Below are 144,179 nucleotides of genomic sequence, written 5' to 3' on the forward strand. Positions count from 1 at the left end.
GATTATAGCAATATGAATCGATTTCGCACCTCCTTTTTTACTTGTACGCGTATATTGCAGGCTATTGTCATTACTATCGTTTATTGGCTAAATGACTCGGTTTAGCCCGTGTGCAGTTGTCTTTGTGTTATAAGCAGGGCTAGGATTTATATGCAAAAGCATGTTTTTTTTTGCGACTTCTGATTATTGATTTTGTCAGTAATGTCCACGAATCACCTCATGATAAATGGTGGTATTTTTATTTTGCATGTTTTTGCATATTTTGGATGCAATGCATATTATTGCATATATTGAATAAAATGAATATTATTGTACATTTTGATTATAAGAATGCGAAAAATAAATGTTTTATACTAAATTTCATAATACTTGTTTTTTTGTCAAACATAAATTTTATTTTTATAAATACAATCCTATGGTACAATAGGTATGCGATAAAAGATTAAATAATTTGACATTCATTTTCGAAAATTTGAAAAAATATGTGATCGTAGCATGTAACACTCGTAGTGAATGTGAATTATAAAATTTATTTCTAAATTATTTTTTTTTCTCAATTATATTATATTAAGGCGCCCGATGCCGATGCCATTTTGTCCTCAAAAATATATTCTGCGGGAATAATGATACCACCTTATAGAATCAACCAAATTTCATAATTTTTTATTTAATTGCTAGAGAGAAATATTCTACAGCCCACATCGATCTCTGTTTTTCAATATTTCATTCTCAAACTTTATAATAATATGTCTAAAAAAATACAAGATAAAAAGCATTTTTTTTACAATTTTTTTAATACGATTATTTGAAATAAAATACAAAATCAGAGATTTGTGTGGGCTGTAGGAAGTCTTCTTCTTTCAGATAAAAAAAAAGTCATCAGAATCCGACAATTCTACAAAGCTTGAGCGTTATTCCCGTAAAGTCGTTTTTTTTCGATATAATACACCCTATCAACCCCCCCCCCCCCCTAAATAGGTATCAGGTAGTAGATTAGTGTAAAAGTCTTATAATTGAAGTGGCAACTAAAATATAAAATTTAATTTTTAAATTTTATAGAATTGTGAAAAATTTGAAAAACTGGTAACGTGACCCTAAAGACGAACAGCTAATCACTGATGTATTTCAACAAAAAAATATTTTTTTTGTAACTATATTTTTGTGTTTATCTTATAAAAATTTAAATGCATATTTTACCGTTTTTTATTGCATACAAATCCTATCCCTGGTTATAAGGTTTTTTTTTCTTATCAGTTTTTATATTACATGTAGAGGTTGCCTTTAGGTCACTACCATGATTAATATTATAATACTAATGTTATTTATTAGATTATATTGATTTATGAAAAATTAGTTGTTTCTGGCCCCTGCCAGGGACTGGAACCTTGCCGAAAAGTATCGGTTTCGCGGAACCGGAACCCTTTGAATATTGATAACCAAAACCTCACCTAAACTCTTGTTTAAATTAATTTTAATACCGGAACCTCACCGAAACCATTATTTAAATTAATTTAAAAACCGAAACCTTATCGGAACCGATACTTTTATTTTACACATTTTTTTTACACAAGTATAAAACCAAACGGGATAGTCGAATTGCACTAATTACCTAAAAATAAATGGTCGAATTTCACTTGGGTTCAAAAAAGGTAATGGTCGAACTGCACTCGTTCAAAAAAAGGAGTTAAATTTTCAGGGCACTATTATAGACGTTCACTTTTATTATTTAAAAAAAAAAATTACTAAAAAAATGAATAATATTTGACGATTTAAAAAAAGAATAAAAAATATTATATATAATATATAATTACTACAATAATTATCAAAATTAGTTTTAAAAGAAAAAAGTTACAATAATGACAATAATTCCATATGATGATTAAATATATGTTTTATGTATATAATTTTTATTTTATTTATTTATTTATTTTTTTTATTATATTTAATATCGGTAAAGATTACTAGGCCTCACTGAGTAAGACTCGTGTGGAGGCCTAGGAGTTACCTTATATACAACACATTTACATTTATCCTTTTCTCCTTAAATAGCTACTCAAATACACAGTAAAAAAGAAAAAAAACAATAACAGAAAAACAGTAGTATAAGTTTGAACAGCTAATATAAAAAAAAAACAAATTGTATGTGAAAAAAAAAGCAAACAATGGTAGTGTAAAAAACAAATTAATCCTGAAACTTCAATATTGTAGCATCGTATTTATGACTAATGAGTAATGTATTTTTTGAAAATAGAAAGTGACATATTAGCCACTTCTTTGGGCATTATATTATGTATATGTGTCCCAACAAAATCATACACTTAACGACATCCAGCTTTTTTTGGAAATTTTAGCGAATAGTTATTAGTAGCATATCTAGTGTTGACTTTGTGATTTACTGGGGATAACAGGTTATGTTTTTTTAGGAAAATGGTACAGGTTTTTATATATAGCTTATTTATATTAAGTACATTAAATTCTTCATATAATTGTTTTGTAGGATATCTCCATTTTTTGTTACAAGCAACTCTAATAATAGTATTTTGGCATTTTTGAAGTCGTAATAGCACATTATCATAGGCGCTACCCCAACCAATTATGCCATATGCGATTGAACGTTCAAAGAGAGTTAAGTATATAAGTTTTATGTCTTTACAATCTAGCATTTCGCGTACAGATTTCATGATGAAAATCATCTTTCTCAACTTATCGGTAGTATTAATAATTTGATTTTTTCATTTCATATCATGACACATTTCGATACCTAAGTATTTGTAATTTTTGACAATGGAAACCGATTTACACTGGCAGTGATTTAATAATAAAGTTTTACATTCATGGATTTTTAGTTCATTTAAGGTAGGTAGGGGGGTACATTCAGATAGGGAGTGAAGTAGTTATGGCTGATTTATCTAAATTAAGAAATAGGTTGTTTTTCTTTAGCCAGATTTTAATTGACAGTAAATCAGCCTCAATATTAGTGAAAACTTCTTCCCAGGTTAAACCATTACAAATCATTACCGTATCGTCAGCGTAACAAATAATATTGCTATTTAGGTTCAGAAGTTTTATATCATTTAGCTGAATATTGAAGAGTACAGCAGAAAGTGTTGTACCCTGAGGAACACCAGATAATATAATAGTTTTCTCACAAGAGATGGTATCATTTATTTTAACCCTGTGTTTCCTTTTTTCCAGATATGATTCGAATAGTGAGTGAGCCGAACCAGTAATACCTATGTCGTGCATTTTTTTTAGAAGCTTTACATGGTCCACAGTATCGAAGGCTTTCGCCAGGTCGAGATAAATAGTTGCGCATTGTTTTCCTTCTTCCAGTGTACTATAGATCATTTTGGTTACATTTGCTATGGCTTGATCAGTGCTTTTATCGGGTCTAAAAATATAATATAATGTTATATTAACATAATGGACGATATGTGGTATGGTTGGGTATGGTATGTACTATATGTATAAAACAATCATTTTTAACTACGCTAATAATTAAAATCATTGTCGGCCCTAAGCCTGTAAGTGAGAAGGGAAATGAGTGTGTTATAAACGTTTAAACCCTTCAAATGCATGATAGTTTTGTTGGAATACCTTTTTTGAGCCCAAGTGCAGTTCGACTAAAATAAGTGCAATTCGACTATACCAAAACAGGTTACAATTTTCTTATTTTTTAAGAACCGAAAAGAAACCTAAATTTTAATTTTTCTGGGAACCAAACCGGAACCTAAACCGAAACCGAAATTTCAGTTTTACTGGAAACCTTAAAAATCATCAAGGTTTCAGTCCCTGGTTTCCGGGTACTTTTCTAAAAAGATATTAAGTTTGACCTTCGATTGTACCTCATATCAGCCTGAGCAATCAATGGCAATACCATATATTTTATATACAAAAAAAAAAAATAATGATTTATAATGTAATTATTATTAATTTCAATGGCAACCATTTAAACAATTTCAGTTTCAATTTCAATTTCAAATCTCAAAATCTTTGTTTGAGCCTCGAGAATCTCTTTAAAATGAAAACTTTCAAAAATCCTTTCTTAGTGGATCCAGCTAGGTGATGAATCAGTCAGTATTTAGTCAGGACAAGTTCATTTATATAAATAGATTATTTTTGTTAGGGAGTTGATTGCAATTTGAAATGTCGATATGACTTATGCTATAGTATATTATATTATTATCTCAAGTATGGCTATTTTAAATAAATAATAATTGTGAGAATTTCTGTACAAAAATATCCGTATAGGTCTCATATACTCTTATGTATTAACATTGTTGATAACTCGTTAAAATGAAAACTGCAAAAACAACAGAAAAACAGAAAAATATTAAACTTGAAAGAATGAGTATTTGATTTTAAATACAGAAACTTTGAGAAAGTATTATAAATACTTTGTCCAAGTACTTTTGTTCAAGTACCTACCTACTTAACAAGACTGCATTTTAGCAATCGATTAACTGTTACATATCATTATTAGTCCTGTCACGTTTTATTAATGTATTTAATAAATTGAATTATTTCTGTAAATTTATTGTTATTGACATTTGACATTTATATTGTTATTTATTAGAAAACGTATACGGAAATATAATAGATGACTGCATTACATTTACAGTGTGATACAAATAATCAACATTTGTAGATAAATTAATGCTTACAGTACACTCGGCCAATACATAAATTATGTAAAATAATAAAAACAATTTTCATTTAGTATTTAAATTTTTAAAAAACACACAAGTTGTTCCAATTAACAGTTTGAATTTTGCACAAAGCACCTTAAAAAAAAAAACCATATTCATTAGAAAAAATTGATAATTGTACATAACTGTTCAATTGTGCCAGATGTGTAAATTGAATATCACATTATGTAGATTTTCAAAAATATACAAATATACATAACAATAATACCATCATAAAGTGTTTAAAGTTTCAGTGACTTATAAGTGTCTAAGTTACATAATATTTTGAAGTTTTGAAAAAATAAATTCCAATCACTATTTATTTAAAATGTTGAAATATATAGTTAAGTATGTAGATTTTAAAAAATATTCAAATATACACAACGATAAAACTATAAAGTGTATAAAATGCAGGGTTGTAAAAAATACTTTTAAAAAGTATTCAAGTAATTACTGAAATACTTTTAAAATCAAGTATTCAAAATACTTCCCAAATACTATAAATACTAGAAGTATTAGAAATAACCTTTAAATACAAAAAAAAAATTTTATTTAGTTCTAATATAATTTATTATAGTCAAAAATCTAATCAGTCATGTTAGTTCCTTTTTAGTGATAGTTCCATCACAACAATGAACTTTTCTCTACAGAGGTATAATATATTAGATTAAAACTATATAGGTATGTATTTGGATAATTGGATATCCCATACCGTCATCGATCCTCGTTTACGATAAACAACAATGATATTATTGATAACCATTTTCTTGGTAAATAGGAGCTACTAATAATTAGTAATAATATTTTATTTAGTTAAATAATTTATAAAGTATAGTAGCTATTAAGCAAAAGCTTGTTGCATAATATATATTATGTTATTGACATAATTAGCTTATTCTGGTACCGTAGAAGTCGACGACTGGAGAAAAAAAATATTTAATGAAGCTATTAATCGACGTAAACCGATATCGAATTGTCCATAAATGATAAATATACGATATAATATTGTTATTATGTTGAAGGATAAACATGACAGCACGTTTTTTTTTATTTAACAAGTATGATAAATAGAAACAAATTAAGAATTAAAATAATAAAAAAAAAGTATTCAATAAAATAGTATTCAATAATAAAAAAAAGTATTTCAAATACCATTCAAATACTTCAAAATAAATAGTATTTAAAAAAGTATTCAATAAGGAAAAAAGTAAATGTTCAAAAATATTTAAATATACATAACAACACCATCATAAAGTGTATAAAATGTCTGTGACTTTTAAAAGTATCTAAGTTATACATACTATGCTATTCACATTTATCTGAATTTAATTTGGTTTTAAAAAAAATCAATTACAATCATTATTTATTTAAAATGTTGAAATATATTGTGAAGTATGTAGATTTTCAAGAATATTCAAATATACATAACAATACCATCATAAAGTGTATTAAGTTTCAGTAACTTAAGAGTTACAAAGTTACATAATATGTCATAAATGTTTATCTGAACTAAATCTGAAGTTTTGAAAAAATCAATAACAGTCATTACCTATTTAATGTTATACCATCATAAAGTGTATACAAAGTTTCAGTAACGTCTTACAATTAGTGTCTAAGTTACATAATATGTCATCGTAATTAAATTTGAAGTTTTTAAAAAATGAATTACAATCATTATTTATTTAAAATGTTGAAATATATTGTGAAGTAAAGCATATACAATATACATATTATTACAATATACATTATGTTAATTTATGTTCTGCTAATTAAATAATTCATAAAAAAAAGTATATAATATGATGGTGTTCATTAATCAACTTAGCAGTTCAATTAAGTTCTATTTGCGTAGGTAGTACAAATTCTTCTAAAGTAAATAGATTACTAACTTATTATCTAGGTACTATCGGGACTTCTAGTCCACTCTTTGAACAATAAAATATAGTTAATTAACTATTGCGAAAACAATCATTACCTACCTACCTACCTGTAGTCTTTTATACATCCAAACAATATGGTAAGCAATAATAGATTGGTATTTCATTTTAGTTAATACAATTTGACATTAAATCGTCAAGATATAACGTTTGATCAAAAAAAGACTTTTACATGCGTTAATTTAATTTCTTTTTAATAGAAGTTTTTCAACATAATATTATAAAATAAAATATAGCTTATATACATAAAAAAAAATTCACAAATTAAAACAAAATTAGGACAACAACAATCATTAAGTTACAATGTTATAACAGTGTTATAAAGACAATTTTGGTATAAAGCACCGTTTTAAGTATAAATTTATGTTTTTTTTTTTTTGTTTAACTAAAAATAAAATATTACATTTGAATTATATGATAATGTAAAATCTAGAAAGAATAAAGAACAACTTTTAATCCATTATTGTACACCTAATGTATATAATATATATATATATATGTATGTTATATTTCTTTATCAAATATATAATATACCTATATAATATACACTATGATAATAGGCGAGTGTATTTGTGAAATTACTTTAAGTATTACCGTCAAAATAAAATGTTCTTGACAATCAATAAACCTCGTTGGTTTCGTCGTAGAAATATAAAACAGAAATGTAAAGGTATACCTATTATTATTATCCCTGTCGGTTAACTCGTTTAACTTATAATTGTAATAAAAATAGAAGTTGATAACGCAATAAAACGAACTTTGTGTATAATATTATTATCACGTCGTAACAACCCTAACTGCGTTCGTCGTATATTATAATAATGAAACATTGTTTTGATAATACATTTACACACAGATATTATTGTAACGCCTATTGCAGAATGTTGTAAATTTGTTGTTATTCTTAAACAATAATATTATTATTGCTATTAGTTATTAGTATAATAACACAGAAGCCAAACGAACAGAAGAAACATATTTTCGCGTCGGCACCACCCTTTAGCATCTGCGCACGTTTTACATAACAACATATTATTATATTATTATTATATTAACCTATTATTAGCATTTCATAATGATTTTTATATAATAATATTATATAATTACATAAAATATAATATGATAACTCTATTTCTACACGCTAAAAATTGTATAGTAGTAATTTTAGACATAATAACTATTATTATATTATTATTAACCTCTTACAACTAAATGTTTTAATACTTTTTTTTAATATTACGCAACGAAAATAAACAATATTATATAATCGTTTAAAACATATGTTATATAATCAATAAACGGGCAAACAACATAATATTATTAACGCACTTTGTTATAATAATTTACACAGAAAAAAAAAAAAAAAAACCAAACAAGGAAACAAACGGACCTCCTCTCTGTCGTATATCGCCACACCCCCCCGAAACAGGCTGCACACACATCAGGGCGCAGGCGGCTAACTTCGGGGGATGAAATAAATAAATATATTATATGCGTAATATTATATGTACATCGTTTTCGATTTCCGTCCGTTTCCTCGTCTGTTCGATTGGATCCGTGCGTGGTCGGGTATAGGGGGGGAGACGAATATAACATAAATAGTCGTCATCTCGCCCTACGTGGGGCCCGACGACACCACCTGCGGCACGTAGTATTATGACCAGCCACCGGTCAATTTGTGGAACAGCTCCTCGTTCAGCGTCTGGTTCACCTCTTTGGAACGCATCGACAAGAATATGTAGCCGCCGATGAACTCGTGTATCACCTTGCAGTCGGCCGACTGGCAGGCGAATATTATGTTGCCCTCTTCGAACTGCACCATCATGTGTTTCACCTCCCAGTTGATGTTCCACGCCTGGACGGGAAGAAACAGACGCGTGAGAAGAAATTATTTACCCGCGGGCGGGGTGGGGCACTGCGGGTGGGAATGAAGCTTACGGAGCCGGATGCACTGCGGCTGCGCAGTAGTGTGTCGTGTCGTGTCGATCGTACCTATTGCGATTCAACAGCGGAGCGTAGCATATAATAATATAGACTACAGCTTAACTTTTAACCCGATACACGGTTACCCGTTGTAACCGTTATATAGTTACCGTGCCCCCGCACGACCGCACCGACACACGACTTATTTAGCTGCAGTGAATCCGGCGATATTCGACATAGTGTTATATACCTTCATTGTGTTATATCTCCATGTTTTTATGTGATCACCGGTCGCGATGTCCATGCGCATCAGACGGTTGTACGCTATGCCCAGCAGCTCTTCTTTCTTGTGGCCCATGAACTTGACGACAAATAGCGATATGCCGAACTCGGGCAACGACTGCCACGCTTTGATGTAGTTCATCTTGGCCTCCATCAAAGTCAGTTCCTTGAGGTTGGCGTGCGCTTCGAGTATGCGCTGGACCAGCTACACGGAAAAAAACGATTTTATAGTGTCGATAATAATATTATAAATGTTAAGTCAGTTGAATAGAAGTTAATTCATTCATATAATTTACCACCTAGGTCACGTCATTATGGTGATCGTGAAACTTCCAAATTTTTAAATGACAGGTAACTAAAGGTTAAGTTAAAAACGTATCTTATACTTTGTCTTCTACCATGACACGCTATATAATATATACATATATAAGTGTAGTGATTTATTAAATCACATGTTTTAACAAAACTAACAATTCAAGCTAGGAGTATATTTTGTTTATTTATTTGTATTTAAAACGGTCGTATCAGTACGGAGAGATTAAACAAAAATAATTAATTCATTCCTTTCAACTATAAAATATACAAAGATTTTAACTAAACGTTTTATTTTTAAATTTAACTGGAGAAAGCTTAGTTATTATACACTTTAAATTAGGTAGTTGAGTTTAATAAGTTAAATAAATTAAATATAAAATTAACTAAATAGTTAGGTTATGAATTTCAAAAAATATAACTTTTTTTGTCTCGTTAATTTTCGGTTATGGGTAGATATTTTCATGACCAAGTCATGCGTGACCATACCGACAGTAGTGCTTACCTTTCCTTTGAGTTTTCTAGAAAACCTGTGCGGTATATAGTCCTCGACCGAGATGTCCAACATGGACGGGCTAACGACGGGTGATTGGATGATCGACGGATGTTGCATCTCGAGGAACGCTTTGATCGATTTTACCTCAGACTCGTAAGAGTGATCCGACAACGGGCGCCCTTTGGCCGCCAGTCTGCAAGCAGCCATCCATTTGGCGTACTGCTCCTCCTATACAATATAATATTGAAGAATGAACAAAAGTCAACAACCATTTATACGTCACAATATTCAATTTAGTAGCGCGTCTAAACACTTACGCTCTCGCATCTAATACACATCTCGGTCATGCCATCCGAACTGGGCACTTCCAGCTTTATACCGAACTTGTTCTGTGAAATGTTCACGTCAGGTGTCACCTCGCATCCCTTGAGACTGACACTGTGCACGGGCAGTGCGCTCACTTCGGCGTCTTCCGCCGTCTTGTACATCCTCAGATGCAAATCTCGGCATGTAAACCAATACCGTTTGAACGCTTTCAGAGTAAATTTTTTGGGCCTATAAACAGGGAGTCACACGATTATTACAATAACACCGGTTCACCGTGTTTTCAATCAAACTAAGTATAGTCGACATTAATTACTCACTTCAAAAATCTCAAGTAATCGGACAACTCAGGCGCATGGCCCAGATTGCTGACATTGCTCTGTGGCTGAAACCCTTCAAGCGTAATTTGAAGATCTGACAGAGCAGCATCGATATCGTCATCTCCACCCGTTGTCTCCAAAAGCGGTTGTGGTACACTGGCTTTTAGATTTATTTGAACCTGAAATCCAAAAATATCAATACATTTATATTCGTGGTATTTCAACAAAAGTTATCATTTGTGTCCATCGGGACAGTCGTAACAAATACTAAAAACTATTTTAACTTTGAAATGACGCGATCAACTACACAACATACAGTTATGTAAGTATACTTGAATATTTATAAGCATTTTAATATAATATTTTAAGCATGACATGGTTATGACGTACTTGTAGCGCAGCAAACATTAAAGCTTCCTCTTCGGTACAATCGATTTCACCACTCAACAAACTCCATTTGGCTTGTTCGTATATTTGGTTTATGCGTATGGAATCTAGTCTGGGATTCAAATCGTAGAAAGAATAAAATTTGAACCGCAATTTCAACAAGTCGTATTCCCGGACGCCTTGTTCCATTATCGACAGTGACGAGTCCAACCATCTGTAGGTATACAAAACTTTTAAGTTATACCGTCGACGTTACTATAATATATTATACGTTTAAGGAAAACTACTCACGCCACGTTCATTCTAGCTTTTTCCACCAGCGATTTCGGTTTCAAAACTTTGCTGCGCACCTCTTGATTCAGCGAGAGTGGGCTATTGGCCAAAGACGTATCCAGGGACCCGTTCAACATTTCCAGTGACGTTACGTTGCCGTTCATTTCCGGTTTGCTGTATCCTTTCTTCCAAGTGCCATTTTGCTGTGGAACGAATTAAAAAAAAATTTAAAAATCGTAAAATACACGTAATGATATTATAATATCAGCCGCAGGCTTATATAGCTTTTACGCTCAAAACTGTGTATATATAGGTGGTACTCACGGACACGGGCGAACTGATGGGCGTAGAATGGTGTTTCAGTGGGGCGCATATGAACGGCGAAGACGACGTCATGTCCAGACTTCCGGTGGATCCGGACGGGCTGTGGCTGTGGACGGCAAACGAGTTGGTGTCGGCCGACGGCGTTTGACCGCCGTTGTATTGCATCTCCTTCATGTTGTGCTTCAGGTGATACGGTTCCAGGGGCTTGCTCAGGGACAATTCTTCCGGGTGTCTGATATCTGCGCAGAAAAATACGTTTTCGTAAATAAAACGATTACCCCTCCGCGTCAAATATGTATACTATAGCAGTATAGCTGGTACTGCAGCAGTGCAGTATAGATAGTACACTATACCACTTATTGTCTAGTATACAGGTAAGTACGCGAAAAAATCGGTTAGCCGGCGGATATGATATTATTATACTCACTCAGCTCTTTGCATATCTGTATGACGGCGTTGAATGTTTTTATAGAGAAGTCCACGCGCATGTCCACGTACCGGAGGTCGGGCAGCTGGATGCGTGCAGTTTTGTGCATCCTGGTGAATTGCAGCTTGGCGTCCGCTTGCACTCCGTACTGGTCCAACGTCGATCGGGTCCTGGTGAGCCACGAGTTACGGTTTGGCCACCAGAGAGCGTGATCCGACCAGTCCATGGCTATATCTGTAAAAAAAAAAAATTCGAAATCAGTATAATCATTACAGTTTTACAACTCGTATTAGTTGGCCTACAAAATAGTGTATTGTACAGTGTTTGTTTGTTTTTTGCGTTTATTCGTAAGACCAAACGATGTTCGATTATAGGACAGTATTATTATGTTATAGGTAGGTGATATGTATAATCAGTTGGCCCCCCGGTTCCCATACCTGGTTTCGTAATTACCCCTTACCAACGTTTACTGCAGTGGTTATTCGCTAATTGCGAACGTAATATAATATAATATATTACATAGGTGTAATACATAATATATTTTGTACATGTATAATAATTACTGCTTACGACGAAAATCGCCGACTTGTACGTACACAAATATTGAATTTTATACTGTAAAAGTACACACGTTATACGTGGTTATTTATGCATACAAAAAACAATCTACGAAAAACGTTATATTTTTTCCTTTTGCGGATGTTGATCGAGTCCAGTTATATATCACACACGTAACGCGTTGCACCGTTTAAGAGTCGACGTCGTCGTCGAAACAAACGAAGACAATTAATGTTTTGTAAACAATGGTAGGTAATGAAAAATATATAGATTCATGTCCGCAGTATATATATTTCAATTGGATATGTTTGAATTCTATACGGAAATATTTTAATAGGAATCAATTTGCTTGCGCGCGCACAATACAATAATCAATAAACTTATTTAAAAAAACAAATCGATCGACGATTAATTGCGAGGCATTAATGCATTAATTGCAACAATGTGGGTAATAACGTGCGTACATTCCTCTCGTCCGCGCCGAGGTCATAATTTTTACGATATAGGTGAGAATTGAACGTATTTTTGTACTTAACGACCCACGTAAAACATTTATGACTTATGAGTAATAATAAGCTCTTATGGTCATCTCGTCTGAATTTATCATGCGTTGATTGCGTACGACTGTCATCATCGGCCTAACATTCCGAGCAATACTCGTTAAAATGTATTTCATCTTCGAGGAATGTACCTACACGCAGCAGTCTATGTACGCGTTAGATTCTTCCTGGGTCGAAGGTACCTATATATATACATATATGTGTATACCGTTTTGCAGTTGAACGTAATTAAACAAAACTTGATATGAAAAAACGAAATTTAATATTCTTTTTATTTCTATACTCGGAACATATTGCAGGTTGAACCGGAAACCTACCTAATTCTAGTACCGACTTTTTTTTTTTCACTTTTATTCGGAACTCGATCGAAACGTTTTTTACAACGATTATTCTTTGAGAATAATATATACTATCGAGACGCCTTGACGTATGATGATAATAATAATAATCATAATATGTTTATATCAGTACGGTTAGGTTAATATATATAAACGATAACCTAATTAAACGCGCACATCGCGCAGAACGGTCGCGTCGACTTTCAAACAGCGATAGACGGAATAATAAATAGGGCAGGTCAAGTGTTTTTTAGCATATAATATACAGTCGACGATCGCACATACGGCGTGTATATAGAAGTCGTCGATAACAGTTTAATAATGATATGCACGAAATTCGCTCGAGTTTAATTATATAGGCATGCAGGGACGGCGGAGGTGGGGGAGGGGGCTGTTTCGAAAATTTAAATAATTAGTCTCCATTAAAACGTATTGCTACGACGCGACGGCCAGAGGAGGACCGCCGCGGAATATTATTGTTACGGTAATAATATTGTGGTTGATTTGTGTGCTGCGGATACGATGAGAGACTGCGGTTCGAAATAATATAATATGTGTCAAGACGGCGTCGGTCGCAACGCGAGACATTATGATGCGGTTTAGCGGTCTGCTGCAGCGGTATCATTGCAGCAACAGGTGCCGAGCGGACCGAAAGAATGACGTACTACGATAATATCATACGGGTAGGTAGGTACAGCCACGAAATGATATTATTGTTACGAGTGGGTGTACCCCTCCTACGTGTTATGTCACTCGCAAAAAAAAAAAACCGCGAGTCGTGAAAGCCGCAGACAATTTGACACGCTGCAGCGATATGCAGGGGATGCGATCTCTATATAGGGTGACCTCTTGCGGTGGAGGCGTATAATTAATATGTATTAATATAAAAACAATCGTGTATTATGACACGTCGACACTGGGTAATAATAATAATAATAATAATAATAATACGTCATCCTCATTAGGTCTCGTCGCGGTCGTCGTCGTCGTACGAAAATAATAATAATAATAATAATATCGTGTACGCGCGGCGGCGGCGGCGCAGGTATATATATATGCGCGCATTTCGCTTTGGATATATATATATATATATATATGATAGTAATATGAAGGAAAAAAACCTGCCGCGTGACACGGAATAAAATACGTCTTTGGTCCGGCAAGGTTATAATAATAATATTATTATTATATAGGTACGCCTTATAACAATTTACACACACATGGTCGCGCGAGGCTGCCGCAGCCGATTTTACCGTAAGCAAACGCCATTTATGGAAACTGAATTCTTCGTGCGGCCGGCCGACCGACCGACCGACCGACCGCCGCTCAGCGACCGTCGTCGTCGTCGTCGCCGCCGCCGCCGCCGCCGCGCGCGACTCTGTTCGGGAGACTTTCTCTGCTTTTCGTCATCGAGGTTTCGCACGCGTCTTCTCCGCCTGCGTCTCGTATAATTTACCTACATAGCATTACAATATGTATATATATATATATATATCCGTGTCCAAAACTCTGGCAGACGACGGTGACGTGGGGTACAGTGGGTATATGATGATATCGTTGACGGAGCGGCGACGTGTGTACTGCAGTAAAATATACGATATATACCGAGGTCGGACGAGTCGATGGAAACGATCGAGTGTGTGCAGACAGGTCGGGTCGACGAAAACTGAATAAGTAGTCATTACAAACCAGATATGATTAACTACAGGTAGTTGAGTTGAGAAATGTTAAAAATATAAACTTTTTAACTTGGCTTCTGCTTTTCGTCGTCGAGGTTTCGCACGCGTCTTCTCATAAGCTGCGACTATAGCTGTACATACTGCGGTATATATATGACACACCAAGGTCGTACGAGTTGATGAAAATGATCAAGTGTGCAGACAAGTTAGGTTAATGCAATTAAATCGCCTTCGGTTACAATTCAACAAAAACTTTTAAGTTTAAAATGTTTATACCTTAACTTTGAACTTTTTGACAAGTTATTTAAGTCCGCCTTTGCGATACACGGGAACGACTACAACAGGAGACGTCCATACAACAGCAAAGTGCCCGGTGTGGTGGGGTATTGGCGGTAGTACTCGGCCTAACCGTAGTGTTATATTATATTAGGCTTTTGCAACCCGGGCATAATAAGAATGTTACAAAATATTATATTCGTCAGTACAATGATTATATTTAATTTTTTTTTTAATGCTCTGATATAATACTTGGACGACTACATAATATTATACGCTTGTGTTTCGATGATTTTTTTGACATTTTATCTCACTTTTATAATGATACGATAACCTGTTGCTGCAGCGGACTTTCTCTGCTTTTCGTCGCGCGCGTCTTCTCCGCCTGCGTCGTTATAATTACCCATTATAATGTCGGTCTTGAATATTCGACTGCAAATCGAAGCTAAAACCCAATATAAACCCAATATCAACGACTGCGCCAGTAGAAAATATACTCAACACAATATCATCGTACTAGACATAGACTAAGGATTTGACGCACTAAACCCGCGATGCTTGCAGAACTATAGGTACAATTGTACGAATCGATATGGACGTTGTGCCCAAAACTAGTGAATATAAAAGATTTCAGATGATTAAGATGTAGCAGAATATGGGTACGTACAACGATATGATTTACAAACTGCAATATGGCAGCAACAGCAGAATCGTTTGACATTATTATATTATAGTTTCACGAATTTATTCAGCCGCTGCAGATGTGCCCGCTATTTACGTTGGCGTAATCGACCCGAAGGCGAAACCCGCGACGTTTTCGCAATATACATGACCGTATACCAGCGAACTGTTAGAATATATCTAACTCTCATACGCATAAGCAAAGGGTTCGCCACTCAGGCGTCCGTGTTTCGGCTTTTTCTCTGGCCCACCGAACTATTGCAGCAGTAAACCTATCTGTTATAACACTGTTACGCGCTCGCGGAATCGGCGAACAGAGCCGCGGTTTCCCAAACGGACGTTATCCCGGAATAATAATAAAATAATATAATATCGTGATGGTTATTTTTTTTTTCCATCTGCCGAGGACTCGCGAACGTGTTATAATAATCGTCATCGACGCGCGAGAGAGCGACCAATGAAAAAGCTGCCCGGAGACCGGCCTTATATGGGAGTCAATCCGGCGGTTTGGCCGCCGTCGCGTTGTCCTTGCCATCGTGTACTATATTATTTAATACTGTATATTATACGAATTTTTTTTTCCTATTAAATTATAAAGGGAAAAAACCCCAACGCATCGTCCTCTCGCGCGGCCACCGTGCTGCGGGAGCCTTGTAGCTACTCGTTTGTATAAATTCACAAATGTATACATTATTATATGTACGCGCGACAATAATATTATCATAATATACCTACACACATATAGGCATAGGTTCGCGTCGCACAATATTGCGAAACGCGTTTTATATACCATGGCGACCGAGGTTAGGAGGAGTTTTCAAGACGCGTTCGCGGACCTATCCGTCATCGCGTAGACACGCAATGCAATATAATATAATAATAATAGTAAACATTATAATAATCAATCGGACGGCGGTCACGAGGTGCGTCGTGTCGCGAGCTGCAACTTCGGCGAAAAAGTGCACAGCTGCTGCAGCTGCAGTGATTCGAGTTATTAACATATATTATTATATATAGGTCGGGGTAATATAGTGTTATAACGATGACGATATAATTTGCCGGCCTTGAACGAATTACGCGATTTACGACCGGAATCGAATTCGTCATTTCGCGCCATCGGTTTACTAATGTAAATAAATAATATAATATATATACGGTGGAGATGCGTATCGACCGACGCGCCCCATCGCGCTGTATATGCGATTGATTCGTATAATATAATATTATTAGTTATTTGAGCGTTACATTTTATTTATACAGGGTGTTGCGCATTGATGTCCTGCCGGTTTCAAAACGATAAGGTATTATACACTATAAGCGGGTAATACGTCTGTGGGTTATCGAGTTTTTTACAGAAGTGCCCCCCCCCGCCCCCAAACACTAACCGAATTCGTCCCGAAAACTCCCCGGCCCACACTGGTCAGCTGCAGGACTATAAAAGCAAACCTACGACGGCGGCCACTTGGGAATTCTTTCTCTCGCGGTTCTTCGACGCGTACCTATATATAGAGTGGTCGCGGCTGCTGCGGAGGTGGATAAATAGTACACACACATAGGGACTATATCATTAAATCGCCTGCTGTCCGGAGTTGAGAGTTTTTTGAAAACCCGCAGGACATTATCCGCCAGTGTGTGGGGAGCACCCTGTACATTATATTATTATTCAGCTTCGACGGAAACGGCCGCGGACACCGCGACGAGGGACAGCCCGACGACGATATATTATTATTATATGTGCATCCGACGGTCGTCCGACGGATTTCGCGGCGATAGGGACGCCGCAGCAATATAAATAAACATCGCGACTCACCCGACTGCGCAGACCGTAATTCGTCGTACTTGTCTGAAATAAATGAATAGGAATAGAAGTATAAAGGTCCGGAAAAGGGAGGATGATAACGTGTGGCGCGCGGGGAGACTCGATAGACTATATATATGTATAATAAAGAGTCGAACGCTTCCATACATTCGACGACCTTATATATATATACCTATAGACGTGTGTATGTATTTATATTCGAAGCCGTTATATATATAGATGTGTGTGTAAATACGATAATCAACGGAGTAGAGCATAACGCGCGCACGCCCCGAAAAACGGGACCGTTTGTGGGTTATATTTTCTCCCCGGTCGCGATTCCTTTAAGGGACCGAACGGACAGACATTATATTATTATTATTATTGGACGCGATGTGTGTCATTATTGTGGGATACTATTATTATATATTATTATGTGTGCTCGTATATATAATAACATAACAATAATGGTATACAGACCGTTAAAAAAAAAAAAACCTCTCGATAATGACACAGTATAACGAACAACGATTTTCTTCGCAGTCGCCTGCGTGTCTGCGTGAACCGCCTCTATGGAGGTACACGCACAACTGCTGAACCGGAACGCCGCGGCTGGTTTCAGACCGAAAATCCCTGGAGTTTCCGAAAAACGTCAATGCGCACTTAATTATATTATCGACGCCGTTCGTATTCGGGCTTACATCATTATACCGCAGGTAGGTACTATCGAGACCAGTTTCGTGGAGTATTTTATTTTTCCGTTGACTCCGTGTATAATATACCAGCCACGATCACAATGGACCGCGTAATAATACCTAAGTACCCACGTCCTATATACTACCCCCCTTATTATAAATAGGTATTATTACAAAGTATATAATATACGACTCTGATACACGGGCACATCCGCGGGTATATATATTATACCATGATGCAGTGGATACGACGTTTCGTTTGATATATTATACGGTCGAAGAGACGATTAAAAATCGAAAAGACGAAAAGTGTTGGTTTCGTTCCCGCGCGATTCGTTTCAATACCGTCACAATGATATAATATTATATAGGTATATAACGTTATGTGGATCGTCGTCGTCGTTGTACGTAATATTACTACCTATTATTATTATTATTATTTATCGCGACAATAACTGCAGCGGTCGTTTTAATTTTTTTTTTTATTATAGTTGTATATTATTTTCAATCCATATAGGCGCTCCGGCTATCTGTATCGTCTCGCAACTCTCCGCCGGCGGTCGCCCATTGTTTTGTTTTTTTTTTCTGTCAAATTTACCTCCATAATATTAAATAATATACAATATTACAATACACGCGGCGTCCGCCGTACAGCAATAAAGTCGGATCCGCGGCCGGTATGATATTGTGACCGGTCTAAGCACACACACATTACGCGATATTCCCACGGAAAGGTCTGTTGCAAGAACCCGCGGGGGTGCACGCGGCTATCTTGATTTCGGCTGTTTTACCATCATGAACGGTCCACGGAGATGCACCTCGGCGGCCTATTTTACGGTACCTACCTAACCTATATACCTGTTGCAGTACCTAGCAGCAGCTATAATACCCGTGCCGGAGACGAGTACGATTTCGTATGCAAATGCGACTGGGCGGCGACTTCACAGGAGTTCGTGAACGTTTTGCATGATAATAATATAATGTAATATTAGTCGCCACTTGTGCGTCTATTTCGGCGGCGGACGCCATGTCAAAATATCACGTACCTATATAGATACTATTATTGCGTATTTAGACAAATTTACCTCCATAATATTAAACATACAATATTACTGCAACGTCCGCCGTACGGCAATAAAGTCGGATCCGCGGCCGGTATGATATTGTGATCGGTCTAAGCACGCATACGTTACGCGATATTCCCACGGAAAGGTCTGCTGCAGGAACCCGCGGGGGTGCACGCGGCTATCTTGATTTCGGCTGTCTTACCATCGTGAATGGTCCGAGATTCACCTCGGCCGATTTCACGGTACCTATATACCTAACCTATATATATATATATATGAATACCTGGTAACCACCATTATTATACCTAGCAACAGCTATAGTACCCATGATGTCGGAGACGAGTACGATTTCGTATGCAAAGGCGACTCGGCGGCGACTTCACAGGAGTTCGTGAACGTTTTGCACGATAGTGATATAACGTAATATTCGTCGCCCCACTTGTGCGTCTATTTCGGCGGCGGACGCCATGTCAAAATATCACGTACGTCACAATTGAATAACGTGCAATATGTGCGTTGTATATATATATATATATTAGAGTAGTCGTATTTATAGCGATGTCGGACTGCCAAAAAAGTCGCACGTTGTTATTTCGCTGCCGTTGTGTATTTTTTTAATTCTTTTTTTATACCAACAGTTCCGCCGGAAACGTAATAATATTATGTAATATATATATTATTGTTATTACTGCAGCGTTGCAATGCGTCTCAAATTTCAATTTTTTTTTTTTTTGTTCGTCCATACCGTCATAAAATTACCTATATGTACCTACTACATGTGTATATCCGTCTCGTCGTTACGATATTATCATGTAGGTACTGCTGGCGAATAACAATTATTCGGTTTATCGCATACAACATCAGCTAGAAGATCATATTATTATCGTTGTTGTTGCGTGTATTGGGCGCCGCAGCAGGCATTTGCAGAGAAAATTGTGCAAATGGTACGAATACATTATACTCATTAATGATACGCGTATTCATACGTCCTCGAAATTATTTATCAGTTAAAAAAAAAAAGTAACGTCATATTATCAGTAATATTACGTTATTACATCACGACGACGTTAAATTGGTTGTGGCAATGAAAGGCTATTGAGTAAAAATAACATATTATATACCTATATGCATGCAATTTACAGACTAATTATATACTGCAACGATGCCGTTTAATTTGTGCACAAATATTGTGCAAGACGGCAGGAACGATTTTATACACGAGTACGATGAAAAATCGGTCAAATAAAATAGAAATCTGCATAATATACCTAGGTAGGTGGGTAGGTGTGAGGTGCCCACCTATATTAGAAAATCTTTGTGTTAAAAACGTAATAAATAATAATTTTTTTTTTGTATTTCGAACAGCCGCGAAATCGTGTCGTATTGATAATAACGGCAAAAGAATAATAATTAATTTCATGAAAACTATACCGCGGTATAAGCGGACAGGAGGCAGTTTGCTGCAGCAGTACAATTATATTGTGTTGTGTGTGCGTTTCGAGTATCACTGCGCGTCCGTTCGTTATATATATATATTGTTTCGTTAATAATATATACTTTGGTTTTGTTTTTTTACGATGATTACGCACGTCGCAGGTATACACCCATTAATCATCCCCCGAATCACGTTATTGTTCTCAATGGATACATTATTATTGTTGATGTGTGTGTGTTGTATTCGATAACTCGAGAATGGAATCGTATTATAACGACGTTACAATAAATCATGTGCGGTGTACAGAAACGAGATTATATGCTTACTTATGATATTATTTTCGTTCGAAAACCCCACTCGTCGTCGTCGGGCCGAAATCCGATAAACGGCGCGTTCCGATCGGCATTTCTCGTTACAATGATTTATTGTCCCACGTGAATAGTAATAATAATATAATAACAATAACATTATGTCGTGCCTGCAACACTCGCAGCGGCGGGCGCGCGCATTTTACGGTATGCGAGGTACACTATACCCCCGAGTACACTATTACCGCGGTATGCGATGATGTTGTATAAACGCTCGTGTACCGTTTATACGCCGCAGCAATTACCTACGTAATTTCGACGGATGACGATTTATATAGTAAATGAATAATAGCAATATGTTATCATCGGACACGTAGTGTGTGTCATGGACGGAAACAAAAACAATCCACACGACGCCGTAACGTCGTATACAATATATTATTTATGAATGAGCCTATAACGCGTTTAATAATGCCGCCGAGCACAATAATAATGATGATGTTGTATGTGTATATTATTTGAAATCAGCAGCAGACATAATATCGTATTATACACCTCGCAGTCCGACTGCGTATAGGTGCTTGGCAGGGAGCTAGAGAGGATGAAGTGGGGTATACACCTATATCATGCCCGTATTATAATATATTCAGTATAAGTACCTGTGCGGTCGGTCGTGCCGACTTTTTTCGAGGCGTATTAACATTATGAAATATAAACGTACGATGAGATATAATATACCGGTCGCGTTATAATAATATATAATAAAAACAATAATAATACGTAAAGGCACCGAGCTGAGTCTACGTACAACAGTCGTCTCGGCCGCGAATAGCGTTACCGGTTTGTGCCGGAGACCCTATGCGCGCGTGCGATTGTTATGATATTGAGATCGCGTCCTATTGTTTAGAGGCAAAAGTCTTTTTTTTCTCTTCTCATCCAAACGAACTCCGCAAGTCCCGTACGCTATATAGGACACTCCGCCCTCCCCCCCCCCCCCCCCGACATATTCGATCCAGGTTTATCGCAATAATAATAAAAATAATGTGTACGCGTGTTCGGAGTCTCGATATCTACGAGCATAATATTATAATACCGTATAGATAATATTATTACAATACGCCTAATACAATAATACACAATAATATGGACGCGCTTGGTCTTCGCTGGCAGCCACCCACGGCGATGATGTCCTAAACGCGCCTTTTATAAATATTATATGACGGTGGGAGAGTCCATCCCGGGTGACGGCCGACAGATAAATAAAAGTGTTTTTTATTTAGGGCACGGCGGCGGGGTGGGTGGCGGCGTCGGGCAGAGACGAGCGAGACTATAATAATGTACATTATTACACAGACGGGTCACCGTCGCTAATAGATATAATATAATAATATCGTAATAATTACCCGGGCCATTATTTATACGGACAACAATGTTGTACCCATAATAGGTGTATATTATATTATTATAATGATATTATAGCAAGGCGCGAGGCGATTATCTGCCGCGATTCCACGCCGACCCGACGCGTGTATATAATATTATATTATTGTACGAGCGCGACCAGCCGAGACGCGGTGTTTGTTTCGCGTGCGATAAACGACAAAAATATTAAAAATCCTCCAGCTCACCATATTATAGCCGCCCGGCCGTTTACCACCGGTGCATCGCAGTTTGGATTCGACGAAGCGAATACGCTGCAATATAATAATAATAACAACAATAATAATAAATCATCTCGCAGCGGCGAGAGGAGCATTGTTACGGGTAATAGGTGTACTTATTACGAAACGCGTTTTTTATATATTATATATATATATATATATTTTGTTTGCCTTCAAACGCGCGTCATCCGATTAATATAACACGCGGCGTACTCGGACGCGTAACGTTAACTAATAATAACAATAATAATATTATGTAGTTACATTTTTTTCCCATTCAGGTAGGTACCCGACATTCGCAGACGACAAAGACTAAATAAAAAAATACACGCAGGTATTATAATACAATAATATTAATAAATGATCGTGTTTATCCTCGTCGTTCGTTTAACACGCGTACAATTATATACAAATTATTATAATGATATATATGCGAGGTGCTGGCCAAATCAATTATACACGTCCTCTTCAAACTATAGTACCTATCACGTATTATTGAAATAACGCCCATCCGTTACCGGTTATTTTTTCTTTCGTTTCACTGGAAATCGGTACTCGTATAGATATTATAATTTTAACATTAATTATTATTTCTCGACCGATATATTTTACAGGAAAAAATGTAAAATTGAATACAGGAATATATTATAATAAATACATACAATGTGTTTTTTAGATAAAATGTCGAAGGACTAAAAGTTGAGAATGAGTTGATAGAGGAAAAATATTATATCCACCTACCGAGAGGGAATGCGATGCACTCTTTACCGTAGTTGCGACGTTTTTACGTTACACTGAAACAGAGGGTTGCAGAGGGACATCAATCATTTGAGGTGGTCATTGAAGTCGCCGACGAGATGATTGACGACGGGCCGTGATTGAGCTCTAAATAATGCGTTCGTACGGAGACATTATTGTTCGTACACTAAATTATTATGAAGTGAATATAATATAGTAGCAGCAGTGACTTTGTGTTTCGGGACGGAAATCGCTTCCCTTGCTTACGCGACGAATGGGAAGGAAGGACATATGCAGCGGTAAGGAGACGATAAGGATCGTCATTCATATTATTAGGCACGCTTGTATTCAATAAAATAATAATACGGTCCCTGTCGTCCCTATTACGACGTCGAAAATCACATTACCTAGCTGACTTAATATAATAATATTTAATATTATGCTAACAAATTGATTGTATAAGTGAATCAACATAGTGAATACGCCGCCGCCGTTTGTTTCATTACAAGAATATACGAGGAGATCCTATTCTTAATAGGATACGACTACAACAATGCGCGGGTTAATCATTTTGATTAGGATTAATTCGAGCTGAACACTGCAATCGTCTTCACTGTGCAGCGAGGTTTCTACATATATATGTATATATTGTGACGGTCACGTGGCCCACGTTTCTACACATGCAACTATATATATACGTCCTACGTTCCAGCAGTAGAAATACTCGACGACGGCAAGTCTGAGTAAAATAATGTTCGGGGAGGGAGGAATCTAAAAACGACATCCGGTTAAACGTGGAAAAAAATTCTAAAAACGTTTTCATTTTTTTACAATATTATGCCATGCTAACAGAACACCAATCGCGAGTCTTAGATATAATTATCAACGTTTAACTAACTCTCCGTGTGCATACAACATACGCGCTTAATACATATGATTATTATTATGCATAATAACAACGATTTGAATTCGATTAATAAAAATATATTAATTCGTAATAGGTATCTACGATATCGTACAATTATTGCACATACGAATAAAGAGTATCGAGAGGAAGTGAGTATATGGCACCTGTTGCCTTCCTAAAATACGACACAGCTGCAGCGTAATATTATTATAGAATTGGGCTGTTTTTATTTTTATATTTATTATATGTAGGTACGAGTTGGTATATAAAAACGAAAAATATCAAATAAATCTCAACTCGATGGATTACTCTTAAACCAACTAAGAATAGTCATTTCAACCGTCAATTTAACTATGGTTAAGTTAAAAAGTTGATTAGAAAATCGACTATAACTACATATAGTTAAAGAGTTTAAAAAAATTACATTTTTAACCAGTTTATTCGCCCACCTTTGCCCGTGTTTAGAGACATGTGCATACGCGCGACGAGATCGAAAGCATGAAATATATGCTTACGCAGCAGAAGTGCTGTACTGCTGTCGATGGGCGGTCCCTTCGCCTCCATACAGCTTACGTGCCTTTTATTCACAACATACCGTACAGACGGTTGAATAAATTTCTCTAACAAAATTTTTTTAAAAAAAATGTAAAGAACAATATTATTATAGTATTATTATACTATTCAATGTATCACATTCGTCCGTCTACACAATATAATGCGCAGCTGTACACCGTGTACACGAGCCTTGTGTGCCTATATATATATTGTCATTTAGCATTTTGTATGGCCTCATTACGTAGCGCTAAATACGTCGTCGTCGTCGTCGTCGTCGTAACAATCCGGATGGCTGCCGGTTGCGGAATCCCATTGACCCGGTGCATAATAATGACGTCGAAGAACGTCAGCGGCGGCGTGGTCGTCCGCAAACAAATCACGACGATCTGCGGCAGCGCATTTATTTAGGTGCATATAGGTACGATTTACGATATTATGACGTCACACGGCCTGCGTGCGCGATTTTCCGCGCGGTGTCGAATTTCCGGCGACTCGATTTTTTGGCCGAAAAAAAAAATTCAAACGGCGACGCGAACGCGGTTCGGCCCAGGGTCCTAAAATACCATAATATTACATAATATTTTACTGCCATAAGGTCGTTTAAACATAGACCGCCTGCAAACGGCGTATATATTATTATCATTATATTATGGTCGTCATTCGCGGACAGATCTATATTTATACACCGTATTTTATGCGTATATAATATTATAATATTATCTTCGCGATGCGTACACCGTGGGGCTACACCGAGGACGGATATATTATTTTGTTCTCAAAACGCACCCACGACGATAACCTAACATGCATATTATTATAACGAAGATATTGTGCGCGGCCCGAAGTAACGTTTAAGTGCATATTATACTATTTTACCGCGACACAAAATCGTCAAATATTATAATATTATTACATATGCGCAATAACTTACGCTTTGCGTGCCCGTAACATTATCGTGATTTACGAGAATAATATTATTATTGCTATTGCTCACTCGGGAATCGCCGCGGGTCGGTCGCGTCATATTTATATTTTGAATTTCAAATGGAATAATATGCAAACCGATCGGAGAGAATTAAAAAAACATTTTATTATCCGCACACGTTTCGTTTATCGCAGGTATACACTATAATATGTATTATAATAATTATATAGACGCGATTCCGACTACCATCACACATATTAATTATGCACCTATATGCACTGCAAACACCGCGCGCGGCCTCGTACGACCGTCGTGCGAATAATGTTTAAAAAAAAAAAAAAAATCGAAAAATATTGGCAACGAGTTTCGTAAGCATACAATCGTCATAATACGATTTCGAATGGTTTCCGACCGACCGACCGCGTCCGAAGGGAACATAAAAAAAAAATCTGCACATGGACTGAGCGATTTATCGCACAGCGTTTGGCAGCCCGCGCGAGCTATACTGATAATAATAATAATATAATATTATGATGTTGATAAAATAATATAATAATAACGATTTCGTATTTTAAATATAAACCAACGGACACGCCGCCGATATTGAACGGGCGCCAATCACACACACGTATGTATTATATTATATATCGTGTGTATACAAATTTCGAGCAAACAAAATTTGTACGCTTTCTGAAACTGGGTTATTATAATACCTTCGCGGAGAGATGTGTATAATAATAATAATAATAATAATATCCTCGCGAGTACGACGCGTATATTCATAAGCACATATGACTTGTTGTTTGCTCGACGTCATGCGCGCCGTGTGTGCATGGATATTATAAATTTTTTTACCCGACCGAGCGCGCACACACGACGAACGTGCATAAAAAACGATTCGAGACGCGAAAACGAGAAAAAAAAAAAAATACTGTAATATTTGCGGTGGCGAGAAGAAAAAAACCGTACGTCCGCGCACGACCTTGGAGATAATTAATGTCATTACCGACAACGCGGTTATGAGCTGCAACAGCGGTTTATACCGCGGCAGCAGTGCGTAGTTGTGCTCTGCTCGTACTCGCGGATTATTATTATCACATAGCCGGCGGTCGAGTCGGCGCACAATAAATATAATAATAATAATAATAATATAATATATACGCGTGTTTGTATAAGTTTATTATAATTATCATTTATTATTATTTTCCCGTCACGTGCCTCCAATATAACGGTCGTGCGATTTAAACACGATGCACAGGTAATAATAAGACGATTGATTGATACGGAAAATCGCCGTGTGCAGAAACGCGTACGGCTGTTGTATTGTACGCGTTATATTATTGGTACCTACCGAGACCGTAGGCGCAGGACGACCATATATTATGATAATCACACATTGTTAGGTATATACCACGTATCGTATACCTATTATATTATGGTTACTGCAAACGCACCCACCCAATGCCGAGCAGGACACGCGCGGCTCGTGCGCCGTGTTTTTGCGGTACACCGCGAGCCGAATTTTCCACAGACGAATGTTATTGTTATTGTATGGAATTTGTTCAAAAAATATTGGACAGAGACTCGCTGCTTTTTGCTTTTGCCCGCATTTACACCGTTACATATTATTACAATATACAGTGTACGTCAGTATATTCACTTGTGTGAGTTGTACGAGATGTTTTTGCCGGAAAAACTACCGAATTCAATAATAATAATAAACCGTCCGTATATTACGCCGATCCGTGTTTGCACAATTATTTGTGATTTAATTTACACCCGCATATGGATTATGGCCGTATAATATTCTGTTAAATATGACACTCTCGATGACACTCGCTGTACAGTACACTCGAAATCTATACTAGACAACACGGCGGGGTTTACAGTCGGGTTTTTCGGGTTTTCGAAATGCATTTTTGAAAGCTCTGAGCCTGAAAAAATCTATACACAGTGTCATTCTCGTCACCGGGGCCACCCACAGCCCGAAAACTGGTCGACCCGGGTTGGGTCATAGTGTGGTTTGAAATTCATTACCGCACCTATATACGAATAATAATAATAATAATACTATAATATCGTACACGACTGTCCCGGTCGGTGGAAATCCGGAGATTTAATTTCACCCTCGCCAAGCTTACACGTAGGTAATTATACGTTTTAAAGCGTCAGATCCGCGTGATGGTCATCTTAAAATCGGCCCCCGCCTAGTACCTACATAACATCATTTTATAATACATATCATTATCGCGCGTACCCACCTACATGGTGGACACCGGACCGCGCACAATAATTATGTGTATAATAGCAGGGTAACAATTTAATAATGTGTGCGACGACGAAATAATAGGTATAATATGTAATATATTGTAATAATGACATTATATTGTAATAATATAATAATATTGTATCGTATTGTACGACTGCCGCGTAATACCTATGTAGTATACCATATAGCGTGTATGTATAGGTGTATATTACGATAATATTTTTAGGCGTGTGATGGTCTTTCCGTGTTATATTGTATTATAATAATGCATAATGTCGATGGCGGGACGACCGCGACGGATGATTGATAACGGCGGCACGCGGGTGAATATCATATTATCATCTACCTATATATTATATACTACCCTTCTCCACCCTTTCGGTCGGCGACAATACGAGTATTGTATATATATACACTCTCACACACCTTATTTGTACCTATATACATATATATATATATATAGGTACAAAACCGAAGAGCGTGACGAGAGATTGACACGACGTCCTTGACTCTCGTTCGATAAAAAGGAAATTGATAACGCTATTATATATTATTATTATTATATTAGACAACGGTTTGGGCTCGAACGAATCGCATTGTTATCATAATATTGTTATATAATATTATTATATATCGCTTCGGCAAAAAGTGTCGTGTCGAAAAAATAAAAAATAATAGTTTTTAATCCATTGTCGACGATAGTCGATTATAATATTATTATTATATTATTATAATCATTATTTACGCGGTTTTCTTCCTCACTTCGACTCTATATAATATACAATAATATGTGATGGTAATGCATCTATAACATAATGTACCTGCTGCAAGGTACAGCTACATCGTACAACGCGGGTCTTCGACCTTTTTTTTCCGAATGAAAGATTTATGAGAATTATTTTTAGTAATTAATGTATTATTAAAAATATTTTCAAAACATCAATTACCTTATAGAAAAGCTTGCCCCCCCCCCTCCGCACAGGTTGGAGACCCCTGTGATACAACGTGTATTAATATTTATAATCAATGGTACGAGATACCTGTACACGCATAATATATAGGTACTCGCCAATATAGGTACTCACCGGCCGCCACTCCGAGGAAACCTGACGACGTTTCACAATAAATATAATATGCATAGGTATGGATTATTATTCATTTGTAAACGCGCAGTTTGTAAAAAATGCAAATCCGACGAACGCGCTCGTTGTTGAATCGCATTTATTAATTTTTTTTCTTTTGTTTTGTTTGCGCGACACGAGAAAATATAGTAATATAATAATAATATATCGCCCGCCGCCGCCGCTGCCGCCGCCACTTTTCGTTCGACGTTAAAATGCAAATCACGCATAATAAGCTGAATATTTTATCATAGCGCAATATTCGTCTGGTTCAATAATAATCGCGTCAAGTCGTTTTGGCGTAGTTCTTTTTTTTTTTTCACGTAAATAATATTCAGGTATATAATCTTGTGGAAAACAATTTTTTTTTTTTTTGTACTCTGCCGATAAAATTAAACGACGAAAGTCATTGAGATAACGACGCCGGGTGTTCGTCATTCGAATCGTTGAATATAGGTTAGTTTGGAAATCGATGGGTTTATCTTATTCCAATTCGTCGTACAAAATTTAACGTTTCGCGGCAATAAACAACAATAATATAACAATAAAAACACAATGGTATACCTATACGGTCCTAACTTAAATGTATATAATAAAATTATGTAGTTGAAAAACGATTTAACGGCCGCGCGCTCTCCCAAATCGTATACACTCATCCAAGGCTGGGCAGTTAAAAAGTTAAAGTTAAGTTAAAAAGTTAATTTTATTTTAACTTTTTAACTAAACTAGTTACTTTTGGCTTTTCATTAACTTAACTGTTAACTTATTAAATTTCTTTCTTAATTAACGTGGAATTAACGAGTTAATTTTTCATTTCAAGAAGTAAGTTAAGTTAATTTTATAATATTTCACTATTTCAATCTATTTCGTTTTCATGTCAAAAAATATGTATTGTAAATTGTTTAAAGTTAAAAATTTATATCATTCGAATCTTACTTATATGGAAATCTGTATGAAGTATTAACACTATATCCTATAATTTAGTTTTGGGTTGGAAAAAAATTAAGCGTTGTATAAACAAATTAACTTTTTTTTAACTTAATAAAAAGTTAACAAAAAATGTGTATTAACTTTTAACTTAACTGAGTTAACCTATAGTTAAATTAACTTTTAACTTTTTGTTATTGGTGCATATTAACTTAACTTAACTGAGTTAAACAAAACCATTAACTTGCCCAGCCTTGCACTCATCTATGAACGGATTACTCGAATATTTGCGTACGCATTTCATCATAATAATATGATATTATATTATAACAACGTATATTCTGTTATATTATGTATATTCTATCGTTTTGTCTTTGTTACGACACGCTCTATATTACTGCTATAAAGACCGCCGCTCATAGGCTATATCGTCGAAATCTTAAATCTCTTCGAGTGTCACTTGGTCGTACACATACAACAAGTATAATATAGTACAACAACAACACATATAATGTACAGTGTACACGTCAACACTCGAACCGCATTGCACATAATAATATATTATCTCAAGTCATCATTACGACTTTCGTCGCGTAATAATAATTATAAGTCCTTTGCCCGCGATAAAACGGCAATCGAGATTGGTCAAAATAGTTTCGATAAAAAAAAAAAAAAAAACACCGTAAATATAATATAGTACACGTCGCGAGCACGCCTAACCTAACCGGCTGCAGTGTCGCGTACTCGTATTACGCATATACCATAAATTGTAATATTATTGTGTAATGGTATAGGCACATCGCACACGGGGACATTTTATAAATTTCAATAACGCAGTGACGATAAGTCGTATATTATTATACTGCGGCGGACAAGTGTATAACATATAATATATATAACGAGTGTACCACTATTATATGTAGGTATAAACCTGATTATATTGTACGACCAGAGACATCGGAGTTCGATGTTATATAAATCGCGGGACGATTGACGCGAAGCTTGCGATATAAAGGCGCAGCACGCCGCGTTTGACCTACATTAAAAAGTCTGAGCGGTTTTAAACAAAAGGGCCTATACATCGCGCACAAAGGGCGAGGTCCCGATCTAAACGAAAGTCGCTTTAAATAATTATTCGGCGCGTGTGCGGGCAAATATATATATATATATATGGCGCGGGTAATCGTTATTGATGGACCTACGCGAATTATGATTATATACATTGCGAATTCGCAATACTTTTATATACCCACAACTGCACCCTGTGCGGGTTTAGCAACGTCGTCGGGCGGCGGCGGTCGTTTTAATAATATTATTATATTTCTCGCGCACGGTCCGCCGCGGGTTTGGTCGCCGTCGGTTTTTTACAAAAAAAAAAAAAATGCGAATTTATGCGCACAGCAATAACTTTAGTATAAGTATAGGCACGAACGCTGCGGCGTTCTATACAGAGGCAGAATATTTATGTATAACGATTTCGGCGATTACCCATGACTTCTCGGGAAAGGGTAGTCGGTCGGTCGTTTTCAAATGCCAAGCGATTTAAATGTCAGACGCATATTTGACGTAAGCTGTGTCAAAATGCTATCGCGAAAATACAAAAAAAAAAAATAACCGTTCTTAGGGACCAACAAAAAACTGAACCCTCTGAACAGCGGACGCCTCCGAACAACATTTCAGCAACCTAGAGTACCTATATAGATCCTTATTCTGGAAATGTTTGCTCGTCACGTTGGACTGTTCCCGTACATTTCGCACCGTCAGTTTATCGTAACTCGAAAAACGACAAAAAATTTCGTATAATTGTATAATATATTGTACATTAATGTTAAAAAAAATGCTCATACAACAAAATGCGTCTGATTACTCAGATATCTAATTTCATATTATATATTGATACTTAATAATTATTATATAAATTACGTACCTAAGTAATTTAGAAGTGACATTTTTTTTTTGGAATATTTCTAGAAGTAGGCTTAAAAAATGAACTAAACAAATAAATAGCGTTTATAAAGTTTAATTAAAAACTTTGAAAAATGTAAAAACGCCCCGAAAAAAGTTGGTTGTTAGCTAAGTGTGTACTACACTAGGTACTACTATTGAAACACATTTGTATCTTAGAAAGCATCGCGTGTCATGTGTTCTAGAAACATATTCAAACGCATCCGTAAAAATAATAATTAGGTATATTTAGGCACTATTGCAATCAATTACCTATATATAGGTATAGCACAAAATATAAATCATTCAAAATAAAATCCAATCATTCCAAAATTGTATAATTATGCCTACACGGCTACACCAACCTATACACAATAATATCAATATTATATATGTATTCGTGGCCGCCCGCCATGCACGCACGTCGATATAATAATGATTTCAGACGTATATGTAATAATATTATATATTATTATACTTCGCGTTGACGGAGGTTTTATGTTTTTTAAACGGTTTGTACATTAGTGTGCGTCGAGAAATACGATTTTTCTTTTTTATTTTGGTTTTGGTTTTTTCGAACAGCTCCGAAATGTAATTTTGTCGGAGGGTCCGTACGCACATATGGTTGTAAAATCTATATGTAGTGACGCGTTAGGAAAAATATGCTATTTTACGACGATTCATAAAAATGAATATTAACGATGGTTATATAATATATATATATATATAGTACGGACGTATATATATACACTAAACATCGCAGTAATCAGAGACTCGAGGTGAGGTTTTTAAACTCCAACGGTACTAAATATATATAATACAAAACAAAATAATTACGCGTGTATATATAAGTAGGTAGGTATATACTACTTATTTTTTATTTATTTATTTTTTTTTTTTTGTTCACAACCATTTCATTTCTTCCATTACAAGATAATTTTATACACGTGTAGCTGTATAGGTATAACATAATATTATGTACCTATACACACGTTTTTATTATCGAGTCGTGATCTCGTTTCGAACGCGATCGAAATTACCGCGTAATTTTAATTTCAAAGAGTTCTGCAATCACCGCTGTCGGGCACAATAATAATACACACGGAAAAGAGGTGGAAAGTCATCACCGCGGCTGTTACAGCAGAACGAGCAGTTGCCTGTATATACACCGTGCTCAAGGCGCATGTGCTAGAAGTTATATGGAGGGAACACGGGGTACACACTGTGTGTATATATATTATGATTTATACATGTGATTCCATGCTCACTCTCGTTTTCCCCCTTAAATTATAGAACATTTATTCAAATTCTGACTTTTAGAATTTTCAAGTACCATATTTTCAAATCTCTGATCTGTTTTGTACCGCTTGAGGTGATACAGACTTCTATTTTTCAAATGAGAACCCCTCCCCACACCTCTTTTACTGCAAATTATTTTCTTAAAAATGTTGATGGATCTATATCGAAATTCTGATGAGTAGTTTCTGAGGTATTTAAATGGTTACACTAATGGTAATCCTTAAAAATGGTTGTTTTATAAAAAAAATATTAACTATATAATTTGCAATATTTATTATACTTGGATCAATAGTAATTATTAACTTTTTATAATCGTCTAAGCCCCACCAATATCTATGATTATCCTAATACACAAAGTTAAATATCTCAAAAACTACTCGCTTGAATTTTAATTTAGATACATACAAATGCTCACAACAAATATCTGCTTAGTGATTAAAAATGAAGAATGTGATGCCAATATGAAAAATAGAAGTTTATATTGTCACACGATGACGTTTTAGCGGTACAAATAACATCTCGAGGATTCGAAAATATGGTCTTTAAGTGCATTTAAAAATTCCAAAAATCAGAGTTTAATTAATATAGATATACATAGTTTAAGCAATGTAAAAATAGGATGGGCAGCTGAGCATGCTTAAAAAATCACTCTGTATATATAATATATATTAATACAATACTTTATAGGTAGTGTATTATTATTATTATTATTATTATTATCGTATACCTATTATACGCCGCGGTTGACCAATAATGCGATTCGACTTTCTTTTTACGTCAACGATATATTTTCGGTGTCCATCACCCACACCTATTATGTATTACATATAACGACCTTCGGTGTTTTGTTTTTTCTTTCCGTTTTGTACGCGTAATCACGATGCATGGTCGACTATATCATACACGCAGCAATCGATATAATGATTAGAACTGTCAAACTGTTGTGTTTGGATTTCTCGTTTCTTGCGTGTAAGCAATAGCGTATGTCTATATGATTTCGAGTAATTATTATAGTATATCACTGAGTATAAGTTTAGGAAACGGTTCAAAGCTTATCGGAAAGTCGGGAATTTTCCCGGTCATTGTGTCGCGACGTGCAATACAATACGGTACATTATAATTTATGTATGTCATAAGTTATCCAATGAAAAAATACTTTCGGATGTCATATAATATTACACTACCTATATATTAATTTCAGTATACGAGTAATATACGCCGACACCCGACGTTACATCGTCGCGTTTTTGGTCATGTCCAAATGATATAACTCGAATCATATTTTCCTAAAGTTTCAGTTTCGGATGAGTACAAATTATAAAGCGCTTTAGCACATAATATTATATATTGCGCGCTGTGTTATATTCACAGGCAAATCACACCGACCAGGCTTACGCGTTTATTATTGCTCAATCATTTATTTGTATAGATAAACTAATATATCTCGGTCCGAACATTTATACATTTATGCCAAACATCCTCTTAGTGCGACGATCGTCGAGTTACCCCGAGAGTCGACATCATATTTATTATCAATAATTGTGTTTTACGTCTCGTTTGTGTTATTATGATCTTAGGTTCGGCGTAAGTATGATGTAAATGAGATACACGTTTATCCGTCGAGCGTGCTCACCCCGTCCCCTTATACTCTTTAATACGTTCATTAATATTCTGATTAATGGAACTTTTGAGTTTACTTAGACTAGATACCACGTGTTCAAATACTCCGATGAGTATACGTACCATTTGTGTCAGGGACGTAGCCAGGGGGAGGGGTATGAGGAGATTCTAGCCCCTCGCCGTACAAAATTCCTGGCTGCGCCACCGGTTCGAGGGACATTGCACTCGAGACGGTATCACTCGCACGCCACCTATTGGTACACTGTGGGCATTCGATGAGGATAAAATTGATGAAAAAACGGGAACGAAACACTATTGATCACTGAATCACGCAACACCTGCCGCCGCAGCTACCTGCGGGTACAGAGTCGTCGAAAATACACAGTGCGACGGAAATATTATTATTTTTCCACCATCGATACTCGAGTATGGGTGGTATATAGGACACGGCATACACACCTAATGTAATATTTTACTTTTAAAACCGACGCCGCCGTACTCGCGGCAGTTAATAGACACGAGTAGGTACACGACACCGTAATTTCGACGGCGGCACACGCGTGTTAATATAATTATTATCTACGGTTAATTATATTATATTATCATATATATCATTATCATCGTCGGGTAATTATACGACGGCCGCGCGGGTTGAAACGACCCACGAAAAACCACCCGAAATAATAACCCACACGCTGTAATATACACATTTTAATTTCGCGTGTAAACGATCGCGTGTCGGCGGCAACGAAAAACACAATACACATAATACGACGATATTACGAGCGGACAAATCGAACATCGGCGGACGTGCGCTTGTATATTATTATTGTATTATCAAACTGGGGAACTCGGGGTAAGTCGACGTGTTATTGGGTGAGATGACGAATGATTATTTCGAAATTGCGACTCGGCCGATAGTCAATATAATTTCAAAAATCAACACGAAGTGTGATAAAAAAAATTTATATTTTAAACTGTTGTCATGACGACGTACACGGGAAACCGTTTCTACTGTTTCAAATCTTATTATATCAAATCAAATATTTGAACACAACATATTATATTCTTTGGCTTCGTTTGATATTATAACATGTTGTTTTATTGTTTATTTGATTTGCGTTTGTTTTTTTTTCAAGTTATCAATCAAAACACAAAATACTTTTGGTACGCGGGAGAGTTGGCGTCTGCTGAGAACAAATTGATATACGTCGACTTGGCCGAATATTTTCTTTTATAAATTATTGTACCAAGTATTTGGGTACAATTTGTTATTAAAACCTACCTATTAAAAAGTATAATATATTAAAAGTTAATTCAACAGCGTTTGATATTAACTACATGCGCATTTAAATGTATATCATTAAATCTAGGTTTATTGTAAGTTATCCGTGTCTACCGCGGTATACCGGCGCGGTATATTTATTATACACACTGCAGGCTGCCGCAGGTATAATAATAATATTATACAACACCGCACCGGTGCGGTACACCGCACACAACACACACACCCGGCCTCGTAAATTATGACGTAGTCTCTTTGAAAACTCGGTCCGTTTGTTGTATACATTGTTTACCGCAGAGAGTCGTTCATTGTTGGACTCCTCTCGGGTCATTGTGGCGAGGACCCGCGATTTTTCCGCGGGAAGAGACTCGTCGCAGATTCCGCACCGCAAAGCCTATCCGAGTACAAAACGAACTGCAGACGAAGACGCACCGCCGCCGTTTCCTTTCCATTATGTTATTTTTTTTTTGTTTTTCATTAATAATCGCGCATTGTTTACACCGCAGTTATACTATACTAATTGTTAGGTATATTTTTCGTTTTATTTTCATAACGATACAGGCCGAGGCCCAAAATCAGAAGGTGATAGACATAATATCATATATGATAATATGAACAATTTGTACAAATATTTTAGTTAGAATATAATATATAGTAACAGTTATAATACTATATGGACAGTTAAAAACGGAGTCTTCATTATAGTAAGACGCACAAGACTATAGGGTGGGCAGTTATGTACGTATACAATAATTAGAAGTGGAACAACAATAAGGATCATGTAAATCCAGTGTTACGAGAGGGAATTTCAAAATTGATTCGCGAAACGAGTGTATAGGACAGCTGGTCAGTTGAATTTGATAAAAGTTTAGAATAAGAAATGACACATTCGCTCACGATCAGCAAGACTGGATAAATTCAATATAATATATGTATATATATATAAATGTTTATCGGCGTTGCGGATTCTTACGAGCTCTTTTGTCCAACGTCCACGATGGCCACTATATAACATGCGCATTGGTAGGTGCCTAGCAAGCACCTATTGGGCAATAATAACAATAATAATAATAATAATAATAAGAGTACGTGTGCCCCGTATACTTGCGGTACAATAAACAATATATATATATATATATAGACGCATAACATATTATTTATCATAATAATATAACTTCTCGTGACGAGGACGGAACAATGATAACCATTTCGAGCCATGACGAGCCACAATTCGTGTGCCTATATATATACCGCGGTGGCTGGCGAGATCGAGCACGCGTATTCGTCGTGTTCGCAGGACGCCACTAGCAAATCGTTATATAACAAAATCGATACACACGATGTAATAATAATAATAATAATAATAATAACATAGGACCTACTCACAAATGTTCGTAACAAAATATTCTAATTCTACACATTTCGCGGGGATGTGATATTATGCACGTCGACGGACGTGCGCTCTGCGGCGGGCGCCGACGAGAACGAATCGATGGAGGTCCGCGCGAGACCTTTGGCGATTTGAAAATAATGATATAATATAATAATAACCAACAGAGCAGCGTGTTACGTCATTCGTGTTGTGCCGAAGAGAGGATATGAATAGATAGCCGCCAGTGGAATAATAATATTATAATCGCCGAACGAGCGAAACGGCCGAAACTATTACAAAAAGTGCGAAATCATCGTTTATTTTTTTCTTTCTGTATCGCGTGTATGCTACAGCTATTTATACTGTGGCCGCACGTTATATTTACAATATTCAATGATTGATTTGTGTGTTTATTACGTCTGGTCGATATAATAATCGAACACTGCAGCGTATATAATAACACGTAGGTAATATAGGTGAAGGGTACACAATATACATATATATATATAAACAAATAAATATTATAATGTCAGACGTATGGACGGACGTCGAATTGTGAATAACCTAACCCAACCTAACCTATACGGCTCGTCGTAAATGATAATATTTCGTTGCCCGCGTTTTGCGCTCATGTGCACATTTTTCCCATTGGCGCTGCCAGTAATCGCGATTTAATTGGATTTTAAAGGACGGAAACGAAAATTCTATCGCCGAAAGACACCGCGGTTAATTTACTACCCGAAATTCCCACGACTCGTCGTTGTCGTCGGCCCGACAAATGTCTTCTATACAACGTGGGTACTTATATATATATATACAATAATATTGTGAGCCTAATAATCCACAGGTCGTTTAGCGCGATCGCAGACGTACGATATAATATGTATATATGGGAACCTCATCGGATTTGGGTTGAAAAACAACGCGGGACACGTCTCTATAATATGAGATTAATTGCACGCTATTTGGAAGACGTGAACGGCTATAACGACCGACGCCACACGTATGTGCACACGCTGCGCAGACAGGAATTTCTGTATAATGAGGGGTTTATAATATTATTATTATTATTATTATTATTATCTTAAAAAATAAAAAAATAACCTTATAAATCATGGTAGAAATTCGTATGTATAGGTGTTCTCCGTAGTTGTATTTTTAAGGGTGGTCCGACACCCACCCCCGTGTCACTTCTACGACCCAGGCTGCTCTCTCTCTCTCTCTCTCTCTCTCTCCTTGTAATAATAATATGACTATTGCGATTCCAGACGCAATAAATAAGTACCTAGTGCAGGGTATATTATACCGCGGAAAGTGTTTGAAAAAAAAAAAATCAAATGAGTACCTCATACAATCTATATTATTATATTATATTATTACAGTCTTAAAAGTATCGAACCCGTTGGTGTAGAAAATAACTCGACCGGCAGACACGAATTCCGCTCATATGAATACATTTTAACACTGTACGCGTATTCTTTATTATTATTATTATTATCTTGTTTTTCCGGCGGATTTTGCGAACGCTGAGAAAAATGTAATGGTTTATTTTTGATTTTAAACTTCGATTATTAAATTGTTATGAACTCTCAATAATTTCATCGTCAACGTTTAGAAGCACAATTCATATATTGCCTTTTTTTCGAATAAGAAAAAGGAATTTTTTTGTTAAGTTAACTGCAAAAAAGGGTTCTGTTAAAAAGTTCCAATGGTTATATAATTTCGAATGTTCGGGCACTTGTAGTTTTCGTGTGTATTATCATGTAAATATATATAATGATTTTCTCTCACGTTTATGTGCCTTAATTTGCCCTTGGCCCCTGCGACTTAAATCGCTTTTTATTTGTGGAGCGCGGAAAGAGTGTATATATATAATGTAGTGGCAGTGTGATGATAGACATTATGATATTACAAAGGGAACTTTCTTGACCTTTTATCGTGCACCTACCTATGTAATTATCACGTGGGCGCGTGGAAAGGGACCGTTAAACAAAAACATAGAGACATAAAACGCGATGGAAATTCTATAGTCCGATATACAAAGATAATAGGGTACGCTCTGGTGAACACGGGTGTACTATGGTAATAAAATCTACAAAACGCATTAATTGTCAATACATCAACACGCCTATAATAGTATAACTACACGTCTACAACACGTATTGGTATACGGCTAAATATAGTCTCTTGTCCGCTCCACGCGTTCAAGTCGCGCGGTGATATGAGCACGAGCGGTGAGCGTACCCACTGCCGATATATACTGCAGCGTATTTCCAATAACTGAGGGTGCGGGGGGATAGATATAGGGAATGTATTCAATATAATATTACGATAAACATTTTCACGTTTCGGAGGAAAACCTAGGGGAGGGGGTTGAAAATCCGAACCGCGGCAAAAAGGCCGGGGGGGGGGGGTAGGGGTGGAGGGTGGATGCAGCAGGCTGCATGCCGCGGCGGAGACGCGCTGCGCATAATGCGCACACACGCGGTGATGTGTTCGCGCATATATAATGCAACGCCACATCGTCGTGACCCACCCCAACGACGGACGGACAGACACGGTTAGTGCCGAAAACAGCTGAAGCCGGACGTTAAACGCGCACATTTTATAGGTCTTTTGTGTCCGGCACAAGTCATCATAAACTACAATTTATACACACACACACACACACATATATAATGGTATGCTGCACCGCGAGTCTCTGCTGCACCCTCGGCGATGACGTCAACATTTATCGATAAATGCGCGAGCGTTAGATCTGCACTTTATATAATATGCGGTTCTCGTCGGTATCGTATGTATACAACAATAATATTGTAGGTACCTTCTGCGTGTGTGCTGTGATGCTGCACACCCGGACTTTGCCGGGTCGCCGCCTGCATCGGCGGGAAGAGGCACAATGTACACACACACACACACACACAAATTTATTATTTTACAGCCCACGATAATAGAGGGCACATTATGCGTGTGGATAATTCGGCGAGCATTGTCCGTGCACAAATACGCGCGTGCGCGACCGTATATTTTGGTCCGTGCTGCAGCGCAGTGATCGCGGCCAGGTGAATGTCATATTATGCTTCGTATATTATATTGTACACACCACCGTCGTCGGGGGGGTTGTTATAATACTGCGACGCGTATCTATATAATATATAATAATAATAATAATAATAATAATAAAGTATTGTGTTTTTTCCCCCGTTTTCATAAAGAAAAACCGAGTTTACCCACTACGTATGAACATAGGTACATATTGCACCGGGCGCGGGCACCCGTCATCACGATGCAGTACGAAACACCTTCGAAGAGCCGAAGAGCGTGGTCAAGGGCGAACCCGCAAGAGTGGCTATGACGGGCTTAAACTCCCCCAAAATTATTGGCACTCGACATTTTGGAAATATTTGCATTGTTAATTGTATTAGGTGGCCACTTAAAATTATGATATAAAAAAATGATCAACAATGTACCTAGGTTACATCTAAAGAAGATCGTGCACGAGCGCGCTTTCGAATTTCCGTACGTATTTACAAATGAATACTGTTATTATGCACTTAAAAACAATTTTATTTAGTTACCCCCCCCCAAAAAACAAATCCTGGGTGAGCCCCTGAGCGTGGATCGTACTCACGACATGATATTATGACATATGCCATTATATACACCCATATATCTAATATAGCGGACCGATCTTGACGATAACAATATTACAGCTCTGCGACCGTCTTTTACCACGTTTTTTCGAACGTTTTACTTTTCTTCAGGTTTTCACCATCGGTCCATGTGACCATCACTATATTCAATATAATATATAATTATATATATTTTGGTACTTTGGGAGATTGATTTCGTGAAATTGAATAGGTTATAGGCTGCAATAAAAACGTAGGTACCTACCACGCCTTGACGTTTATACAACGCAAAATATAGCCATGATAAACAAGACAATTGACAATATTCTTTGTAGTTATTAATTTCGCTTCAATGAAAATGCATAATTTTTTTAATTGCACGTCGCGAAGCCCTTTGTGCGCGCGTGGCTTTCAAATAGTAAGTACACACTTGCATATTACACATGTTATATAATGACTTTGGCTGTATGTCATATACCAAGTACGGACGACAAGACATTTCACGGTCAATTATGTTAACTCATTAGTCATTTTATTACCTTTCGGATGTACGCGCATAGCGAGAACGCAGAGACGCGAGAAGATAAAAAAAAATAAATAAATAATAATATTGTAATATATTTGTAAGTGAAATCCGGTCACTCTACAGATATAATGGGTATACAGTGTAATATAATGTACTCGTACATAGACCTAAATCATCCCGACGCAGCAGAGGTCATAAATGCAGCGTGAGAGAAGGAAAAAATCGTATGATTTCTATAATATGATAGTAAAAATATGTCCGACGAGGCATTGTTATCGAGCATATTATTTATTTTATTTTTCCCCTTTCATATTTCTCTCTTGTCAGTATCGATTTAGAGCACCGCGAGTTAAGCTCCCGGGGGCAACAATACACACATATACACTCACACACGTCCGTATAATATATAAGCATTATTATTTTTAAGAAGTAGCCAGACAGATCTTATATGAATAGGTAATCGAAAAAAACTGGCGCGAGGGATACAAAAGGTGTACGTCTCCGGGGTCCTAAGAACCGTTTAACGCGCTTTACAATAATTTATAAGTATTCAACGGAGACGGATTACCCTTTAACCGGAAAATCAACCCTTAATTTGGCGTGAAGAATGGTAGTCATTATAATGAATTATTATAATATAACAATATAATTATTATTATTATTATTATTGTTATCGTCATCGTCATCGTCGTGGATTGTCGGTATAAAATGTGTTTGGAGCCTAATACATCTCGAAACCAGTTTTATTTCTTACCTACTACTATAGACGGCACTATATAAAATATACCCCCCCCTCCCCGCCCCCATCGCCACTTTGCTACGTCGCGCCGCCGCCGGTCAATACTCGTCCAAAGCAAACATCGCTGTACACAGTTGTAACGGGCGGCGGATTTTCAACAAATCATTTTTATTGTAATGAAACGTCCGCCACCGCTGCCGGTATATACCGGGTAGGTGAACCTGTGCTCGTGTACTGGTATACCACCCAAGTGCAACGGCGCACGGTGCGTGCACGAAGTCTGCCCGTCAGCAGAGTTTTTGTGTCAACACGCCGGAGACGTCTGTGAGAACCCCCGATCGGCATCGACCGGATGCGGCACGACCGACGTATAATAGGGTTGCTCGTCAGCGGAGACTGCGATCTGTGAACGGAGAGAGGGAGGGGCGGTGGCACTTTAATTGAAAACATTTTTACGATGCTGATTTTTCAATAATATTAACGAAATGTTATATTCTATGGACGGGGGGGGGGGGGGGGGGGCTCAATCGCCCTCAGTGCCCCATCTCCCGCCTCGGATCCGTCCTTGGGTGTGCTGCTATACCGTTTGGCATGTAGCGTGGAACGCGGCCTCAAGCTGTACCGCGACATTGCCTGGACGAGACTATTGTGCATACATTTTATCGATATTTTCCACGTCACAATTTTCGTAAAAACGTGGAATCCCGGTGCGGTGCAGCGGAGGTATTTTGTCTTCGGCAGGCCGGAATAATCGTATAGGAGGTACGTGTACCATCGTACATGTACGCAGTGTGCCTTACCCTGCTGAAACCGGTCCGGGCTCCCGTTTTTCCTGCGTACACGGCCAATATGAAAAGAACCTGTTCTCAATGGACGATTTTTTTTATCATTCCATTTTCGCCTAGCACACTATACGATATATTACGTTTGCGGTGTATATATATTATTGTACACTATATATATATAATGCGCAATTACAATCGGTTTTACTCGTTTGCGACCGTACCGAGTTGGGGTACCCCTGCGAACCTCGCGTATGTAGCTGGCGTATTATATATATTATTATAAAGTTGTCGAACAAATTGAACACAAACGACGGCGTAAAACCGCCGCAGCTGTATTATATAGCTACATAGTTCATATAAACGCCCGGGTGGCAAAACCGGTGTTGACTTTTGTATTTTCAAGTGTGCGCATAATAAAAAAAAAAAAGACAATATGGAATAAAAAACAAATTTTCCGTCGAACCCCGCTATGCGCATATTAAAAATATATATTAATATAATGATATAGTTCGAACTGTGTACGTTTTTTAACCCTCGACCGCAAAAGCATAATAATAATAATAATAACGATGCATATTATGTCTATATATTATGGTGTATTTGTGTTATTAACTACTCACGTCAATGGGTGGGGTGGGGTGGGGGGGGATGAAGGACATTATATGACTCAGTGTGTTGTGTCGAGGGTTGGCCGCGGCGTGTTTGTTTTGAGTATGATATACAATTTTTTTTTTTCCCGTCCCCGTCGACGCGATGTCTAATGGTGTTCCAATAATAATATGCGCAGCGGGGACACATATAGTCGTCGGCTTAAGTGGTAATCGATGGACGAATGAGGGCAGGCGTTATTGGCTTTCGGATATAGGGTTGTCCGCTGTCGGTGCAGCACACTGCGAACCGTCGTAAAACCCGTCGAAATTAATACGTCTCTCAGTTTTATACTGACCTCGACGAGGGACGAAAGCTGTTTTGTTCCGTCCCCGACTCTCGTAATAAGCGTCGCGGGTCTAATCGAATTTCGCCGCAAAAACCAATAAAATAAATATCGATTTTCGTTTTCTCTCCGCCGAGGTGGCTTAAACATCTCTCTCTGTCGGGCTCACCGCGGGCGCGCGAACTGGTCACGGAACCTGTCAAACGTATCACATAAATCTCTGTGGTTGACCTTTATTTATAAGAGTGATTCCATAATTGTCGGACAGCCCGCGATTGTCGTGGAATATAATAACAATACATACAGTAAACGTAGTATATTTTATAATATTTATTGCGGCACAATCTATCGCGAATAATCTAATTGAGATACGTTAATTTTGCAGTTGGTTTACAATGACGAAAACCATTGAGGCGGAACGACTGCGCATAATATAATATATTATTATTTTATATCGTAACGATCGTATCACTTCACCGACGCGTATAAGTAGGCACTGCGTACAAGAATTACGCCGATAGACTAATTTATACGCGTGTGTATATATATACATAATATACAAGTATTATTTTACACCGGCGAAAACGCATAATAATATAGAAGTTCAATAAATAACTGTACGTGACAACCAACGTGTGTATAAGAGATTAATGGACATTTTTCTCGTGACTGTAATAATAGCTTCAAATGAATAACACTTTTTAGCGGCGGCTGCGGGTCAGGCGGGCAGGTACATAGGTATGTATTATATGAGAATCGAAAGAAAAATGCATTTCTCAAATTGTTTTTAAGTGAATTATAGCCGCACGAGCGTCGTGCGCATACTATATACGACTGCCGCAGCTCTAAAATATACAATAACGGAGAGGAATGCGCGGCGCTCGTAATTAAAGAAAACGATGAATGATGATAATAGTAATAATAATGATAATAATGATAATTCCGACACGTGTGTACATAATACAATGATATACGCAATATCACACTAATATTAAAATGTTATTTAATAACGACTCGCGTGTGTTTGTACAGTGATTGCGGCGGGGGCCACGTAAATATCAAACACACATAGTTCTCGACGCGTCTGGTATGCGGTATATACCTACACCTGTTAAAAAAAAAAATAAATGTCTACGACGAGCGAGAAACCGCCAACTCACGAATTTTGTGGATAGACTTGAAGCGACAGTGAAGCGCTCTTATAGGGAGGTTATGCCCCCTCCCGTCGACCCGTATATCCCCTCAGGTGTGACTTTGGTACCGCATATAATTCATTTAAATGTATTGTTACCATAGGGCTCTGATTTTGTAGCATTTGCGCATATTGATTCTTATAAAAGAGATATGATGGCTGCAATAATTCAGAGAACTGAAATTGCAGAGCATTTAATTTTGCACACTTGAAGATTTTTTGAGCTTCTAGTTCCGGTTGAAGGCGTTGTGATATGGTTGTTGTTTGTCAATCGTGTGCTGAACATTGTTTTAAAATTACAATATTCTCTCGTCGACGTATTACATTATAACAGTATTGTGTTGTAGGCATATTTTGACATTGAAATTTCAGAGTATATTAGGTATATATTACAATAATTTATAGTCGAATGGAAACGTGCAGCGATTATAGGCGTCAGTCGGATGTTTGCACGTTTTGAGAGGAATGGAATGTCCGTGCGAATTTCAATACAAAAACATGTAATACACATCAGATAGGTACGCAAAATATATTATGTGTACAGCGAAAAAACGTGTTAAACGCTTCGACTCGGAACGTGAATAATATTAAAATATAAGTTTTGTTTTTTCCGCGACTGCGAAATTATACTACCGAGGTATATATTATGTATATACCGACCTGTGTAACGCCATATTATAATAATTCATCTGCACCTCCCGTTTGACATAGGTAGAGGCATACATATCATTAAAATAATATTATATACGTCGTAGAGAATATATAGGTACCTACCCATGTACGCCGAGTTATATATCGGAGAAACTCGATATTATTGGCGCCTGTTCAAAGCGCCCGTCCGCGAACGACCCGCGTTCGACGAGCAAAATATAGTACACGCGGGTTGGGCCGACCGATTTAAAAACCAATTGATTAATAAATATAAATATATGTACAAAAAATCTGATTAATATACGACAGTAATATGCGGTACGGAAGAATAATAATTAAACACACGGAAAATTATAAATTATAAATTATAAATTACAGATTGCAGAATTATAAATTATACGGGTACCTATACAACAGCTGTATATAAGTACCTATATATTATTTATTAATTCTATAAAAAAAAATTAGATTTACGATTTTTCTACATACACCTTTATGCGTGGTTATTAAGTATGATTAAGTCAAGAGATAATATTATAACGCAGTCGGGTAAATTTAAAAAGTTGAAATGATTTAGGGGCCCATTATTGCAGTTATAATATGGCTTAAGACGGTCGCAATCGAAATACTGCGTACGATGGTACAGTCGGTAAAGATTATAAAAACGAAAAATATAATAAAAGTTATATGACTTATGTACGTTTTTTGTCGATGCACTTCCGCTTGGCCGCGATATAATATATTGTGTTGTCGCGGCACGCGTGAATAATGACAAAACGCACTTACCCTGGAGCTTCGCGAGAAGAAATAAACCCTATTTTTGGGCCACTCTTTTCCCGTTATCACATCCCCTACGCAGAGTTGGGGCGTAATAGTAAGGATGTATATGGTATATACTGTATATAGCTATAATAATATGTGTTGTATTTAAGACTGTCGGTTGGTTTAGCGCCAATCCGGCGCGTCTTTAAAGGATTTGGTCGCCTTTATAATGTATATATATTATTTTACCCACTTTGAGGATTCGACCTATATATTATGCTCATCGTTCACGACAAAGGGGTCCTACGACGTCTGTGCGCATCAAAGGATTCGAACGCACACACACTCATAACATATATTTTATAATAATAATAATAATTATTATTATTATTATTATAATAACATTATACAAATAATAATACAATAATATGTTCTCGGATAAAGGGCCTATTGTATACGCGGCGCTGCTTTCTCCCGACTAAACAGCTGACTATGACTATGACGACGACGACGACAATAATCCCTTTTTCGTCTGCAACCCTCCTCTGTCGTACCCACACGGACCGAAACCCACTGTTTTGACAAAACGCATATATTTTATACCCGGACACGACGAGCTCACCCGTAACACTCACCGCGGACTCGAGTGTTATATTTGCACACAAGACATATATTATAATAATATCATAAAATCCTCGGAGGATGTATAAGGTACGCGATGGCAGTTATATTATACACACGTCATATTATACTGCGCAGGTATGTACGACGCGCCGCATATTATTATTATTATTATTTTCTATTGTACACCTAACACTTATTTTTTTCACACCACCACCACGGCGGAAAATAACGCGATTCGACACACACCCTTTACGCGTTTTCACTGTCTGTGCATGCCGGTTTAATCTAAACGTAATCGAATACAATGTTGTTGATCCACCCGCGGGAGGACCGACGGCGGCGGCGATGATGTGTCCTATCGATAACGCCGTTAATAGTTTACTTTTGTATTTTCGCGGAGATTACATCACTCGCGAGAAAACCCGCACCGTGCACATATCTCCAATCCCCGTTTCGATCGGGGACGGATTCAGCTGGGGGCAGGACTCTTCGGTAGTCGAAAATACGCGGGGAAACGTGCGAATTTTCCCTCCATACAGGACCGTTTATAATAATAGGTACCTACCTGCAGCAGGTTTAAAACTCCGATCGCGCTGTGAAATGTTTTACGCGCTATAAATTAATATCAATTTACAAGTATACTTACTTAATGTCACTTAATATACCTTTATGTAATATCATTATAGATTGGGAAAATGTAAAAGATTTATAATTGACCAGCAATACGTTACGACCGGTATAGGTATACTGTATATAAGATATATCCGGCTACCTCGTATACCACTTTTTTTTATGTACTTCCCAACATTCTACGAATTATAACCTACCCATAAAATAAATTGTAAAAAAAAAAACCTTTTAGTGTAATTTTCGCTCGCGTGCTCGTTTTACTTGTAATAATAATTTATACATGTAAGTATATACATATACAAAAGCAGACAGAGTGATTGGAAAACGTGACCGTCGGTTTATTTTTTTACACTCATCGCGGTCTATATTATACACCCATACGTCGTGTATGGTATATTATGTTGTACCACGTTCGTGGTAACGACAGCTGCAGGAGCATATAATATTATATTGTATCATACACACGACCGGCGCCGTTGCGGCCAACTCTGCAGGAGGACTGCGAGGACTATGGTCGTGAAATGGAAAATATAATAAAGCCTCCGTTGTTGTTGTTGTTGTTGTTATTATCATCATGATGTTGTCGCCTCGCTTTTCCGGACGAAAACTCGACGCGGTCGCGTGATCTCGGCCGATCTCATTTGCGGTTTCGGCGGCAGCAGTTATATGGGACGTGTATATACCTTCCGCGGCCGCAGCACGACAAAACAAACACTCGCATAATATATATATATTATAACATCTTACACACAACAGCGCACCTATCCCGCACCCTCCCACGCTATATATATATATGTATACACGCGGCTGTCAACGGAAACACGACTTTCCAACACGTCATTTATAATAAAAAAAATAATAATGACAACAATCCGACATCGGGCGACGTGTGTACATTAACTGCGGGCGTATATTGATTAACGAGCGTCAGCGTCAGCTGCTGCAGCCGCGATGCGCAATGTCAACCCGAGACGACCGCAACGGAGAGATGACTATTATTGTTATGTGCGCCTAATGGATTTCGGGCTTTGCGGGCGAAGAGGAGGAGGAGGAGGAGGAGAACGGGAAGGATACATTTCCTCGACAAAACGCACGCAATGTGTATCGGAATAATATCATTGTATACCCAGGTCGAACTATATATATATGCACACAAGTATACCGCGGTATAGGTATAGAACGCGCATATTGCCCGTGACGTTACGATGCGTCGTGCTGACGGGAAAACCGAAGGCTATTCGTTGTGATATATAATAAATAATTAATATTGTAGTACGACCGTTGCGGAGACTACGCGCACCGTGCCTGCTGCGCCGGTGGCGTTCCGGAAGGACGCAAGTTACGATGAACGCATTATGCGCACGTCCGTTTTTGGCAGACGACCGAACTTCATCGGAGGAGACACGTGTATAACATATAACCGTCCGAAACTCCGCGAAAAACGCGATTCGATAGAGTCGTAGAGAGGTACAGTGGCACCGGATCTCTATATAATATATAGTTTATAGGCGGGAGTGGCCGAGGCGGACTGGGGCGCGCACTAATGATATACGCTATATAGGATGTACTTTTGGAATTTGGACACAATAGTAATTGGCATCGTATTTTGGTCAGAATGTCTATTTGGTATAAAAAAAAATGGTCGCGGTACTTATATATAGGACCTATATCTGGCTATCTCAGATTTTATTTTCATGCAATACAGCTGCCGCCGCCATATAAGACAGACGTCGGCGCCACCGGTAGAGTATAATATTATAATATAATATACGCGTGCACTCGTGCGTGTACGTATAAATTGTGAATATTACCGTCGTGCTTTTGCGACGGAACATTTTTACCAAAATCGAGAGAGTATGATATAGTGTTTTTTTTTCTTATTTTCATACGCACCGGACTCGTTTTTTTTTTTCTTTAAATATCGCCTTTTCCCCACGCACCCGTCGTCGTTTGTCGTTTCGGAGAAAGTTCCGAAGCGACGGTTCACTAAATATATTAATATACCTACACATATTATACACAGGTACACAATATTATATTTTGTGTATTTCTATATACATGAGATCCGCCTTAAATTATGCGTAAGAATTTGTCCGCTCGTTCCTGCAGTATATAGCATCCGCGCACAGTCCGAAGAAGCGACTCGTTTCGGTCGTACACATTATCATAAGTATTATTATATTAGTACGTGTATATGATAAATAGGAGGGCTGTGGCGCACGGCCGGCGTTTTACGAGCAATCCGTTCGGTTTTTTACGACCTCGCGGTTCATTTTGTTTTCCCACACTTACTGCAGGTGGTGCCGTGATATTATAGCTATACATATATATAGGCACCTCGGGTAACTCAAAATGTCGTATATCCGTAAAAAATAAAAAATAACACCCAAACGCTTCGCCGTGACGCGCATTATAATATTACATACACGGCCCGGCAATTATATTGTATATAATATAGGTACTGTGTGTTATGTATACATTATTATTATTATATATACACTAAGGTACACACAATATATTATGCACACGACGCCGATTAATAACGGATGTTATTATATTGTTATTTTAAGTGTTACGAGGCGATACGATCTCCGTACGTTCAAATTTTACGGTATTTATGAGTTTCTCGTATCATCCTCCCGTACCTACACACACACGCACACACACACACACACACACACACGCACACGCACACACACACACACGCACACACGTCATACTATTATTGTGTAGGTGCCTGTACGTCTGTATACAGCCGTGGCGTGCGCAATCGCATCGCAATATATAGGTATACGTCACGACCGCGACCGCGATGTTGGTATACGCTTTTTGCCCCCGTCAATTTGAACGCACACGCTGTCGAATAATAATTATGTCATGTTTACACCGCGCTCGTATTATACATATATATAGACGAGGCGGGTACACGCAGGTATGCGCAAACGGATATTTTACCCAATGGAAATCGGACACCGCGCGACGTTTTTCGGCCGTCGAGGTTGTGACGAGTGAAAAAAAAAAGTGCCGGTACACATCATATGAGCACGATAAAACAACAACGACGACGACAACAAACATATATAATATATTGTATATAACACAACACGGACGGCATTCAATGACGCGGAGCGAAGATGTGTCCATGATATATTATTGTATAAATGCGCCTTCGATCCCACACGAGGTACGCGTCCGGTCCGCGAGTTCGACGGGTAAAAAAAAAAAAAATAATAATAATACTGGTTGTGAAACGGCATGAGGTCGTCGTATGGGTGTTTCAAGGTTTACACCTCGCCATTTTTATTGAATTTGATTTTTTTTTTTTCGCCGCGGTCGGACACCGAATCCTGCCACGACTCGTTTTCGTCCGGAAAATTTATGACGAGCAATGCTCGCGTCATTGGATATAGTCGAAGGTTGTGGACGGTCAGGTTGGGCTGGGAGGGCTGAAGCTGGTTCGAGCGACTTATTCGGTGAAAATGTCACAAGAGACGAATACTGCATAATTTATTAATTTATCGCCGATAGTATACATATATAGAGGCGTGTTACATTGTTACTACATTAATGTTAAATTAATAAACTTTTTTATGATGTCAGGCCATATGCATTGGTTACAAGTTACTCATAATAAAAATAGTGTTAAGTATGGAATATTTTAAAAGCCAAAACACAAATAAATAATATCTTATTTTTTAACAACTATATATAGCAGGTTTATACGACATTTGACATTTATTTTGAATATTTTGGATTTTATTGATTGGATTATTTCGGTGGAATTGATCGGTTTTCATTGATGTTTAAGAATATTTTAACTTGTTTTTTTTTATAAAATATAATATTATATTGTATGTAGTGGGTACCTATATATATACTATAAACTATTACCAATGACGACGATTCAATGGACGTGCCAAAAAATAAAATTCCACACAATTTTCCAAAACATTTATACGTAACTCCGTGAACTAGCACCACCTCGTGTCAATATGTCCGATCGAACTCGACTGTTGCGAACCTCAGAATAGTTTATGTAACGGATTTTCAGTCAGCGCTGCCTATCAGAGTTTGACAAAAAAATAATAAATAAAGAAATACACGTGATATACGATCTACAGGTAGGGCGAACTATACCCGACAGACGCGTACTCGACTCTATACAGATTGCGCAATATAGTAATGCGTCTGCGACAAGCTGCTGCGATGTTTCAGCAGTCGTCGCGGGTCAGGTATATTTTTTTTCGAACACACACATCGAATGCGCGTACGATTATTATTACTATTTTGTGCGCGCGTCGAACGGGTGGTAGTTATACCGTATTATATATACCAGTACGATGTAGATAACCATCATAATTGAACGCACGGTAGGCGACTCGAAGGCGACGAGGGGACGCGCCAGACCAGACCCGAACGCATTTGACGATGTAATCTTCTCCGAGGAAGCTGCACGGTATGTATAATATATATATATATAGTGCGGTGCAGCGATGGACGATAATGTTGTTGCTATTATTATTATTATTATTATAACGTATATATATATAGTAAAGTTCGGCGGCGGGGAAATCGGAAAAAGGCAATGAAAGTTATTATACTTTTATACTTTGAGATTTGGACATTTCACGATGGTTCTATATGTACAAATTGTGACCCAAACGTCGGACAATTTTTCATCGTCGCTATATTATGTATTATGGTTATCGGTGTTTCAAATAAGGCAAATTGTGGAATGTCATCGGCTGTATATATAAATGGATACAACATTGTTCAATTCAAAATAAAAAATTATGTTACGTCATGCGCCAACACGGAATGAGTGGTATAACTATAGTGCGGTAGCACTCATCACGTCCAGCCACGTCTATACCGCAAGACGGCATACAGGGGTCTGACGGTTCGGGGGCTTACCACTCCGAAAGGATTTATCGAAACATTTTTTACCTGCACGTGATTACTTTTAACATTAGTATAATTATACCTATTAATTATTTATGTCGATCATACAATATTTATAATCCCGCCCCACAAATTTTTTTCCCGCGCACGTGCCCGCTCGAGTCTCATTTGGGTTTTGTTCGCATTACACTTCATCAACATGTAAGCAGCGTATTACTTTTTTGTTTATCGATTATAATTGTTACAATGTATTTCTGTACACATTATATAGTTCGTGTCCTGCACGCGTGCCGCATCTCGAACGCTCCACTCGTTTTCGCCAGAAATCTATATCGACGCCAACGAGTAATATTATTCGCAACAATTTCTAATGTTTCGCCACGGCGTCGGCGACATTGGGATTTCGTACGCGTTCGCGTTTTCGCAATATGCCGATCAATATTCGTTTGATGTTGATAATAAATATTATTATCATCATCGTCATCGTCGCACGCGCGTGATGATGATGTATATAAACGTATACGATATTATTGTCTAAAGGTTTACACGGTTTTTTTTTTTTTTGCAGCGATCCGTCTCCTCGCGGCGCACATACCTATACATACATACCGGTGGGCGTGCGCTTTATTGGCCGGAAATCCGAAAATTACACGACGCAATTCGGTCGTGTGCCGCATTTAGGAAACGCCTTATAAAGTAATAGCTTATATTAATGTACATTATATTCCGCGGCCCGTAGCAGACTTACGGGTGTATGTATATATAGATATAGGTACCTATCTAGCCGTTCGATCGGAGGTCGGCAGAACCCCCTCCCCCCGCCCCCCGCCCCCTCATGACACGCCGCACACTATATATATATATACAGCAGCAGCAGCAGCAGCTCGTCGACGTTTTTCATTTCGCATAATATACTATCATAATGTTGTTATCACGCTGACCACGCCAAAACGGGGGAAAAAAAATACGATTGTTTAACTACGTCACACTGCCGCCGCACACGGTTGAATTTTTTTTTGTCCGACCCGAAAACTATTACTATACACCATAATATAATACAATATACAAAAGTATGTGGGTATACGATTCGTGCAGGTATCCGGGGTTAACCGCTCTTTGTCGTTTCCGTTCGCGCGAAATTCGCGGACAACGAAAACGGCCAATTTGCCGGACGGCATGTCGCCTTTTATTTTGTTGCCGGCAACACGCGTATTATCGCTGCTGTGACGTAGGTCGTATTTTAACAATATTTACGAATCCATTAGCCGTGGCCAGTATACCTAAACCTAGAGGAGTGTATGCAAACATAGACGTATCAACTATATATATAATATTTTCTACTTTATACTTACTGGCTATACCTCTATGCGTTCATAACATAGTCTTGTATAAAAGATACTTTTTAAAAGTATTCAAGCATACTGCGCAGATACAGATGCTTATTTTCGAAATAATTGAAAATACGTACCTACTAACCTATTTGAATACTCTGTGAAAGTGTAAAAGTATTTGTAGATATTTTCAATTACTTTCAAATATTTCCAAAGTTTTCATATATGTATAAACAAATTAAAGACGAATTTTCACATTTGTTACGTTCATTTATATCATTTGGTGTAACTATAAAATGCTCATATACCTGATATGGTTTATCCGTCGAAGCATTGATATTAGTTGAGTATAATTCACGGCTGAAAATATATGATTATAAATTCTCAATTTTTTTTTTATTTTGGGTGATTAAAATAAAAATAGAAAAGGATAAACTAAAAACAACAAGACGTATTTGATTTCAAATACAGATAATTTGAGAAAGTATTTAAAGCGCTTTGTTCTGCAAGTATAATTACCTGCTGTATTTAAGATACGTGCCCAAAAAGTATTTGAACACTTTTGCTCGAGTACTTTACAAGTCTGGACGTTTGTAATATGAACCATAATAATATATACCTATTATAATATTATACTGTACAGGCATAATAGTTTAAAAAAATAATAGCGCATAGCAGAGTACCTATATGTAATATGTAAAATGTATATATTGTTGTTATGATTATTATTAATCCGGATCGAACAAGGATATTACAACAGCAGTAGGTATGTGCACCTGTATAATATAATATTGGAAACAACATTAATTCACTGCTTTGGGTGTAGCTATCGCGGTGTAAGTACACACCGTTTTCGTCATTAAAACGTCGTAAACGCGCGTAATGCGCGGCGTATAAACATTTAATCGATATTGGTGTATAATAATAATATTATAGGCATGCAATAATGCTTCGTAACTATATATATATATATATTCGCGTAGTTACCTATACCTATATCGACACGATGTCGTATAGTAATAGTTTAATAATCATCTTTTAAGTATATATACCTATACGCGCGCGTCGCATATTTTGTACGCCTTTTCTTCGAAAAAAAACGATCGTTAAACTATATAACATCATATTATTATAATAACACGAGGATTATAACTTTCTTTTTTTTCGGTCGAGCAACAGACACGATTTTTTCACATGACATATTATAGTATAATAATAATGTAACCGTATACGAATAATTATATTCAAGTTGCTAAACAAACGACTAATATAGATCATCAGCTCTGTGGGCCACCTGTAGCTGCAGTGTCGCAACCGCGCGGTGAGCAGTTTTCGATCGACACGTACAAATATCATAGAAAAACAGATCGAAAACGTCGTGGGAGAAGCCCATTATATCGCGTGTGTGTGTATTAATTGAGCTGTCGAACGTTGGTCGAAAAAAATCGTTCGATGGCCTGAAATTAAAGGTGTGGATACACTATAATATTATGTGTATAGTGGGCGTGTGTGTATTATAAAGCTGCTCCTCGTTTCTAGTGTTATTAGTCGCAATTTTTTTTTTATGTTCACCGAGAAAAAAGGTCAAACGATTTAATGCGTTTTCGTGTACATCGTATTATATACGTACCTAAATATACATATATACCAGCAGCCCAGCACTCCTACGGCGTCGATACGTGCAATTTAATATCATTTCTCTCTCTCCCTCTCTCGATCCGTCTGTCATTGTTGCGGGACGTTCCTCGCCCAACTGAGCTTCAAATAACAGCAGCAACAGCAGCAGCGCAATATCTGCCGGTGCGGGTTTTGCATATTATTATTATGCGACAGAAAACTGTAATGATAATATTATAATAATGTGCGCTCGGGCGAGGAAAAAAACCGTCTCCTGTTACGTTCCCACATATTAACCGCGACTATACGCGCGGACAGTGTGATTTCATTTAAACCTTAGTCGCTGTAAAGTGCACTGCGAAAAAAATTGCGTACATAAATAATAATAATTACTCTGCGAAGAATGCATGACATATAATAATGCTTACGATAATATCATGTGTTACGTATCAATATAATTTTATATGGGAATAATATAAATATATAATTGTGAGGTACAAATTGTTAGTGGTTTTTTTTTTTCGTTCGTCTAACACTCTGCACATATTGTGTACCTATACAATATGTGCACAATCCAACTTATTAAATAATACACAATAATAATATATAATTGATAAATATTAAATATTATACTTCCATATCATGCTGTATCTAATATTGATTTTTAGTCACGAGTTTGTACCTCAATAATTATTATTAAATACAATAATATATAGAATAAAAACTGATTAAAATCCGAAAACCTTATACTTTTACAGTTTTACGTGATGACTTGACAACATTTCATGTACCTACTTAATCGTATGATTTGGTTCGAGTATTTGCGCGGCTTTCGTAATACCTCATATACCTATAGAATACAATAAACACATTACACCAAATAAAATACCATCAAACGGCGAGCACACACTCTAATAATACATATAATAATATAATGTGTAAATGTTATTGAAATATAAATATAGGTATACGCCGTCAACCGCGATTATTCGTTTTGGCAATATTCCTATACGTGTACTGCGTATTGTCGTGTCTACAATATAATACATATTATTATGTAGGTACTTGTTAGTAGTTATTAATCATTAGCTATATATATATATATATATACACTATGCAGCGTTTTATGCGGATAATGATTAATTTTTATTCAAAACGCTGCACGCGGCGATAGTTGCGGGCGTGCCGTGCGGGTGGCTGCTGCTGCACACCGTGTCTTAGCGATTTATCGAGTTTAATTAAATTTTGTACCGACTAATAAACGACCTTACATGGTAATAATAATTAGTGCCGAGTGCCAGCGATTTAATACGATATAAAATATAATAATATACGCGGCTTATATCCTTTTACGGCGATCATCTCCCAACTGCGACGAAATAGTCTGATGCAGTTATTATTACTTATTACATATATTATATACGACCCATACTATACGAACTTTTGTACCCTATAAAAGTATTCTACCTATAGAGCCTTCCGCCGCCTTTATAGGTGTGTATATCACAGACAATATACAACATACGACACGAATTTCGCCTAAAAATCGACTAGCAACGAGTGGACTTTATGATGACTTGATTGCACCTATATTCGGGGGTACCTATAGTTACTCCGCCGAAAAATGTATCCGTTTTTATAAACTACGAAATGTACTGTGCAGCCAAACGATAAAACCTGTGAGTGACAACAGACATCTCATTGTCATTTTATATATTTCTGTGTTTAACATTCGGAAATGTCTGCAGGTGGTTGCACCAAACGCTAAGGTTTTTTTTAAAATAATAATGTGCATTCAAAAATTAAATTTAACCAAAATATGAAGATGTCTATATAATGTTGTTGCTCTCTGCAGTTCTCCGTCGTATGGTATATCAGTTGCAGAACAATACGACCCCGCAGAGCATTCAACTTTTTCCTATATGAAATAAAATCGTATACGATTAGTATTATACTACTATAATATTATTACACATAACACGATCGTTGCCTATACATATATCGCGTATTGTTGTACCTAACTAATGAGTGCGTTTCCCGATGAGGAGGAGGCCCGATGAAATATACGGTTTTCGTGCGAAGGACGTTTTTTTTTACATTTTTATAATCCTAGATCGAATCAAAAGTGTATTATTTTCACATCTCCCTGCAGTTTATCCTTCGTCCTGAGTGCAGCAGCGGTGTGTCTATACAATCTATATACGCACTGCATCGCACGTCGGCGAGAACAATACACTAATGGGGTGTAACGAACTGCTCGGCGGCCATTCGTCGTGTACACGTATAATAGAGTGAAAAAATAAACAAAACGATAAGATAAGTATGCGCAGAGCGAAAAAAATCGAAATCGCGTTTTAACCGTCACCTAACATGTGCATATGTTTGTACCTATAGGCACATAGGTGCGTAAAAAAACATTGTATACATAGGTGGTATATTATTAAAAGTATCTCAACTCGCAGATAATATGTGAGCTGCAGCAGTTTGTGAAATTATTATTCATCCACGCGGGACAATCGCGGCCGCGGCGTTGTTTAGATTTAACGGACGTTTTATTTTATTGTGTTATATCACTATTCCGCGGAGGTCGGACACGGTCGTTTAGTTAACATTAAGTCGTGTTATATTCGCTGCTGCTGCTGCTGCTGTTCCTATATGTAGACGGAAACGAAAAGGAAGGGACATAATATAGGTATGATATATACAGCTAGGCTGCAGTGCAGTTGTTGTCGTGATTTCCGAAAGTGTGGGTTTTGCTCAGGTCGGAAACGAGACACGCAGGTCGAACCCGGGCCAATAATAATAATAATGATAATCGGCCCACCGCGTTTTTATAAAAAATTTTTTTTTTTTATTCTGTCGACGTCCTACCCGAAGAAAACGTTATTAGTTATAATATGATAATCCGAACGCCCACGGGGTGTACACACACACACACACGACCGCGCTTTTGTGTGCACATATTATAAGCTGGGCGAAGGGGGAAAAATAATATCAACAAGCCATTTATGTAAATCTCGTTGGCCGGAAAGAGAGGCGAACAAGTTTTCCCACCGATTATGCGCGCGCGCTTATGCTATACCTATACAACGTGCGCTCGCAACACCCGACGGCGGCGAACCGACGACATATTATAATAATATTATATGATTTGTTTTTTTTTTTTTTTTCTAAATTTTTTTTACGTAGGTAACCCGGTCGGGTGTTTATAACACATATTATTATTATTATAACATGAAGCACGGTTGTCACAAGTATGTGTAGTATAGATGTATAATATTGTGTTTATCGGACGCCAGCCGGTCCGCGCCGACGATAGGAATGTCGACGATTTTCCACTCTCGCGCGCCCGCACACACACAGATTTCGGACATACGTCTCTGCGGCGTCGGTCAAAAATATTACATGTAGGTAGGTAGGTACATGGTAAATTTTTTTTTATTATTGAAAAATCGTAATAACTGCACGCGTATAATATTATAACGTTGATAGTCGATAGCACGCTGCAGGAGATATCGACAATTATATACGTCGCGGCGCGATAACGATTTCCGAACACGATATATTGTGTTTATTGTGTTAATAACATCATAATGTGTATGATATATACCTACGCTGAAAGTCGTTTTTGTGCAGGGGCACGTCATGCGGCATGCTTCGTAATTTAGAAAATTCGACGCCAGGAGCAACGGAAAAAAATTGCCACTCCTATTTATACTTAACAAGTGCTATTGTATATAATATGTTATTTAATGGCAGGTATCTAATATAAGATTGTTTAACGTCCACACGATAATGTCCATTGGGAGCATGCGGCTACAATAATTCTCTTCTCGGTCGATTTTTGGGTTTTTTTTTATTTTTTTTCTTCAAAATTTCAAATATTAACTCGGTGCGGTGACAATATATAACTATTATTATTTGGATTTTAACTTGACGGTCAAGTTCGGCAGTGCAGTCACCACAAATCGTAAAATGTAGATAATAATAGATACAACAGCGCCTACCGCCTATGTATCCTAATTTGTATTATTATTATTATTGAAATTCGCAACAAACTAATATATCGAAAACACAGCACTATAGTCGCCCCCATAGGGTCATCATGGTTATTGACTGTGAATGCTGCAGAGTGAAGAGCAAAATGTAAGAGACTTTACCGCCACTTCGTCGGACTTCATCGCACTTCAATCGCCAATTGCCCGCTCGAGTGCTCCTATATATACCGGCCCGGGGCACGTTTACAATGTATAATATAATTTATACAATACCTATATATTGTGTAGTACAATATCTGCGATTACCAATTACCAATTATATAACACACATCACACCACAATTATTTGCAAAAAATGTATACTGCAACGACGAGTACCATGTTATAATATTCATCATGAAATATCGCGTTCGATGCGCGCTGCAGTGTGTGCGCGTGTTTGGGGGCAGAATAATATAATATCGTAAGACACTTTCATACGATCGCGTCGTGTGTGGGTACTTGCAGCAGGAATATCATTTTTATTTGGACCATTCCGTTGGCGCAGCATTATTACATTATTGTGTGTATATATCATAATAACCGCGCATACACGTCATGATAATATAACATATACGTGACCCGCCGAGACCTGTAATTTAAGCTAGTTGCACACCCGGCGTACATAATATAATGATAATATTTACATACGATCTAATATAATAATGGTGTTGTTTTTAATAATAACACCGACCCGTCGTTTTTAGTAAAATCCAACTTATCCAGTAATGATTTCGATTCGACCATCTATTGTCACTGCAGCCCGATGGTTATCATTATAATAATTATAAGGACGATAATAATAATAATATATCATATCCTCGAAAACCGTCATCGGTCCGCGGTGGCGTCGTCGTCGTTGTTGCATTATAGGCACGAGCGGCTATCTTTTTCTTACTATTATATTCTCTTTCATTATATAGGTATAACTCTGGCACTCTGCTACAGCATTATTGTTATTGTTTATACGATGCGATCGGAATTGAACAATGGTAATAATAATATATTCGTCGTCGGCCTCGTTTGAGCAAATATAAATCAAACATTCGAATGATATAGCCACTAATAAAAAATACCAATTAAAAGACGATTAATAACAAAATACTCGACTGAACGCGCCGTAACTCGTAGTCGTAATGTCGTATTTATGTACTGTATTAAATGTCCGTCGATGAGTAGGTATATCAATTTCAACAGAAAATGTAACGAGTACATAATATATAATACATATATATATAAATGGGCAATGGGCAGTGAAACCAGATCGAGTTTTTAAGTGTTGTGCGAGAAGAACATATTTTCGAGACGAGGAGGGTAATTTTTGATTTCGTTCTGTAAAAGATCACTCAGCCGTTACGGTCCACCGACGCCGCTCGCTCGCATTATTATATAGAATAATAAATAATACCAATAGCTCTGCTTATTTGGCCCCGTACGTCATCAATCACAGCGATTTAAGCGATAATAAATTATGAGAGAGAAAGAGAATACTATAATATAAATATATAATATATGTATGTGCGATGGCAGCAATGATAGAAGGAGGAGGAGCTGGACCCTCGGGACTTGAGCGTTTAAATATACATCATACGTATGTACATACGTATGTACCGGCGTGTATATAGGTACATACCAAAGTAATATATATATATATATATATGAGTGTGTGTGCGTACAAGACGCACTGCAGGAACAGATGTTCAAAGTCATATTATAAATGTACGACGCTTCGGCGGCACGAAAATCAAACCGTCGATGATGTTGTACATACGGGGCGACGGAAACGGCGAGACGGATTGCTCGAGCACTTATACAGCCTGATAAAATAACACGCACATATCATGTGCTTGGAGAGAGAGAGAGAGAGAGACACACACACACACACACAAAGAGTGTGTGGGTGATTGAGTTAGAGTTGGAGCGAATGAAATGTTTTCAACAGTTTCACGTGTCATAGGTACATACATTTATATAATACTGCATGTGTATATAATATGCGTTTACGAACAACTGCATCAGCAGCAGCAGCGACAGCAGTCGGTCATTTCGATTCGTTTCGGGTTATTATTATACCTATATTATTATTATCGTGTGCACAAGGACCGCCGACGGCTGTGATCGATCGGATCGGGTGTTTACAATTTAGTAATAATATAAGTGTGTCTCGCCAACGACCGGGCAGATCCACGCCACTCGTTGCCGTCGGTATACATATTTGCGTTTACCCCCGCAAAGTTAAATCGTCGACACATGCCATCGGCGCGGACACGAATTTCCGTTAGACTCGAAAACATATCGTTGTATCGAAATGTGTGCGTTTGAAATGTCGAAAGAATAATAATGCGAACGCGGACGTAATCGCGGATATCCATCACGCCGCCCACGCCCCCCCCCCCAACCCCCTCCCCCGCACAAACTACACGAGTTTCGTTTGTTATTATTTTTTCTATAATTAACAATATTTTTTCGGTCCGCATAATTTCCGGCTTAGAGCCAAACGACAGTGAGAGAATAATATAATATAAGGGGCGAACGGGTAAATATATATTACGCGCCGTCTGCAGCATTTGTATATATATAATATAATAATAATTATTGTTATAATAGCGTCGTATTACGTCGTGTACGTACACACATTATAACATAGTATAATAATATTATACACACATAATATCCCAGACGTCGGGAGTAGAAAAAAACCAACTATATAATTCAGCTGTCGCGCGAAGGGGTTTCGTGTGTGATGGGGCTTTTCGTTGTTGTTTTAATTCGTGCGCCACACAACACACGCGGCCCGTAAACCCAAAGTGTATCGCGATATGGCACATTATACTATTTGAACGTTACCTATTGATGGTTATTATATGACGATATTATCATCGGCGAAAAACCGCATGGTTGAAATTTTTATACTTGTTCTTCTACTTTCGCACTTGTTGGAAAAGGTAAACGTATTCGTCACGTCTTCAGTCTCCTCGTGCACAGGAACTTGCCTTCGCTCGGAGGCCTGACCTCCTAAAAGTCCACCGTCGTCCCCCTCTCCTCGCCCATCAACACCTACCAGCTATAGGACGTCCCGGTTCGTCGATCGCGCCGCGTCAGACATCCGCCGCAGTACACGGGCCCGTGTGATTTAAATATACGCACGACGTATATATACCGTAGACTTTTATAAATATAACATAATAATATAGTTGTACACAAATATTATTATTATCCGCAGCAGTGTGCTCGCTCGTCGTGTGGGCGATTTGTCTTTGTCGGCGACAGCAGGTACCTCTATATACGTCCGGACGAGGGCTACGACAGAGGAACGGCTAATAATTATTATTATGCGTGTGTAATATTATTATTATTATCGTCATCACGGGCGACCCGCGCGGAGAAATATCCGCCTTTGGACCAATTATTTTTACGCCCAAACGTTTCGCGTCCATGCGATCCCGCCGCAGTGGATCTCATAGGGACGCGGGTCGTCGAAGATAATGATAATTAAACATAATGATATATTATTATTTTATGATATTGTGCACGTGTCATACGATGACGATAGGTGTATTCTACCAAGCCGCGGAGTGAATATCTATAATCTATACACTGTAATAATATGTAGACATGCAGTGTGTCGACTGTTTTTACAGGCGCGCAGTGGTTCTCTGTAGAATGTCGTCGGGATAATTATTAATAATTACAGTGATATAAATGACAGATTTCTGGTCACCGGAAGTATTTTCATAGTGAAAATATTTTAAAAATATGTAGTTTTTGTTTGCGTAAATTTTGTCTTAATAAAATGGCCACACCGTGATTATTATAATATCTTATCCAAATTTAAACTTGTACCATACCAATGTCCCGCAAATATGACCAACACCAATAGACGAGTTCGAGTTGTAAAAAAAATATGTCATTATTTTCATACGCCGTACACTTCAGAAAACATGTCTTATAAATGTCTGGTAATTATTCCTCTAAAGAAATGATTAAAAAACATTTTACACGACTCTCTATAATACGAGCAATACAAAATAGTATTGTATTATTATGTATATAGACCCCCTCAACCTAATCACCGTTCACCACTCGCCCGAATTCGGGTTGCAGGTCTCGTCCGCGAGATTGTTGTCGGTCCGACCTGCGTATATTGTACGTCATCGTAACGCCGACCAAACCGTACATTGTCCGTCATTATTACTGCAGAGGACCCACGTCGGCGCATCTCAAACAGATTAAACGTGCACAATATAACTATAACGAGACGTGTACCTATGTAATTTATTATATTATATTATAACAACGCGGACAATACGCGCGCGACCCGATTATAACGCGTTAACCTGCGCACACATAATGGGTACATACCTACGACCCACCCATAACAATGCTTACCTATGTACACGAGTAATGTAAGCTTTTCGTTCCCGACCGCAAGGACGTCCGCCGACGTCTCCTTTTTTTTTTTTTTTAAGGAGAACGGATTCCGCTGTCGGATTATATTATACACATTTGCTCTTTAAGTACTACGATTTTTTTTAGATGGGCAAATAATATTATTGTGTACGATATTGCCGTGTCAATAAACCAAATAACTGAAACAAATCATTTGAAATTCGCACCGGGTGTAGACGAGTATCGGCCCCCTTACGTAGACGCCCTTGTACACTCGTCTAATTATTGTCGACGCAACGACGACACTGCAGTAGTATACCATAATATCGCATACTCGTAGGTACGTCGCATATATTTATATACAATTTTTTTTTTTTTTTTTGTCGAAGCAAACGCGTACAATACGACGACCACCCCGCGGGTCTCGAAATCCTCGGGTCGAAAATATGCGCAGCGCGACAACGACAATAATAATAATAATAATAATAATAATAGTACACGCGAGTTGTATAGGTACGGTTTCGCCGGAGCAGAGTGTCACGGCAAGACTATACGGTCCGTATAAAACCGGATTCGGAATCGGCACGAACGAGACCAATAAAAAAAAAACCATCCCAGCGCGGCGAGAAACGATATGTATACCGTAAACATGTTTATAAAAGCGAGTGTGACGTGCACGGCTTTCGACCGCAGTGACGACGATATTGTCACATTTAGACCGATCCGGCGCGGAATTTCTATACCGTCCGCCATTCGACTCGATAGTGTAGGTAGGTACGCAAGCGGTGTGTGAAATCCGTGTTGACGAAAATTAATGTTCAATTTATCTCGCCACCTGCTGCACTCTCCCGAATAAAATTGCAGGTGGCGATGCACCAAAGTGCAAGGTCAATTTATTAATTATTATATTGTTGTTGTGCAGGACCGCGAGAGCATATTGTGTGAAGGCACAAACCGCGACAATTGTCGCTGCGAGTCGCTTATCGGGTTTTATATTATTTGCACATCGGAATCATATTATAGTAAAATATTCAAAAAAAACCGCGCTAAATCGTTATGCGTGTTGATAATAACAATATAATATTATTATTTTACAGTGCTCGGTTGCGAGACCGGAGGCATATCACAGTAAACGTCGTTTAAAATAAAATATATACCACAACAATATCAAAACCATACACGATTATGAGTGTATGTGACACATATTCGCGTTATCGAACGACGAACAGAGTATAATATTATATTATGATGATTCTGTTTAATAGCGTATCGTATGCGACGAGCTGCTGCTGCTGCTGCGGTGTGCGTAGGCGGTGACCTGACGTCGACAAAAACCAACTGTGAAAATATACACATCACAATATAATAATATGATATATAATAATACGATATTATTATAACAGGTTTCGTATATAAATTAAATTGTTTTCTCCGTTTGACTTTTTAATGACAACAACGCGTACGGTGCATATCGCGAGCAAGTCGTGCACTGTTTTCCCCTTTCCGCGCCAATAATATGTATAATATTGTGGGCAACGTTCGACTTGGTGACGAAGATATTATTCTATATAACAGTTGACATCACTCGTGCCACATAACATATTTTATAATATTATAATTATATCGTTATTATTGTAGCGTATGCGTTTGATAAACGGTATAAATGTGCGTATATATATACGACGAGATACATTATAATATTATTTAGTCTCACATTGTGTTTAATAATTTTATTATATTACTTATACGTCATATTATTACATTTCGTATTCCGTTTGCGAGCCGGCGCATATAGATATTATGATAATATATAATTTTTACGATACGCGTCTCGTCGTCCTCGTCACGACCTACCCCGCCGCGCGACATACAAAATATTTAGAGATCTTATACCGTTAAGGTTGTAGATATATATGATATATATATACAAATACCTACGAGCATATAGGAACTATTACAATAATACAGTCGACTGATGGCATAATAATAATATTATAAATCGTTGACGACGTCGTCGTCGAGCCGATAAGATATATATGAAAAAAATGATGACAAACGGGGTCTCGTGCGACGAGTTTCCTAAAGGGGCCGGATACCGGATGTGTGCCGCCACGAGGAAAATCGACCGGTCGCGGTGAAACTTTTTTTCCGTCTTTCGAAACGCGGACTCGCTACAATACGAATAGATCGTATATAATAGCTCCGACATGCCGGCGCGCCCGAAAACGGCAGTTTTGTTTACAACAATATATTATATATATATATATAACATTATAGTTTTCGTTCGTCGCGGAAAAGCGCCGGAATAATGATTTCGGCGATTACCGCGGCTTTCGGTCATATTTATAATATTCCCTCCATCCGGGCGGAATGATAAGCGCATTCGTCATCGGTCGTTTCCACCCGCAAGCCACGCGGCATCATCTTCGTATAATAATCGTATTATGTTCATATCATGCGCGTTTCAGATTCGTCGGCGAATGCCATTATTATATAATATACGTCGTTATGTTTCTTTATTCGTATCGCACATTGGAGGTATCTAATGTTATTACTATATAATATTATATTATGTCCATATTTGAAACGGCCGCGAAAAGACCCACTACGATCTGAAAACGCGATGCAATCTTAATAAAATTGCCGCGTAAGTCCTACGCTCGCGACGACGGACACGAACAATATTCGGGTGGTTTCGATTATTATATTTATTTTTTATTATTCTTTCGAATCCCCCGGGCGCCCGATCATCGTCGCCCAACCCTGTAATGGTTTAATTCTCTCCATAAACCGCGTGTACAATATAATAATAGGTTTCACACCCTCCAATCGTGCGCGTGTGTGTAATGCCGTGTACCTATATATATGATATAATAAACGCGTAAAAATAACAATGCACGATGCGGTTTCCGACGTAAAAGATAAAACGATTACACGCAGTACATAAATACGGTATAATACGCGAGTACCTATTTAATAATGTAACATTATTATGTGCTCTGCGCAGTGTCAGTCTGCAATCGGAATGAATATAATATTATAATATATTCGATGGACAATATTATGTCGCGTACGATCGTCATCCGTATACCTATGACATGTACCGTACGTCATTTGTACACATTATTAAACAATTATTATCGTCACGTGCATTTATTCACTGCTGCCGCAGTGGGCGTCAAATCGTCATTACATAATTATTTTATAATGACGTAGGTGCATTCGCAATGCGCACAATGTTTAATAATAATATCGTGTACGAGCGAACAGTCGCGAAATGATATAATATCGAACCGTCGTCGTGTTGTGGTTGCCCGCGGGCCGGGGGAGCAGGCCGATTTCCTTAAGGTATTTTCTGTATCGGTATCATAACGCATGCGATATCGTTTTCACGGCGCTATCCGACGACGGCAGTTTTCGATGCTATTGTATTGCACACATATAGGTGATACCAAATATTTCATACACATTTGCATAATATAACACCGACATTATAGATGTATCAAATTTCCTAGCGGGTCATATCTTTTTCCGACTTCGATACATTACGATATTATTATGGCATGACGTGTCATTGTTACGGCGAACGCTGAGTTTTCGTTTTTACGAACGCCGTTCTACCGCGAATATAAGGCTCGCCGCCGATTAGGTAGTTCCTATATACCAATCGGAATTTTTTTTCTACGTTTTCCGGCATGGAGAGAATGCGGGATTTAATATTGTACTCGCTTACTCCTCGTGCGCGGACGTATAAAATACAATTTTAGTAGTTTTTTTCAGTTCGCATATTATCACAACTTCTTGTTCAAACGGACGTATATTATAAAATGTCACACAGGTCACAGCAATATAGGTCCCTCCTATCTTAATTGAATACGGCGCCCGCAGTGATAAAATCGCGTTCGATTCGGTGTCGACGTCAGGAAAAAAAAAACACGACACCACGGGACGTTTTCGTCGGGATTTCACGGGGTGAAAGCAGGTGAACACAATATTATGATAAATTGTTGTGGAGCATCCCGAACGCACGCGGCACGAGTAATTATCACGAACGGGTGGCGGACGACATGATATAAGAGATCGGTGCGGCGGATAACCAGGGCAATAATAATATTATTATTATTATTATAGTAGGCACGCTGTGACCGCGGTATACTACAGCTGGTAATCACGAGTGTAAAATGTTAAATAATAATAACAACAATAATAATAATATATGATATATTATTATTATAACGCTGTTAACCGCGACGACCGATCAAAGGCGATCGCCGCGCACCGTTCACTTTCTAATTAAAACGCAAAACGATTTTACACGCGATAATATAGACACGGATATAATTTATATATTGAACGCATGGTACGAGAGGGTACGCGTATTTCGTTTTATGTTATCAGACAGTGGTATTTAACACGCTACCTGCAGCCAAAAAAACACTGCCCCCCCCCCCCCCGCGAATTATTATACAGTATAATATTAAACATATCATAATAATATTCATGGTAACGCGTATATACCACGGTACCTATACGTATATACCAATGTAATGCGGGGCGTGTACGATATGCCTAATAGTACTACGCGTTGTTTGTGTGCGAGACGCGCGTAAAATATTATGGTTTTCGTCTTACGCCCACAGAACCGTTTTTTTTTTGTCGTTGTGATATTATGTCATATATATTAAATCTGTCGTCGGTCCTTGTAATGGATATTGTCACAATATTGCGTTGCATTTACAATATTATAATATATAATATACATATTATATATATATATATACATTTTAACATGGTCAGTAGGATTCTATATTATACAAGATGTGCAGCGTGCTATGATATAATATTGTGTGTACGCGATTTGGGGAGTTTACTGCGCACGTGCTGCATTGTGTCTGTATCGCACACACTGTTATACAGCTGCAGTGCAGTCTGCTGCAGCGGAGGACGGAAATTTCGAATTTCGATCGGGAGAGATGGAGCAAAACTAACGACAGTGCACTGTCAATACAATTTTATGATATCACACTGCTGCAGTGGGACTTGTTGCGAACGTTTTCGATACGCGTATTTCATTACGTAACCGCGCGTGTGTGATCAATATGTGTGGGTATTTGTCTGCTCGTTTGGCCGATGGAAAAAAAAAAATAAAACAAAGTCCATCGCCGTGCGGTTTTCGGATACGTCTAAAACATTATACGACCCCGTCGCACGAACGAATTTGACACCGACGTCTCGAAGCGCTGCAGTTATTACGCGACACGCGCCGGAAAGCCCATAAAACCGTGGACGCGGGCAACGGCCAAGAAAACGATATTGCGTTTTCGGTTTCGAGCCGAGGAGACTGCCGAGCTGCGTATATACTATTCTTTATTCTCTATTCTTTGTACGTGATGAAAAAAAAACACACACACACATCAGAAAACCTGCACCGTGACGCCCACCGATGACCAATGACACGGCCGAACGATCGCGTACACATACACATAAACCGAGACTGCATGCGGATGATCTCTTCGTCACACACTCTCTTTCTTTCCATCATCTCTATCTCGTTCTCTCTCTTTTCTCTGTCTCCCTCTCTCTCTTTCACACACGCACTCTCTCTTTCTCTCTCTCTACGAGTGTCTCTGGATCACTCGATCCCCCACCACACTTCGAATTCGGCGTCCTCTGTGCGGGTTCACTTTGAGAGCTTTCGGCTGCCGCAGGGATCGACGCTATACTGCGCAGCGCCATGTTCAACGAGACGTGCGAGAAAAAGAGGAGGATTTTGAGGGCTGGCCAAGAGTGGCGGCGCGGGTTAAAAATAGTCGACCGCCGCCTGACGAGGAGTCGTGGAGGTCCTGCAGAGCGAGTGCAGGCGCGGAGGCGGTTTGCCGTACTGCCAGGAAATCATATACGCGTAATGATAACGCTATATATTATATTATTATTATTATTATATATGTACACGGAGCCATAAAAACGAAAGAAACCTTGGAACTTTGCCTGGAAAGCTTTATAGATTTCGAAAAAAAATTTATACGTAAACACATTTGCGATGACCGCCTTCGGTATAATAATAATAATATAATATACCGTATAGCGTTGGCGAAGTGGTCTAGAATCGGATCACTAATGCATATGTATTTGCACTATATGCGCGTGAGAGAAACGCTCGCGTGAGAACTGATCTATTATATTAATATATATATAATAATATATATATATCATATATAAAATCGATATAGATTAAGATCGGTATAAAATAAAAAAAATACAAATAAAACGTAACGCGGTGTACTAAACTAATGTAGAGACAAAACGCGTGTGTAATAAAAACATAATTTTAATAGAAACAATTTTTTATATACATATAATAATGTGCGCTGCGGCGCGATGGAACAGAATCGCATCTGTTATAACGACGATCTTTGATCCGAGGAATTAAAATTCAATCATTTCAATTGCTCGACACAACGTAAACATTTGCGTTATTGTTATTCCGCTGCGTTCGTTAATTGATTGAAGTAATAATAATAATAATAATAATAATTGCGTTGGTATAATTTGTACGAAACCACATGCGTAGAAATACGTTTTTACAACACCATATAATAATAATAATATTATATTTTAATATTATAATACCACGCTATATGATATAATAATAATAATAATAATAATATATGATGTACACGACGGCTGTTAATGATATCCTCGCGCGGTTGTATAATATAGATAACGTTTATTACCGACACTTAAAAGTTAAAAAAGAGACTAAAATATGATATTATGTTATGTTAAAAACGTATTTAAAAGATTTATCGGGCCCGTTCTCGCGACAGTCGATGTTTACCTACCTATTATTCTAGTCGGTAAATATGAGGAACAAGTCTGCTATCAGCGGAAGATCTAAAGCCGTCTTTTACATTTCCTCGTCACTAATATATAATATATACTATATTATAATAATATGTTCAAGGTTTTTTTATTATCCGTTTCCAAACGCTCCCCGCTCGGACGTACGCGTATATTACGATAATTTAATTTCATAAAGCATTTTACGTGTCATATCTGATGTTTATAATGTGTGTGTTTAAAAAAGAAATAATTTTGTGTTATTATTTTTAATAACGTCGGGAGGCACTCGCATATATCCCATCGATCCCGGTCTCTATGGAATTCTCGGACGACCTGAAGCATCCCGACCGAGAACCGGTCTCATTCAATTACCGTATTCAAATTATACGAAAGCGTTATACACCCGACGGGGTGGTGTTTCGATACATTTTCGGACGTTTCGTTCCTTCTATATACATGCATATATCTTTCAATCTCGGAGCCACGCCACAAACAATGTACGATAAAGAAACGATAATTCACGTCAAACGACGAGTCGGGACAGCAGGATCTATACGATACGGGGTTATACTGCAGTATGGAGGTGTATTTACATAATATTATATTGATAATTTACCTCATCGAGATCTCGCGCACGGGTGCCATGACGCTATTCAGACACTAATCAAAATCTTCAATGTATGTGTATAATATAATCACACGTGATACGAGTTTATATCTCGATGTATAGGCATATATTTAAGTCGTACACAAAATCTAACAGGTCTAGCAAGTTTTTGTATTTTTTGAAAACATCTCCGGACCCACGTAAAACTGACATGATTCCAGGTTCACGTCACCCGAATTTCGGGGGAATGATCTATTGAAGCCGACGAAGCGGTAGGGGCCCGTTTTCGTGTGCAGATATTCTGCACAGTCGTGTATACATATCATAATATGGTTCACACACGAAAATTCTATTGGCGTCAAAGAATATAGAGAAGATACACAATTTGCGTGCTGTGAATAAGACGATAAAGTTGTAAATCTGCGATCGTCATTACAACGGTCGTAATATATAATGTGTTGAACTGCAGTTTTAGTTTTATCGAGCATTCCACGGCGACCATAATACTATATTATATTATCAAAACGCAAAATAATATAACCATGCAGCGAATCCGTAGATCCTGCAGACTGAGCAGCCCTCCACCCACGGAGGCTGCCTATTCGTAATGTCGTAGGTGGGTAATAATAATGTGATATACGCGGTAATGCAGTACGAGGCAGATAATATGGGGAATTTCGGTTTGTTGTTCTATAATATACCTACACGCGGCCAAAATGTGCACCGGGTGAGTCGTATCGCACCCTATCTGCATCATGACGTACAATATACCACTAATTGTTCGACTACAAGTATATGAACTGTATGTACGCAGTCAACACTACATGCGCTCAACACAAACTGTAAGTCCACGCTCGACACTCTGGATAATTATATGTACGTAAAACATCGCGAGACGTGTTCATAGATGTGATAAGTATTAAAACATACATTGTTTGTATACGATATTGTTATTCTTACTTCCGTAGGGTAACGGAATATTGGAGCACCACAATATATCAATGAGATCGCAGACCACAGTGGAAAATGCAGACGTGAGAGATATTAATATTATATTATATTATATCTATTAGTATTGCATACTCGAGACGCACCGAGTATACCCGATTTTGTACTATTTACATTAATGGTAAAATTTTTTAAAACAATTTATTAAGGATTCAATGTCTATATGGTTATTGGCTTATACTTTTATGGTTATTGGTTAGGTATTGGGTAGGGAAAAATAGGAAAAGTGTTTGCATTATTTATAATAATTTTAAATTTACAGTTTTTAACTGTTGAGTTTAGGTTATTGAAAAAATATATAAATTGGCCGAGTGTCACTCAGTATTAGTTGAAGTGGGGTTGCGTCAGTCAAGATCCTCCGTGTTTTTTGAAGTATCCAGAGTGATTTTGATGTGAGCAGTGTGGTTGTTTTTAGATTGGTTTTTTCAAAACATATTATTTGAGGTTGGAGGTCATAAACAAGACTGTTAACATCAGCTGAACGTTCATATAGAATCCATTGATATTCCATTGAATAATTAATGTGCTCATATTTATGCGAGTTGAGGGTTCAATAGTTTATGTTTATTTTATTGATTGGACTGCAGTTGCTGGATAGTTAGCCCCTGGATGCATTGTTTGAAATAAGAAGTTAGCCGGTTGGTAACTCTAGCTTTAATGATCAGTCAATTAATATCGGTCTCCTTTTTTCGGTCATTTTGAGTATTTCGTGTGAATTGGTTCCCATACTATTACATAATATAGTTCATGTATATAAATACTTTTGTTTGAATATTATTATATTTGTAATTCGTCTATTATATGTATATAACATGGTATATTATAATATACCAGCTATTGCGTATATTTAGTAATATCATGCGAGCTCTTCATCGCGTCGACTGCACAAGTCAATATAATGTAAACATCGTAATATAAACTTCGACGGGTGTTAATGTACAACCACCATACGCGGCCAAAAAAAAAAAGAAGAGTTTCCTCAGGTTTTTTTTTTTTATTAATTTCAGTTATATCCATTTCCGTCTGCGCCGGAACGGTAAAATATATGCTGCAAAGGCCAGTTTAATGTCCACGCACCATTTCCTGCCTACATATTGTGTGGTACAATAACTTATAGCCTGCGATCGTATTTCTCGCGAAGTCGATAACGCAGAAAGAGCGTGTGGGCGAAAATCCAAGATTTTTCAAAACTGGTTTCGGCAAATTGTACTCGTTGCAACGGGAACACACATATGGTGCCTTTACGAAACATGTGTACATTATAATATAGTACGTACGATTTGTGTTGAGTCCATATAGTGAAACGTTAGGTAATCAATTTACACGCCAAGCACAGTCAGTTTACACGTTAGGTGCAGTATATACATTTGTTTGCATTACCTACATCACGCAATAGACGTATAGATAATATACACACGAATATAATATATTACATCGATAAACGACATCACAAATGCAAATAATTGCAGTGAACGCTGACGTTTTGAGCGTGAACAATACAATAATAATAACAGAGCGGTTCAGAAAAATGTCGAGGGAGAGTGAGAAAAACAGAGAGAAATAGAGAGTGACAGAGAGATAGTAAAATATGTTTATTTTTTTTTTTCAAATCTCCGTGTCGTATTATTTACTCGATCGTTTTTTCGTTTATTTTTTTCCTTTCATTCGGTGAACTCGTAATTCCAAAATATCGTCCTTATATGCAGTGAGCACAGCGGAGTATACATATATACATTATATTATGTACTATCGCTCTATATATAGGTGTATAATATAATACTGATATACCGCTACGGATCGCGGCCTACGAATTATTATATCGATAATGAATTACGGAAACACGATACACTGCTGCAGCGACGACACCCGATACTATATATATTTTAATATATCATATTATTGACGAACGTTTTAGAAATGGAAAAATACAATGGCGTAGGCACTGCAACGGCTGCTTGGAGAGCGACTGCCTTTTCGTAAGAAAAAACCCTTAATGAGGATATTCGGCAGCAGCGGGACAAAGGTGCATCATCTTATATGTAGGTATATGGGGTGGTATAGGTCCATCTCGCGTATATAAGTGGTACGATATTATCTATTGCGGGTAGCAATCCGACACCGACGGCATTATTATAAGTAAGGCGCACAATATCTTTAGGTGGAATTTTGGAGGTAGAGCGGGTATGCGATGTGTAGGTTCAGCGAAAGAATGCTCTGCCGTGAGGTATATATACGATACATGGGTATATATGATAATTTCGTGTCAGCACGAAAAATATAAAAAAATATGTCCGTCGAAAGCAAAACTCGACGTGGATCCACAGCACATACGTCATAATAATACATAATATTATAATACCTGGGACAAACAATAGTAAATTCTAGTTGTATTTGTTTTCGTGATTTATCTGCGTCAGGACACCTGCAGAAGTGTTAAACGTGACGACTTCAGACGACATTTATTTTAATTTATGCACATGGCGCAATAGTCTTGACGAACTACTTTCGCCCTTTTGAGCAGACGCAGCCCGTCCATCTATTATGATGGTCAACGACAGCGCACCAATTCGGCGCACGTGGTACTGTACTACACAATATAGGTTAGGTACCTATATAGTTCATTATGTACACACGCGTTCATTCGTGAAATAATGGCAATATATAACACTGTATAGTACACGATTGTACTTTGCGGGCGTATAGCGCGTTTTACTTTGATATTATTAAATCGTGTGTGTATATATTAAACGCTCGCGGTATGTACTATTATAATACAGGCGGTGGTCGGTTTATCTAGAGGTCAACGAGTCGACCATATGTTATACGATGACGATGATGACGATGATGAATCACGGATAATACATTATACAGATATATACCCACAGTCCCACACGTATATTTATACATGCATAATATATATATATAGGCATGTGTGTAATGCATAATCAACTCGAGTGAAATATGTTGATAACGGGCACTTATATAGATACGAAATAGTACATAAGCGTTGATCGTGTACATAGTAATAATATATAATATAGGTAATATATTCTAATTATAATTATATTATTATCACGCTTGCATTTTCGGTTCGCGTGATGTGTGTCATCGTTTGTCTCGACCTTTACATAACACATATAGGTATAGTGTATACCGTATTGTAATCACAACGGATGTGGATGTACATAAATAATTTTTTACGTGTGTGTGTATATGTGTTTGTTTGGAATCGATAAATTTCGACTTCATTGATTTCGACTCCGTCAAGCTCAGCCGCCCAGTTCAGCTTTTTTATCGAATATTAGCAGATAATATATTCTATAGTTGTACACTATGTCGATAGGTAACGTTATAATAATGCATTGCATATTTTATACAGGCCAAAGGGTAACATGTATATATGTATACGCAATATTTGTTTATTGAAAACTACTATGATATCCACGGGCAATGCTCTCTGATAAAAGTCGATCTAAACAACTCGCAAAATACGACTTTGATCCCGGTATTTCCGACATATGATGCGGAGATGGGTGGTGACCGGGCAACGATCTCGGTCGGCAAAATACGATGGACCGCAAGGCCCCACACGCCAGCGTACATAAAACCGAGGTGACACAATAATAATAATAATAATATAATATTATCCCCAATGAGTGTTTGATTTAAGGTCGGTAAAGTATAATGACGTATTCTACGATATGACGAGAATTCGGGGCGTCTCTCGTCGGTAATATTATTGCCATCGTCGTATTACACACTCACCCACACATTATAATACTCCTCGTCCATCACAATGCTATATTATATTATATGCATACACACTCGTCCGAGATATTATAGAGATGATGGTGTCCAGCGTTCGTGTAAAACAATACAATACGACAGTTTATTGGATGTTAATTATTATTTTATACGACAGCAGCGGGAACCCGGTGCCGGTGGTCGCGGCGACGTGTTGATCGACGGGTGATGTTGTGCGCGAGCATTATAATAATAATAATATAGAATATTGTGTGCACGCGCATTATCGTCGTACTCGTATCGGTTCGTTTATCGATATGATAATAATAACAATAATGATAATAATAAAAAACAATAATGAAAGAAAACTGGCTCGTCATTAAGAACAATGACAAATGATTGCTACGACGCGTTATTATACAATAATAATATGTTAACATTATACTGGCGCGCCGCCGCTCCGATGGGCGCACACAGCGGATCGCTGAAGATGCGGGGAGCGAAACGTTTCGGTTAATTATCAATGTACAAACGATTCCGTGCGCTGTGTCAGAGATATTATGTGTATAGGCCCCGCAGAGGGTTCATTTTGTTAATCCGAAGGTTAACGAATCGAATGGTGTACGCCCTGTGCACATTATGTAGAAGAGCTGCTGTTGATCATGATGGTCGAAACACGACGGCTGCTGCAGACGACGAACCGAACGACGGACGGGTGGTATATTATAATAATAATATTTATGAAATATCAGAATAGGAGAAAAGAGATAGAAATGAATATCGTTTGAAAGATAACGCTGCAATAATTATATTATATAATGTATGTCATGTAACCATAAACTATAATATATATATGTATGCATAAACGTCTGCCGTACGACAGGTATTCAGATTGGGTACTCCGTATTCGTTATTATAATATGTTACCGTTACGCGTACGTACCTATACCTATATAATATTACGAGAAACAGTCGTGTAGGTGTAAAATGTGTGATGGTGAATGACTCGTTAAAAAGCAAAACATATTTACGTTCCAGATCAACAACACAAGCGGCGTTCGACGTAGGCACAGCTTGGGTTTTTTCTACTTATAGTTTCCTCGAACTTTCCGCGATGTCGACTATACCTATACACTGCTGCGCAGTCATAAAGGAAGAGGAAAACGTAGGCGCAGTGTTGAAAAGAAAACTATGTTTTTTTTTAATATCAGCTGTATTATAATGACGATTTTTTATGCCTATATAAACTGCTGCGCAGTGATTTGCAGAAACTCGCAGTGTTTTTTTTAGGTAAACTCACGAAACACGTTCGTATGTACGGAAGGTTTTTTCGGGACGACTGTGTAAGTTTTCCTGCACTCTTGACGACTGGTAAGTGGTAGGTACATAATATCATATTACGATGAGCATACAATATCGACGTTTCGTGCGAAAACAATTATCTCTCCAAACACGAAGTAAATATTATATTATTATCAAATAATACATATTATAATAATGATGTTATATCCTACGGGCGATCATCACGAGTAGGGGTAATTATAGACGCCCCTGCAACTGCAGGCATATGGCTTCCGTTGCATGACACACTGCAGGCAAATAACTCCTATAATTAGTGAGCTGCGGAAAACTTCCGAATTTCGTACCCGAGATAGTACCGTTTTAAGTCAGATCACCGTCGTCGCCTCTATACGAACAGAGCTGCCCTGACACGACCATCACGATCAAATATTATACCGGACCTCGCCTTTTGTATTATAATCTTATAGTGTCGTATACCTACTACAAAGCATACACACTATCTATTAACGCCACTGTAGTAGGCCGACGACAATATTATTAATGATTGTTAATTTATTTTTTTCAACACAAACATTCGATTAACTATTTGGCTGCACCTGTGTGTATAGTAGTATATAACCGCAGTGCAATTTACACACTCCGGTCCAAATACGTCGACGGACGGTAATTGTATAATATGGACGAATTACATTATAAATTGCTTCCGCACGTACGTTATATTATATAGGTATACAAAACGGTATGTATAATATATTATATACCTACGGCTACAACTACACGACCTTCGAGTAGAAATTAATTCGGCTCGCGGGGAAGTTAGTTTGGTCATTTTTCTCTTTTGACGTTCGACGATTTTTCGACTGTTTTCGTTTTATATACAATAATAATAATAATAATAATATCAGAACGGCACGCTCCGAAAAATTAGCGATTACCCTTATTTTTATTGATAACTATTTCGACATCGGGACACGTGCCATCTGCCGTCATCGTCGACGATGTATTGAAACGATCATAATATATTATATAATAAATTGATAATATACACATTATATTATATCGTGTGCCTGTGTCGTCTACACACGCGTATTATAATATTATATAAAGTATGAAACAAAATCATCCACTCGTCGTTATTTTCGTCTTCAAAATGTTCACAGAACACAATAATATGACATCTCAGACGAATCGAAATGCATAACTAATAATATTTTATTGTTGATCGAGTTCTTTTTATGAAGTATTTTCTATCGCGAGAAACAAAAAAAAACGCGTGTGAACAAAATGGCATTGGGTCGTTTGCACCCATAAACAATGTTCGCATTATCGTTGTACACAATACGCAATATAGGTAAAGGCTAGTCGACGGCCGGCGGCATCGATCACACGGCTTGTCGCGGTTGTCGCAGTTCTTCTGATGTACAGTCGGTCAAGTCTTGTCTTGTCCCGGCAAGGACAAACTGTTACAGCGTTTATAATCTCTATTGGCAGTATCACTTATTTACCTGCAGTGTGTACTAATAATTACATAATATCATTGATTATAAGTAACTCGGATTAGTTTAAGATGTATATATATATATATATTATATGTGTAATTTAAAAATTAGCTGATAGTCATAAATTAGCGACAAATACATTTTGCAATAAATATAAGTGCATATTACAAGCTTATTATTATTATAATACAGTACAAGTACCTACCTATACTTTAGCGCAAAATAAATGTTATCAATACGTAGGTATATTATAATAATTTATAATAAATTGTATACATAGGTAGTGTGCAAACAGTTGTAAATCTGCAGCAACGTTTGTCAAGCCATGATAGCATAATATATATATATATTTTTTTATATTTCATTTATTGTCGTTGTTGATAATTCTAAACATTTCAAATGAGCTTTATAGTTGTCGACAAATAACGAAATGATGCAACGAGAATTAATTTGTTAAACCGTTTTTATGAATACCTCATAATATATAACTGTTGAGGAGCACCTTTACTATGCGTGTTTATAACCATCGTCCAATACTATATAATATGTACCTATACGCATATTTTTTAAGTCATATTTCGTAAAACTCTAATGCGTAGGCTGTATAGGTGTACACAAAATATTATTGCAGGGCGTATAATAATTTATTGATAATCGCGAGTGTGATTTTCGCAAATTATTGAAATCGTGAAAAGCATTTATATATTACCCACGTATTATAAACCTCTCCTCGTTGCCGCATTGATATATTCAACGCCTACACAATATCCAGTCTGTCGATATTATAAAGTTATAAATAAATATGTACGTACTAAGTATATATACATCGCCACCCCGATAACCAAAGCCAAAAACGTAAAATGTTTTAACGCGCATTCTACAAGATAAATATAATATTATGTATTATGTATTATACATGTATATATATATAGAAACTGCGTGTATAGCTGTAAAACATTATCGTAATTGCATTTGTCAATTAACAGCGTCGATAAAAAGAAAAAGAAATGAAATAACCGTCGCGAACTCGGAACGCAATAAAAGTTCTTGAAAAAAAATACTAAAAATATGATAATAAAATCTTGTTTTGGTGTACAACATAATATATTTATATTTTATATGTTTAACGAGTTTTCTGTTGATTTACGACGGACTTTTGTAACAGTATCGAGCACCATATACATATATACCAGTAAAGTCAAATAATAAAACTCAACGCCTTGGCTAATTGTTGATGATGTGATTTATCCGTACGAACACGACTAAATCATAGTATTTGTCAAAACATCGTGTGTAAATATATTTTTTTTTCTGACCCGCCCAGGCGCCGCATAGTTATATTGTGCCTACGTATAATATATTTGAGGATTAATACGATATACCTTATACAAGCATATAGCGCATAAACATAATTTTTCTCTTTTATAAACTCTGAAACAATTTTGTCCAAAGTTTTAAGTGGCACTTATCGTACGAATATATCCATAAATAGGAATTTAGTCGTGAAAACCTTCACCTAAATAACAATATTATGCCAAAATGTTTGGGTCGTACGTCATCTACAAAAATGGTCGTTGCATATGTGTTTGTGCCAAAATAAAGTCGTCCCGTCTTCTTGCCCCGAATATATATACCTGGAGAGTGGAGACCGAATGGTTTTTTTTTGTAAATGTTAAAACTATCAAGTTACAAAAATAACGGAAGCGCTAAGTATAGATTTTCTTAAATGACAGACGACGTGTAAGACAGTAATCTATTTGATATCCAAGTGAAAAAAATACGTCTTCGTGATTCAATTAATACTATGTTCTAAACATGTTTACAATTTTAAAATCGTATGCCTGCTAAAAAGTAAATTCTATATTATTAACATTGATCGTCCGACGACGTCCGCTTACTGGATTGTGAAGTTTTATAAGATTTGCATTCAATATAAACATTATATTTATATATTATTGAATTGTATATATATCAAGGCAAACCTCTGTCGACTATAATAATACTAATTAATAGTATGTACATATAACAACAACACTGTTTGCGTATAAAGTACCTATACATAAATATATATCATATTGTATATATAGTACACAATGGTCAGCTAATGTGCGGAGTTTACTTGATGCGGTTTACACGACTTTAAATAATAAATATATAGGTAGGTACGTCGTTACTTTATGTGCTCTTTGAATTACATATATTATTATCACGAGCAACTATAATATGTATCGGATCGCAATAAACCATAATAATAATATATTATATTATATATTTATATACCTATATGGGTTGGGAATTTAGTATTTTTTCTCCGCGTGGCGCGTACACACATGTAACAATATGCAACTGCGCACCAATATAATAATATATAGGGTATAATACAAGAAAGAAAATTCTGCACAGATATTGGACTGTAAAAATACAATATATATTATATTATAGTTATAGGCACCTATGCAATATATTATAGGTATGATATATACCATGTAGGAGGTAGGCGGTACTGGTCCTGCACCGTAAGTGCGCATAAAATACTAGTAACGGGAGGACCATAAAACACACTTTATCTCGTGTTTTTTTTTTTTTTTTATTAATTCCTTTGTTTTGATCGGCGAATATTACGGGCCACGTTTGCAACGCATGTGCAGTACGAAACGTGAGGTATATTGATATTTTTCTCCCATTCCGGTGTTGTAGCTGTGGGGCCATAAGTGCACGGCAAAAATAAGTCGAGCCGTACACACGTATTCCCATGAAAACGTCTGCAGCAGCAGCAGCAGCCGGTGTGCATTTTACGAATTTAATTAATGATTAACCACGGCTAATAATAATAATAATCGTACTGTTTCTCTCTGCGTGATGTAACTGTGATACGGGCGAAGTATTATTATTTATATAGTCACCGAGATGTTTGAAACATAAAAAAGGCACTATGCGGTCTGCGGGCACGTCCGAGATGCGAATCAGCCAACAGTGCATATAATATATAAATATATATATATATTTACGTTATATACGTACCATGTGGGGTAGGTATATATATATAATTGGTCTTCCTCGGGATGCATTCGGCGGGTCGTCTGAAAACGATTCCATTAGACGGACACGACGAGATCGAATCTCCGAGAATGTACCTAATATACACGTGCATGGTAGGACGGTATAGGTACACAACACGAGCGGCAATAATAATAATAATAATAATATTCTCAACTCAATTATACGCATACACACACACACACACAACACTGCCGCATAATACATTTGACCGGGATCCTGCAATATAATAACACAGGTCGAGGGTAGGTACCTTTTTTTATTTATATATATATTTTTTTTAATGCGTTTTTAGTGTGATCGCCGACAGAAAAATATCGTCTATAACAGTAATAATAATTACTATTACTATATATACATTATAATATTATTTATACAACATTTTATACTCAAATCTTTAATGCCTTATACAGACACGGGACATGTTTCGATGGTACGTAGCTGCAGAGCTGCGTATACCCTAACCGACGTCCTCGACACCGCACAATGCGAGTGTGTCCGTGTGTTTGTTGTATAATATAACGTTTCTGAACTTTTAATATTCAATCCACCGTGGAATTTCATTTGGGCACTCACCGTCGCTGTCGTAATATACGTCAATATTTAAGCCGGCTCCATATAATATATTTAGACCACGAAACCACACACGGCGGCTTTATATTTATATACGTGTTGTATGTATAGGGAAAACGACTACAACGTGTTAACAATCGGACCATTATAACAAACTCCGTTTCACCGCTGCAGCGAACAAAACACCGTTCGCGTGTAATTCGTTTGGAACGCACAAGTGTATTATTATAATAATTACGAGATATAGTTAAACAATCGTTTCCATTTTAAGAGGGCATTTCGTCGAGCACGTACCTTACGTACACACTTGTATGTGTCTACAAAATGTATAATATGTTGTACCGCGCGGCGATTTCGGTTTCCGGATCGAAGAGTTTCAGATGTATAATAATATTATTATATTATATACTGCGGAAGCTGGAAGTTCACGGCGACCGATAAAGGAAATGCGATTTATTGTTCCTCGTACATCATCATGGTATATATTATGTAGCTTTATACGCACTAAATATTATTAGATTTAGTTTTAGTAATGGTTTGGTCATAGGCGACGGCTTGGTGCGGTCGACCGTCTCAAATTTATTGAACGTTTTCCCCAAAACGCAGCGAACTCAATTTTCGGCTCTGCGCAGACGACAACCGTCTTTCAGGGGCGACGGGGAGGGGGGGGGGAGAGAGAGGAGTGTTTACTATCGTCAAGTTTATAACATAACATACATATTATAATAATGTGATATTATTATGGATTTCCTTCCGACCGTTATATATTTTGTTTTCGTTTGTGTTCATTTTTCTTAGATTTTGTCCTCTTTATATAGTAAACAATTCGTTTGTACAACAGACTGGGTATGATAAAAATACTATGCATATTTAACAACGTGGTTAAACAATAGGTGTGCACGACGAAGTGAAAAAAAAAGAGTTTGACAATAATAATAATATACAACTTCGTATATAGTCAGTCTTCTATTACAATTGTACAAATGTTTTGGCTTCATTATTTTAATGCGGTTTTTTTTCTCATTTTTTAACACGACAATCTCGGAATCGTCGTTGCCCATATACATGATAATATACGCGCGTACCTACAACAATGTACAAGCGTACAACCATTATACGAAGATGGTCTGATGGACGATGGTGCATGATTTGACGACCATATATATTATGAAACATAAATATCTGATACTGTATACGAATAGTCCTCGGGAAGGAATGAAGCCCGTTGGCCGTTCTAGATTTACACGCTTTACCTACCTACCCTTATTACGGCTTCGTCGTCCGAATTTACCAATGTCGGCGAAATGTCATTAGGAAAACGTCAACTCCTATCGGTTGTGGTCCGATGACGGTGATTAAAATTAATCGATTCGAAGAGCACATAACTATATATACTGTTTGTATATTGTATTATTATGTCGTAGGTACCTATGTTACATTAGCATATTATGTTTTCGAGGAAAAAGTTATGGAAGTTAGCACCGCGGAAAAATCTACCTATACAATATATAATTCGCACAAAAAAATGAAAGTCGTGTTTGGGGCGTTGAGGATTAAACAAAACAAAAATATTTAAAACATCTAAGTATTTTCAATTGAATTAGGTAGGTACGACATAATATAATATTGTCGTATTTTATTACGTGAAAATATTATCATTTGAACGGAAAGATCGATGGTGCCCGGTCATAACAAAAATAATAATAGCATTATAGCATAGGTCCCAACGGCCAACGATTATACGATGCGTAATATTATCTGCATACACGAGCCATGACATGCATCATGTTGCATACTCATATAATATAATATTATGCTGCAATGTTACACGAATAATTGGATTATACGATAAAACGTCGACTGAACGACTAAAATGTACCATATTAAGTACCTACTATGATAAATTAACGAAACAACTCGCAATCACGAGCGAAACAAACACTAAAATAATATTATATTTGCGACGCGATAACAAGCCCCGGTGATGACACCGTTTTCGTTGTAATTCGTATACGCAATTATATAATATATCACGACACAGCACGATGTACATAATTGTATAATTATTTAGGTTTACACACTCGGTTTGTATGCAAAGGTGGCGTGTAAAGTATGCACACGTAGGTACAGGTATACGAGTTATACCGCGCTGTTGTCAATTTTGCCAAAGTGCGATTTTATAACACGCAATTTATCATATTATTCTCGTGACGAGCCACAACGATATAATATTATATCACAGTAGGTTACCATTAGCTGCAGTCGAGTCGTCGCTATACTGACTAATATAGTGTATTGAATTTATTGAGAACAAATATTTCAATCCTAATAACGTATTGCGAGTTAGGTCGGTACTAGGTATACTCATCCTAAAATATCATAACTAGATAACTCAGTGTTTCAAACTATAAAAATAGAAGTACTTACGTATTTAAAATATGTGAGTACTTTCCAACTAATGTAAAAAAAAACTATTTAAACTTATATATTATGGTAAAATGTTTTTAGTTGTTTTTGTGTGTTATTTTGAAGTGTTATTCATCCGTCATCTGTGCATACCTCCTATAATAACCAATATAATAATATTGATAACTATAATAATTCTGTGGAATTACGCATTAAGTCACTTTAATATTAGAATTTGAAACCACGATTAAAAAAATCGTTAACAAAAATAAAAAATAAAAATTCAATATTCAATACCGACAATAACGAAACATATATAATAATATATATTATACAATATTGAACACAAACTTCAAAAATAAAAATAATTTAGTCAAGTAGATAACCGTTATTTGCTCTTATATACAACTCAAATCCACAGGGAGAAATCCAAAATAATTGTACGACACGCAGAGTGAGACGCCGTCATTACGAATATTATTCCGATACATAAACTTTCAACGACTTTTTAGATGTAATTCCATTATAATTTATCCATCGAAACTCCACCGGATTATACACTCGTATAGCCGGTAGTCTTGAAATTGAATAATATTATACATGAAACGAAACGATATATTATTATCACGTCCTCACTCCTCGCGAAGCTGAAGCAGCGGCGGCGTTAAAATAATAAACGCGAGATTTGTATTATATTATATTATTATTTATTAAATCGTTTCAGCCGTGCGGCGAGTATAATACCCATATATTTAAATATTATTATTATACGACTCGCGTTAGATATTTTGCTGCTGGCCGACACGCGTAATATTATTATAATGATAACGATAAATAATAATAATAATAATAATAATGCATAATATAACATATTATAATACCTCCTACATACACGTCTCGCGGACCCGCCTCGGCGAGTTGCGGGGGACGATGAGCGAGGCGAGGAGCATATTATTGCAGTATTATAATATTATATATTATCCACAGCGTGTTATAAGAGGAGACGTATGCGGAATAAGTATTTATATATATATATATATATATGTGTACGTATATACCGGACGTGTGCGCCGTGCGCAGTTTCCGGTGCACCTAGTAAAAAAAAAAATTTTTTTTTTCGGAGATTTGCGAATTTCTTTTTATCGTCAGTTCATTTTACGCGAGTCTCTCTCTCTCTCTCATTATATTGGCCCACACACACGCACACGCACACACACACACACACTCAAGGTCTGCAGTGCCCACGCAACACAGTTCGACACCCGAACGCGAACGGCATAATATTATCATTACGAATTCATATGATGTATATACCACGGCACAGGTATATCGTATATAGTAATAATAATAATAATAATAATAATAAAATAAACCAGCTACGACGACGACGATGGGTTCTCGTGCGAGTGTGCATTTCGAATTACGCGCACGAGACAAAAGTTATGCAACCTGCGCGGCGCGTGGGTCGCGGCCGCGGCGTATCCCTTGTACGGCACACACAGGACAGGATATTGGATATGCACGCAAACATATGGTCGGTATTTCGTATAATATGCATAAACATAATAATAATAATAATAATAATAATAATAATGTTATTAACGGCACGCTTGTGTGATGTATATTGTACATAACATAATATGATTATACGCAGAGAATGCGCGCGAGAGCCCCCGAAAAAAATGTATACCGTAGCGGCAATAAGGCGTGTACGAGGCGGCTACGAAGGCGTATTATCATTATCATTATTGTTGTTGATGTTGTTTTAATATCGTAACAATAATAAAATAATAATAATATTTTATTGGGCTCACGCCCGCGCGGCCATCCGAGCGATCGTCGTCGGCGACAATTTTACAACGTCCGAACAGCGGATACGCGAGGAAGTTTTCTTCATGTTTACACATTATTCTTCCACCGGTCTTGTACCATACACACGAGAGATAAACCTATTGTATGTGCCTATATCTACCGTTTCGAAGGTTTTTAATTTTAATTACGTCGTCGACGAAGGAGGAGGCGACTTCGGCGCAGTCGATGCGTATACGATGTACATAATCATATGTATAATATACATTATAACGATACGGCTGCTACCGTGTAATACGCACCTATATTTAATATTATGATAATATTATAGTTTACGAACGTTATCGAAACAAAAATTGTGATTATAATAATAACATATGATATGATAATTTAAAGCCGGATCCTGCTGCAGGTGGAAATGCGTATAAGTATCATTTCCCGGGCTGTGCACAATGCTGCACCACAGCGCGACGTCACGAATTCGTTTGCCACGGCCAAATTTCGGACCATCGTGGGCTGCAGACGAGCCGTCTAAAAAGATCAAAGAAAAGCCGCCCCGACCTGTGCCGCCCGAGCAAACGTGTCTCCGTCTAGACCCGGCCTATTAGTAATATTATACGCGTCTAATTTGAAGAAAAACATCGGTTGCACAGTAGTCGGTAACCGTCTCTTAGCTGCAGACGATCGTCATAATTATTCACTATATCTATGATCTATGAGATCTCCGATAAACTGCAGCTGCAGTAACCGCGACGACAGAAAAGCGTTTTAGAGAACGCGACCCGCAGACGAGGAATCAAAGCTGCAGAGTGCAAACACTATATACTTATAAGGCCCATATAATAGACATCTCTGCCGTTCACGCGCGACTGCAGCAGAGTTAATACGATAATATTGTATTACCACCGTGATAAAAATTTGTTTACACTCCCGCGCGCGCATATAACAATATAATAATATGTAATAATAATATAATGTACCTACGTACCTAAGTACCTCAGCACCCATATATAAAACGTATTACATATGAGAACAAATCGACAGGCCTGCAACTGCGCAGCTGTTTTAGCCGTACGTCACTTTTTTTTATAAAATCCCTTTAAATTTAAAATAATTTTTTTTTACGACGACTCACAACGTGTCAACGATTTTTATGACAATTTAAGATCTGCATTTTCGATTCGTCCGTGTTTACTGGTCGGTCGGGCGACGCGGTACCTATATGTATCTATAATACGTGGAATAAAAAAAAATTGAGCGAAGATCACTAATGGGCCACCTGGCGGTATACGAGAACGATTGACACGACTACACTCGACAGGTGTACCTACTATAATATTATATTTGCTTTAATTATGGCTTCAATGCCGTGCCCATGTAACAAACAGATATATAATATTTTCTACAAACGAATTTTATATAAAAATATTATGTGTTCGTCCTACGAAATAATCATAAAACCAATTCGACGACTATGCAGTAGAATGATTCCTATAGTATATATAGTGCGAACGCACCATTTTTGTTATATTGTTTGTGTTAATAATAAGCAACGTTATTTTTTTTTTTTCGACACACGAGTGTACGATGACCAGAACAACATTCCGCCATATGGGGACAAAAATAATAAGTAATAACCCAACCCTGACTCTGTTTATGATCACCAAACATAATAACGCCTCGACATCATATTACATTACATAAACATTTTACTTCTCCGGGAACGTCGAGCAATGTATATACGGAAACCCAAAATGGCCATAACTCCTTGGGAACCGTACACGTGGCCGAAACGCATATTGTGAAGAAAGGACTATTAATTGTTTTCGACATCGACATTTTTTTTTTCCCATGTAAGATTATTCGAATAGTATGAAGAATTTAGACCCGCCGAACATTAATAATCTTAAAAACTGCGTAAATAATAAATAAACGCTGATCGTGAGAACGCCGACGAAACTGTACATGCGCATAATGCATCGAAATCACAAGTCATAAATCATAATATATAGATTCACTGAACGTTGGACAATTCGACATTTTGACGGAAAACCGTCACACGACACACACACCACACACACGTAATTTTTAATATCATCGGGAATTGAAAATAATGCCCGAGGAGGTTGTCGCTGCAGAGGTCAAACGCATGCGGCGTATATTATATTGTATTATTATACAGTGTTTACAGTGTATAATCTTTGTACCTATACAATTTTAACGCGATCCAAGGAAGAGTTGTGAATGATTTTCGATTTGATTCACGTCAGACAAAAATGCATTGTACAAAAATAATTACAATAACAATATTATAGACATATTATACGAATGTATGTTTTTTATATAGGTTTATGCGACAGTGTGTGTGTGCAGTGCATGTACATACCTATATAGTGATGGTTATGACGACGCGTCCTCCGACATTAATTTCCGGGATAAAACATTATAATATGTGCAACACCACCACGATAATAGTCTCAATCGATCCACATTTCATACGGACGCCTTTACCGTGCACAACATAATGTTATATTATAGTATACCTATAGAAGAGATCGTATGTTTTTTTTTATTTAATTTATACAATATTATATATAGTTTCGACTTTTCCATAGTGCGCTGCAGTTGCGTGCATTGTCCCGATGACCCTCGCGGATTGGAGAGACCGTACGCCATAATAATATATATGAGATTGAGTATACTATATTCTCCGAACCTATATGCGTTTTTCCACTGCTTGGGTTAGGCTAGGTTGGGTCGCATAGACGCGCGACCACATGATGCATCTCGGGAGTAAATCGAAAACGTTTCTATACAATATAAAACGTACGTAGTATATATTATATAATATCATAAAACTCTGCTCCGACATCTGTGCACACGGATTTCCAATAATAATCGGACGTCTTTGTTTTTCGGGTTCTTCGAAAACAGATTCCCCGGAGATTTATACGCCGAACCCTCTCGGCGGTGGCTGCTGCCGCCAGTGGTGGTGACGGGAAACGCGTGTGGCAATCCGGACGACTGCTGCAGCACGTGTGATCGACGTCCTCGATGGCATATCATAATATATTGTATATTATTTAGTGCGTGCGCGTCGTACGGTCTTTGTTTCCGTGCACACACACACACACACACACGCACAATGTATTCTAAATAATTATACGTATTATACATATACAAACGCATTATTATAATTTACGTTGTGTACTGACGGCGGCGGCGGCGGTGCGGTACAACACATGACCCAGCGAGCACGACCGGAAATCCCGGGTAAACGCGGCAGCACATCCACGACTTTAATATGTACCGTGTGGACGGGGTAGGCGATACCTGCTATATAGTACACATCTTCTGTTGTCGTTCTCGGTATAGTATTATTATAGACATACGACGAGAATAAGGCCGCCGTTCGAAAGGGCACGGTCGTGACTTTTAAGACCGCGGTTGTGGTTACAGCGAAGGCGGTTCGTTCGTTGGTCGCACCACTCGCCGGAAGCCCGCCGCTGCATCGGTTGTCGATGAAAATACAATAGATGAAGGTGGTCGAACGATTTTGCCACGGGGATTATGGACGAGGCTGATTTTCTAACATGCACTTTGATCGTTTTAAACGCACAATTTAAGGGTTATCCGATTATATGTGGGTCGATATAATATACTTAAACATATTGTAAAGATCGGATTATATAAAAAAAAATTATTATATTTATTTAATTCACATTATTTTCTTAAAAAATATACCATATTATAAATATAATATACTGAAAAAAGATACCATATTATTATATAATATACCTACTGAAAAAAGGTCACGGGGGAATATGCCCCCCATCTCTTTGACCGCCCGCGATTTTATACCAACACTTTATCGAACATACACTTTTACATATGCGGGAGTATAACACATGTATTATACTTATTATATTATATTTCGCGTATAATAACAATAAATTATGTCATCGAAACGATTAAACTTTTTAACTAACCAGAACAGTCAATATACCTAGCATAGTGTCAATGTACACTGAATAATCAATTTTATAAAATATTATTCGTAAGCAACATTATCATGGGTCAGGTTTCATGTCCATCATCATGACATCGTGTTTAATAATATATAATTGTATGTTATATATAACGTTTAATATATTCCTGACGTAATTACCAGCTATATATTATCACTTACCCATTTTAATTTTTCTACTGACCTCATTGTGTGTGTTTTTTTTTTAAAAAATAAAAGAAAAACGCTAACTAAGTACTTTGTACACGCCGCATATAAAATAATGTGCACGAGAATACGTGTACGCCGTAAAAATATATATTATGAATGACCTATCTCGTATCAACAGTAAAATATATTAACAACTATGAGATTATCGATTTTTTTTCTTACAATAAAATTTTACATTATGCTGTATCATAATAACTAATAACGTATAATACGCGGATCACCGGGTGAACAGAAATTCGTGTTACGAAAATTAAGGATATTTCACGAGAAGCATATTATTATATTATCGATTATAATATTTTATGATAACCCCACAATTTTTGTAACACGGATTTCTGATCGCTCCGTCGTCGTTTATACCGCATATAAATAATTATAACACCACTGTACAGCATTTTTTACGGTAACATTTCCTAAAACCCGACCGTTACTTACGAATTCGGTACCCACTATCCACAACTGATAGTCACGAATTTATATTGCTTACGAACTAATTAATTAAACTTCACGAATCAATTGCGGGAGGACGTATCGATGTCCCGCAATATATCATTCGGTGGCCTTGCAGGATTCGATATCGATGTATCTTTTACATGATCTTCTTTCGGTTTTAAATTTAACCCCGGCCTGGCCGATAAAAAATGAATACAATCTACCACAGCGTATATTATATTATATTCATCGCATAACCTGCAACGTTCGGTGTATACCAACATCCTGTCGACGCATCCTCGTCAGTAAACGCCGAATAATATAATATTATAATAGGTATCAATGTATCATATTTGCATAATATATATATAAGATGACATTTACAATATTTGCGTTCCTTTCAACCGTATCATCCCGCAGACTTCAAAGTGCAAGTACCAAAAATTGTATTAATGATGAAATAGCGTACGTACCTATAAACAATATTGACGTACAAACTGTATATCGATAATAATAACACAATAGGTAATTACTAATTATTGACATTATAATGTCAATGGTTGTGCGGTTATTGGTGACGGGCCTTCATACATTAATTATAATTCGTAAATTATACCTAGGTACTTAAAAGTTATAATTTACAGCTCACAATAACACTAGCCGGCTGCATGCACCCATAAAACACGGTGACAAAGCGCAATGTGTTCGAAAACGAATGCCGTTTGCCCCGTGCTCTGAACGAAAAATCCAGAGTCGACTCTGCTTGGTTAATATTTTACTACCGAAATAATATACCGCGGACATGGTTGCTGAACATCTGGCGCAGGTCACGTGTCGATGTAAATTGAAACGTCGGGGACACATATTTATACGTCGTAGCTTACAAGTATTTTCGATATACGCGACTTGTTTTTTTCCCTTCAATTTTTGACGTCTGTGTTTTGTTTATTCGTAAAACGTTTCGTGTATAGACGCGTCCAGACCAATTATATATTGTTGTAAAGTCGCGACGGCGCCGTTTTTCGTCGTATATAGGTATATAATATAATGTTTGATACATTATTATGCACGTCATAATAATAATAATAATAATCGGTTAATTGAACTGTATATAATATATAATATAAGAAATTAATTCGGTTATTAAGCACCGATGGCGTCCGTACATGTACTCGATGTTTAATAATATTAATGTCATGATGATAATAATAATAATATACGGTTATATGCATATTATTTACTTAACGGTAGGTATACTTAAAAAACGAAAAGAAAAAAACTCATAATGACGAGCGAGTTGTAATTATGTACGTACAACATTAATATACCTATGTATAATATTATAATGCCACATTAATAATATATAATCGTATATATGTGTATGTATACTTCGTTTAATATATATTATTAGTTATTACGTAGCGCGGTGGAGGGCATTAGAAGCCGAGGAGTCGTCGAACGGAAAAATCAAAACGTCTTTCGGTTAGGCCGCGGGTCGGGTCTCTCGCCGACCTGCAGTCGGTTCGGTGTTCAAATAGGACGGGTTCGTTTTGCGTACAAAGCCGAATCGTCGTCCTTACCATATACATATTATAATAAATTATAATGTATACACTGTTGTGGGTATCATATATTATTATACACGGGACGACCATAATCGCTCGCACACATTATTCGGCGAAAACCAGTTCGAGGGGTACTAAATATTATGTACTAATTTCAATGCTTTTGTAATATGTTAAATACTGCAAGAAAACAGAGTGCCGGGCCCGTGAATATTGCGCGCTAAACATCTCTGTCCGAGTGATTAACGAGGCGTGACCGCGTACAATGTAAGCAAATAAGTATCTTAAAATAATAATTTATAATTGTAGCAGGTATTCATTTTTTTTTAGCAATTATAATTAGATGCCTATACGTATTTACACCAGGTATAGGCAAGACGGAACAAACGTTAGAATATTTTTCTTCGATTTGAGAGCAAATCATAATATGTAGGTATTATAATATTACAGTCGACCCTTTGATAGTTTGAAAATGGCGGGACTTATGAAAAATTTCGAATTACCTACCAAGACTTCGAATTGTTGAGTGGTTCGAAATATCAAGATTGGAAAAAAAAATTCGAACTACCGAGTTATAAAAAAAAATGTACCTACGGCCTACGATAATATTTTGATATAGTTATCGGAAATAATATTCAAAATTATACACAGTTGTAAACGATATTGACGAAATAGATTAAAAGAAATACATTTTGGTGAATGAACTTTGAATTGCCGAGTGTTGAACTTCGAATATTATCGTGTGTTGACGGATAGTTTTCCCTAAAACTTTACTATGAATTACCGAGTGTACTTAAATGCATTGTTTCTATTCGAATTAATGCGATATTTTGAAGGGAACGAAAATTAATTAAAATTACCGAAAGTTTCAAACAGTAATCAAAGGTTTGAATCATCGATAGTCGACCGAGAGTGCCTGTTAATATGTCGTAAACAACACATACACTTCTTTCAACAAACCGACAGCTGTAAATATTGCTTACGCGTACCTATACGACGTATACATAATTATTATTATTATTATTTATTCTAATATTATCCACGACTGTGCCGGACTCACATAATATATTATGCGTCTGTATGCACACTAGTTAATTAATCGCAGTAGTAAAACTCGAACACATTACTACCACAGTCGTAGTACTACGTCAAGGAACAAAAAATTATAATATATACGGTTATTATAATATATACTAAGTATAAATTACTATTATTACTATCCGAAATTAAAGTCGAACTGGCCAAGTATATCGCGGCCTCGACGTGCTGTGCAATGCACATATATTATAATATCGCATTGTGTATATTTTATATACGATTTTAAAATACACGCGACAGAGCTGAAGCGCATATTATACGATCTATGTATATACACATTATATAGGTACATTAACAACTGTCGGAAATTTCTTTTCGTTTTTACACGTCGATGGCGGGTATTTTGAAACGTACTGACACTTGCACGTAAAAATAACAACAAACACAGAGATCGTTTTAATTCTTCAGGGTCGAGGCGGCGGCGTGATGATGACGATGATGACTTTCGTCTGCTCCTGCAGCAGTAGCAATGACAGGCCGTCCCGGCGATGGGGGTATGCGACTAATCCCGCACTCCGTATACTCTTCTAATTTAAACCCCATCACGTGCAGAACATCCCCTCACCCCTTCGACCCCTACTCGCATTCTCACCCCCCCCCCCCCCCCCCCACGGTTACTCGGCTCGATTCAAACCCAATTATATAAAATATGACGAGGCGCACGTATGTACACCTATAAAGTGTACATACATCACACACGGTTTCTCACGAGCACGACACTGCAGCAGAGCAACTACACTCACCGTTTTAATTTTAATATAATACATTTATATAATACGTATATAATATATTATTATTTATAATGCGGCGGGGACGGCGCTGCGCGTAAAACCTGTTGGGCAATACAATAACAATAATAATAATGACAAACGACATAACCCCATCGGTCGGCCGACTATTGTGCGGGTCATGTGCGCCCCGGCTGGCCGACCAATATACACGCGATGTACCTATCCTCGCTGGAAACATTCGTCGGAACTCTCAACGGTATATACAAGACGTCCCTTATTTCATTATTATTATATTATTTAGGTACACGTGTGCCGAGAATGGTACATTGCAGATGACTTATTCTTATATTATTATGTAAAGCGCTAAAGTGTACAACAATTATTGTATTATACCACTAACCCCGACGGCCAATACAGTAGCCACGTAGGAATGACGTCGATCGTTATTGTATTTTTATTTCCAAAGCCACTGAACGTTGTATAGGTATACACAATATTTTATACATCATATATCATATAGTATGAAGCGTAATTCACCATCAATATAGAGAAGAAGAGTGGAACGTTTGGACGAAACATTTTTAAAAATTTTTTTCTAAAACGTTCGGATTCATTGGACCGTATACAGCGCACATTATAATATTGTATCATAATAATGTACATATATGTTGTACACGGCAGGTACCCGCGAGTGTGTGTGAACCGAATGCCTCCGAATGCGGTTCGTCCTCGCAACGGTAGCACAACATAATATGGTTATTTATTATTTTATGGCATAATATACAAGAGTGTAAAATGTGCACGGAATTACGGGTCGAGAGTAATATACTTCTCAGTCACGGACGCGGCGCGGCTTACAAACGAATATTACACATAAATAATATGTTCATATGTATATATAGGTATACACGCAGTGATTTTAATGCGATACATTATGATCGACGGGGCCGGGGTTCAGTGGATCGATGGGGGTCGGAAATTGTCAGAAACCGTCACAGCTCGATGGCCAGATGGCCATGTTTTCGGGCGAAACTTTTCGAAAACGTGGACTTGCGGAGAAAGACGACGACAACCGCGACGGTTCGCGCGTATATTATAGTATATGGCCCGTGGCGGGAAAGTGAGGCCAGTTTGGGGGGGGGGGGGGGGTTAAGGTTTATTTTTACAGCCGTGCGGTGGTCAGGGGTGCTCAGAAAAATAAAAATAAATATACGACGAAAAACCGACTGCGTATAATCCCGACCACATGGCGCACCCGCAGAGTAGCGTGTCGGCGGATATATATACATATACATTATTATGTACGGTACGACACACATATTATATATAATATACATGTGTAGCGGCGGCAGTCGTATATAACCCGCCGATGAGATATTTATTGCCCGCGCTGTATAAGCCGGCCCCGGCTGCACCCGGCCAACACGGTTTTTCGAAATTCCAACGACCTACAATATAATATTATTATATTATTATGTACAGCTAACGACCATCTGCGCGGCAACGCGTTCGTCCGCAGCCACAGCCACAGCCACAGCTGACTATATACGTGACTGCGACGTATGGAATCATCTCCGGCGGAGGCGGACACTGCGTGCGTCTTTCGCGCCTGCACAGCAGTTCCTTCCGACCGCGCCAACTCTTTATAGCATTAACAATATTCATAATCAAAAGAATATAATAAACGCGTGTAAGTAAACGTGTGCGCCTCCCACCGCAGCCCTCCCCCCCATCCCAAGAACACCGGATGTAACGGCCGTGCATTTATTATTGTATTAGTATACGTGTGCGCCTATTGTATATGTGTCGGTGGTGCAGGCGGTGGGTTGGGCCCGTCGCCGTCGTCGTCGTAGGCATACACAGGTGATAGGGTTAATAGAAAACGAGTATAAAAAAATAATTTCAAAAAAAACCACTTTTTATACATAGGTACAAGAGCGCGCGCGCCAGTTTTTTACGCGTTTCCGACGAGATCGAATCGGACTGAAAATTACCACTCCCGTCTATATCTATATCTACGTAATAGGTATAAACCCTACATTATGTTATACATTATGATATAATATGTGTTAAGTATTATTATTTTCACGCTTATAATATTAAGTTACCATGAATCATGATGTACACGGGACCATATAATATATACGTATCTTTCGACGGGTCTACGGCGCAACTGGCCTGCAGCAGGCTGCAGATTTATATGTTATTTCATAGCGCGGAATTTGTTTTTAGTTAGTGTCACCGTTAATCCGGAATTATATAATTTCACAAACAATAAGATCGCCGAGTTCCGGCCAATACACGACGCATACATAATAAATAGTAATTAATTATCGATCACAGTTTTGGGAAATGTCGCTCGGTGACTAGCACTTTTATATACTGCAGCATAATATAAACTTATTATTGTTTCAGCCCTCCCGACCGGCTGTGTGCGAAATACGCGTACTATACGTTTATCGTTAGTCATCGCCTATTATAGTCTCGCCGTCTCCGAGCCTTATCCCACAGTAAACCATTGAAGTAAACGCTCGTATTCATAATAGTTACGACTTACTATACTATACACCCGCGAAAACGTTGCACAATTTAATTTTAAGCAAGCGAATTCCTTTAACTTTTTTCAATGTATTTTCTAAGGATTTCTTGCGCTTACGTAATTTGTGTGATGCGAGTGCCTATATATCTCTTACATCTACTACAGATGTGTTTGTGTGTATATTATAATACCATATACACGCGCGTCTCTCTTATTAAGTCCTACACAACCACGCTATTTTTAAAACTACTAAAAATATTATTTTTTTTATCTCATGACGGTGAAACTAATTTATGTTAAACTAAACTGTTAATACAATTTTTCAACATTTTCTGCCTGCTATTATAGCCGTATATTATTCAAACGTGTAATTTAAAATAATACCGTTTAAAATACTCGCAGTGTTTTGATAATATGCCGTAAAATATGAAGTTTGACGTGTTTATAGTGTATATAATAATATGCTCATTTTATTATTCAAGATTTGTAAAGTGTTATTATATGATTTTAGAATTGAATTGTGTAAAAGTGCCCGTTCACAACAATGTACGACAAGGGGAGACTAAAAATAAAAACGAAAATTAAGTCTGATTTTTATTTTTTACTGCATTAGTTTCCGTGTTTGGGCACAAACACGAAGAGGGTCGTTCGAGTGATAAAACACCCTTGAGGAGTAAAGAAAAAAATATAGTGGAAACGCATTAAAACGGCGCCTGGCGCGGGGCGCCACTTAAAATCAATCCTTGTTCAAAGATAACTTCCCACAGACTCCCGACACGTGACATGAGATGGTCCTGCGATAACTTCGTTTTTAGCGTAGTAGATATATAAAAGAAAATTAAATCTTTGGTTAAAACTGTAATAATGGATGAAATTATTGCGTTCTCAATTCCTGACACAATAAATGTATTCTACAAAATAGTCATAACATCCCAGAGAGTTTCATAATAATTTATTAAACAAATGACGTCTTTGTTCATCTCTATATAATACAAATACAAGCCCGTTATTTTTATATATTATGATATTTCAATCGTTATGAAAGTATCGCAGCATTAATCATAATATAATATACAATTTTGGGTGATTATTACTTTTTGATATTTTCTTCAAAATGTAGGTCTATAACAATTTAATACGTAATTAGAAAAACCTTTACCTACCGTTTTATCACTTTTAACCATAAATAAATATTTACCAATTATTATAGTCTTTGTACCTATATAATATACAGTTGTATAAGCTGTATTATACAAACGTACCAATTAGAGGTATACCTAGCTATTAACGAAAAAAAAAATAAATTAGTATCCCATTCAATAAGAAATGGATATACATAGGACAATAAGAAACATCTGTTATGGTTGGACCTTATACGTTTGATATATTGTTAAAGGTGCATAAAAATGAGGGAAAGAAGGAAAGACGATATAAGTAGTCACATAATTTATACACAGTGCACTGCGGTGATCATATACTATGGGTTTCGAAACGTTATTATTTTATCATAATGGACCGATAGTCTATAATAATATAGATTAAACATATATAGATACGAATAAACAACATTAAGTAAACAATCATTGTATTAAATATAATAAGAACTATATAATAATACATGTAAGCACCTACACACCATAAATTATTATAAATCTGTAAAAGTAAAGTTTAGTCAAATATAATAAGTCATATGTTTCATGATAAGTAATAGGTAAGCTAAATTAGGCTAAAAAAAATCTTATCATAAAACTATAGGTTCTCATAATAATTTAGTAGTATTAGGTATTAGGTACACACGATTTATATAAACCTGAATAATTAATTAAACATAAAAAAATAATAAAATTTAAAGACTATTAAAGATGAATACAAATTATCATGTATTACGTGACATATTGTATTAATACAATATTATGAATATTCTATGAGTATACAGCACTTTGTGAGTTTTATCCGTTCCACGAATAAACTAAAACTACGGAAATACTACAAAACCAAAATATAGTATATATTGATTGGTCTTAGTGTGATAATATACTCATATATAAAATTATAAGTTAAAATATAAAAACTAAATTTCCAAAGAGTCAAGATAATATAGAGATTTAAAAAAACCCACGGTCGTAGGTGTCGTTGTAAAATGGCATATAAATATATATTATAAACGCAAGTATAATTCTTGACTAAGAAAAACTTTAACATGCATGGATGCTATTTCTGTTTTAGGGGGTCGAGTGGTCGACACATTTTTACGGCAATCGACCAAATATGTGCTCTAAGCAATCCAAACGCGGTTAACGGTATAGTGACTAAAGTATATAGCAACTAGTAATATAAATTTGTTTTTATTTTTATGATGTTTGGTTAGTTAATTTCCCATACGAGAAACAAACAATAAATTCCTCATCTCGCTATATTATAGTACCGTGTTTACTTTAATTATTTTGCCGTAGAGCACCAGATGATGCAAGATTGGAAAAACAGTATAATTATTGTGAGAAAATCGTGTTGTCTTCGTCAAGAGTTGACACTGACGGCAATGGATCATAAAACGAACGAACAACGAAAAAAATATCTTGTTAACAATATGATACGGTTATTACCGTGGGGGAGCTATAATATAACAGTACCGATATTCTCGTTTAGGTAGGTGCGTGCTCGCAGTGGCCAAGAAGTCGTAAATTTATCATAATGAAAATAAACACGTATCGGTACACGCAGGCTTTCGGTATGTAAAAAAAAAAATAAATAATAATAATAACAAGGCGAGAGCTGACCATGCAGATTTAAATTTTTGCATGTTTTCTTTCAGTCTACAATCAATCTCGCCGTTAACATAATTCTACGTATTTTCCCTCCGCATTCTTTCTGTTGTTTTTTTTTTTAAACATTCTGTCATAAAATGAATAAACAACTTAACTTTGAACGCACATACGCATATAGTCAGAAAATATAATATATACCATTGTTTGGACAGTCTAGATAAGGCATTAATACAAACAAGTGCTTGTAATGTTTTGTTGTAACTTGTAATCCATTCTTTCGTGCCAAGCACAGGTCTAACCTCTATTTAGGTATGGGTACTTGTTGTACGTGCCTGTCGTCTCTAATTTGTGATGTGTTAAATGAAGATAAAAAAAAATTAATCGAGTTGAGGCTTGTCCAAGTTGCTTATAGAAAAGCCAAAATTAAATTAAGTCAATAATGAAATAGTTGACAATTTTAATTAATTTTTAAAATTAACATTTTGGTTTGTAGAAAAATAATAATGTATAATATTATTCAATAATAACAAATTTAAATTAACTAACCATAATTACAAAAACAAACTCGCACATCACTACAATAGTAGTAGACAATAATAAACTACTGTTGGCATATAAAGTACAATATTATTATAAGTACAGCCTGCTCACAGGTAATGTGCATATAATTATTTATTGTTTTTTTATTTTTTTTTTTTTTTTAACATGCGCCGTCAAAACATTATAAGACTTATAAGCTAAATTATATACATGTGTATACTACGAGTTTATGAGTCTATTGTATTCGAATTTGTTTTTTTTAAATGCACAGTACCTACATTAAGTCGAATTTATGTTGATTCAAACATAATTCCAAAAAAGCAAATTAACGACTAGACCAGCATAACAAATTCGATTCCAGTTATGGTAGATGACAATCGGTTACTAATCGAGTGCCACAATAATAATAATAATAATTCAAGAGTAGGAACAACTGAAACCAAAGATAAACATACAAATATGTAAGTAAGGGGAAAAAATACTTATACAAATAAATAAAAATTGAATATGTATGTAGTGAATAATAAAAAAAGGAAATATTATTGTACACTGTTGTTTGAGCGACCTAATAAAACTGTATTCAAATTCAAATCTGCCACACATTCATAGGTATAATTTATAACTTGTAAATTATAATAACTTTTATACTCATACTAAAATCATGAATGGTGGCAACTATAATAATATTGTTATGGTTGCATTATTATCGATGTTCGTGGAAAATTATACATGCATGCTCGTGTACAATTACTAAGTATGCTTATAGTTTAACTGATAATTAGTGATAATAACGAAAAACTTCAGAGTTGAACAATAATAATAATATAAATTATGTAATAGCTAATAGGTAATAACTAATAAGTAATAAGTAATAACTTTACTAATACTTATTTATATTGGTGGGTACACGTATTATTATACTAAATCGTGTTTAATGACAGATATTAATATTTAAAACATTGGTAAATGGTAATTAATAAAACAAATGCATTGTTTTTTCTTGTTTCTACGAAGCTGTTTCATAATAAGTTTTAAGCTGTATAGCGATTGGTAGATTTACAATAAAATGAACATAAATCTCAAACATAGAAACATGCAATGCAGTAAAACATTTTTACGAGGTCCGTCTATTGTAGACATTTTATTTTTATTTTGGGATTAATATTATAAACAATATTTATTTGAAAAAAGAAATATTCAACTTAATATTATTGACTAAATTATAAATTACGTGTTAAGTAATAAAGTAAATGTAAAAACACATTTTGGATTGTGTTCAGCACACATTGTATTCAGTATTAACTTATTCTGTATAATTCGACCTATGTATAGATTATAGTCTATAGGCTATCAATGATTGAAAATTAGTGGAAAATATTCTCGTGAAATATTATAATAATATCAATCACCTAGGTATCGAACCAGCTTTGATTCTGGTAGACTTAATTCGAGACAACCGGATAATTTTATTTGTGTACCTAAATACCTAGTTTATGTTAACACTTTATCAAGTTACTTTTAAATTCAAATATGTAATAATTAAACCCCGTTTTAAGACTAAACTGAAATCATTAGTACCTATGATATTGGCCAAGTACATAATATAGTTGCGAAGAGAAATGGGAGATCGAGAAAAATGATAAAGACCAAATTTAACATTACAGCCAACAGGTATATAATATATTCGTATTTCTTGCCACATGTCTAGCTCAACTCTTTTTTTAAACCAAATAAACAAAACGGAACTTTTTCATTTGTTTATTCTAAATGTATCATCAAAGTCATTGCGCCACAAACGCAAAGCTTTGGATATTTAAAATATAAGCTAATCTAATTAGGTATTTTTAATTTTGCGGAAGAATTCAAAAATATAATATTATAGCCTTCAAGGTAGACCTATTTTTATTTGGTCTTGAAACGGATCTATATTCCATATATAAATCGACGACCTAATTTCAATCTCATACTTTTTTTTTTTTTTATTAGTATTAAAATATAATATTAACGATCAGATGTTTTCTGGTTATTTTGGTAACAACAACACTCGCGTGATAAACAATATTATTAACTTATTTAAATTCATGTTTATCGTCGGTTAACGGTAAACGTTTATGAACCATTGAAAACGATACTTATTGTTATTGGAAAAAGAAAAAAAAAATGCGATACCAACTACTTGTTACCTGCCTACTACCAAATATGGTATACCTACATAGGTACAGTAACCGGGTCCGCGTAAAGTGAGAGTTTTCGTAATGCGAGGTTTCGTGTACAGTGGTATTATACCGGGTCGTAAAGATAAGATTGCCAAGACGACTTACCCAAATCTTCGACGAGTCTGAGCATGACCCCTCCGATGTGCAGGTCACCCTTAACCCGCAGCGTCCGTTCCACCTGCAGATCGGACACGTAGATCTGCAGGTTCCAAGAACCGTCGCCGATGATGAACCCGTTGGTGGCGGTCATGTTTATGTTTTCGTCGTGACGGGCGCGAATTTAAAATCGAAAAAAAAAAAACGAATCGAAATCGGACGCAGTGTTATTATTATTACCGATTTGTTGTGTTTTCGAAAACCGGCGGTAACGCGGAGGGGGAGGTTGTGGGGGGGGCGGTAAAGTTCGGTCGCGCCGCGGTCAACGGCGGGAGTTCGGCCGCATGGTCGAAAAATTCGTCTGCGTCGATGCGGTATACGGTATGTGGTAACGAGCGAAAAACTCCCGGATCGCGAGGTTTGTATCTTACGATTATTATTACGAGTGTACGCAAATATTGGTGTTTTCACGGTGCGAATGTCGGTCGGCGAGACGTACACGACAGTCTGCGGCGGCGGCCGTTTGCGTACTGAGCACCAGTGGAGTGGTCCTGGTCGGCGGCGGTCGTAGTCGCGGTCGTGGTAGCCGTCGGTGCGGCGCGGCGGACACGTGATAACGCGGACAAACATTTATTATTATTATTTTTTATATTTTTCTCCGTACCGTCGGAGAGAGCGCTGCCGTCGGCGTCGGCGGCGGCAACGTGTGGTACGGTACACGCCGTGTCGTCGTCGTCGTCGTCGTCGTCGTCAGTGGCGGCGGTGGGGAGGATGGCACGAAACCGGCCGCCGACGGCCAAAGACAAAAATGTGACCTCGACCGCATCGCAGCGACCGCCACCAACGCCGCCGTACACGCGGTCGTCGAGAGGACGCTACGGTAGACGACATCGGCGGCGGCGGCGGTGGACATCGTCGTCGTCGTCGTCGCGACGCGTCGTGCAGATGGTCCGCCGCCGTGCCCTCTTCGTATGTGCTCGGCCGGTATGCCTTCCGCCTCCAGCGAGATGCTACCGGGCAGCAGAGCTGGGCGGCGGTCGCACACGTCTTCCGTCGGATTTTCTCCACCGCCATCCATCTCCTCTCCGACCGGGCGCACGGAAACACGACAATAATATCATTGTTATTAATTATTATTATAACAACACCCGTGTACCGTGCCGCCGTCGTAATATTATATTGTCATTATATTGGACGATAGTCGCGTGCGGTACACGTTTGTCGGCGGCAAATACCACAAGCCGGGAATCGAATCGGTATCGCGATGGTACGAAACGGTGGCCTGCGCCCGCCCGCGGTGCACATTATCGCACCGCGGCCAATGCCGCCAAAAACCGGCTCGGTCGACCTAGAGGGCATGTTATCATGCCTTGCCTCTCTTTCGTTTTCCATTCCTGCAACCCTTCGGCGCACGTATTGTTATTGTATTTTTTTTATTTTTCTACCGCGAAACGAAACAAAGTCGACGACGAATCGCGCACACGACAATACTAATTGAATACGCAGGTTCGTTTTTTTTCTTCACATTCCGCACGGTTATACGCGACCCCGCGTGTTCATAATAATAATATTATACCGTGGTAATAGTATAGTATATGGTATAATGTTATATATATATACGTATGTATCAGGGACGGGAACCTTTTGAATTTATCGGTATCGGTTCCGGTACTGGTTCGCTCCATGGAAAAATAAAATAATTGTTGCGGTTCGGTTCTGAAAAAAATTAAAGTATCGGTTCCAAATAATTTCGTTATCGGTTCCAGATAATTTAGGTACCGAAAAAAATAATAATTTTAAATACTTATCCGAAATGCGGACTTAATTATTAATAGTATGAGAAATATTATAAAACTCGTAATAATATGATCATACACAGTTTATACACAAAACACTAATATCATTAAATTATGATGAACAAAATTATTTTATTTTTGAACCTAAGAGAACTTATTTAATTTCGGTTCGGTTCCGGTTCCTAATATTTTTAATGTTCCAGCTCCAGAACTGGTTCTTTAAGGTTCAGTTCCAGAACCGGGTCTTTTAGGTTCGGTTCCAGTCACTGGTATGTGTGGACTTGACTACTTGAGAGGCATTTTAGTATGAAACTCGGAGGGGGGGCTCTAAGAAGTCTTAAGTGCGCCGGAGCTGGTACGTTAAAAATACGAAAATATGACGTCTTACTGCAGGAAAAACTCTCGTGTAGGACAGTCGGATTTCGTTAATTTTTGTTTTATTTTAAAAAAATACAACATTTTGCAGGTCCGGATCAGAGCCCGATTTTCAAAGTTATAAAATAATTATAAAAGCTTAAACATGAATTTGTATAATATGCACGATATCTGGTATTTTTCAAACGTATTTTTCTAGCACTATTTAAAGTAAAATGAAAATTCGGGCTTTGATACGACCTGAAAGTAAGTACTCATCTTTCAGAAAAAAAAAAACCATGAATGAGACATGAGAGTTTTTCCTGTGAACTAATTTTTGTTGATATAATACACCGTAACGTAACAACCTCCCCCCTAAATAGGCATCGGACAGAATATTAGTGGAAAAGTATTATGTATATAATAAAGGTGTCAACTGAAATATAAAATACAATTTTCATATTTCATAGAATTGCTGAATATTTGGAAAAACCGACACCGACACACATGTTTTAGCCCCCCCCCCCCCATTACAATAATATTGTAAATGTGTTTTCAATAATTTTGAATGGCCATAAATTTAATATTGTAACATCTTTAATTTCTTCAGTGGTTTTTTTTATCAGCTGTCATCCGCGTCGCGCCGTTCTGAGTTGATGAAAATATGTAATAAAAATCTATTTTCTAAGTAAGTACCTAATTAATGTTATCAAACAATATTTGAGCAGATATTTAATTAATTATAATTTAGTTGATTTGATGACGTCATCATTTCTGTTTATAATACTTTTGAAATGTTCAAGAGTATATAGGCACATATTATAATTATGTTTTTATATTTTTTTATGGTTAAATTGTTTATCTTGTATAAGACGCTGTAAGTTGTCTTGTTGGAATTAATAATTACGAGCGAAGTGAACGGCTCTAATATATATTATAAATGTAATTATTAGCTTTGCCCCCCCCCCCTCTCGATGATTACACAACATTTTCACTTATACTGAGGGGTAGAAATTACAAACAAATAATATAATGTCAGTTAACCCATCCGCAATCGGCTTCCGGTTAAACTGTGATTTATTTCGAGTGTCTTCGAGTGTCTGCAGTAACCTTCCCTCGTTCCACATCTATAACGCTGTTCGGTGATGTTTCCTATCCGATAGTATATTTAAAAATTGTGAGGGACAATATTTTGATAACCGCCTATACTATGGCATAAATTACGAAATTAATAATGACATGTAAATTTAACATTTCGTTTATCGCCCGTTTCGTCGTTGTATGACAAACCACAAACCGCGGCATGGGCCGGCATCGAGGGCATCCGCAGGAATTTGTCAGGGGGAGGGCAAAATATTTTCATTTTTACACGTTTTCCTTCATATGGACGATAGGAATGTAAAAATATTTATGAATTACATATGCGTAGATAGTCAGTTAAAACTCTTACAGCATTAACTTTAATTAATTGCTATGTAAAGTGTAAAATGAATGAGGAATCTTGTATTATATTTTCAAATCTTAGATTTAAAAAGAACATTTTTTATGAATTTCTAACTCAAAATAATTTGCAAATTTTCGTCATTTGTACGTATTTTGTCAAGATTTGAACTTTAAATGCTTACAAATAAAAATCGTGACTATGGATTTTTAATTTTTTTCATCTGCCATTGAAACAATAACCTAGGAGCCTTCTATTAAATTTTCAAGCTTTTTTAACCAACAAATAAAATTGTATTGATATTTATAGAAAAAAAATTGGAAACTGAAAATGTCCGTAAACAGCTCAAAATAAGTCAAAATATTTGAAAAATGTTATGGTGTATAGAAAATGCTAATATATCAAAATTGCATACACCTACGGTCATTTGTTTTAGAGTTGCACCAAAAACCAAAATCGATTTTCTCGAAAACAGATTTTGCGTAAAAATTCCCGTTTTTTCTTAATTTTTCTTTTGTTTTTCAGGTCGCTTTTGAAAATTACTGGGAACTACTTTTTACTTTTGACCCCCAAAGTACCAACTAGATTCACTTTCCTATCAGAAAAGGTACTGTTGAAGAAAATCCAAGCGTTTTTACTGTCCTAAAAAGTGATGACAATGACAGACACAAAAATAAAAAAATAAAAAAAAATCACACATTATTATAAAATCAATACATTCATCGCTTCGCTCAGAATCTAAAAAAATCTACATATCACAAAAAATTACTAAATGATAAATTAATAGTTAATGTGTAATTGATAACAATAATATGCGATAAAGTTTGAATATTAGTGAAATGGGAGTATTTTGAACAACGTAGTTTAACGACTACTGTATAATACTATGCTGGTTTACAATTAATTATTGAGGTATAGTATAACTATTAATTTTAATAGCATACCTATTCAATATTATATTAATTGATTTTAGGTGTTTTTGATTTATTCTTGTGATTTGTGAAGTTACAGTATTTTATATTAACGGTTGTAATATAGACTAAATAAATAGATTTGTTTAAAAAAATTATAATTTCGCATCAATGTATTTTTTTAAAAAAATTTTTGAGTGTAAAAGCTTCAACATCATCTAGGTTATTGGTCTACAATTATAATATTTACATTAACATTAATTGGTTAGGTTATTTGCTTTGCTAAATTACAGTGTTGCAATTACGGTTAGTATATACGGTATGTATAAAGTATATTTTAAAGTTATTTACATGTTTACTTAGTTATTAGTTATCTTATTTTTAATGTTGGTGTCTATACCAATGGTTTTGAAAAAGTTGTAAATTGAGTGAGTGTTATGTTCCCCAAGTGATTAATGTATTATAATGTGTATCCGCCTATGATATATATAGTGTATACTAATAGTATAATATTATTGGCAGTTGTTATTTTTCTAATTTACTAAGCCTATTAATACATTTTTTGTGAATTACACACAATTATACAACCACAAAAAGTAGTAATAACAATTTTTTTGAATTTTGAAGGGTTGAAGTTTGAGAGTGAAAAAGTGCCTGGTGTCCCCGGGGACCAACAGAATAATGGATCTTTAAGTCAATAGATCCAGGCCGACATGTGCCGGCCATTTTTATATACGTTATACACTTATTATACCTATGTATCTATTGTAATGGTTTCGAATCTAAGGAGACATTTTCAGACGATACAGAATGCACTAGGCTTGGCACATCGCGTTGGCTGTTCCCGGCAGTCGCGCGATGCGACTGAGAGTAAGTAACGCCCGCAGCTACTAACTCCCGGATGGGTGACCACCCGGGTTCGTAGTAGTTGAAACCTGCAACACATACACGTATGCTTACCTACCATAACAACACCTTACCGTACCAACCTTACCAACCACAGTACATAACCCCCACAACTGCTAATGAGTAATGACCATAGTCGCCGGGCTCAAGTTCAATAATAATAATAAAAAAAAAGAATGCACTAGGAAAGTTGTTATCATCATAAATAAATAATTATATTCACTCATTGTGAGTATACTCTAGCGTTAGTAGACATTTTGAATAATAAAGTTTAAATTAGGGCTATAAATTATATAATAATATCGACGGGTGACGATTATCCTAAATCGGTGAAAATCCCATATTTTAAGTATGATTACGAAGTGTAATTTTTACGAGTATATGGGTACTATAAAGTGTTATAATTTATTCCGAGTGTATGGATTTTTATGAATACATTTAAAAAGTACTTCACTAAAGTCCTGTCCGTAAAACATAACAACTTAAGTCTTAAGGATTCAGTTTAATATCACGCTGAATATAGTCGCCATATATGTATATAGAACACACGGTTTTATCTCGGCGGTTCCAAACACGACTACATCATACCTTAAAAATAGGACGGCCGGTTTTTACGCATAGGTAATGTACCAACTGCCATTTATATTTCGTTAATATGGAATGTTTAGCATAAATGATTATTATTATTATTATAGATATTTGCATATTTTATTGTTTATGTCACCTATTTCAGTGCGCTGGTTTGTATATTATGCATATATAATATAGAAATTATAAACAAGATTATCTTCTAAGCATGAATTGGTCGTAGTGTACGTACGTTTATGGTTGTGCTGCAAATTAAAAATTTAACGTCACAACATGATAATATCAGAGTATAAAAATTCACTACTTTACTAGGATGGAACATACATTTTTGTAAAATATATAATATAAGATTTCAGAATATAGATCAGCGTTTATACACATTTTTTCATTCATAAACGACATACCCATTTGACTTCTGACACTGTAGTAGGTACCGGTCAATGAGATATAAATTTCACACGAAATAATTATGAAATAACTAAATATAATGATGGAAAATAATATTTATTTATTTTAATGAGTAATACATTACAAATGTAATAATAATACAATTAAAAATATAATGCGAACTTTTGGGTTGTTCGCATATACATTTTACGATAAAAAATGATTCTGAGTGAAGATGGTCTAATTTTTTGAAAATCAAGGTTACCAAACAATTATTTTGATATATCAATATGAAAATGTTAACAAATGTTCGTGTTTTTTTTTTGTTCTTATCAATTATTAGTAGGTACTGAGAATTTTAAACGTTGACCTCCTAAAAGTACCAACTAGTTCCAATTTGTTGCCTACTAGAAACCTCTTTCGAAGTCGATGTTTGGAGCATATACAAGCTTCTTTCCTTTCAATAACGGACAACGATATTATACTTATATTAATTACTAATATTTACAAAATATACATACCCTAGATAACCCAATACCCATATATTTTTAACTATTATACACATTTTGTTATCTCAGAAACTCACGTTAAATTTTCTTTTATACTCGATATTAACGATTTCAAAAAACAAATCAGCCTGTCTTTGGCAGTACAATTTGCAGTACGAAAAGGGTGGCTTTCGTTTAAAAAAAAAAGTTTCTATAACCACATAGCATCACTCCATAAATTGAAAAATGTAACAAATATTTCAAAGTACACAAATATTCTAAATAAATTCATAATCGATAAAGTGTAACATATTATATAATATATTATATAAGCATACTATATGCTTGGTAAATTGCCTTGTATAATATAAGCTACATAACTATTGATATAATTCATATTTTAATTCAATATCTTAAGATCAGAATTAAATAAATTTTTGTTTAAATACAACAACAAATTATTATAATACAATTGTATAATAATGTTATGAATAAGTATTATTAAACACAGTAAATAAGCCAGGACGTAATAGATAGTAAACAATTAATAAATATAGTATTCATAAAACAAGTAGAATTACGGAATTAAATAATGATTGTAAATTAGAATAAACAGGTACAATCCCGAAACTGCAAATAAGCACTTTTTATATAAGAGGGATTGTCCTAGTTAAATTTAGATATAATAAGAAACAGGAAGATTGGAAGACGATCAGTGGAAAATGGAGCTGATAGTGCCATTGTCTGTATATGTTCAACTCAATAAAACTTTATAACTGAATAGACGTGTGTTTGTTACTTTATTTACTAAATCTATATTCAAACTCTACAAGTACGAGGCTACTGTCGACCGACTATTGTAACAATAATATTTTTTCTGATGTCTTATTGACTGTTAGAGCTTTGACATAATTTAAAATTTTCTTTAGAAGTGAAAAATTAAAAATTGTGATTAAAATGCAAATATACATTTCCAACAAATTATAGAAAAGTTAAAAATCGCAACATGTATGCCATGTTCTTGCTTTGGTATAACTTGAGCATTTCATCAAATAAGACGACTCGTTCGAGGTTCACTCGCTTTAAATTTTACGTACCTACCTATAATGTGGTGTTTGCTAATACTATAACCACGGTAATAGGCATAAATCCCGTTACACTTGATTATTTCGTTTAAAGTTATTTCAAAATTGAAATCCTGCAGTACTGCTATAAGTTTAAAAGTCAATCATTTATATACAAAATCTCAAATAGTTTGTATTTCGTCATTTCGATGCAGTATAATTTCATAATTTATAACAAAAAAAATATACATTTATATTCATTAAAAAATTATAATCAATTGGATAGTTCCTTACATTTCTCCCATAATATATATTAATTATATATATAGGTAAATTAACAAATAAAAACATAAAATAGAAAAAAATCAAATACAATTAAAGTAAATATTGTAATTGAACAAATAAACCTGCCTAGTATCTTATACTTATAATGGATATGTATATATGTTATATCACATTAATCATTAATCATTATTAATAGGTATTTAATACTATTATGATTTATGTTACTTTATAAATAATAACCATGTACTGTATTTTGGGTCTGGAGACGGTGACAAAATAAATGTAGTTATAAATATTCAGTGCGCAAGTCACTCAATTTCCTCAACCAGAACAAATAACTCAAATGTAATATTACAATAATATTTATAATTGAAAGAAGTATATAATATCTACAATATTGATTAACATTAACCAGTACCGTAGGTATAGGGTTTTTCGGCTGGGGAGAGGGTACAATATAGGGTACACTAAAATGAGTTGGTTCACATTTAAGAATAATGTTTACCTACCTTTACAAATTTCGAAATCCCCATACTAGATACGTATTTCCCTGCAAGCTACGGAGTAACCGCTACGCTACTAATGAAGTTTGTAATTATATTACCTTTTTTATTCCTTGTTGTAAATTTTAACTTGTGTTTTTTAAAAAAAATTTTGATATGGTTTATGTTTATTGTTTATATTATGTTTTATTGTTCATGTATTTTAATATTACTGGATTATAATTTTTTTAAAGCTGATTATTGGTGTCCACGACAAGCAAATATCCAATTTCCAATTTGATATTTTAGGGGGGGGGGGATTTAAAAGCTTAAGCGGGACTGTCATTAATTATACTATGCCCATAGTATAGTTAGGTATTTAATACTGTATAATTCCAATTAAATAAGGATAATTAAAGGCATTTAAAGCTTAATCAAATACAATCAAATATAACTGGTATTTTATTTTACAAATGACCTGAATTCATACTATTCAACACAATCTATATCGTACAACCAATTAAATGGCTTAATTGTTCTGAATTATTAAATTCAACAATATTTAACAGGTATTCTTATTTTATTTGATTAGTACCTACAGGGCTACAGGCTACAGTAAACTATTAAAACATATTTTCCAAATAATTTACTGTTAATGAATTTATTAATAATTGCCATCATAATATAATTATAACACGTTTTTGATGTTTGAAATATCATCTGATCCACAAATTGCGATAAATAACTCCGGAATAAAAATGATTTTGAAAAAAAAAATGACCATTAATATTAGGTAGGTATAACAAAATTCAATGGACATGAAAAAGAAATAATGTTTAATTAATTAAATAAATACAATATAAATTATATGTAGGTCAAACTATAGGAGAAATATAATGTGAGAACACAATATAAGGAATAATAAAAATCAGGAAACATATAAATCTCTTGCAATAGCAGAACGTATCTTAGAAACTATTCATAATATGAACACAATAAAATACAGATTAAAACAAGTCATAAATAAGCGAAAGTCAAATATAATAGAGAAGCAATAGAAATGTCAAAAAAATAAAAACGATCTGTTAAATTGAGATTTAAGTCTTTTACAAAATAATTCATTAAAATTGTTAAGAAAAAAAATATATTTAAGGAAAGATGACATTGTATGGTAAGGACAAATGTATAAATTATAACTTGTCGATCAGTGACGTTATATTATGTTTTCTACAAAAGGAAGTGTACACGTTGAAACGACGTTTCAGTTTGTGTTTGGTCACAACAGAGACAACATTGTACTCGAAATGTGTATTTGCTAAAATAACATTTATATTATGCGTTTTAATTTAAGTATTATGTATCCATAAGTTATAAATAGGTATTCACATAGTCTGTATATTATATTTCACATTTTGAAATGGTTTTAGATTTAAATAGGCGTTGGTAATCATTAAAAAAAAAAATCGTTTATTCGATTCATATACATTTTAAATAACAATATGCATAGTAATGGAATAACTTCTAAGTAAAATAAATTGAGATTATAAAAACATTAGATTGGACTCAGCATTTATTTATTCGACGAATATTCAGGCGTGACAAAAATAATAACTATACACGCTTAATATCAATAAACATTCTCAAACTCTTTAACTAGATATCAATTACATTGTAAAACGATCTTGTACGAATATACCATATTAACAAACAACTATAGTACCATTGAAACAAATGAATTTAAAATTGTATATTTAATTTATTTTTAATTATTTTTCACACTGTGAAGTTATAAACATGATACAATTAAAAAATAACTAAATCAAATTGTTGATTTGGTCGTTAAATATATTTGAGCGAGTTGTAACTAAAAATTATTTATTTTCAATCCAAAATGACAAAGTACCTATATAATATTTTAAACATTTTTTCCAGGACTTGCAAACGTTCAATAATAACGTTATGATTATAACTTTATATTTGACAAAAAAAAAATTGAAATTTGTAAACGTAATTATAACGAAAAACGATAATCAAAAATAATTAAATACCGCAAAACAAAACATATTATATATCATTTAACAAAACATAACGCAAAACATAATTTATAGAATTTCATTGAACGAAAAATAACGCAAAACGAAATAATTTAAAATCCATTTATTTAAAAACTATATTGGTTTCGTAGAAATATTTATTTCATGCATGGGTACGGACATTATTAGAATTGATTATATTATATTCCGTATTTGGGCCATTACCTGCCCGCATTAGTTATGACTAAATATTAATACATTTAATAGGTATTAAGTACTATTAACACTATTCTAAATAACGATAAACGCAAGAATTGTACAACGTTTTAATTCTAAATAACGACAAACGCAAAATTTGGATAACGTTATAACTTATAATATTCTGAATAACGATAAACACAAAACTTGTAAAACGTTTTAATTCTAAATAACGATGAACGCAAAAATTGTGTAACGTTTTAATTGCAAATAACATAAAACGAATTTTTTTTTCGAATGCAAGCGCTGCATTTTTTTTCATTAATTTTAATTGAAAAAAGTTGTGCATTATAACATAATAATAATACGCCAATACTATAATATACTATAATATGTCGCGGGCCATATTAACATTTGGATAATGCCGCTATTAGCCGAATAATACAACTTTAGGATGACCTCATGGGATGATAAAATAATTTTAATTTACAAACAATATTAAGTATAAATTATGACTCAGACATAATTAGTAATTACCATAAAAGTCATATTATCAGATAACAAAAATAAAACATAATTTAAATTATATTATATTATATGTATAAACAACTTTATTAAATAAAATATTATAAAGCTGAGTGCTCACCACGTAAGTTACCAATTAGACACAGTTTACTATTCAGTAAGTTGTTTGTAGGAGAATACAATATATTATTACCTAAATCGTGACAAATACAAATGAGGAATACAAAAAGATAATAAAATAAAATGCGAATAATTCATCAGCGTTAACTACACTCTAAGTGGCTTAAAACCAGTTAATGAGTATATGATATATGGGCTTATATTATTAGTAATATATAGCAAACAATAATTATAAATGTAGATGAAACTGAATTATTCCCAATGGGTCCTTAAGCATTGCAGTTAGACACATCTCCAACAATTTTTGATATGAATTACCATATATAATGAGTTTTAAAAATATTAAAGAACTGCTGTTCCCTTAGCACCAAATAATAAGCCTTTTACCTAACAATTTATTATTTTCGATCTGGTTTCTTTTTCTCAGATCCGGTATAGGTACATAATATTTAACGTTAATCGCCCGGTTTTCCGCATTGACGTCCTCATCCTTGGTTAAGACATTTGTTTCCTATCGAATTGTTGGGCCAAAGACGAATCCCCAATTGTTTTTCATGTATATAAGTAAAACGCTGATGGGCACTTCAGTTTTGCGTTTCCGAATCTACTACACCTTCACAGTGAATTTCATCGTAAACTTCAAATTTGTTTGCCCTGATTAGATTAGTTGAGCGGATCTTTTGATGTTCTGTTTTAGAATAAGTGCCTCGATTATGAGTAAGGCTTTCGATAATCATTATTTATTATATTATAAATTATTAAAATTATTTTAGTATTTCTCAGCTCAGACGTAATGCCTACAGTGGCGATTTCCCTCGCATTTCGACCACCTGTACCACAGTCCACGGTAGGCAACCATGGACACTTTTAGAGAATTTGTCCTCTCTGCACTGCTCTTCATACCCTGCTTTCTAGACACCCACGCATTGGTGTTGTTTCAGTGTTCGTACAACCTTAGTACCATTTGACACCTATCCCACGTTGTCTCATTTGTGTGCATTTGCAACATTATAAATATAATAATTTATTTTACCAATTAATATTATTTTAAATATATAAAATTAAAATGTTATCGTATTTTATTATTACATTGCACGCTTCCGTGTTATTTGGAATTGCACAAGATACTAGAGAAGCAGGCACAGGGTAGGAGGGGTTCAGGGGTTCACCCCACCTCGTTTTTTTTTGTGTACGAGTCTGTAAAGAATATATATATATTTACATAAAATATAGAATTTTTAACATAATATCCACTATTCTCAGGCTAATGTTAACATATTTAAATCCGAATAGTGTTGACATTAATTCATGTTTATAAACGAAGATGATTACACATTAGCCATACCGTTTGGCTGTTGTGTCCGGCTAATGACATTATCCTATAATGTTGACATTACCCGTAACAACTACCAGCGCGCATACCTATCGGTTGGAATAAATTATAATACATTCGGGATTTTTCTTTTTATATACCTATTATATTTTTACCTTACTGGCTATTTAATAGGTCAATTAAAAAAAAAAACGAATTCTCTTCCCCCGAATGTAACGCGTCAATAATATTCCATCAAAGACAATAGTGAAACACGATGAATACTAATATGCGTTGTCTATTTTGAATATAATATCATCATTGAATAGTGATTACTAATAGAGGTGATGACGGTTGTTGTTATTTTGTTATTCTAAGCGTATAAGATATGCAAACGCATATTAAACTTTTATCATCGCACGTTTCGTGTCGACGTTCAAATTATTTTTCGAAAAAAAAAACCAATTAAATATGCCTGTGGAATTTAAACGGTTGACATTCTTTTTTATAGATATAGGTACCTGCTATTAAAAATCGAATTAATATTAGTACCTACGAGATTTTTGTGCATTTATCCACAAACTATTTTATATTGAATAATATAAAATAGTCGTTTTCCTAAAGTGGGTATGTATGTATGTATACATATAAGTATATTATACATTTTATAACCACGTTTATTTAAAAATACCTTTTTTTTTTTTTTTGGTTTATGAATAATTCATACATTTTTTCCTTGATAACAGTACCTATGATATACGTTTTGAAGCCATACACGATACATGCTAGCATAAGAATGCGTGTACTAAGAAAAATTCCAATATCGGTTGTATGTGATATATAACTAACAGTTTTTAAAAATTCAGTCCTCGAGTCTTAAGACATTTCTGGTGAATATATCACACGAATTATTCTCTCAAGTGTTAAGAAAAAAATATGCATTAGCCAGAACGTTTATACTGCTGTAGAATGTTTATGATTAAAATATTTAATGTGTGCGGTTTTAAATTTCCTAAAAAACAAAAAAAAATCCATTTAAAAAATACGATTTTATGCACTAATAATATTACGAAAATTAAAAAAAATTCATTAAACATTCTGTTTTAAACATAATGTTAAATAAAAATATTAAAAAAATAAATATAATTATCATATTTAGTAAGTATAGGTGCCTATCGTATCGTATTATATACAATTGCAATTTGTCATTATCGCGATTTACGCAAGTCGTAAATAAAACGACCTATACATAAATTATAATATATTATTATACTCGTTTTATTATATTATATTAGCTCACATATGACGAAGCTAAGTAAATAGTTACTATTTAATTATTTTATTTTTAGTGGTATAGTTAATGGTAAGTTGTTAACAAATGTTATCCATTTTCATAAAATGTATGAAAAATGTATGAAAAATGTAACAACTTAACATACTTATTTGATCAGTTTTATTTAATAAAAAAAAAAACATAAAATGTCAGAAATTTGGTTTTTGTAATATCTTTGTGTTTTTTACCTGTATATTATGTCTCACGAGATTATAAAAATAACGTAGAAATCGAAAAATCAAGTGTATACCAACTGTTTTCAATAACAAACATAATGGCAATAAAAAAAATGTTGGGATTGCACTTAGATTAATATTTTAAGCTAAATTCCAAAAAACTTATCGATATATTGAGTTGACTGTTATAAAAACTACTCTGCAGTATGAAATGCAAAATATGGCCACAGCCCACAGGTACTATATTATATGCGGTGAAATTAATGGAACACGTCTTTGCTGCTATTACCACAACTCCAAAAACCACATCATAGTAAAGCCAATATTGATAGCTTTCTTGTTGCTGCTCAGAATCTTGAGTTCGAACATGCCTCCGCAATTGCAGCAGGTGACAAAACATCAATCAAATCGCTTTTGTAATGATGTCATTTCTGATTTTACACTACACTATATGAGGCTAATTTTTGTTTCCACCAAAGGAACTAAACACGTCGGTCTGCTATATTATTATTATTATTATTTAAACACAATACATTTCGAAAACGAATTATTAGCTACGTCTTAAAGCGTAAACATTTACGGAATACATGTTTAAATATTCGTTTAACGATACATTTTGGTCTCAAACGGACCCTTCGTTGTATTTACAACTCGGATTATTATAAATAGACCAACGGGCACACCCAAACAACAGTTGTTCACCATAAAATGTGTCTGTAATAATAATATATTTCAATATAGTAGGCGTTTTCAGTTATGAAACGAATTTAAATCATATTCAATCAAAGTCGAAGGCAATTTATTATGTGCAGTCAAAATAATGAAATAGAAAATAATGTTTTTCAATGTTTTTTTTTCGATATTCTGATAATAAATACAATTTCATGCTTAGGTTGGTACCTGTGATAATTGAGTGGTAGGTAAATACTAAATACACACAGAAATATGAAACTAAACTATATTACTATTGTGGTAGATTTTTACTATTTATATATTCAACATAATAATATCATAAAGAATAGGAATTATAATAAAAATTGTAATAATATTACAGTTTTATTTTGGATTTGTATAAACAATAATTTATTAAGTGATAATTAAGTATAAAATCTTAATTACAGATTTGTTGATATATTGCCTATCTTGTACGCCCGTAAATTTGTAATAATTTCTGCAAAAAACTTGCAAAAAATAAGCAATTTATTTATATTGTCTACTTATGCTCTGCTATATATTATTTCAAATGTATAATTTTAACAATTAAGTTAGTAAAGCCAAAATATAATTGATAAGATGTACTTGCGCACATAATTGGTTTTTAATTATCTATATTTTATAAAAAAAATTAAATTAACTGAATGTTTATTTTAATTTAATTTTAAATTAATTTAATGATTATTTAATCTAAAATTTTAAATTACATTCCATGTCTAAATCATATTATTTTAACTATTAAGGTTTTTAGCTTACAAATATAATTCAATGTATTTACCTATCATACATTATAATATTATTAAATGCCTATAGTAATTTTGTGTAATATATATTTTTAACACAACAAAGTTCTAACCTATTCGAGATGATAATATTTCGACTAATGCATAATCAAAACTATATATTTCACGTGATCATCAAACATTATTATTTATTGGATGATTAAATAAAATGGAATTCAAATTTAGATAATACTATCGCGTCGTATTCGCAGAACTTGATTATAAAATGGTATAATAAGTTTGTTATAATTATAAATTTAAAGTAATTAGGTACAAAATTAAATTTAAAAATATTTCAGAACCGAGCTCAGAGTAATGCATAGGCACTAGGTGCGAGGCAACGGAACATTTTATTTGATACTATTAAAATTTTTATTGCATTGATTAATTATTGCAGACGATACAATATTCTTACATACCTCGAACTTCAAACAATGTAATTATCATAGGATGTTTATAAGACGTTAGGTGCAATGTTTTTTTAAAAATATTCAAACTGCATATTGAAACTATATTTAAAAAAAAAATTTTAAAAATACACCATCGTTAATGAGGACACGTGATTTGCTCTGCTCAGAATCAAATTAAATCATGTCAATTATAGGCCATACATTTTTATACGTATACTATAGCTTATATAGGTGTTCACCTTCACACGTTTTTGATTTTTTTTATCAAAAAAAGTTTTAAGGAACTTATATATAACTGGAGATACATCTACTTGGGTAGGTTACTATTTTCAAAAAACTCATAGATTTATTTTGAAATGTGCAATATTGCCAATTTCGTAAGAAAATCTGTGACTTGGTATTCATAGAAAAAGGAAACGATCCAAAAAAAATAATTGACGGAGTGACACTTCTTATTTATATTTAACATTTTTACATCCACTGCGTAGTATTCATTAAACAAACATTATTTAGTTACTTTTGCCATGTAAATCATAACGTACTTTATGCACTATGGACTATTTAATATTTATAAATTAATATCATACATTATACAATCATTGATATACAGTTCTACTGAGTTATACATTACTCACATTATAGGTATTATTAGACTTGTTGTAAGTTTTTAAAACACATATTTGAAGGTACAGACTACATGATATAACATGTTTTTATTATGACAATATGACATTATATGCGTCTTTAATAATACAGTTAGAGTTATTTCATTCGTTTCACAATGATATTCGTTGGTAGGTACGACCTGTGTTTCCTATACGTCTTATGATAGTCACAACAATTGTGTAATAGGTAATTATTTTTAAATCTGAATGGTTAATGTACCTACACGTCTTTGCTATATATGAAAACAATCAACATTTTAACACAATATTAACTATGGCAGGGACGTATTTAGAAAATATGTCTTTAGGAGGTGGCAACAAAAAATTCGAATCATACGTAATTATAAGTTATATAACTCATATTTTCCATTTCAAAATAATGTCACAATTTATAACCAAAATACATATTGTGCTTGATAGAATGGTGATCACAAATTTTTGGTGATTGGGGGTGGGGGAGATGGGCACCATGTGTCCCCTTTAAATACGCCCCTGAACTGTGGTATAGGTAATATAATATATATAATATTTGCATCATGAGTTGTTCAAGAAATTAAAATTATTGTATTTACATTTTAAACATATTAGTATATTACAATATGATATCTTAAAAAGTACATAATATTATTGAGCTTGCACAGATGGACTTTAATCCTCAATACTCATATACCGTCTGAAGTGTTGGGGCATTGCAATATTTGTTACTACAATTATACCAATATTACTATAGTACTAATGTTATTATGCTCAATGTTGTTAATTGAACTTGAAAAACATAAATGTACCAAGAAAATTTCGGAATTATTGTGGGTATATGCTGTTGACACGGTTGCAGATGTATTACCTATAAAATGTACATTATATACATGTACAACAATGACAAATTTAAACCAATACCTTATATACTTACCCTTGAATTATGATTGGTGAATAGTTGTTAATTTGTCGCTCAAAACCAATATCATTTTCTAAAATGTGTTCAATTATTGCAGTGACTACGTTTAACCAGACCGCCGTGGTAAATATATGGATTGACCACATAAGTCGTATTATACAAACGCGCCTGCAAATTATGGTGCTAGTTAGGTAGATATTAATATACTATATTTTAGGTATTAGGTGGTACTATAAAGGTATTTAGGGCGAACGGCGGATGTTACGAGAGATTTTAATATGTATATATAAGCATGAAGTACAATAGTACATATTATTATTATTATTATTATTATGGCAGTATGGTACATAGTTTGAATATATTATTGAGAAACGTCTGATTGGAATTTATTTAAAAAGTATAAAACGATTTTTTTTTATTGTTTGCGACACACATAATATCTATATATACCACGGAGTTTTATAATCATATTATCATATTATATTATTATTAATATCTTTTTCGTTTGTTTATTACTTCAATATTATACAACAATCTGAAGGTTTCAATACAAATGAATTAAACAATGTTATATAATAGTCAATAATAGTATTACCATAAAAGACGTGTTGTAATATTTTAATAGACACGCATAATATTATGGGCTGAAGGATTTGAATAATTTACCGGGCGTGTGCCAATAGCAGTTGACAGCAGCAGTGATCGTACAAATTTATAATCTGAAGTAGATTTTCCGCGACACCTGTTGTACCAATAAATTGAACATAGGAACTGTATAGGACTTTGCACTGTATATTATAATATAATTTACAACAACAACTTGACTGTTTTTGGACAAGCCTATTAGTAAAATTATTAAGGTAGGTTAGGTTAGGTCAGATAGGTATATAATTGTCTTCCGTTGATTTCGTTCATAGTGTTGTACTGATATAGTTTTTGATTTTGGGCGTATACTATGATATTATTATTATGAAATCATTGTATTCGACAACTTCGACCTTTGTATATTAGATAGACTACAATGCCAGTTTGTTTTCTCTCTCAATAGGCCTAATCATAACATAATATTATATTCACAAGACGCATTCACGAAAAATCATTTTTTTGTTCATATTTTTGAGTAATCTCAGAGCTAAATCATCAATAACAAAAATGACAGAGAATAATATTTTCGAAGGTATGACATGCAGGTTTGATGTATCATTATTTTTGATCGTGTTCTATTATTTATAATGCTGCAGCTATACGATTGAGGTTTTTGGCCTCTTTTAAACAATAACAATAATAATAATGTTGTAGTAGTACACAAATAATATAGTGTATAATATACTAAATATAAGGTATATGTCATGTATTCAACAGGTATGTGCTATAACACTACATATTCGGCGATCATCTCATCTCTCTTGTTTTAGTCGAAATGATTATATTGCGATTCGACACGAAGTCGCGGGAACAATGCATTTGTTATAGCTATAATACCTATAGCAATGGCCTTTCATCCGGAACGCTATTGTCTATCAGAACTAACTGCAACACGGCTAAATAATAACAATAATAATAATAACATTTACTAATTAGTAATTAGTAATTACTAAAATATAACATCGATGCGAGTTTCGACCGGAATGTTATATTATGCACCACATCGCAACTCCTTTAATATTATAAGTAGTGTAAGTACTATAGAATATCGTAGTGGTGTTACATACCTATATTATAATATCAATACTCTGCACCATACAATGTAACATCCCAAATAACGCTGTTACTGTAATTATTTATGTGATTTATTATGAAAAAACTCCATACTTATCTTTCTATAAAAACATAATATTGTAATATGTACCAATATCAGTTAGACTTATTTGTAAATTAAGATAACCCTGGGCCTCCACACGAGTTGATCTCAGTGAGGCCCAGTAATCTTTTCGATATTAATGTAAATGAATAAAAAAAAAACACAGGGTGTGCGTGGTGATTAAACCACGACAGTGTTCTCAATAATTATATTATACGTATATTCCGTAAGCACTATATACCTACGAAGGTATATCTATTCCGTGTGAACCTCCGACGTAACTATTCTGCGTGTGCACCGCGTTCTTGTGTCTAGGCCGACGTGCTTTTGCGCTATATGGATCGTTTTTTCCAATGACAAAGTGTCGATCTCTGACTCGTGGCCAAGTAGCGTGCAAGAAAAATGCGGTTCGGCGTCGAGGCATCCAAATAATATTATACCCATATTAATATAGGTACGTATAAATAAATAAAAATCGTTCGATATCAATGTAGGTATAATATGTATATGGATCCAATTCATAACGATCGAGTTCGATCCGTTTATCGGCGGTATACACATATATTATGTTATAGTTGACGGAGGCTAACTCGCGCAAAAGTACGATTTCCCAACCCACGACCGAAGTGTGCGAATTGTTTATATTTTTGCACGTCATTTTACGTCTCGCATCGTGTCAATCGACCGAGAACATTGTCGTTATATATTATACACGTATCTATAATACGTATCATTCACACGATTGCTCTAAATTGTAATATAATGTAAACCTACCTATAAATGATTATATGTATCTTTGATAAACGAGAACCATAGATCATAAGAGGATCTTTGTACCATATCGTTTTAGCTATATATAGATAATATACTTTTGGTACGCGTACCTATGCCCATCTCTAGTTATTTTAATTTTATGTTATCCTTTACATTTTGTTCATTCATCTTATCATTGCATCAGCGTGTAATAAGTTTTGATAACTCGAAGTAAATCCCTTATTGTATTAACTGTGTAACTGTTACAACTCTGTTAAACTTCTTATTAGATATAGTAATATATGTTAATCGAGGATTGGAACTAAAACCTAACCAGCATCGAATTTAAATATTTCCAAATAACTAAACCGAAACCGGAACTCATATTTTTAAATAACAAAAATCCGGATTTACAGTTGATTATATTGTGTTTACCTTCGTCGACTGTGCTCAATTTATCGACTGCCTATAAAAAGTGCATAATTGCTTTGATAAAATATTACTACTTTTATCAAGATCTGTAAAATCCGGAACCGGAAAGTTAAGCAAAACCATTAATTTAAATTTTCCAACAACCTGAACCAGAACCAGAACCCCATAATGGAATAATTAAGTACCAGAACCATGAAGACCTAAATGTACCAGTCCCCGAATTTTTGTTTTATAATAATAATATAACTATTATATCCAATAGATGCCCACTCTGTTATGCATCTGAATATTTTCAATTAGCTCATTCTTAACTTTATTTGTATCGTTGGGTATCTATATAGATTACAGAATCGGAATCATAATAAACTTCAGAATTATCTAATTTATATCTAGAGCGTGCTAAACAGGGGTGTCTTCTGGTCAATACCACGAGAGGGTAGGGCAAAAAAATGTTAGTCTTGAATACCGCTCTTAACAATTAACAAAATTTGTAAAATGTATTTATCTATTAGCAAAAACATAACAAGACACGACTTGCAGAGAGAGGCGATTGCCCCTATCACCCCCTATTAGGGACGCGCCTTGTTCTAAATAGACTTAATCTTGCACTAGAAGTTGTGTAGGTATAGAGTTATACTCAATACGTTTACATTAGTATTATGTTCTAACCTATTATCATCCAATTATAACACTTTGTAGAACTGTAGAGTATCCATGAGCCATAAGTCATAATATAATCGGTGTTTTCTAGTGGTCCACATTTTCCCCACTATTTACTATTATTAGGTGCAGAGTTTTACGAGTTTACGACAGTCCTTCAACTAGGATTTTCATAATATATTATTTTTTATTTAATCTATAACAATGTACCTACCCGTTTTGTTATACATTTAATTTATGATGTATTTTTTAGTTTCAGTAAATCCATAATAATGATTTGAACTCTTAAATTGTATGTCCATAAAGTATTTAACGTGTACATAATCTCTCAACAAGGCGTTTATTTTTTATTTTAAGTGCCAAAGCTCTTATATTTCCACTATAGTTTATCCTTTTTCCATTATGTTTATAATTTAGTCAGTCATCTATGTTCCTATAAATTAAATTAAGTTTCAAGAATTAAAATAGTTTTGGTATATTTTTAAAATTATTTTGATGGATAAATAGCCATACATATTGATTACCGCTATAACTATTACATATACAATGTATATTATACATATACATAGTTGATTTCAGGGGGGAAAGAAATGCTTGATTTAAAATATCAATGTCGCTTATCGATATTAGTTTTTTATGGTATCACTTTTAAACTAATATAGGTAATGATTTTATAATTTTATGATTTTTATTTCACTACACAATATTATTAATGGAATTGTTTTCTGATACATAATTGTTCTCTATTTTAATATAAAAATATACAACTTTTACACTACTAAAATTATAATTTTGCTATCTCATCTCTTTGATCCATGTGACAAGGGTCGTCGTGCGCGTATCTATAACGCACAGTTTTGAAACGGGCTTAAGAATACGAAACATTAGCATTAAAAATATTGAAAAATATATTTTAACAAAATGCATTTGTGCCCTAAAAGTGACAAAAAATGGACTTTCAAAAAATACGTGCACTACTGAAACAATGCTAATGTACGATAAGGAAACACATAGATTATGGGCTATCTATATAGTTGGTTATCGGCTAATTGGCATGTGTGGCATATTAAGATAATTTTGTGAATCATTTGTTGTAAATACCGGATTACTTAATGTTGTTTTATTACAATATGTTCATTTATACATTGTTTTATATTATTTTTCATAAAAGCTAGAAACCAACTTTTATAGGTATTATTTATTTATTTACTGTGTTATGTATAGAAATAAATTCCAATATTATATAATTATGAATATCCATATATAAATACTTAGACGGGTACACGGATACATCGATATCATTATATAGGTAATATACAAAGTAAAACGAATTAATACCTAGTCTAAAGCTTATAAAATAAATAAACTTTATATGGAGTGATTATACATATTATTGTTAATAATCATAGAACATATTAAATAATAATATTGTAAAGAAAAAGTTATGGCAAAACATAATGATGATCGGCTATCTATATCATCGGCCAATTGAGATAACATTAAGATCATTTTGTGAATCATTTTATGTAAATACCAGATTACTTAATGTTGTTTTATTACAATATGTGCATTTATACATTGTTTTATATTATTTTTCATAAAAGTGAGAAACCAACTTATAGGTATAATTTATTTATTTACTGTGTTGTGTATACAAATAAATTCCAAAATTATATAATTATGAATACCAGAATACAAATACATAATTACATAGACAGGTAGGTACACAAATACATCAATATCATATAGGTAATATACAAAGTAAAAATGCATTAATAATCTTAAGCTATTATGAATGAAATAAAATTTACATGAAGTGATTATACATAATATTATTATTTATTAATAATCATAGAATAGAATAAAAAGTATTATTGTAAAGAAATAGTTACGGCAAAACACATAATATAGGATATATTATATGATCGGTTATCTATATAATTAGTCATTGGCCAATGTAGATAACATTAAGATCATTTTGTGAATCATTTTATGTAAATATTAGGTTTCTTAATGTTGTTTTATTACAATATATACAAGCGAAGAACCAACTATTAGGTATTATTTATTTAACGGCCCTTAGTATTCCTTTAAATTAAATACCTGAGTATATCATTTTCATTCATTTTTATTTGGTGTTCTTTTTAAAAATGTTGTAATTGGAAACTGTCGTGTAAAAATAATACTTTTCATCAGGTAATCCTATATAACCTTTGTTTTTTTCTGTTTCAAATAAATCAGGGAAGTAACCATTTTTCAATTCTTTAAGGTTAATAGTTTTGGGAAAGCTACTAAGTGGAGCTTGAATAAAATAACTACTGGGTATCTATATTATTCTTTACTTTAAACTTCTAACTCCAAATATCATTAATTATAATGAACGGTATTATGGTGTTTTGAATTCAGGGTGACAGGCTGGCCGACCTCAATAGATGTATAAACCATATGTTCCTCGGATATCATTCATCTAAAAATTCTTCATATTTCGTAGATTTCGTTGTTTTATTTCCGTCAAAATCGTTTAATTATTGTACTAGTTTGACTACCTAATTTATTGTTGATCTTAATATAAATCGATACATTTTTTTTAACATGGGCGCTATTTGATGTTTTTCTTCTGCATGGAAAATTTGTGAGTCAATGATGTGAATTTTTTGGAGGAGGGACACTGAACTTTGTCTATGAACTGTTGTTTAAAAAATACCAATTATAAATAATATCAAATAAAGTCAAAATAAAATATTTGTATTTACATCGTTACACTTAAGAGACGTGTATCCCATGATAAGAAAAATATGAAACATAATTAATTGTATTTAGTATGGAAGTCATTATAAATGACATTTAATTTTGTTACGTTGTACAAATTTAAAATGTATTTTGAATTTTTTTAACATACCTAAATATGATTTTGCCTATTTTAGTCCGGATACACGTTATTTGTTTCTGACCAATTTTTCGTAAAGTTTTCATTGTCATGGTTATTTATTAATAAAAAAATATTTATTTTTCATAGATTTTCATTGTAGAGGAAAATTATCGAGTAGCATGCTATGGTTTTTTATTGTTAATTATTGCGTTTCTATGGAAATAAACAAAACGTTACAAAATTTGGTTTGTCAAAATCGGTCAGAAAAATAAAGTTGTAGCTATCCCAAAAACATAATCTATTATGATCTATTATCATTATCTATTATCTATTCTGTGACATAATCATGTTGAATAAAAATATACTTTACAGTATTAATTTAAATTTTTAATTTTTAATAATCATTTTTCGAAGTGACCTCAAAAAGGTAATTCAGTAAGCATTAAAACTTATGCATACATTTATATGTTTAAAATAAAATAAATACTTTTTAAATATATAAAACATTTAACACGTTGGTGGACAGTACTGCTATAGCAGTAATTTCAAAAATTGATGTCGGGGGACACTTTCAAATATTACTGTTATAGCAGTAATACGAAAACCGTCGAAAAAATGTCAGTACTGCTATAGCAGTAATTAATTCTATGGTCTTATATGAAAGAGCATATTGTTCTGCCCCAGTAGATTTCAATAAACCATCGGGCACTGTCAAAATAAAGCCAAATAAAAATAAAAATAGTAAATTTAATTTCTCCTGTCTATTTTTACCCCTGTTCGTGTGACGTTTTAAGGATAGTTTTTTTGTCGACGGCGGCCACGAGACTGTCCATCAACGTGAATTTGTTATTGATATTAGGTAGGTAGGTAGGTCGTAGGTGCCTATATCTTTAAGTAAGCACCATTTACAAGCAGCTAAAAAAATGATTGGAAATTGATATAAAACGTTTATTAGGAGTACATAAAATGTATTTAGGTATAGGAACTCGATTAATTTAACCCGGAATGACCCTTAAAAGATTAATCGATTTGTAATGCGTACCTTTTACCAATATTTAGTGAAGGTGTATAGACGAAATTTAGGTACCTGTAATTATTTATTAATACATATATATATAAACAATTTTATTAAATAAAATATTACAAAGTGAACTTCTCACCACACGAGTTGTCAATTAGACACAGTTTATTATTCAGTATAATGTTTAATACCTAGTTATTTGTTACGTAATACATAATAAATCGTGACAAATAAAAATAAGGAATACTAATAAAATAAAATAAAAATCAGCGATAGTTGATTTAAGTAGTTTAAATGGTATAGCTATATGATACGGGTTTATTAGTAATATAACAAAAAATTAATTATACATTTAGTCCAAATTACATTAATATTATTATATGGTTAAATATGGTTTATTATAATGGTTATACATATTTCGGTTTGATGTATTGTCCATTAAACTGGTGACTACCTTTACCCTTTAATGACTAATCTACCACATTTTTCCACTTATAATTTTTTATTTATTAATCTGTGTGAACTTTTATCATTTATTATTTCTCTACTGAGTTTTTAAATTTGTAAACGGCCTATACTAAGTATATAAATTAACGTTATAATAATTATTGTTTTATGTATATAATATAATTAACAAACTGTATATTCAATAAATTGACAAAATCTCTATCAATATCGAGAATAGCCAAATTTTAGAAACAGTCTTGTGCAGGATTATCTATTTTTTGGCCTAATTGTATGCCTCGTCGAAAATTTTTCTTCACTTATTTTAATATGATATAATATATTTGGGACTGCTATGAAAATATACCTATCTCCGCTTTGTGCTTGTGGCGATAGCCTAATAAAAGTGTGATAGGTCAAATAATGCAAATTAGGTTCGACTCATTTGTATAAAATTCCCGCGCTTCCGGATAGACCGACCAATCGATGATTTTCATTTGATATTATATTGTTTTAGTTTAAACTTTGTTGACAGTATAATATTGTCGTCACGGTTAATGTTAAACTGCAAAGCTTATCGTGAAATCTCATCGTATACACATGTATGATGAGTACAATTTTGTTCGTCCGATTTTGTTCCGCCTCGAAAGTTTCATTGGTCGAAGGGTGTAGGAGTGAAAGAAGGACGAACATACAGAATTTGCCTTTTATATTATACGAGACGTACAGTAAATATTATACGTAACGAATCGCAGAAAATATTCCGTCGTCGACTCGCGGGAGGTATTTTTACTTTATTCCAAGCATAATATACGCTATACCTAATATATATACTTTCGTTCGTATTTTCGATACGCTCCAAGATTGTTTTTTATTCGTTTTTGGCCGTCGTAAACGACGACTATTCGGGAATTCACCGAAAAACAATAAACATATCATATAGTATAATAACAATACAGGTATTGAAATACGACTACGATTTACGTACTATACATATTGTATTATAGTCTGCTCGGGGAGGGGGTGTGGGTGGTCGACTCAGGTCTGCGGTCAAGGGGTGTATACGTAATAAACGCGCGGCGTATACCCATGTTCGGGCTCTTTGAACGGCGGTCTCCGCGGGGTGTGTGCCCATATAATAATATTATATAATATTGCGCGTCGTGCAGGCATATACCTATATATGTGTGCGACGAGCTCGTGTAATAACGATACCTAGGTATATGTATAAACGTACTCGTGGGGGTAGGTGAATGCGTTAGGCGGAGGTGTGTAAAACCGTTCGAGAGCTGCAGGGTCGTAAAACGATCGTACAAAAAAAGTACCTGTGTACGCGCAGCTATGGTAATATATAATGTACCCACCCCACGTCGATACCCACCCGCGGGCACCCGCGGCGAATCTTACGGACTTGGTGTACGCGACTTGGAGCGTTGGAGCCGCGCCGGGGAGTCTGGCCCCGCTGCCCACGGCGATCGTCGTCCGCTGTCAGCGGACCGACCTCTTTGACCGTTGCCGCGTAGGTACTTACGGGCTGGAGAACTGCGCCGGACGAGGCCCTCGCTGACTTACATCGATAACGAGCACAATATTAGGACGGGTCTATTATATTATTATACTGCTGCAGCAGGACCACACGCGCGCAAATGCCGCAGGGGTCGACCTTCGGTGACAAAATATTATTGTTGTCGGTGTCGTACGTCGTCCGAGACTTATCGACTAGCCGCAGTGCGCCGAAAACAAAATATAATATATTATCATGTACGACCTATTATATTGGTGCAAGAGATCCGTGAAAGAGAGACGGTCAGGTATACCTATACCGATACACGAGACATATACAATAATATATGTCTGGTGTCCACGTTATATCCATACATTATACCTATGCCATTCACAAAAAATCGGTGTGGGTACCTGAGGTCCGCGTACCAGTCGCTGCGGGTCCGTATTAGTTCCACCTGCGTGACCGATCGCGGAAATCGATCGTAAAGTCATTCGCAGGATGGTGTTGGAGACACACCTGTAAGGCTGTAAGATTAAAGAAAATTATCTATTTTTCACACATCTGCCGGAGTAAACATAGTAATGTGTAGTATGCACCCAACCACTTTCGAGTTTCGCTTGTCTACATGGTTTAACAGTTTTAATATTTTAAGTTGAACAACGATGAATCGGGTGCTTTTACAAGCTTTTGATACATGTAAAGGCCGATATTAAATTTCGGCGAATAATATATTTTATTGTTATTAATTTATTTAAAACTCTCAATCAGCATTTGAACATTTCGAACCTTAAAAATATAATAGCTGTGTTCTGCATTTTAATTTTTTACCTGACTATATCGCAAATTATCCATATTTTGCTTTTAAACAATGGTCTATACTATGACTTTTTACCATGTGATAAGATTTGGTTAGGAATGGTTGATCACAAGGCTTTTAACTCGTCAACATTTATTTTATTTCGAATTTAATTTTGCAACTCCATAGTAAATTGCAATATATCATATTATGTACCTAAACGTATCAGAGATGTAGTCGTATTACCAACAGCTGACACTCTTGGTTATAGGATAATTCGTTTATAAAATCAACTTATACACCCATAAGTCATAACAAGTTATGCTAGGGATTTATTTTATTTTTCATAAAAGCGAGAAACCTAATTATAGGAATTATTTATTTAACTGTTGTGTGATGTATGGAATTTCGGAAATGAATTTCAATATTATAATATTATGATTTATTAGTAAAAATACATCAATAGCATATAATATACAAAGTAAAATTAATTAATAATTCAAAGATTATAAAAGAAATAAACTTTGAATTTAGAGACAATACATATTATTATTAATAATCAAAGAACAAAATAATAGTATACAAAACATCGTTGTAAAGAAATATATTTTTTAAGTGATTATGGTGCTTAATATTTGTTCAATGTATACCTATTTATAAATTTAAAATTCAGTAAAACATATAGTTTTTGATACGATAGATTATTATAATATTAGTCATCGGCTAATCGGCATGTTTGACATTAAGATAATTTTATAAATCATTTTATTTAAAAACCAGATTACCTAATGTATACTACTATACAATATTATGTATATTAATATTATATTAGATTTGGAACTTGGCGATGAATGTATATTGTTTTTACAATAATGTGTTTTTTTTTTAAACATAAATATGTTTTTGGGCTGGATATCTTATTTCCCCAACCGATTTTGAAAAATAGACGTTTTCGTTGTCATGGTTACTTATTAACAAAAACATATTTATGATTCATGGATTTTTTTTCAGAGGAAAAATATCGAGTATAACGTCCCGTGGTATTTTTCTCTGTCATCAACATTTGCGGTAGAGAAAATGCTTCAATATACGACCGACATCTAGTTAGTGCATTCGGCGGGAGGTCAAAATTGAAAATTCCCGGTTCAATAATTTGTTTAGGTTTTATTAATTTATATTTAAGTGTTTCTTTGATCTATATCTCCATTAGGCTTTACTATGTATAGTAGATACCTTAATTTTATTTGCATGAACCTTATAAAATAATTATTGATACGTTGTTTGTTTTTATTTTTGACACCAACTCACTAGAAGTATGGTCGATGTTTAAAATATTTACTCGGTTATTAGTAATTAATAAGTCTATTATCCATGAAAATACCTATTTCAAATATAATAGAAATAGTTGGAATGTAATATATGTATATTGTATATTGTATAATAAATATTTTATGTTTCACAACTCCTAACTCCTTTTAAATGTAACATGTAAAATGCATTACTTCTTGGGCAACCAGAAATACTCTAATGTCTTCTCAAACAATCGAACAACGCCTGGAACTGGAATTAATTACACCATGGCAAATATTTTTATTCGGTACCTATAATATTTTACTGAATACAATCATTTTTTGATGTCAACTTATAATTGAAAAGTAGGTATACATATATTATATATTATTATAATTTATTTTATAATCAATGATTATGTTAATAGAAAATACTCATTGTCTAGATTCTAGAGATAATGTAATAACTAATACCCTATAAGAACAATTTTTATTTAGATAAATTAAAATTTTGAGCAAACAACAACTAACATTTTTTTTAAAAAATGATCTATTTACTGTTTTTATTGATATGGTTTTTTTTTTACTTTTTGAGCGACCATTTTTAGTTTCATTTCTCAAAGAGTATTTCTAAGTATAAAAAAACAAGTATACATGCAACTTTCAGTTGATTTAGTTATAAGTAAACCGTGGATTATTATGCAAATATATATTTTTTGCATATTTTGATAATACGTATTTTGAATATGTATATAATGCAAATGTGCATATTGAAGCCAAAATTAAAAAAAAAATATTTAAAATAATATTTTTGCAACCATAAAATTTAATAATACATTTTGTAGGCTCTAACACCTCTTAGTGATTATTAACTTTAATAATATTAAACTATAAATTACAAAATTGTTTGTTTATAAAGTAGATACCTATAATTATAATTATAAGTTAAGTATTTAATTTGTTTTAAATTATTTTTTAGTCATAAATTTATAAACTATTAAATTGTGAATTGTATATCATATTACAAAATTTAAAGTTTTTTTTCTTGCATATTTGTTGCGTATTATCACGATTTTGACTGCAAATCATATGTCATATTTGACACTTTTTAAAATTCTAGTTTTAATCTCAAGTCTTAAGTTATAATTTCTAAGCATATTTCATAGTTCTGATGAGCAGAAGTAGTGGACCTACATTATCTGGGCTATTTATGCCTCTCTACTCCAGTCATCTAAACTTACTTTTGAGTGATTATTATTTTCCTGCTAGTTTGTTTATACAAATGAATGTATTTTAAGTGGCTTACCCTAGACTGTTTCGGGCGTGAGAATTTAATTGAAATTGGTGGGCTCGGCTTTGGGATCTCTAACGTTGGGTCAAGGTTGGGCAAGTTAATGAAAATAATTGACTGTGACAAGTTAAGTAATTAAATTGCTTTTAGTTAATAGGTAGCAAAAAATAGTTTAACTCTATAAGTTTAAAGTTAAGATGGGAAATAAAATAAACTTAGGTATCTGAGTTAATTTTTTTCAAGCTACAATATTCGTAAGTCATAAAGTACCTTATTATTTTGATCTCAAAACCATTTACCAAGATGTTTAACACTATGTGCAAACATCAGATTATTATGATATATTATTAAAAAATCGAAAAAGAGTCAAAAAATCAGTATTGTCAATTGGCTCCGCATGATACAAAAATAAAATTAACTTAACTACACAATAATGATAATTAAATAAACAAAGTTAACTTACAACAATAACAATCTTAACTGAATAAGTTAATAAGTTAAAAACAAAAATAATTAACTATTTAAGCCCACCTTTGTGTTGGGTTATATTGTGTTATTCCTGACTAAATTTGGACACTTTAGTTAGAAATGTTTGGTTTAAGTTTCACATTAACCACAGATTTTTCTTTTTGTTCAACATGTAGGTACATCGTGTAATGTTTGAGTGTATGTATTGTATGTATTGTTATGTATGTATGTATTGTTAATATACCTTGTTTTATATTATACATATCATATAACCTAATATTGTTCTATTTATTCAAGGTAAATCTTTTAAACTTGCTTGATATTATAATATAATATTATTATTATTATTTTTTTTTATTGAACTTAAGCCCGGTGACTTTCATTGTCATTAGCTGTTGTAGGGGATTATGAAATATGGTTAGTAAGGTGGGTATGGTAGGGTGTGGTTACGGTTGTTACGGTAGGTAAGCAAACATATGTATATGTGGCAAGATTTTTACTATACTACGAACCCGATTGGTCACCCATCCAGAAGCTAGTAGCAGCGGTCGTTACTTACTCTCAGTCGCATTCCGCTAAGCCACAATATATATATAATATTATTAATTAGCAATGACTTACTTATTCTAGAGTTAAATGTTCCTCTTAATTATTTTACGGGTCCAAAGACTGAAAGTCCACAGAGAAATTAAACTCGGCACAACATATTTACTGTATATAATTATCATGTGATACAATATTAGAAGAAATATATTTTTATTTGTAATAATAGTAGCAAATGTATTGATGGTCAATGGTTTAGGCGGAGTTATATGTTACTTAATAACTGTAGGGCCAGGATTTCTATGCATTCAATTTTGTTTGCATATTTCTGCATATTTTAAAAATAATACATATAATTGCATAATATTAGATTTTTGAAAACTTTATGAATTTTAAATGGTATTCATTTAATGAACATCTAAAATTATTGGTTTATCAAATGTTGAATCGTTGTAAATTTACTATCTAATCTTATATTGGTCAGACGACGTATTATAAGATAACCTATCCATAACTTTGTTTTTCATTAGTACTACAAGTTTTAGTCAATATAGATCCATACTTCGTTCCAATCACATGCCACTCATGTTTCAAAATCTGAAAGAACACAATAACTTTGCAACGGTTCCTGAACCGGTTCTTTTAGGTTCTGTTCCAGTCCCTGAGACAGATGTACAATAACATTCTGAAATTGCATATGTTTACGCCGCGTTAACCGCATCATGCAACTACACGCACTTTCATAGTTTCATCGTTTTAATAAAATAGGTTTTTAATGCAAATAATATTAAAATTTTAATATTTTATTTACAACTAGCTGATCCCGCTTGCACATCTCGTCAATTCTCGTGGCCCGTTATAAAGTGCGCATTCTATATGTAAAATGTACCTACGGACAATTATTTCAACAAAAATTATGTACCAATATTTTATCAATCCTACCGATTGGCCTTATAACACAATAAGAATTCTGAATACTAATTTAAATTCGCTAACATGTCTACTTGAGATCAATCCGTGCACTTTGCTAATAACCAATACATTTTTTTTAATATGAAAAATTTACAAAATATGCTTTTTACAAAAAAATTTTTTGTTGATTAAAAAAATACATAAAAAAGTATTCAGAATATGTATTCGAATAAAAAAAAAATAAAATGTTTTTTTCTAAAACACAGTTAATATTCTTGTTTGATAATAGACCAATGTATTCCATTCAGGAAACTTTATATTTTTTGTTTTGTAATATTTTTTTTTTTTTTTTCAGATGGATAAAATACAAAAAAACCAATTACTATAATATAGTAATTGGCTGTTTTTATCAACAACCTTAGGAAAGAAAATACCAAATAAGGATCATTGTTATAGTCTCTAGGGAATATCAAATTGCTGTATATTGTAACAATGATTTCAGCGAAATTTGCTCCAATAAAAACAACAATGACCGGCACACCATTTATTGATCTATTGACTTGGTATAAGCATTCTATAACTTCCAAATACATGTCTCTGTACGTACTTAAGCACGATTTTCTTTCCGGAATTTGTTCATTTATTATGTAGACCATCCACTTTATGTATGATATTAGTAGTAGATATTCACAAAGAACAAAGGATTGGCAAGTATTTAAAACCACAAGTCTTTGTCTTACATTGACGATCCTTAATAAAAAGAAACCCTAGAATTAAACGTCAGGTAAAAAGTATTAAATATTACTACCTATTATAATAAGTATTAACTACATGTTATTCATATTACATAAATTATTGAATAGGAATATTTTTTTTTATTTTTATTTAGATCAAGTTTTTTTACTTCGAAGATTACACGAACACTACCATTTCGAGCTGTATGGAATATGTCATGTAAATATAAGACATTTGTTTAGTTTATCGAACAAAGCAATTGGTTATTTAGTAATTCAAATTTTGTTTAAATTGAATAAATAATTAAGAGATATAGTTCAACGGTATAAGGGTTGATCTATTTATCGTAAGACATTATCATTATGAAGGTTATATTATAGAGACAACCGTCACCCGATAATTCGAAAAACTCCATAAATTGAACTAAACGGTTAGTCCCCTGAGAAAACCTTTATAATTTGAAGAAAATACATATATTTCGGTCCCCTCGATAATTCGATATGTCAGTCTGTCGTTTTTCGATTTTCATCGTATAATTTTATTAAAATAAGCCCCTGCAATAGGTAAACAGACAAACAGTTGTTTAAATCGAATAAATTGTAGTCAGTCGTAACTTTGAATATGGGTTCCGTGAAGTACAAATATTTGTCGGTGCTGGTTAAAAAATCTTACTTGAGAAGAACACAAGGTGATAATATTTACGTTCTTATTCCTAAAAATAAGGAATTAATTCACGTTCATATTTCTTTAGAATGTAATTAATTTCTTTACTCATTCCTCTATAATGAAATCAATTCCAAGAATCGTTCCTTAACAGCACTGATCACCACAAAGCATAATATTACATAAAAATATTATTGCTTATACTTTAAAGCGCAAGGCTTTGGCGTCCGGAGGCCATCAAGGTCTTCAGGTTCTGCTCGTCCACTGTGTAAGTCGGTTAGTACCTTGAGTGTGTGAGAGGCTGCCTAGTTCACCCAGTTCGGCTTTTCTCTCCACTTCTGCCTCCTGCATACCATCACCAAACTTCAGTTGTTTTAAGATAAATTGGTCTATTTCATGTGAACTCTGTGGTCATTGCACCATACCAATTTGACTACAAATACCCCCTCTCTATAACTTAACTGACTTTTCCAAATTTCATGTGTTTCGCCTCCTATCCTCGTCGTAATTGTTGTAGTGCATATTAGGTTGCCTATCTTCTATACTTTTACGGCGTAGTCAGTTGTGTTGCCACTTTAGTTATCAAGACACCAACAACGATATTGATCTCTTACATTACCGTTGGGTTCTTCGGGATACATTGGCCTAGTTTTACCTGGTCACTGTCATACTACGAAAAGAAAAACTTTTATGAATCTCAAACTATAGTTTGAATGTTTTCGATATTTTGATGAATTTTGTCAAATTTTTAACTTTAAATGCATATTTCACCATTCATGGAAAATGCTAATATAAATATTTAGTGGACGTTTCAAGTGCCTATGTTTATTAATATTTGAGTAAATAGAAAACAATAAAATCGAGTTTTTCAAAAATTTGTTTTGCGTAAAATTAACACTTTCCCCCCTATTTTTGGATTTTCTAGACGTTTTCTAAAACTATTTGGAATTTTCAATTTTGACCTCTCAAAAGTACCAACTAGATTCGAATTCCTACCAGAAAATGTTTTTAGTCGACCTAAGTTAAAAAATGTAAGAATACTATACCATAGTAAGTACATAATAACATAGTCTACTATCATTAAAATAGGTAGTGCGTATTAGTGTTTTAAAGTTACCAAGCTAAGTTAAATTATTTAGCAGACTATTTTAACATGCATGATAGCTATAGTTCAAAGACTTAGCTATAAGTTGGTAACACAACTTTCAGAGCAGTTTTTTTTACTTGCTCTTTTTTTACACGGAGTTTGGCAGAGTGTTTGCGTTGGTAAATATAATATAACTAAATATTATGGTCGTTTTTTGAAAACATTCTGAAAAATAATTATATTAAATTTTTAAAGAACAAAAATATTAAAGTTTCTTTTAACTATAACTATTATTAGTATGCATATATTTTGTAATTTACGCCCGACTGGCAATTTAGACTATAAAAAATTACGTTCCTCTTAATTGAGTAAGTCCTAAAAAAGAATCCGTTTCACACTCACAAGTTGTATTGAACCATTGAAGTTTTATTAAATATTAAATAGTAGATTTTATAAATGTATATATTTATTTATAATATATACATGTACAATGCACATATAGCAATTATAAGAATTATTAAGAACATAGAAGAATGTATTTTGTATTGGACACGTGTATTGGACACTTTGATGGGCGCATTGAGTTAGCCACAAGTTCGGAAACCAAACACAAAAAGGCCGTTGGATGGCCCAGCCAGCGGTGGAAAGACAGGATCACCAAAGATGCATATGACCTTACATATGATTCTATACAAATGAATAAAATTAATGAGACATCACTTGTATTTTTGCTGCCATTTACTATACTACAGTGCGCGACGGCTTGTTGTTCTCTAATAATTATTCGATATATTCAATTTTTTATAGAATTTCACTGTAGAATTAATTGTTTGCCATATAAATGGGTGTTCATTCATTTGTATCAACGTCGTTATTCCAGATATAAGTAATATTAGTATCTGTAAAAAAAGTACATACAATTTAAACTGTATAGGTTGGTACTATGTATTTTTTTTTAGTAAATTAAAAACAGCAAATCTAAAAACTAGATCATTTAGTTATATAGAAAGGCCAGTCTTGAAAATCAAAAAATCTAATAATTGAAACGCAAATGAATTATATTAAAAAATAAATAAATATTGTGATATTGTGGTACCTACTTGTTATAGTTATAAAAATTGGACATTTTATACATTATTAACCATAGTTTGAAAATGTTCGTTATTTTAACGTATTTTCTCAACATTTGAACTTTAAACACTTATAGTTTATATTAATTGCTTGTAATTAGGTAAACTCAATATTTTTAACTATCTTTAATAACAACTTAATTATATGTTAACCATATCTATTATTAATCATTTACATTTTTACAAGTTAAAAGTTAAAACTGTATTTTCAAAATGAATTATGAATTTTTGACTGAAAGCATATTACAATAAATTTAGAACATGGTACCAAATATTTTACAACATTGTTTTCTATAAAACTAATTGTATCTACTTTCCTACTGTAAAACAGAAACCATTTGCGCATCAAATATTGGTGATCTAGGACAAATGAGAGAGAGAATATTTCAATACCAAAGATAATAATATTTTTAGAAAGAAAAATTATACATCTTAGGTAGTTAAATCCCATTATGTTACACGGGTATTGACTATCTCTTTCCAACAACGTTGGCACTTGGCATTCTATAGTATGGCATGGGGTAGGAGGGTGCACAGTCTATATTATATTATTAAGTCCATGGTAGGTGGGTTCCTACATAAACTTGTAGATAATATAGTCTGTTTATTAGCTATACATAATAGTTTATTTTCTATGAGAATATGCAACAGATATCATAGGTACCTATAAGTTTTATTTTCAAATTACCTAATTTACTAAATTTTTTTTTATTGAATAGGACTAATTAATAACTATTATATAATTAACTATACATACTTACTGATATAACTAAATTCAAATTAATACTAAAAATTCCATAGGCAGTTATTTCATTTGATTCAAAAACTGATACTTGATTCATAAACATTTTAATCTGATTCAAAAATAACAAAGTTAGAATAGCTGAGCTATTTTTACCGAAACACAGATAATTGCGTTTAACGACAAAGGCTTAATTTAATATTTTAGTAAGCATTCAGTGTTTTTTTAATATAACAAGTGGCTAGATCGCAACATGATACTGAGAATCTATATTATTATACATTTTAAGCTTTTATATTTAAAATGTATCTAATAATATAGTTAAGCAAGTAAAACAAAAAAAAAAAAAATTATATTAATTTAATAACCTGCATTTTTAAAGGATTCGACAAATTTGAAATCCTGGTTAACCGTAGATAAGATATTATTTGTTGTTTCTGAAAATATATTGGTGCAAACACTGTACAATGCATGTATAATAAAATTAAAACACTACACTATTTAGGTGGTCATTATAGTCATACACTATCAGGTCTTGGATCGCAGAGCTGAACTGCTCCACTTTGGTCCAAGACTGTAGTATGTGTGGAATTGATAGATTGGTACAATGGTACGAAAACCATATAGTACACTTTACAACCTATACCATTAGGAAAACAGTGGCATTCCAAAACCTGATAGTGTACCAAGGGTGCACACAGAGGGGGGCAATGGCTTTAAGCCCCCTTAAATAATTTGCCCCTAAGATTTTGGTAATTTTATTAGGTATTGACTTTGTGTTGAATATTAATACCTAGGCAGTACAATCTTCAATTTTGAATTATCATATGAGACTTATTATTCAAATCCCTGTTTGAATAGTTTATATCCAGTTATGAATACTGAGGAAAAAAGCATTTTTCACAGATTGTCAAAGCTTTATTTTTTTTCACTCTCAGCCTCACGTGCATTCATGTAAAAGAATGTTTTATAATTTTTGAGTAATCTTAGACTAAAATTGACTAAGTATTCAAAAATTTTAGAAGATAATATTTATGAAGGTTTGACATATTCTCTTTATTCTTTATATATAACTTTTAGACAAATACTCAGCATTTATAAAACGACGAAAATCAACTAAATTGTAATGAAAATTAAATTAAAAATATCTTTGAAACCATTTAAATTACAAATTCCTTGTATAAATTTTATATGGCGCGAAGTTTTTTTTTTTTACGAACACTTTAACTTTCTGTGCACGATGAAATTTTCAAAATATTTGGACATTTTTTAAGGTACCTTGAATGTAATGAAGCTATTAGCTATTATTTTATTTATTATCGTAAAAGTCAATATAAATGACTTAAAAAACAATAAAAATAGGGTATAGCATGGTGTTATTGGCAGGAGTGTAGTTATTGGCACCAAGTAATTTTGTTTTTCGTATATAAAATGTTTGATTATGAATTTTGGGGATATTTTTTTCGATTATACGGTCGTATTGATACTGTCTTATTACCAATAAACCTCTGGAAAGAAGATAGGTTAATTTACAAAGGGTTAAATTCGTTTTTTTTTTATTCATCGGATTTTAGTACGGTTAGGTTAGAATAGGATTTTGTATAAATTGATTATATTAATCCACTGTAGGTGGAATCAAGTAAAAAATTACTTTCTCGCGGAAGTAATGCGAAAGCAATTCCCGCGGCGCCGTCGGTTCAAACCGGAAAAAAAAAGGTGGAATTAAGTAAAAATGACAAACTTGGTATAATTTTAATACTTTAAGTTATACACTATAATCATACATTTACGCACAAACAACACGGGTTCCGCGATCTACGCGGTTCCGCGGGTAGATTGCCTACCTGATAATGTACTGCTGTGAATCAGAATTTTTATTCCGGGCAACGAAAAAGTTAAGATAAATTTTGAACACCATACACGGAATATTAAATAACGAATTGAACAAAGTTTGAGTCATATAGAGTTGATACATTTAACGGACAACGAAGTGCTCGGGATCAGCTAGTAATTTATATGTATTAAATAATTCAATTTAAAAATATTATACTACTAAATTAAATATTTAATAAGTCAATATACGAACTTGCCTACTGTAGAAGTATGGTGTTAATAGGTTGGAGGAATCGATGGAACTATAGCTTAGCATTTATTCGTTTTAGAATAGTAAAAAAAAAACAAAAATTCTTAATTTGAAATCTTTCCGCTTTTGTATGGAAAGTATGGACATTTTGAACATTGAATTGGCTCCCAGATACCAGACACGAAATTGTAAATCTTAGCGTTTTGCTGATCCTAAAAGTGACGTCGACAAATAAAAACCCACATCATTGTCAAATTCATCGCTCAAAATTAAAAAAAAAAAAAAAAAAAAAAATAAGTATAGGAAAGCAAATGATTATTGAAATATTGATTAGGTGCACCGTTGCACTGAGTTAAAAATAATCAAATAACAGTTGTAAATTTAAATAGTGTAATGCGAATTAAATGTAATTCAAAATAATCAAATTATTAGATATTCTGATTAATCATTCAAATATTAATGTTGTATTTACCTTATCATGTACTCGTGCGGCAGCAGTAACAATAGACATTGTAAACATTATATTTTGTAAATTATAGACGACTGGCACAGTTTTTTTCAGGATCACCATCATATCCACCTTTGGTTTATAATTTGAAGATATTGGATATTTAAAGTAAAATGTAAAAAAGAAAAAAATCAACATATTAATGTAACTGAATACAAAGTAACCCAAAAGCATTTGTCCGTAACCCAAACTGAATATTCTTAATATGTCAGACAGTTGAGCGTGTAACAATCGTATGTTGTCTACCATTATTGCTATATCATAATGTGAACATTCACCAGGGACAGCCAACAAGCCAGCTGGAAGACATTTCCAGATATCGTTCAATATTTCGAATCTATACTGCAAGTTTTGTAAGTAAAAGTATGAAGAAACAATTACTGTAAAATCTACGATGAAAGATATACGAACAAAATATATGAAAATAACATTAATATCCATTCTTTTTATAGGATATAAATACATTAACAATAATGTGATTGCTGTGTAATACAAAGACGCACAAATAAAGATTTTATTCAAACATTTTTTATTATACTGACGACGGTGAGTTTGTAAGTACGTCGGGAAAGACGTCAGGTTTTGATCAAATTCGATGATGCCATTAATCAACCTAAAAAAAACAAAATAATATACATCAAAATGTATCAATATAAATTTATCTGACAACGACTTTTACATGAAAAGGAATACCACTTTGGGGCACAGCTATTATACCTATTGTAATATAATATAATACCCAACACATAAACTTAAATAACAAATTAAAAAAATCAGGTAAGTGGATGTCGGTCTGCTGTACAGTAGGTTACAAGTGGGTCACTGTATAATGTATTGTATTAAGGGTCCCGGTGCCAGTTTTTCAAATTTACCACAATTCAATAAAATTTGAAAATTTAATTTTATAGTTAAGTTATTACTACCCTCAATTATAAGACTTTTCCACTAATCTACTACTCGATACCTATTTAGGGGGGGGGGGGTTGATAGGGTGTATTATATCGAAAAAAATGACTTTATAGGAATAACTCTCAAGCTTTGTAGAATTGTCG

General features: G+C 34.9%; 1 protein-coding gene across 1 annotated transcript; it reads right to left on the reverse strand.

Annotated features, from left to right (window-relative positions):
- Positions 1-6,362: 6,362 nt before the first annotated feature.
- Positions 6,363-104,108, reverse strand: LOC132934377 (unc-112-related protein-like). Its single transcript, XM_061000690.1, has 10 exons — positions 103,538-104,108; positions 11,694-11,927; positions 11,267-11,505; positions 10,961-11,145; positions 10,673-10,883; positions 10,283-10,461; positions 9,956-10,193; positions 9,648-9,866; positions 8,799-9,035; positions 6,363-8,480 (listed from the first exon to the last, which is right to left on the reverse strand). Exons 1-10 carry the CDS (start codon positions 103,680-103,682, stop codon positions 8,280-8,282), a joined length of 2,088 nt encoding a protein of 695 aa, XP_060856673.1. The 5' UTR covers positions 103,683-104,108; the 3' UTR covers positions 6,363-8,279.
- Positions 104,109-144,179: the final 40,071 nt, after the last annotated feature.

This window comes from Metopolophium dirhodum, chromosome 1, assembly GCF_019925205.1.
Source record: "Metopolophium dirhodum isolate CAU chromosome 1, ASM1992520v1, whole genome shotgun sequence".
Taxonomy (NCBI): Eukaryota; Metazoa; Arthropoda; class Insecta; order Hemiptera; family Aphididae; genus Metopolophium; species Metopolophium dirhodum.

Excerpts from the sequence above, each read along its gene's own strand:
- LOC132934377 (XM_061000690.1), bottom strand. The coding sequence starts at position 103,682 with ATGACCGCCACCAACGGGTTCATCATCGGCGACGGTTCTTGGAACCTG. Across the intron at positions 10,462-10,672 it reads TAATGTTTGCTGCGCTACAA|GTTCAAATAAATCTAAAAGC; the intron begins GTACGTCATAAC and ends TTTGGATTTCAG. Across the intron at positions 10,194-10,282 it reads GATTACTTGAGATTTTTGAA|GCCCAAAAAATTTACTCTGA; the intron begins GTGAGTAATTAA and ends CCCTGTTTATAG.